Below are 110,651 nucleotides of genomic sequence, written 5' to 3'. Positions count from 1 at the left end.
TGAATACTGCATATGCTATTGCGTAACATTGTGTGTTGTATGGATTGTGTACTGTAGTTGTCATAATTTGTGTTAATATTAATTTGTGTTAATATTTGTCCAAATTTTTACACTATTATTGCTCTATCACCAAAGCTGTGCCAGAGAATATAAAGAACTCATACGACATGTCTCATGTGCCTCAAAGTTTACCTGCCACTCAAGTACAGTACATTTCTTTAATACATCTTTCTTTAGATTGGAACTTATTCTAAAATATGCAAGTGATTAAAAAATAAAAGCAGAATTAAATGATTAAATTATTTGCTCAATACAGGACTCAATCAAGGATAAGGGAGCTCACCAGCAGACACTGGTGTGACCAGGACCAGGACAGGAAATCTCTGTTTTAAAATACAATGTAGGAGGTGTGGTGTCTCCGGGGGAATAGTTTGTGTAAACGAAGGTCGTACTTACACCACACTTTACTGTCCTCCGATCCGTGGCGTTTCTTCCAACAACTGTCTTCCTAATACAGTCCGTAATCCGTTCCCTTAGTCCTGATTCGTTCCGAGTTCCAAAAGTTCATAATAAAGACAATCCGCGATGTATCCTAAACCAGTGTCCGTAATCCAAAATCATAAACCTTTCTCCGTGCAGTCGTTCGTTAGCCCGATCCTTAACATCCACCACTTTCCACTCTTTTCCTCCAAAACGCATTCACCTTACCGAGGTTCACTGCCTCCGGGCCACTTATATCCCGGTTCCTGATGCGTCTCAGCTGTGTCTTGTTGTCTCTTAAGGTAGACCCTTTCCATCTACTGGTCAGCTGATTCTTTTCATCCGCCATCTCGCTAAGGTCCATCTCTAGCATTTTCACCGTTTCGCTTCGGAAGTACCTGTTAGAGATGACCCTTCCCCGTGTCCTCTTACATTCCCTCCCCCTGAGATCAGCCCCGACCTCGGCCGATCTAGAAAAAAACAAACAGTGCATTCGGGAGAGGGCGTCTACATTTCTTTGTTTCCTTCCAGGTCTATAGACCATCTGAAATTGAAATCTTTGCAGACTAAGACCCCACCGGGTAATTCTATCGTTTTTAGCCATATTTTGTAACATCCATGTTAATGGTGCATGATCTGTGTATAATATAAATTGTCTTCCCAATAAATAATACTTCAAATAGTCTAGGGCCCATTTGATTGCTAGACATTCTTTCTCTATCTTGGAATAGTGTTTTTCGGCCGGATTCAACTTACGGCTGATATACAGAATAGGATGCTCCAGTCCTTCAATCTCCTGCGACAGAATGGCTCCAATCCCAGTGTCTGAAGCATCAGTTTGTACCATGAAAGGCTTACTGAAGTCTGGTACCTGTAAGACGGGTTGAGAAGTGAGAGCTGCTTTTAAGTCTTGGAAAGCCCTCTCTTCCACGTCGGTCCATTTTATTTTTTCCGGACAGCTCATCTTCGTCAGATCGTGTAGAGGGGCGGCCATGGCTGCAAGCCCTGGGATGAAACGCCGATAGTAACTTGCCAGTCCCACAAACGTTCGAATTTGCTTCTTGGTAGCTGGTTTGGGCCAGTTCTTGATTAATTGTACTTTCTGATCTTGGGGCATGATCAATCCTCTCCCGATCGTATAACCCAGGTAATTGGCTTCCCTAGCCCCCAGACAACATTTATTTGGGTTAGCCGTTAATCCTGCTGCTCGCAACGCTCCAGTCACTGCTTCCAGGTGATATAGATGTTGTTCCCAGGTCATGCTATGGATTACAACGTCATCCAAGTAGGCGGCTGCAAAATCCCGATACGGTCTCAGAATTCAGTCCATCAATCTTTGGAATGTTGCGGGAGCGCCATGCAAACAGAAGGGTAGGACCTTATACTGATATAGTCCTTCAGGTGTGGCAAAAGCGGTTTTGGCTTTATCTTCTTTGGCCAGCGGCACTTGCCAATATCCCTTCGTAAGATCAAGGGTGCTGATGTATCGAGCGTTACCTAATCGCTCGATTAGTTCATCTATACAGGGCATGGGGTATGCATCAAACCGCGAGATCTCATTTAATCTTTTGAAATTGTTGCAAAATCGGATCGTTCCATCCGGCTTGGGGATCAGAACTATCGGGCTAGCCCACTCACTATGGGATTCCTCGATTATTCCCATCTTCAGCATTTTACCCACCTCTTCTTTAATCAGTTTCCTTTTGGCTTCTGGTACTCGATACGGGGGTAGCCTTACCTTTTTCCCCGGTTCCGTGACGATCTTATGTTGTATAAGGTGGGTTCGACCAGGTGTCCGGGAAAAAACATCTTTGTTTTGGGACAGGAATTCTTGTAGTTCCTGTTTTTGTGCCGGAGCCAGGTCTCCCACGGCTACCGCACCTGTCTCTTCTTCCAGAGGGTCTGGGGAAAAGTGGGTGAGCAGAACTTCGGAGCCATGCCATTTTTTCAGCAAATTGACGTGGTAGATTTGATGCTGCCGTCTTCTGTCATGTTGCTTGACCTTATAGTTGACTGGCCCTACCTTTTCCACCACTTCATAAGGTCCCTGCCAGGATGCCAAGAATTTACACTCTGGGGTTGGAACTAGCACCAGTACTCTGTCCCCAATCTGAAATTCCCTCGCAACTGCTCCCCTATTATAAATTTGTTGTTGTTGAGCTTGGGCTTTCTCCAGGTTTTCTTTCACTAAGAGAACAATAACATTTATTCTTTCTCTCATCTGTTCCACATGCTCAATGATAGTTTGTAGAGGGGAAGGTTGATGTTCCCACGATTCTTTGACCACGTCCAATAGGCCCCGTGGTTTCCGAGAGTATAATAATTCAAAGGGGGAAAATCCAGTCGAAGCCTGCGGTACTTCTCAAACCGCAAACATGAGATACGGGAGCAGCTGATCCCAATTTTTTCCATCCTTTTGCATCGTCTTCCTAAGTATGCTTTTCAGGGTCTTATTAAAACGTTCTACTAGACCATCGGTTTGAGGGTGATAAACAGAGGTTCGGATCTGCTGTATACCCAGCAGCTTACATAAGTCTCGCATGACTTTCGACATAAAAGGTGTTCCTTGATCAGTTAGGATCTCTTTAGGAATTCCGACTCGAGCAAACAGTTGTACTAGCTCCCTAGCTATGTTTTTGGTGGTGGCAGCTCTCAACGGAATGGCTTCGGGGTACCTGGTAGCATAGTCTAATATTACTAGAATATATTGGTGACCCTTGGTGGTTCTGATCAGGGGCCCCACCAAATCCATCCCAATCCGTTCGAAGGGGGTTTCAATAATTGGGAGGGGAATCAAAGGGTTCCTATAATAAGGTTGTGGTGCACTTTTCTGACACTCGGGGCATTCCTGACAGTACTTCTCGATGGCCTTATAGATCCCTGGCCAAAAGAACCTAGAGAGGAGTCTCTCGGATGTCTTCTTTACCCCCAGGTGCCCACCCAGGAGGTGGCTATGGGCCAAGTTGAGGAGTTTCATCTGGTAAGGCCGGGGAATAAGGAGTTGTTCCACTTCTTCCTGTCCCTTCTGCTGCACTTGATAAAGGATATTATTCTTCGTCATAAAATATGGGTAACTCACTGTGTTAGGATCAGTACACCACTCCCCATCAATTTTCCTGACATGTCCCCACGCATGTCTCAAGTTCCCATCTTCTAGTTGGGCCGTCCCAAACTTACCCCGACGTTCTGGGGGTTCCCAGTTTGTTAGTTCCATATTTCCAAACTCAACTCCAAGTTCATTTCCGCTTTCTTGTGGGTCCGTCTCATCAGGGTCGTCAGCAGGGGCGTCACCACTGTCTTCCGGCCAGGGGATTGGTCTTGGCCAAGCTGATTGGATCGTGTTCCAAATCTGGAGGAAATGGGGACAGTCTCGTCCCAGTATGACAGGGTATGGCAACTGCTCAACCACTCCTACCGTTGAGCGGTAGGTCCCCTGTTCTGTAGAGATGCTCAATTCGACTGCCAGAGTCCAATAAGGCCTCGATGGGTTCTCCATCTATCTTGATGTTCGTAAGATGGGGATCCTCGCGGGTCGGGATCCCCGCTGTAAGGTAGTTGCATAGGGCTTCATCTCTGGGGTCTACCTGCATGGGTTCGGGCAGGCCAGGTCAATAGCTGTCCAAATGCCCTTCTTCCTGACAATTAAAACATCGCTGGGTTTCTTCCCATGGCCGGGCCCTTGAGTCAGACTTCCCCCGAAGGGTTTTTTTTAACTGTATAGGTTCCCGATAATCACTATACTTTATTGGCCGGTACTTTATTTCGGTTTCCAGACTCTTGGGGCTTCTTCTCTCCTCCCTCCGAAAGTCCCCTTTTCTCTCCCTAATCAGGGCCTCTGTGGCATGGTGTCTGTCCACCCAGTCCACGGCTTGATCTAGGGTCTGGGGATCCCCTTCACTTACTTTTCTTTTCAGGTGCACAGGCAGACTCCTCACGAAATGATCCAACACCACCCTTTCTACCACCTGTCCTGGGTTTAATTCTTCTGGCTGGAGCCATTTCTTTGCCAGATGTACCAGGTCAAACATCTGAGACCTCGTAGGCTTGTTCATCTGGTAGCTCCAATTGTGGAACCGGACTGCTCGTATCGCCATGGTTACCCCTAGTCTTGCCAATATTTCATTTTTCAGAGTCTCATAATTCTCTGCATCTTCTTCTTTTAAATCATAATATGCCTTTTGGGCTTCTCCAATTAAATAAGGGGCTACTCTCCCAGCCCATTGCTCTTTGGGCCATGCATTTCGAGCTGCAGTGCTTTCAAAAGTGGTTAAATACGCTTCCACATCATCAAGCTCAGTCATCTTTTCTAGCGTAATTTGTTCTTCCTGAGTGGTGCCTCTCCCCGCTACCGGGGCCTGCCGGATTTCTTCCCTTAACCTGCACAACTCTGCGCGTATTAATTTTTGCTCCTCTATAATTCGTTCGTTGGTTTCTTTTTGGATTTGGTTCGCCTCCAGTTGCGCTTCGTTAGCTTCTCGTTGTCCTTTTAATGCCTGGAATTGGGCGAGGGTGGCCTGGGACAACTGCTGTATTAATTCTTCCATAGCGTTTCTTTACACGCGCAAAGCGGAACCCGCACACACACACAAAAAAAAAACTTGCTCTCTTCGATTCTCAAACCCGAGCGGGAGTTGCCCGCATCCTCCACCAATTGTGGTGTCTCCGGGGGAATAGTTTATGTAAACGAAGGTCGTACTTACACCACACTTTACTGTCCTCCGATCCGTGGCGTTTCTTCCAACAACTGTCTTTCTAATACAGTCCGTAATCCGTTCCCTTAGTCCTGATTCGTTCCGAGTTCCAAAAGTTCGTAATAAAGACAATCCGCAATGTATCCTAAACCAGTGTCCGTAATCCAAAATCATAAACCTTTCTCCGTGCAGTCGTTCGTTAGCCAGATCCTTAACATCCACCTCTTTCCACTCTTTTCCTCCAAAACGCATTCACCTTACCAAGGTTCACTGCCTCCGGGCCACTTATATCCCGGTTCCTGATGCGTCTCAGCCGTGTCTCGTTGTCTCTTAAGGTAGACCCTTTCCATCTACTGGTCAGCTGATTCTTTTCATCCGCCATCTCGCTAAGGTCCATCTCTAGCATTTTTAGCGTTTCGCTTCGGAAGTACCTGTTAGAGATGACCCTTCCCCGTGTCCTCTTACAGAGGACACTGAGATGCTTAAGTGATCTTTGACAGCTTAACAAAGTCTTACCCATAAAGAAGCAGTTCTTCCAAGACAGTATCGATGATTATTTTCAGAAGAATTGCCATAAACTTTATACATCCAAATTCATTACAACAAGTGCTGTTGTGTGAAGTTGAAAGAAAATAACAAGCATTCAGTACTCAATAAAGCTCTCTCAGAGCATCTCCTTACCATGTGGCAACACCTCAGCTAATATACAGGAGACAATATATCAACATCAATTAGTGTGAAAATGCTCAGAAACAGAGTACACAAGAGTACTGTAAAAGTAATTTTCTTTGTATAACATTTCCTAAATTGTTCCTTTTCTTAAAAACTGTAGTGAAACTTTCACTGGAACCATAACAATGTTTTTTTACTTTCACTACATAACTGTTGAGAAATAATGAAAAAACCTGTTACACCAGCAGACCACAACAGCAACTACAAAACAATGTAATATGTAATGTAATATTACTGTCTTTGTCCAATAGAAAATAAGCTCACTACATTCTCACATTGAACTAAATAAGCACTTGCTTCTGCAAAACAGCTTTTCAGCCAAAAAGATCCCAAAACAATTCAAATAAATTATGGGACCCACTTCACCCACCACTGAAGTGCACCACTCACCCTGGGTGGCAGCCATTATCCACCCGCAGTGCAGGTGGAGAAGTGTGGAACTGCTTCACCAATTAAACTAACAGGGCAATTTAACATCAAGACTAAAACTTCTTCTGAACAGTGCCATGGCATTTTTAAATGACTAAGTGGTCAAGACATCAGTTTTCATAGAGTGTCCCCTGTCACTATACTGGTGCATTGATTTGTAAATTCTTGTCCAGAGGGGTGCAGAGTTTCACTTACTGATCCAACGCAAGATTTCGCATCTCATACCAGACCAGGTCCAACTTCAGGCCAATCAGCTTTTCTGCTCCGGGAAAATCAGGTTGCAAGATACTGCACTTGTAGATCAATAATATCTGCACATTAATGATGGTATACATTCATACAGCAATTACAAAATGCACACATTGCTATTTGTACCTGTGTCTAGTGTTGAGAAAAAGTCTGTGCAACCCTATTAAATTATGAGAATTACAATTTCTTACCATAATACCTTTGTTTAATAGAAACTGAAAACAATCCTGAAATATATTGATTGTATAAGTGTTAACCTAACCTTAATGCATACAAGGAACAACACAAAATTCCCTGGAGTATGCTGGTTTTTGTGTTTACATGTATGTCTGTCTGCTAGGTGACAGGTGATGGACTGGTGACCTGTCCAGGGTGTACTCTGCCTTACGCTCGTTGCTTCCGAGCTCCTCCATGACCCTGAATTGAAAGAAGAAGTTAGAATATGTATGGGTGGATGTAATCCGTCTAAAGCATAACTACAGTATCTCACTAAAGAAGCCTTAACTGCATTATTAGGCTGTTTAGCTTTTCACAGCCTCTCGCTACTGCTTGCTTCTGCATTGTGATTTTTGTATGAAATAAAAGGGCGGAGTGGTGGCTCTGTGGCTAAGGATTTGTGCCCATGGCTGGCAGAGGAATCCTTCTCCGCTGGAGTACTGAGCAAGGTACTTAACCACACCTGCTCCAGGGGCTCTGTACAATGGCTGACCCTGTGCTCTAACCCCAAGCTTCTCACCCTGTCTGTGTGTCTCATGGAGAGCAAGCTGCAGTATGTGAAAAGATGAATTCCTAATGCAAGAAATTGTATATTGCTAGTAAAATGATCTTATCTTATTCATCAGTGTCCATAATATGTAATGTAAATTACACATCTAACATACTTCTCGATGCTTGTAGTAACTGTTTGATAAGTGACACTATGAGGAGGGTTTATGATGGTGATTCAAGGAGGAGAGATCCCGTTCACTGTGATTTACTGTGCGCCCTGCTCTCCCACGAGAGATTGCCCTGCCATGTGGGATAACCCTCATTTTAACCTTGTCAACGATAGTGTGATCAGCATTCTTGGATATATTTAAACATTTTGCACAAGTCCATCATTTCAATAGTTCGACTACAAGTACCAGCTGTGTAAAATAATTTAACACTGATGCAATTGCAGGCACTGTTGGATGGTATCAGACAGCAATGATATGCATCTTTGGTGATGTTTTGTAGATGGACAGATGAGATGAACAGAACCTGTGGTAAAGTAGAGAGGGCCTAGTGCCCATTTGTATTTGCTAGGTGACGTAGTCGTACACGACCCCTGTTTGAGGGGTCACCTCACTGTGACATTAGGCTTGATTTTCTTTGACTAAAGAGTATGTAATTATAATTCTTGGTGTCAAGACCTAACATTTGATATCTCTTATAATTTTTACCCTCTAAACCGTAACACATTATACCAAAACTTTATTAGTGTATTTAAATACATACTGATATTATTAAGTTGGATAGTATACAGTTTGAAAAAAATAATTCTGCAGTTAATTCTGACCAAATCATATTATAATACAAATTTAAGAAAATTGAATACAATATACATATCTTGAAAAAAGTAATAGTAAAACATAATAACAATAGGACTTTATCATTTGTGTGTAAAAAGTTTATCATTTTAAAAGAATTTTTTTTTCTGTAATTAAAATAATTGTGGATTAAATAAACACAATTGACTTCAAATTATCTTAAAGTGATTACAGAAATGTATAAGTCCATTTTAAGACTTGTACTTTCATAAACTTTGATTACACAAATGTATTAATTTACAAGAGGAAATTACAATCCTGTCTCACATAAAATAAATTTCACTTATTTCAACTTCTTCAATGACACTACAGGCGACAAAATTACCAAATTACTGTGAATATTTTTCTATGAGACAGAAACAAGCTAAGTCACATTTCAACAGAAAGTCCTCTGTTAATTAAGGTTTCTATCACGAACAAATGCAATTTTCTAATCACTGTTTAAGAGGTACATGTAAAGTAATATTTAAAATTTAACAATTCTTGAATGAATCCCTCCAATAGACTACATTTCATCTCAGGGCCGGGAATGATGCACAAAGAAAGAATAATCCTGTGTAGTACTTAACATCATTAAGTTGAATTAACTACCATTCCTAAAAGCCATTAGGAAAAGCATTTATGCATTTGATACATTTAAAGAGTTTAATTTAAAAGTTCAGGAGAAAAATGTACTTTCATTTTAAAATGCTCATTATGACAATTGTATTGTTATTGATTGTATTGTGATTGACGTGGCAATTAGTATCTCTCCCTCACAACTTGATTCACAACCCTAAATTGGAAGAAATGGTCAGAAAATGGTAGGATAAAAATCTAGGTTTATTTTTAAAGTGCATAGTGAACATTAAAAACGTTAAACATACCTTTAGAATGGACTGTGATAGCAAATGTGAATACAAAAGTAATGAGCATGACAAGAAATAGAGTTTGTATACTGTATTTAGAACCAGGAATGGTACTGTAGTTCCTGATTTGAAAAGCAGTAAAATGGTTGTCTTTTAACCATTTAAAATATTATTAAAAAAATAATATGAATAATTTTATGCAGTGTGAGTTTATCTTTTTGGTAAAAAAATCCACTGATAAACATGTTTTCTAATCAATAGAGCAATTTGAATCAGGAGTTGATTTTATTAGTGTGCAACTAGTCAGAGATATAGTAGGAATACGCTAGAGGAGAGCTTTACTTTATGCTTCCAGTAGATGACACTAGCGCACCTTAGAGTATATTTAGTATTCTAAAATTTAACTGCATTGGTAGTGTGTTTTTTAACCACGGTAGCACTTTACATAAACTGTAGGAGGAAACCCACTTCATCTACTGCTGAAGTTCAGCTTCTACCTAATTGCGACAGAGCAGCCATTTGGTGCCAGCAGCCCCACTACACAGCAGATCAGGTGGAGAAGTGAGAAATTACCTTTCCAATATAATTAAGCGGGATAATTAAGTTTATGTGAGACAAATAGTGCACAAGATTCTTTAATATCTTCTGACAGAACAGCATGTCTGAAATAAATTGTGATATATTGTAATTATGTTAAAAAGTCATTGCTAATGTATGACATCATTGGGTTTATTCCTTATATACTTTTATTGTCTAAAGAAACTAACATTCTGGTATTATGACTACATTATTCACTTTCTTTTTAGAACAACAGCTTTAACTATCACTGTTGTGGACTTTTTCGTCCAAAGTAATAGTACTTTTAAGCATTTTAACTTATTATAGAATTCTGTGGCAATGTAATCACACTGTTATCATGTAAATTCTCCTAGCTATATATCCTTCAGAGGCATGAATAACTTATAATGTCTGCTGTCATCTGAAATAGTTCTGCATGCTTTCAAAACTTAATGTAGGACTAACACAAAAATAAAACCAAATGGTTAACAACACTGTTACAAAATTACAGATTCAAAGAGATTCCAAAAGCAGCCTAAAAAAAAATTAATAAAAAACTAAATTGATTACTATGTTTAGTAATGTTAATCTGCCAGCAGACAGTCAAAAATGAGTAAAAGTTTTGTATCATATCAGTTATGTCAAAGCATCATTGAATATTGCAAAAATAAGAAAAACCTGAATCAAGTCTTTTCCCCTTATAAGTTATTTAGTCACTTGTATAATTCATAGCAGGTGTTAAGACAACAGCCAGCTAGATATTTAAATATGTTAATATACATTACTAAAAAATATTAAATGCAGTCTTAACATTGTTACGTTACATACTGTATTATATGGAAAAACCAACAAATATTCAATGAAGGCCTGTAGAAAATCAGTACATTTTCCCTATGACTGTTAATAATTTATGCAACAATCAGTCCACATTTCAGACAAATAATTCTTACATAAATTATAAGTGTTTCTTGGTTACAACAAAAATATTTAAGATTCTAAAATTATTTGCTAAATACATTTTTATATAATGTCTCACTCTTTGAGTTTGTACTTCCCACATGCTGTGATATTCCCAATTAACTACTGTACTTGACCTAAAAAAACATTATTTAGATCTGTGGATGTGTGTTCTGCAAGTTCCCTGTCTAAAATTCTAAAAATCAAATAAGATCCCAATACATTGATATGGAATATAATCATTTTTCAGACTGTCTGCCAATAACATGCTGAATTGAGATATTGATCTTTTTATTTTTATAGAAAGATAGCTTTCTTTCTGCAAAATGTTTCTAGGAGTATTTTCACAGCTGCCTGGTACAGTATATATTTTCAAATGGATTAACAAAATATCCAGACATCTCATACACATTGTTCATTTTAACTTAAAAGAGGACGAAGCAGCAGAAAGCTCACAATTCTTTATTTGATGTACTTAATATCAGGCTACAATTTCTTTAAGATCCTTCAGTTAGGTACTGAATTTCAAGCAAAGAATCAACCATTTGACGGTCTCAAAACAACTCATACAGTTACGGTTGTGAGAAAACATTTGTGAACCCTTTGAAATAATCTGTGTTCAATTCAATTCATATAAATAAAATTCTATATTCACTATACTGGGGCATTAGGACCCACATGGACTGCAGGGTGAGCACCCCATGCTGGCCCCACTAACACCTCTTTTAGCAGCAACCTTAGTCTTTCCCAGGAGGTCTCCTATCCAGGTACTGACCAGGCTCATACCTGCTTAGCTTTAGTAGGTTGCCAGCTGTGAGTTGCAGAGTGAAATGGCTGCTGGAGTTTCAAGGAGGTTTGTTGAAATCGGGAAACTGAAAGAAGAGCACAGCCATCATGGTAAGAAAAGTGATGTTTTTTCTCCATGAAGAGTATGAAGTTGAAGAGGTGAGAAACCAGCTCTGATCCTGCTTTTTTTTGGTTAGCAGCCGGGGAATACATACTATACATGTATGTGTATAATGGAGGAGAAGTATATTAGAATATGACCTACTTACAGTATTCTAACATCATAATTCCTAAAATGCATAAATTTGACCTAAAATGTGATCAGATCTTCATCTGTCATAAAAAGAGATAAAAAGAACCCAATAAAATGAATAACACAGAAAGGGATATACTTTTTAATTAATTTATTGATAATAATTATCCAACATTAAATGTCTAAGTCGGAAAAAGTATGTGAACCTGTGTTTTCAGTAACTGGTGTGACCCCCTTGAGCAGCAATGACTTCAACAAAAAGTTTACAGTAACTGTTGATCAGTTCCGCACATCAGCTTGGAGGAATTTTGGCCCATTCCTCCTTACAGAACTGCTTCAACTCAGTGATGTTGGTGGGCTTTCTTGCATGAACTCCCTGCTTCAGGTTCTGCTACAACATTTCTATTGGATTAAGGTCTGAACTTTGTTTCGGCAATTCCAAAAGGTGAAATATCTTCTGCTTCAACCATTCTTTGGTAGACTGACTTGTGTGTTTAGGGTTGTTGTCTTGCTGCAAGATCCACCTTCTGTTGAGCTTCAGTTCACAGATTGATACCCTGACATTCTCCTGTAGACTTTGCTGGTACAATCCAGAATTCATAGTTCTGTCAATGATGGCAGCAATACAGCCCCAAACCATGACACTGCCACCACCGTGTTTCACGGTTGGGATGGGGTGCTTATGTTGGAAAGCAGTTTTTGGTTTTCGCCAAACAAAACATTTCTCATTTAAGCCAAAACGTTTTATTTTCAACTCATCCACAGGACATTCTTCCAGTAGCCTTTTGGCTCATCCAGGTCATCTTTAGCAAACTTTAAATGGCATCAATGTTATTCTTGGAGAGTAGTAGCCTCCTCCTCGCTTTCCTCCCATGCACACTATTCTTGTTCAGTGTTTGCCTGATGGTGGACTCATGAACACTGACATTAGCCAGTGCAAGAGAGGCCTGTAGATCCTTAAACGTTACCCTGGGGTTCTTTGTGATATCACTGAATATTATATGCCTAACTCTTGGAGTGATTTTTGTTAGACGACCACTACTCGGGAGAGTAGCAGTGGTGCTGAATTTTCTCCATTTGAACACTATCTACCTGACAGTGGATTGGTGAAACCCAAAGTCTTTAGAAATCATTTTGTAACCTTTTCCAGCCTGATGAGAATCAACAAATCTTTTTCTGAGGTCCTGGGAAATATCCTTTGATCAAGGCATGGCATGTATTCACAAACCTGTGTGGTGAAGACCAGACTTTGGTAGTGAAGACTCAGGTTTATGTTTTTTAAATAGGGCAGGGCCACCCAAACTCACACCTGATTGTCATCCCATTGACTGACACTCCTGACTCTAATTATCCCCTTAACTGAATTGATAATCCTATACTGTAGGTTCACATACTTTTTTCCGAGAAAGATATTTAAAGCTGGATCAAACAATGAATGAAAAAGTATATCCTTTTGTGTGTTATTTGTTTTATTGGGTTCTCTTTATCAATTTCTATTACTTACAGTAGATGAAGATCTTATCACATTTTAGGTAAAATTTATGCAGAAATTCAGAAAATTCCATATCCATCCATCCATCCATTTTCTAAGAAGTTTATCCAGCTGGAGCCTGAGCCTAACCTGGAAAGTAACAGGAACAAGGCAGGATTCACACTAGATGGAAGTCCATCACAGGGCACACACAGACACACATACTCAAACCTACGGCCAACTTCCCCAGAAACCAATTAACCTACCAGTATGTTTTTCAACTGTGGGAGGAAACCAGAGCATCCAGAGGAAATCACACAAACACAGGAAGGAACGCAACACGGATAGCTCCCCAGGTCCAAAATTGAACTCAAAGCCTCAGAACTGATAGGCAGCAACACTAACCACTGGACCACCATGCTACCCTACAGATGCAGCCATTCAAAGTGAGTGGTACAGACACATACCAGAGGTAATTGACTACTGCGTCGCGCATCGTGACGCAAGATGACGTGGGGTACCGCGGTACGTGATTGGTTGACCAACAGGGGCACTCGTGGTCCGTTGGTCTGTCATAGAAAGACTTACAGTAAATGTCTTTACTGTGCCCGTTGTAGATATTGAATTTTACCACTGAAGGGAAATCTTAGTAGTTGAGCATAAAACGAATAGGAGCATACTGCAACGCGTGTGAAGGCCATAAACTATATTAATTTTGGAACATAAACATAAAGTATATGGCTGGTCTTGGTACTTTAAAGAAAAAATACACACCAGTATTCCATTTCTCCCTAAACATTTTAAGCATCGAAGTCTTTAACTAAAGAGATACCGTAGTCAACAAGCATACTTTTAGAATTTGATTAAAAGGGAATATTATATGGAATCGCGTATCTAACGAAATTAATAACGATATAATTATATTCATGTACCACAACACAAGAATAGTACACGCTGTACTTTGTCTGTCGATAATGTTTCTGTAGTGCTTTTTCAGCACTCTGCATGTGACATTGCGGGTGGTGCTATGTGTTGGGTTCCTGAATCCCATGTCACACAGTCTGTGATCAAATCCCACTAAAACTATGACTCTTTCTTTAACAAACATTTCTTTGAAAAAATGAAACGTTTCCCTTGGTCAGAGATATAAATATATAATATATAAATAAATTAAATTTAACTAATGTGAAATAGCATGTGAAAAAGTGGTAGTTTTAAGCTTTTCTGCTAATATAATATGGAATCGCATATCTAAAGAATTTAATAACGATATGATTATATCCGTGTACTGCAACAGGGCTGTGTAGGGCTGTTTCGCCTCTCTCTTCATGCGACTGTACCAGGAAGAGGATTTCTTTCTATTCGAAACGTGTATTTTAAAAGTTTAAGAAGTAAAAACCTTACAGCGTACACAGATTTCTAAACTGATCAGGATCGTTATCTTTGTCTTATGCATAATAATGTTCACCGCTCTGTCCAGCAAATTAATAATAAACTTTATTTTATATAGCGTTTTAAACGAATAAGTAATTAGATTGCTCATAAACCTAATCACTTGCTTTTTCTTTTTATTTAGGCTCAGATTTCAACTATAGATCGTATTATTAATAACCATAATAACAACCAACCAACAAAAACAACCATATAAACATAATACCAACCAAAAACATAGATAACGACCACAATACAAAATCAAATATATCAAACCATTATACTCTTGCAAATTCCTCCAATTATCATAATCCCACCCCTTATACAAAACCAAACCCTCCTCCCATCCCAGTTTATCCTCTTTATCATAAACTAAATCCACCTCAATTTTCAACATAAAGCATTACACAAAATCAATACCTCAACACTCCATACTCAACAACGATAATTCACAAACAGCCAGAACATGTAACTCCACATTCCCAAACCGCCCCTTATGCAAAACCAACATCCCTCCCCTGTTCTCTCTCTCCCCTGGCGTTTGTAATCGTTTTTATTTTCAAATAAATTTTAGCAAAGTCATGTATTTTAAAAATCTTAAGATTTTTATATTTATGTCTTTATTTAGTGGTTTCATTAGTGACAAAGGCTAGTGACCTTTGTTTCATTAGTGACAAAGGCTAAAAGGGCTTTTATGTAAACCATGTTTGCTATTAATTCATTCAGGGCTAAAGTATGTTCATTGTCTTCAAATGAAAGAAAGGTTCCTTTCGCCGTGGTCGGGTTGAAATTAGAAGCTTGCCACGCCCGGACTGTTACACCAACGTATTAGCATGTTAAAGCGATTTCATTGAGGAGCCTCGCCTTTCTTAACTAGTACTGTACTTACTGGGTTTTTGAGGCGGGGGAGGGAGGTGTCTTTCGTTGGAAATCTCGCCTGCTTCTACTTTACGAGTACAACCCCCTCTCTGCCGGAGTGCTGGCTATGACGAATTAAACCGGTTTCACAGGTATTTTCAAAGTAGGAAGTACAGTGTTAACTGGTAGCTAGGCTCCTCAATGAAATCGCTTTAACATGCTAATGCGTTGGTGTAACAGTCCAGGAGTGGCAAGCTTCCAATGTCAACTGGACTCGATTGGAAGACAATGAACTTATTTTAGCCCTAAATGAATTAATAGCAAACATGGTTTACATAAAATACATTTTTCCAAGAAAGTTTATAATAATACAATCTATAGTTGAAATCTGAGCCTAAATATAAAGGAAAAGCATTTTCAGAGAGCAATCACACTGTGTTTATGTAGAAAAAGCGATTAGGTTTATGAGCAATCTAATTACCTATTCGCTTAAAACGCTATATAAAATAAAGTTTATTTAGAGATGAATGATCAGTCCCGCAGTTTAAATAATTTTCGTAGGAGGGCTTGGACAGATTCCAAGTGCATTTTTGAAATTTACGTTGCATTGTCCAATGTGCTGTTGTAATACAGTTTAAAATACAGTTAGTCTAAACTTTATTAGCTTTATTTATGGGTTGCAATTTAGAAAAAGTCAAAAACCGCACTCAAAATGCAATTTAGAGCTTTCTGGCAAGAGGAGACACCCAAATTATAATGTAACATGCCACTGTTTGTGCATGAACAAAGTTATACTGCAATTTTCCTTAGGTACGCGATTAAAAAAAATAATTTTTTTGAATCCCCGGCGGAACACACTCCATAAGAATCAGCGCTTTTATACAGTATATCGCCTTTAAACACATATATTTAAACACGCATTTACGATTTAAATCAAAACGCGATTCAAATCAATATAAATGTTTATTTTGTAACGCACAGGTGACTATTCATTGTTATTAAAAAGACTTAAATTCGATCATGTTGTGATATTTAGAAATATAAATTTGTTTGGTGTGAGTGAGGTTTTATTTAATCTCTGACCAAGGGAAACGTTTCATTTTTTCAAAGAAATGTTTGTTAAAAAATAAAGTCATAGTTCCATGGGATTCAATCACAGACCATGTGACATGGGAGTCAGGAAACTAACACACAGCGCCACCAGATTTGATAACACTATAAAAACGCTATAAAATAATGTGACTAGGCACAGAACAAGTTTACAGCACAGTACAATAATAAATGCTGACCATGACTTAAGAAGCATAAATTACCTTACACTCAATTTAAACACAAGCTGTCTTTAGCCCTCTAAGCTGGTTCATACAGAAATGTAGAGATCCAGGCTCAGAACGCACAGCTTCATTAGCGAATACATATGCAGGACAACTAGAGACGACGTTTTACATAGGATGGATTTTGAGAAACATCCCATCAGTGACATCACTGAAGTCAACTCCTAGGTACTGTAACTGTCGTGTGAATAGTTTCACAAGAATCAGACAAAGGTTTAAGCATCGCTTGTTCTAGATAAAACTGCAAAAAAAACCCAACAACCCATAATGTACTTCTTTGCGGCTCTGTTTGCCCAAATCATATATTCACAACGTGAAATTTAAAAAATAATATTACGTAACCAAAATCCGCAATATAGAAACAGAACCTGTGTAATTGTTGATAGATGTTGTACTCGTAACATTTTTACAAGACGAACTACAACATTTAAAAAATGACTTGTATGTACTTGATATCTCTAATCAATCCACGGCGACATTGTTAAAGCAGAGTCCCAGCACAAAACGAAACTAAAACGCCCTGGGCATACCGTTTCACGCTTCTTATTAGTTGCTCAAAAGTAATTTGACCGTATGAAATGCATAATATAAACCTAAAAACATATACGTGAGTAGTATTTACGTAGTATCGGTGTTAAGACATACCTCTCAAATACTGTAAATCAAGTTAAAAATATCTCAAGACCGATTCTTGTCATAATGAAACCATGTTTCGTGTATGTTTTCTTTAAAGTACCGAGATCAGCCATATACTGTATGTTTATGTTCCAAAATTAATATCGTTTATGGCCTTCACACGTGTTGCAGTATGCTCCTATTCTTTTTATGTTCAGCTACTAAGATTTCCCTTCAGTGGTAAAATTCCATATGAATATTCAATACTTAAACGGGCACAGTTAAGACATTAAATATACATATACATACTGTATACAGTACAGTTTGCATATGGTAATATGTTTATGTTCCTAAATCAATCTCTTTTATGAGCATGTGAAAGGCATGGTGAATCGATTCTCAAAAATTACTGTACTTTGCATGATTGGAAAAAAATGCGTGATTGCGAAATGCTGTGGTGTTACTTTTACAAAGACGGTCAATGAAAAAAGGAATGTGGACCAGGGCAATACTTTGAGGTTACACTTACACCTTGTCCAAGGTCATTCATTATTAAAACTATTAGTAATATCTTCGTTAAAGACTTTGATGGCGACAGCTCAAACATGAGAGGTTGAGCTTTATTAGCTCCACCTTGCGGAAATTCCGGATACTATTATTTTGCTAGCGGTATTTACCGGTAACTCGCGGTATTTACCGGTAACTCGCAGTAGACTGCGTACAGCGTACCGGAAAATAATGCGGTATCGCCCGCGCATTTTGAATGGCTGCATCTGTATGTCAATACTCTTCAACATTAAATTAGAATGAACATTCTCTCAGAATTTCATCGAAAGAAGCACAAACAAGCAGGACTTGCCTGTCAGGAGGCCTTAAGATACTGTAGCAAAGGCATTGTTCATTCACTAAGTGCTGAAACCTAGATGTTGTTGCTTAATTGCTGGTATCAAATAAATCAGTTTTGATACAATACATTATAAAAAGACCATATCCAGTATATTCATTTCTACAATGCTGGGTTTAATAGCAACTTTATTAGCAAAATGTTTTAAAGATGTTCATTTAATTACTAAATAGCCCAAAGCCCCACAGAAGACACCTATTTTCAGATATTACAAGTTATGCCACTAACTGGATCTTCAGACCAGTCCAAATAATGCATACAAGGTTTGTTTTTTAATATTTTTTTTAAAGTCACTTGTTTTCATTGACGCTGTTAGATGGAATAAAGTTATAAAACCCTAATCATTAAGTAAATAAATCTCTATACTAACATGCTCAACTTCCAATCTGCTTGTTATTTAAGTCATGCTAATTACCAAGAACATTTATGAAGCTGATTGCAGCAAGTAGGCTGGAAGGGATGCAAGTTAAACTAGCCCAGCTTTAAAGGGTCACCTCAATACCTTCTCCTAATTAATACATTTATTTTTCACACACTGAAATTAAATAATCCTGGAAAATTAGAATGTATAAACATATGTTAATAAACATGAAATTTTACTGTGTCATTGGTTTCCAGTCCTAGCCCTAGAGAGCATCTTCAGTGATTGATAAACAGCAACCTTGATGAATTACCTGCTTCAGTTAAGAACATCTTGGTTAGCATGAAAATCTACTGCAGGGTTCACTAGGAGCACTAGTACTGAATGTCTGTACTGCAGGAGCCCAGCACTTCAGGAAAAGTGTTGCCTATTGTATAACTGATCTTATGGTTTTCTACATCGTGTTAATGTAAGGGTCTCTAACCCTGGTTCTAGGGAGCCTCTGTGCACCAATAAAGATTTAGAACAATTTAACTGAGTTCAGTCAAGCAGGTGATTTATTAAATTAAGTAATTCAGAAATCATCAAGTGTGACCAAAATCTTAGTACTTGGATGGCACAGTGGTTAGCATGGCTGCCTTGTACTGCTAGGGCCCTGGGTTGAGATCTTATGACCTTTCAGCCCTCAAGGATCAGAATTGTCTTAAACACAATACTTGCTTAATTAGCAGATTTCAGGTTTTCCTAAATATTAGAACTAGGTGATGAGTAACATAAGTTCATAATCCTGGTCCTGAAGAAACTGCTAAACTTGTCCAATTGAACCCATCTGAAAATGTAAATACATCCCCCCCCACCCCTCACCAGGGCAAGAAATGTAGAATCTGCCATGCGGCTCCACAGAAAAGTAGAAGACCCCTGTGGAAAGATGCTAACTGTCTATATTAATAATATTTTCCTGAAACTAAAGCTGACTCACTACCAATCAGTTTGAAAGTTCTACAAAACAGCAATCTTGTTTTGATGCTCACTAAACCACAGTGATGGGCTATTAGGTAATTAGGAAAGTAATGCTCCCAGTTGTTACTCATTACTGATTTACTGTATATCAAATATCATTACACCAATTTTATTTTGAAAGAAGAGCAACTATATATATGTATAGTAATGGGAAAGAGAAACATAACATAACCTGGAATGAGAATACTATAGTTATTGCTTATGCACTTTCACAAATTTGTTTTAAGCCCTCTGATCAGCAATACAGGTTGTGCAGTGAGGCATTGCAACTTGCCAATCACATGAAAACTTGTGAGGTGCACTTTTACCCAACGAGGTCCAGGTTGAACAATGCCTGATCAGGTCATTTAAAAGGCTTTAATTCAAAGCTTAGGTCATTGCAAGAAAAAGGCCACAGTTAGTCAGTTTTCTGTGCATTCCATAATGCCTCAAATGTCACCAGAAGCAAGGGAGAGGGCCATTGGCATGCTGCAGGCAGGCATGTCATGTGCCAGCGTTGCCAGACAAGTTGGACAGGCAGACAGAGGCTGCAATGGACTCGTCGCCATTGGCATCAAGTCCTCATGCACATCGGAGGGCCAGAGTGTGGAGGAGGAGGTGTTGTATTTCTTTTTCCATAAATATATATTAATGGGAAAAAATATATTGTGTGCCCTTTTCAGACTGCATTGTATTATTAAATTGTTTTCAATGATGCATCAATTTTGAATGTTGATTAATGACAAAAATCACTTGTTTTTTTCACCCTCAGAAGCAGAAATAATGCAGTATTCAGCCATTGGATGTTAAATATATTTTATGGTGTGAATGCCTGGAAATCATGGGCAGTTATGCTACATTCTCTCAAGCTGTATGCAGTATTAATAAAAAGGTTACATGCCAACATTAGAATTATTCACTCTGACTAAGCCTTTTGTGAATATTTGAAGAAGTGATTTTGTCCTTTTCTGATCAGGCACTGTAATTTGAGCTAAAACCTGTATTATACCTTTAGAATATCGGAAAGGTAATATACAGTATACAGTATACCTGTTCAAAAGGAACACCTGAAGATGCTAGGTGTTAAGATTACCAGCAGAAAATATTAAGTGTGAGTCTTCTTTGTACAATTATTAGTGTTTTCCTCCTTTAACCCTGGAATAAAACATTGCAACCATCCACCAATCATAAATTCCCAAACTAGTCTTTGAAGGTGGCTGATTGTGGCTGTTGTCTTTATTTCAAGTTGTCTTTTTGTTAGAATACAAGAATAGCTGACATATTAATCTATCCATGATCAGAAAGTTGATAATTCCAAATAAAGTGGACATCTAGTTCCTATCCATGAAACACTGATAGACACTACACCCGGCCATTATAGGTCATACACAAGGACAAATTAATTAATTATCCTATCTGGTAGACATTGCAATGGACCTTGAGCACCCAGAGAACATCCGCATGGGCACAAGGGAGCGTGCAAACTCTACACAGAAGGCACCGAAACTGGAATCAAGCCCAGGACCACAAGCTTTGAAACAGCAGCACTTAGCCCCACACAGAACCCAGTAACATGCTTAATTACATGGAGTTCTTTCAAATATACTGGATTGACTTCAGTCTTAAACAGTTCTGTTCTTTGAGAGGGCTTGGATTACGTTAAATACACCAAAATTACAGGAAAAGAATGCAACCAATCCTGCACGGAAACTACTGTGCAAAAACATTGAAAAGAAACCTAAATTTTGTATTTTAGAATTTAATTATATTTAATGTGAGGTTATATGTAATATTACAGAGTAGTTTATGAGTTAACAAAACATTCATAAATGAGTGCACGTTCTGTTTTCCCTTTGTACATGTAGGTACACATTTTTCCTTTCATGTAAAGTCTGGATGGGAAACGGCTTGCATTAATCAATATGAACATGTACTGTATATATTTCATACTGCCATTTGTGGTAAAGTCTCAAGGCATTCTGAATGCTAATTAATTCACTTTCACAATCACCTTCACATAAAATCATTGATTACAAAGAATACAAGATTCCATTTTAGCTAGGTTTTGAACTTAGAATGTTCTGAAATGCCAATCCACTGCTGCACAATTCACTACAGGACAATTCTCTCCAAGGCCTCTCGCGATCTTTGATTTTCAGTATGCATCCTGTGCCTGCAAGCTTTTGAACTTGTTATGAAGAATAGTGATTTTTAATTCTGATGATGACCTACTTTTGCATACACACATTTTGGCGTGTAAACAGCCTTAAACAGTGAAATTGTTTAAAACATCAACACTTGTGATAGAAATATCAGCTTTCGGCATTACCATCTGCATCGGGCCTGCATTGTGTTTTGTGCTGGACAAAGTGTTGCATTGTAATAATAATAAATAAAAAAATAATAATATATAATGTTAAATAGTACTGGAAGATGATAGACTTGATGATAGAGAATGGTTTTAATATTCTTTTTAAAGGTCTCAGTTGAAGCTGCTTGTCTGAGATGATTTGGGAGGCTATTCCACAAGCTAGGAGCATAGCCGGAGAACAAACAACCACCCATAGTTGGTAGTTTGGTTTGGTGGACCTGCAGCAGATTAAATTGACCTGATCTTCAAGACCAGGGTGAAGTCTGAAAGAGAACGTCAGAAGAGCCTTAAAAACCAGGAGCAAGACTCTCTGGTAGAAAGGGAGCCATTAGAACTTTGGGAGAATAGGAGTGATATGGTCTGATATTGGATGCTCATATACAGTGCCTCGCAGAAGTATTCAGCAGTTGTTGTTATTGTTAATGTTGCGATCATGACAATTGTAAGTAGAAATATTTATTAAATACACAATCTACTCCACAGATACAGCAAAAATAAAAAAGAGGTAAATATATAACCTAAAAGAAAATGGAAAAGTGGTGATAAATGAAAACTCAAACTCTTGGCAAATGTAAAATAATTTAAGTGCATTACATTACCATAAAAAAGCCACAAAATCACAAAATTAGTTGAGTGACCTCTGTGTGCAGAAATAATGGTCCACATGATTTCATAACAAATACACCTATCTCTTTAAGGAGGTGGCACAGTAAAACAGTGGCTAGTCTTGTGGTCTCGCAAAGATTGTGCCTTGGTTTCAATGCCAGACCTAGGACCTATCTGTGTGGATTTCGGGTCTTCTCCCAGTATTCACTTGAGTTTCCTCCCACTGTCCAAAAACATAGTGGTAGGTTAATTGCCTTCTGGGAAAAGTGTCCCTAGGTGTGAGGGCGTGCATGTATGTATCTGCCCTGCAGTATCCTGCCATGTGTTGGTTACATGCCTGAACAGGTCTGGCTCCCCTGCTACCCTGAACTGGAAGAAGTTGTTAAAAGTTGGATGGAATATATCTCTGTAATGTCCAGCAGTCAAGTACTGAAATTTTAAGCAAAGATTCAAGCATGAACAGCAAGGAGCTTTCAAAACAACTCAGAGATAATGTTACAGAAAACCACAGATACTGTAAATGTAAAAAATGTACAGTATATGCATCGTTTTGTAATTTCATCAACTGGCACACCATTGGAAGTGCCTGAGTACTTTGGGAAGGCAATGTATATGAGGATTTCAGACTCTAGTGTTCATTTTATCTCTTTTGAGCTGCAGAAGAATATGAGAACCAGTCTACACACAGTATTTAATGTAAAAAGTGTAGTTGTTCACAGCAATGTAAGAAAAGCCCTGTACTCATTCAAATAAGGAAAAATCAGCTGTACTTCTGTGAAAAAGACCAGTAACCTCCATGCTTACCACTTCCAGAATATCAATTCTGTTAACAGGTATCAAAGATTTATCATGCACACTCCCTTGTGGTACTTTTTCGAAAATTATCTTTATTTTTCTTGGTGCAAATATCTTGAAAATGCAAATCAGTTTTCTCTGACAGTTAAAATGTATATTTCTATATATTTCAAAAATACAAAATCGGTGAAAAATCTTCCAATCACATTATTTAATTTGTTTTTAATTTGTAATTTATTTCAAAAGAACTGAAGAAAAAAACAAAAATTAGATTGCGAATGACATTATGTGCTTTTTAAAATTCTGTGAATCGGAACTGTGTTTGCTTTGTTCTTTACTACTCAGTAGTTTTAAAAACAAATCTTAGTTGTTATAGGCTAATAGGTGCAAGTAAACCAAAAGTAAGTGACATCTCTATTAAATGCTCAGACGCACGTACTAACTAAAGAAACTATTAATTTATAACTCCAGGCAGAAAACAATGTCTGCTCCACTTTCCCTTTGATGCCATAAAAAACAATTTTCATTTTCCACTACAGGTACCAGTGATAACTGTTTCTGTGATGCAGAAGAGATGACCCTGCAGTTACAAACAATTGCTTCTACTGCACCAAAAGTTAAGGATTTAAGAGATTTTACAGTGTAACATTTAAATGTTCAACACCACCATATTTCAAGTACTATTCCAGTATAATGCTACTCCATCAAACAATCACTTACTGGGGTAGGACATTTCTAATGTACAGTACACCATGATTGAAAGAAAAAACAAAATGAAAATCAAACGTTCTTCATTATTATTCAACTTAATAGTGGAAGTGTAAACCCATCTGCTTCCTCCTCTTGTTTAACATCTTGGCCAGGAAGTACAATGCAAAACCACAAGGTTCTTCAGCTAGAAGAATCATAATATTTTCCAATGCTTTAGTTCCTGTCACTCATTTTGTTTTATGCAATGCTCATTTGCTTCCCCTATTATGTTCTTTGCAAAATAGTTTTACAAAGTCATTTTAGAAGCCAGTACCAATTACTGTGAGAAAAATAACTAAGCAGGACTAATGAAAGGATGCTTTTCACATGATGTGATAGAATCCTCTAATACAATATCAAACCATAAGTTACAGGGACAGGCAGATGGTGTTCACAATTCCCTTAATTGAAAATTAAGTTTAATGTACAGCACCTTTGGTGAAGTAGAATGCTTAAAACAAAAGTGGATTTCTGGCAGTGAACTATGATGAACAAATCTCAGTTTATTAAAAAAAATATCAAAGTGATAAAAATACCATAAAAATTGTCAAGCAATCTCGCAAGAAACTAGCCAGAATCAAATACTGCATTGCTGATTGTCACAGTTACTGTCAACCCCTCACCAAGCACACCTGCTTGTAACTGATGTGTCATAATCCCCCTACACCACACTCCGTCTGCTAGGCTCCCTGTTGTAGCTAGGGGAGTCTGAACAGCGGTGAGTAAAATCAATGAAAAGTCCTTCTGGATCCGAGTCCATGGACTCCAAAATCTGGTCCACTATTGTTTCCGGGCTAGAAGAGCAGGCTGGTATGGATGAGGAGTCTTTGACGAGCTCAGTAGGAGAAGCCTGCTCATCACTGAGGTCTTGGCCCTCTAAATCTTCCGGTTGTGGGTCAGGGGAAGGTGAGGCATCACCTGTCAAGATCAGGTCCTGCTCCCCTGAAAAGCCGGCCATGGTCATAGACACTTTGGAATCCACATCCATGATTGTGGTGAGGTTGGAGTAGCCTTGGTCTTCAAGGCAGGAAGTCATTTCTGAGACAGAGTGGCGCCGAATGCTCGCTCCATTGGCAGAGCCCATCTCTGTCTCATACTCAGCCACGGGGGTCAGCATTGGATTGTTGTAACTCTTTGAGCGCACCACTGGGTTTTTTCCTATACCCTCCCCTGGTTTGGGACAGCGCCGCAGCAATCTCTTTTCTGGAGGGACAAAGGGAGTCTCTGTCAGGGACGAACTCATGACAGTTCATTCTCATTTTAACTGAGTTTCCTCCTGCATGCTCACTTCTCACAATCATGTAAGACTTGTTTCACTGACATCTATAATGCTTTTTTTCCATTTTGTTTTTAAGTGTAATTCAACATACTTTCAATCTCTGCCACAGTGACCCATTTATGAATTAAACAGTTCATTTATTATTTAATAATTTAGAATTAGAAGAAGCAATTATGGAGCTGATTACATCAAAGCCCTATAATGGAGAGGACTGAAGGGACTACAGATTGAATATCCACACACTAATACTGTACATATGTTTGAACATTTCTCCATGCACATTTTGGACCCTGAAAGATCTGCCAATGTTCCTGTTTTGCAACTGTTCCTGTTTTGTGGCTAACACAAAAACCAGAAAGCTTTTGGTACAAATGGTAACTGTCATTAGGATGTCTTTGTTACACAATAAGGGGACTATGTAAATAAGTGATGGATATTCAAAACATTCTATATCGTTACTTACATATTTTATTTATGGACTCCATTTACCTAGGATACAACATTGAAGCTGATAACTTTAATTTATAAACTGGGTAATGATGAGAATCTGGTTAACATCAAAGACATTTCTTTTTCTAGTTTTGCAATTTTCATATTTCCAAACTATGTACTGCTTGCAGATATCTAATTTTGAATTTTACATTTTGTGACTTTAAAAAATATTTCAGCCGTAAGGCATCCTCAAACAATAAAAAGAAACTTCAAACAACAAATGCACAGCACATCTTATTTTTCCAGTCATTGATTACAATAAATGCAACATTTTGGTTTTGAATGGAATCTCACCCATAACACATGAGCACTGCGTCACCATTCCATCACCAGAGAATAGTCCATGTGTCCCTAAGTAAGGAGAGACAACCTTCTGGATCAGGGACTCCAGTTTCAAATAATCATCACTCACTCCTTTAGATTCATGAACCCCCTGTAACACACAAGAGAGAGTTACTGTATTAAAGAATGAAGATAACCAAGTGTAAAAATTAATACTATATTAAAAAAAATTCTAGAATAAGATACAGTAATGAACAGGTGATTGTGATTATCTTAGTAAAACTTAAAAGTATTGATAAAACAGTTAAATCTACCTACAGTAGAACTTATGTAAACGTGTCTACAGTAAAAGTAGTTGTGAGAATTATATATTCTAAAATAAGCATATATTTTATTTAATCAAATTAATTGTAAGGAACAAACAGTGGTGCTGCTGCTTGATAAATCACTGAAGGGGAAAGAGGAGGGAGTCAACAATCCAGGTGAGGGGGTTATCTGAGTCTGCAAAAGATCTCAGAAATGTAAAAACAGCAAAGAAAAAACTAAATAGCCAATCTTTTCAATCTCAGCAAATGCTCAGTGGGACAAGCAGCAATAAGACAGAAATTGTATCAACCTCCTACTGTATATCAGCCCAGCCTCAAATGTAATAGGAAACAGTGTCTTACAGGATACCTTTGATACACAATATCAGTAAAAGTTCAGTGGCATGGCACTACCCTTCCATTAAAATCATTCCTATAAGATATTCAGCTTTGATTCACCTTCACATTTCTACACCAACTACCAAACTCCTTTTGTCTAGAAAATTCCATATGGATCTGCTTAACTTCCGGTACAGATTTCTTAAACTTCTGTTATAACTGTGGGCATTACCATATCATAATTTAAAGACTGCTCATTGTGAAGAGCACAGAATAACTTCCGGAGCCTTAGTACAAAGTACTATTGTGTGGAAAAGCAGCTGAAATGCCTTTGGCCAGCTCAAATTCTTTAGTAACCTTTTAAAGCTGAATTAAAGTTTCAACTCCCTGTCCTTTAAATGGAGGCACTAATCTTATATATTTTGCTAACCTGAAATGTGGAATAATGCTTTGGGACACATTTCTTACTCATATTTTGAAATAACAAATTTTACACTTCCTCTTTCAAAGTGACCTTGAAGGTAATTTAATCACATTACTTTATATCAGTACATTATACCTACTACAATGTGACCTCACATCATTACACTACACATATTATAATGTGATGGGATACACATTACATGTCTGATGTCAAAGATAAAAGATAAACAGGGGTCTCAGACCTGATGGGGCCTCCCAGTTTGAACAGAAAATTCTTCAGGCCTCTTTTCGCTGTTAAAATCCCTCCTTAATTACCATCGATTGATGTGGTTTAAGATGCATAGTGACATGCAAGTGTGATTTGAGGTAGAAATCACAAGTACTTTCCCCTTTCTTGGAAATTATTTTTAATGATGTGGTTGGTATATACATCAATGAAAAATAGTAAATATCAAAGTCCGACATTGCTGATGGAAATGAATATTGGATGTGATTACTTAGTACACGCAGTTGTAACGAAATCGTTCTTTCAAGACCCTATGCAGACGACACGATCTGGGGTAGAGTGAGGAAAACATGGGGAAAAAGCATGCAGGAGTCGGGAATGAAAACGTGTTTGGGGAAGGTGTGGCCGAGGCAAACAATCCAGAAACAAGTCCAAGGGGGAATCCAAGAGAAGGCGAAAATCCAAAACCAGGCGGTCCATCCAAGACGAACAGAATAAAAACGGGAGCCGCATTGGAACCGGCAGGAACAGGAACTTAAAAGCTTGATGGGGCCAGGCGCTTCCAGGTCCCGGTCTTGCCTGGTACGGAAACCAATGCAGACCCCTTTACAAAGTGAGCGCCCGGCTTTTATAGGACGGGGGGCAAGAACCAGGGGCAGGTGCAGGGAATGAGTACTGAACAAGGAAGGGCTGGAGCGTTCTTAAGAGGTGGGGTTTACGAACGTGACAGCAGTGCCTAAATAAAGTATTTGCCCCCTTACTGATTTCCTCTATTATTACAAATTTGTGACACTGAATGTTTTCAGGTCTTCAACCAAAATCTATTTTTCTGAAAAAATCTTATTTTTTGCTTATTTCATTTATTTAATGAACATAGTTTTCCAATGCCAACTGGCACTGTGTGAAAAAGTAATTTCCCAATTAAATCAACCCAAATAAAGGAATAATCAGCTGATTGAACACAGCCAGGCTTGATTACAGCCAGCCCTGCTCAATATAACCTCACTTATTTTTACCCTTACCATCAGAGTCAAGTTGCTAGCAAACAGATTCAACAAGCACATTATGCCATGATCAAAATAAATTCCTGAAGTGATCAGAAAAAAAGTTGTTGATATCTATCAGTCTGGAAGGGTTACAAAGCAATTTCTAAGGTTCTGGGACTCCACCGAACCAGAGTGAGAGACATAATCTCCAAATGGAGAACACTTGAAACAGTAGTGAATCTTCCCAGGAGTGGTCGGCCTGCCAAAATTTCTCCAAGCATAAATCCTCCAGGAAGTCACAAAGGATCCTAAAAAAACACCCAAAGAACTGCAGACTTCTCTTGCCTCAGCTAAAGTCAGTGTTCATGACTCCACAATCAGAAAGAGACTGGGCAAAAATGGGCTTCATGGGAAAGTCGCAAGGCGTAAACTCCTACTTACCAAGAAGAACATAAATGCTTGTCTCTCATTTGCCAAGTAGTATCTGGATAGTCTATGAAACTTTTTGGATGACATGGGTCCCATTATCTCTGGCATAAAGCAAACACAGCATTCCACAGTATGAACATGGTGGTGGTAGTGTGATGCTGTGGTGATGCTTTGTTGCCCCAGGACCTGGATGACTGGCCATAATTAAAGGAACCATGAATTCTGCTCTGTATCAGAAAATTCTTAAGGAGAATGTCTAGTCTGCCTGTGAACTGAAGCTGAAGAGTAGTTGGGTCATGAAGAAAGACAATGATCCAAAACACAAAAGCAAGTCCACATCAGAATGGTTGAAAAGAAGCTAAATTAAAGTTCTGGAGTGGCCTAGTCAAAGTCCAGACCTAAACTCAATAGAGATGCTGTAGCAGGACCTGAAATAAGCAATTCACGCTTGAAAACCTACCAATGTTTCTGAATTAAAGCAATGAACAACTCACCTGTTAATGAACTTGTTATAGTTTCCTAGAAATCATAAGCTTTCTGCTTTACCATCTGGATCAAGCCCTACATAACATGGATTACATGTCCACTACATTTTGTTGTTTTGCTTTGTGTCATTATAAAGGCTTCACATTTTACATGGGATGGTTCTATGCTTTAATACAGTGCTTTGCAAAAGTATTCAGACCCTTTCACAGTTCTCACATTTTGTTACTCCAAATCATGCTGTCATAAAAATTTGAAGTAGAAATTAATATAAGTTATACTGTACGCACAACCTACTCCACACATTTAAATAAAAAAAGATAAGATAATAGAAAAAATGGAAAAGTTGTGATGAATGTATGCAAACCCCTTGCTATGGCGAACCGAACCTAAATTAATTTAGTTGCAAATATTACAAGCCACAAACTTAGTTAAGTGACTTCTATATGTGATTAGTATTGTTGCCTTACAGCTCTGGGACCCTAGGTTCAATTCTGGATCTGGGTTGCTATCTGCATGAAGTTTATACTGTATATTCTCCCAATGTTTGCTTGGGTTTCCTTTGTGTGCTCCGGCTTCCTCCCACAGTCTAAAAACATACTGTCAGGTTAATTGGCTTCTCGGAAAATCTGGTTTTAGATGTGTGTGTGTTTGTCTGTGTGTCTGCCCTGTGATGGACTGGCATCCAGTCTAAGGTGAACCCTGCCTTGTGCTTTAACATGCAGGACTGATATTTTTTTCTTTTTGAAGTTTCTGGTTGAAAACCTGATTTAATGAATGACTATATCAAAGTCACGTTCAGCTGCTTGACAATAATCAGAATGGATGAAACTGCAAGATTGTCTGAATGCAACCCTGTTGGGTACCTGAGAATCACTTTGAAAATGTGAGTCTCACAAGAGCTTACATTGAAAGATATAATAATAATAATAATAATAATCGCTTACACTTATATAGCGCTTTTCTGGACACTCCACTCAAAGTGCTTTACAGGTAACAGGGTCTCCCCTCCACCACCGCCAATGTGCAGCATCCACCTGGATGATGCGACGGCAGCCATAGTGCGCCAGAACGCTCACCACACATCAGCTATTAGTGGGGAGGAGAGGAGAGTAATGTAGCCAATTCATAGATGGGGATTATTAGGAGGCCATGATTGGTTAGGGCCAATGGGAAATTTGGCCAGGACACCCCTACTCTTTTCGAGAAATGCCCTGGGATTGACCACAGAGAGTCAGGACCTCGGTTTTACATCTCATCCGAAGGACGGCACCTGTTTACAGTATAGTGTCCCCATCACTATACTGAGGCATTAGGACCCACGTGGACCACAGGGTGAGCGCCCCCTGCTGGCCCCACTAACACCTTTCCAGCAGCAACCTTAGTTTTTCTCAGGAGGTCTCCCATCCAGGTACTGACCAGGCTCACACCTGCTTAGCTTCAGTGGGTTGCCAGTTTGATAATGTCTTACTGCTCTCAGGTTGGTGCTGCAGCTTGGGGTTTACCCATATTTCTGGTTTGTTAGAATGTTATGTTGGTCCTTGGTTGTCTATTTAAGAAGGCCTGCTACTATGCTGTTATGTGTGATGCCCTTGCTTTGCTGTTCTATCCTATTTTTATGTTCAATGACAAATAACTTACATGTAGTGTTTTTGGACATGCCAGGTACATTTTTTATATACTTGTGATGTGTAATAAAAGGCCTAATTATTAGAAGAATGGATTGCTTGGAAGAAATGTATTTTCAATTATAAAATATAATATTTCACTTTGTCCTGGTTCTGATTTACAGAATTGTTTAGAATTAAAAGCAATTTAAATTGATACCTTTTTGTTAAAATTGATTTACGTACAAAGGCTATAGCTTAGAAAGTGTTTTAAGTCAGATTTGTTTAGTGAACTTCCTCATGGCTCTAGATCAAGATACATTTGCTCTGGAACAATCTAGTAATGTTTAACAAAGCATCTGTGTTAATATCAAATTTATCCTTCTTAGTTCTGCAAAGTATCACCAGGTGAGCCGATGTACCTCTGTATGGGGGGAGTAGGTAGTAAATATTAATTATTATTTCAATGTGTCGTGACTCCATTCTTTAAAGCAACAAATCAACAAAACTTTACGAGGATCTGAGTACCTTAGCAAAACAGTGTAGATAGATCAAAGCACTGGAAATTTTAAAAGAAACATGCTTCACACCTAAAATTGGGACATAAATTCACATTTCAGCAGGATAATAACCTAAAACACAAGGTCAAAGGTACCTAGGAGAGCCCAGTCAAAGTCCGAACTTGAATGCTGTTTAGAATATATGAAAATATATGTTAACTACTGTCAATAAGCGACCCCTAAGCAACTTGAGCATGAGCAAATTTTCCAGGCAAAATTGGCATTAATTGTACCAAAACCATGTGCTGATGTAATTGCTACCAAAAGTATCTTCACCAAATACTAAGTTCATTGGTCAGAATATTTTCTGTATACAGTGAGCATATTTAACTCTTTTCTCTTTACTTTTGCTGACATTTACAGTAACTTATCTCACCCTCATAAGTCTTTAGTGTGATTCTTCAGGTATTGAATAAAATATTGTTACAGTTTTAGGTGACTGAGAAGTGTCTCTTGGATTTAAGATAAAGTTTGTGACACTTGGCAGAGTTATCAAGTTCAAGTTCATGTTTATTTGTACAGTGGGACAAAATATCGTTCCTCCTGGTCCACGGTACAAATAAAGACAGAACAGACAGGACACTGACATAGACATTGTAGACAGGATGCACATACTGTAGTGCAAAGTGCAGATAGTGCAAATTACAAGGCAAATACATAATTCAATATATACAATACACTGGGGGGATTTAAACCCTGTGTCTGAAATTGGAGTGGGTGCAAGTAGATTCCACGGTGTTGAGGAGCCCGACAGCCCGCAGAAAGATGCTGTTACAGATCCCATACACTGCTATATCTTTTTCCAGATGGTAGGAGGGATCATTTACTATACTGGAGGCCCTGTGTAAGCAGCGTTATGAATAATTATTTCACATATTGACTAAACTGATTGGGTTAAATGCTAATTTTCACCATTTTCATAACCCCCATTTATAACAGTTAAAAATGTGTGTTTATTTTTTAATTTCACATTATGGGACACCTTTGGAAGGGTCTGAATACTTTTGCAAGGAACTGTATTTACCCATCAGTCTAGTCCCTGCTGATGAGTTGAAATATAATACAATGCTGCCTCAACCATGCCTGACACTAGTTGACTGATACACTCTGTTGGATTTAAATCAGATGTAATGCTTTGCATTTAGACCATAACGGTTCAAATTTATATATGACCACAAAACCTTTTGTGATATGTTGGCAGCACTAAGGGGGTTTGTTGCAAATCCCTTACAGAATTTGAGATTGTTTTGCTCAGTTCCATTGTTCACAAGGTCTTAATTATCATCTCTACACTGATGATACTCAAATCTTTGCCCATAATAAATCTGACACTGCTGTGGTTGTCTCTGTCTAATCTCTGACATAAAGACATGGATGCCTTAAATTTCCTTTATTTAAACCATGACAAGACTACTTTTTGAAAGCTAATTCAGTAGCCCTATCTGTGCATGGTACTGTACTTAAATTTCAAATTGAAGAACTTGAGGATGATATTTGATCCAGGCTTGGTGTTTGACGCAAATGTGCAACATATTGTAAAAACATAATTCTTCCACCTCAGACCATGTCCTATGTTGTTGCTAACTGTTGCTGAAAAGCTGGTCAACATTTTGTCTATTCTTAAATTGACTGTAACGCCCTACTCACTGGGGTATCTACTGTAAATCCACACTAAACAAAGATGAGTATGTCCAGAATTCGGCAGCCAGAATCCTGTCCAGGTCATGTGCAAGTGATCACATTACTCCAGTCCTGGAGCCCTTGCACTTGCTACCTATAGGTTTCTTTTCAAATTCAAAATTTTCACGTTCACTTATAAGACTCTACATGGCTCAGCACCTCCATAGCTGTCTGACTTACTATTGTCCTAACTGACAACCTTCATCTAATTCTGGTCTTCTGTCTGTCCCTGAAACCTGTCCACATACTATGGGAGACATAGTATTCTTCTCCTGGTATGACCCAAAGCTCTGGATCTTATCCCTAAGGATAAAAGTCACCTTCCTTGAGCACTTTCAAATCAAGACTCAAAATCTTTTCTTTAGAAGGGCTTTTATTTAACTGGTTCTGTGACTGGCCCATTGATTTCCAAAAGTGGGACAAAATAAAAATGTAATCGACATGATCAGCAGTGTCAACACGTTACAAAAAAAAATTCAAGTGTTCTCAAGTAAGCTTCTCAGTACCAATGCTCACATTAAGATAGGATATTCTTTTTTCTAAAATAGGGAACAATACTTGTTCATTGTAGAATGAGTCACTTGCTTTTATTTGCTGTCATTATAGTGAAGGGTATCGTTATTGTACTGATGTGCCCACAGTCTTGTTTTTTTTATATTGGAGCTTCAAATTCATACTGGTAGATCGTGCTGGACTGGCAAATGAAAAAGTAGATCTTACATTAAAAAAGGTTGGACACCCCTGCTCTATATAATATTTGCACTTTTCTCTGTACTATGCTATTATGATTTATCATGATTATTATTATGATAAATACTAGCATATTAGTAGTTATTTTACGCAACACAAATTAACCTTTAACTTTAACCTTTAATCTTTAACTCATTGTATGGGGATTTGTGTTCCATTTGCACAGGGGATATAAATATTTATATTTTACTTGCCAAAGTATACCTGTGTTACAGTGATCTGCCCTTATGCCCTAATATGGATAAAAGTGTCTGTGGCTGTCTTCTGTGATTTACTACATTTTAAGCATCTCAAGATGGTTTTGCTTTCTAGAATTGTGTAACAGTCAAAGCTAATTAATATTCATATATTCTATGTTCATATGCCGTAGTTTTGTTTCACAAAAATGCCACATCAATAATTAAAGAAAACTTAAAAGCCAGGTTTACATACATAAAAATTGAAACATTTTATGAATCAACATTTACTAATAAATAAGGAATATTGATTTGCATATTGAACAATGTGTATCTTACAAATCAATTACTGGTCCTAGGATTATCTAAAACATGAAAATGATAAATAACTCATAATTGCACTGAACCCTAATTACATTGAACCGTGTGTCGATACTGAAACTCAGTACGTGTTCTTGTTTATGTTTCATAAACTACCTTCACTAACTTCAACTACTTGTTTTAACAATAACTATGAGTTTGAGTGAGCATCCATATTTTTTCACTTTAAGTTACATCAGGGCAGACATAATTAAGGAAAGGAAGTCACTATATTGGCTGGAACTGTTAGAGGAAATGAAGAGTACAATGTGGTCAATGTGAGACAGCTACACTGAGGAATAATACATTAATGAATCCACAGAGGATAGGTGTGGCTTCCTCATATTACCAGTTCTTGATCACCTTTCCTTCTACTCTACTGTGTATATGCTATTGTATGGCAGCTGTATTGCTGCAATGGCTTCAGTGTGTACATTCTGTGTCTGTCAAAACATGAAGGAAAAAATTCAAATTTAAGAGTGGACAAAAAAGATGAAAGCATATACAGGAAACACAAATTAGCTAATCAATGTGGAACTCTGTTCCATTCTTAGTGATTCATTTACAGTTGTGCCTGAAGATGTTTTTTAAAATGTTATGCCTTACATAACTAACTTGTTAGAGTTCTCTCTAAATGACCATACACAACTGTTCTATTTGGTACATTTAGATTTACAGAACACAGTTGATAATTTTCTATATGAAAATTAATTCTCAAATTATAAGCAATTAGAGAGTACAGAAAAGGAACAGATTCTCAAATTTGAGTGATGTAATTTAATTTGTGGAATACCCAATTGATCTGTATAAAGATCGGTGTTCTTCCTGATTTAGATCAGTGGTCTCAATACAGATATAGTTAGTAAACCAGCCAAGTTTTTAGACAATTCCAAAGGATTAGCAAACATTAGAGGCAGCAAATTCAATTCAAAAAGATAAAATTCAGGACAGGGTAAACACCTTACATAATATAGTCAAATGAAGAATACTACATAAAAGCACACAGTGCATGCAAAAGCAAACTACAGACAAAAACTGGAAAATACTGAGATTGAAGAGGTTACTTTTGTAAAAAATATAGGAAATTATGTTGATGTACTGTATCATTTGCATTTAAATAATATGGGTAAAAATAAGAAGGCAAACACAATGAAATCATAGTTAAATGTAAATTTAAGGGAATTCAAGGGATGTTATGTTTAAACGTACAATGCACTAATAATAGCTCATTAAAGAAAACTGTGTTCAATTTTCACTACATTACAAAAAAGATATTGTTGCTTAGGACTCAATTCAGAGAACAGCAATAAGATTTATAACTTTAAAAGCAGGAATGTCTTACACTCAAAGGATAAAAGAACAGTACCTTTTTAGCATTTAACAAAAAAGATAAGGAGATCTTATCCAAGTATCCAAAATCCTTAAAGACACTGACAAAATCAACCCAGCAGATTTTTTTTTCAGAATCATAAGAGAAAAGTGAACCAGAGAGACAAGTAAAAACTTCTGAAAGCAGAAAACAGAGAACAGAAGGCAATTTATGTAGAGCTTTGTAGGAGTATGAAACAAGCCACCCACCTAGACTCTACCAGAATGGTCTAGAAAGACTGAATGGACTCTTCTTGTTTCTAACTGTTGTTATGTTTTTCTGTGTGTATTGATGCAATGATATTGTCCACAGGGTCTGGAATTCTTGAAGCGTTAGTAGCTCTCAGTACCTTGTTTTCTCTGCACTGCACTTTGTAGTAAAGGTAAAGGTCTTAATTTGATGTTTTACTGACATGAACAGCAAATTAGTTTATCATTTTTTCATATTTAGGCATTTCTATTAGAAACTCTATTAGAATTGGTTCCAAAATCAGTGCAATAATAATGCCACAGAAAATTGTCCAGAACCTAGGCTTTAACCTTTCAACTTCTGATACCTGTGTTTTAATCCAACACTTAAGTCTGTCACTTCATTGAGTTTTAATTCAACTGTTTTATTCCAGCTCAAACTCCTTTACTACTTTAGAGGTCAAATATCAAACCATAACCAAAAATTAGCAACATTTCTGTTATCCTACCAAACCAAATCATCTTTAAAACACAGCTATAACTATCCTGTTCATGTTATAATGTCAACAGACCAAACTTTTCAAGTGTAAAACTTATAAATATAAGAGTTATATCTCTGCATCCTTAGTGGCAATGAAGAGTAATGCGTGTATCAAGTTATTATAGTGCAGTGTTAGTTAGTATAGTGCAGAACTCACAATTATAGTTTCATAAACAGCTACCAGTGATTGCAATAAAGGTAGATTAAATGCCACCCCTTCTGTCTGTATTTAAAAAAAGCGATCAGAGCCTGTGAATTAATGGCATTCTTAAATGAATCAGAGCCACTTTCCAATGGAAAAAACGATTTCATGGTAACTAGCCGAAGAACCATATCAATAATTAACAACATATTTGCCTTTTTATTTCCTGATTTTTTTTAAGTAAACAGAAATGTACGCAAACAGAGTTTCACTTGCATGATTGTCTAAACAGAACTCATATCCGGTGTCTTGTATAAACAGCTTTCAGTAAAGGCTCCAGAAAATGTGAGATTTATAGCCTTATCTACAGCTAAAATTATGGCTTTCAGCATTAAGATAAGGATTTATTTTGTTTATCTTAAAAATTGACAGATGCAACAGATGTGGGCTGTGCATCAGAAGCATCCATACCAGAGATTCTGATCAGGGGCATAAAGACTTTGGGTTTTATGTCTGATTTAACAAGAAAGCCGAGGAATAAGTTGCCTGATTGGGTTATAACTAAAAGACAGTGTAGGTGGAAATTCTTTCTTCAGAGCATCAATATATTTTGTTTCAATTCTACATAACATTGTAAATTAGGTTTTACAAGTGCATTTTAACATAATTTCCCTTCACTTATTCTTGACAATGTTTACTACAGGGCCTTGCAAGGCTCTCCCTAAGCTGTCACATTTTGTGAAATTACAAAATGTAGCATAGACATGTTGTAAACTTAATATTTTATTTACTCAGACTAAAGACATCTAAGGGTAACAGTAAATGTCAGCACACATTACATACAAAAAAAAAGAAATATTTTGATGGCCTAAGTATTCCAACCAATTAACTCAATATTTGGTGCATGCACCTTCAGCAACAATTACCTGGTAACTGGTTAGTCATTTGGGGTAAATGTTTACACCAATGGTTGAGTGAAATGTTTGCCCAAGCTTCTTGGTAAAATTCCTCAAGATCTTCAAATTCCTTGGGGATTGCTTATAAATTTTTGATAGGATTCAAGTTAGGTCTTTGATAATGCCACAAAGACACTATTTTTCTTAAGCCACTGCAGTGTAGCTTGTGCTTTGAGCCACTGTCCTGATGAAAAGTTAAGTTTTTGTCCTAGTTTTAGGTCTGAAGCAGGTTTTGTTCTAAGATACGTAACTTGTTTCATCTACTTTCCCATCTGTCTTGACAAACTTTCTAGTCATTATCAATGAGAAGCAGGACTACTGTATAATATAATTATACCTTGATAGCAGGGGTGGTGTTGAGTGAGTGATGCACTATGTTGGGTTTATATCAGATATAATGTTAAGCTTTAAGACTTGGAAGTTCCTATTTAGTCATGTCTGATCGCAAAACCTTTTGTCACATGTCACTTATAAACCAATACATGATTATAGATATTTTTTTCCCTTCTGTACAACCCCCTTATGGTGGCATCCCTAACCAGTTTATTACATGTGTGGTGCTCAGTTTCGACGGAAAGTCTGAACTACAGTAAATAGTGTCCGATTGCCTTCCACTTCTTAATGATCAACTTCACCATGGTCAAAGAAACATTAACTGTCTTTGATATGTTTTATACATTTCTGATACCTTTCAATTCCTCTTTTTGTTTTTTACTCTGAATTTGTGCTGTTGACTGTGTATATAGCCAATAATAATTGGTACTTCATTGTGTAAAATTTTTGTTTCTTCCTAAAAATTCTTTTTGTTTTTTTAATGCCTTACCAATTCACCAAGGCATGTTGTTGAACAGTTAATCAATGTGAATCAATGTGAAAAAATGAAAAGGTCAAACACACTGTTAACTATTAGTCTATCAGTTTTTTTACATACTGCCATACCCTGGGCTGTGTACGTCATACTATCTGATATTGGGATATGTGTGCTTATTTGCATGCCTGTATCTCTGAACAATGTGGAATCTCTGAATTAAACAAGGGATATCTGAACAAATGCCCATAGATATCGATTTGGTCTTAAATTAAATAGCAATTTATAATAAAACAAATGAAACAGTAAAAGTTCCAAATTCAATAAGCATTACTGAAAGGATTTAGAATTTAGAGAATAGATTATTCTGATCCATGCATATCGATTGACGGCCCAAAACAGAGTCACCCCTCTAGTGGCAAAATGAGGTACAACCTGTTCCCATTGCTTGTATAGCAAATCAGAATTTTGACCCAATAAAACACTACCCTTCATTCTTTGGTAAAACAATACAGAAGTACAGGATGTTTAAACACATCACATTCTTTATTTTCTTACAAAATTGTAAACTCAAAGTATTAAATTAAAATAAAATATTAATTAGTGATTTGCCAGCAGCCATATCAATCTGCAACTCACAACTGGCCCACTGAAGCTAAGCAGGTGTGAGCCCGGTCATTACCTGGATGGGAGACCTCCTGGGAAAAACTAAGTTTGCTGCTAAAAGAGGTATTAGTGGGGCCAGCAGGGGGCATTCACCCTGCAGTCCATGTGGGTCCTAATGCCCCAGTATAGTACAGGGACACAATACTGTAAACAGGCGCCGTCCTTCGGATGAGACGTAAAACGGAGGTCCTGACTCTCTGTGGTCATTAAAAATCCCAGGGCGTTTCTCAAAAAGAGTAGGGGTGTAACCCCAGCATCCTGACCAAATTTCCCATTGGTCCTTACCAATCATGGCCTTCTCATAATCCCCATCTATGAATTGGCTTCATTACTCTGCTCTCCTCCCCACTGATATCTGATTTGTAGTGAGTGTTCTGGCGCACTATGGCTGCCGTTGCATCATCCAGATGGATGCTGCACATCGATGGTGGTAGAGGGGAGTCCCCATTACCTGTAAAGCGCTTTGAGTGTCCAGAAAAACGCTATATATGTGTAAGCAATTATTATTATTATTATTATTATTATTATTATTATTATTATTATTACAATATAAGTTATCATAAATATTCAAGGACGAAGTGTGTTATGCTTGTTTGGTATCAAAAGAATGGGCAAAAAAAGCTGTTAAGAATTCTAAGTATCAAACCTGTGTTTAAAATTCCTGAAAGAGAGATGCAAATCTCAGATTCAAACTGGCCACCCAGAACCCTGGTAGACAAGGCTTTGGAATGTCTTTGTCTGAGGCTAATAAATCAGGAAAGCCAAGAACCACAATTTGGAAGTTAGGCCCAAGAAGACTGTAGTTAAGCTTCTGGAGGACAGGAAGTTAGCCCTGTGAAGTTAGGCCCACGAGGACTGAAGTAGTCCTGAGAGGACCAAATGTCAAGACATACTGTAGGGAACCCAGCACATCACAGGCAAGAGGTAGCAAAGAACTCAACTGAACCAAGGAATCAAAGTCTGACAAGCTGCTCCACCCTCTCCAGCCAGCAGCTCATCTACTTGAACTCTACAGCAACGCCAGATCAGATCCTGAGCCAGGTCATACAACTCCTTACATCTCACGGATCAGGTGAATGCCTACTTCCCTGCTATTCACGACATAAGGAATCGGAACACACCAAGCTTCTCTAGTCTGCTCACCTCCTAAAGGAATAGTTTGCATTTACCTTGTGGTTGGATTCAGTGCTTTATAGCGATTGCATATGATGTTTATCTTGATAAGAATTTAATATAACTTTATGCCTTTTACCTTGAATTAGAATTCGAGCTCACTAACACATAGTTCTTCTATACAGTAACTTAGCATTTTACACTTTTCTAATTCTCTACTTTCCAACCATTTCCTCAACTTTTTTCCATAAGCCTTTTTGCTTGTATTATTTTTATTCCTAATAAACTCATCTATTTTAATAAATTGAAGCAGTATGTGAATTTGAATTCACACAGATCAACCTTACACCTTGAATTTGGGTTGTTAAGCTTTTGCTAATTATCACATTAACCTGACTGTGTTTTCAGAGGACACAGTTATTTAATGATTGGTGTGGTGATTACCACCAGATCACAAGACCTGTGTTATACCTTCCCTTGGTGTTTCAGTAAGGTCTAGGACACGTGGTATGGGTCTTGCTTTTGAAAGTGCTTACTATAGGTCACTGATTCCTGGGTATTAGAGGAGTTATGCCTGATATTGAAATCTGCCTCTACTACCAAATCTTTTTCTTGTTATGTATTATGTTAAAGTACAAGATCTGGATTAAACTGGGCTAGCTAACTGATGACAATACAGACATGTCTATGTTTTCTATAAGTGGTCTTGGGTAGACATGAAATTCAGAAACCTTCCAATATTTCAAATTTTGTTGCTTCAAGAATAAAACAAGAAAGTTACAAACAAAATATCCTGTGAGATTATTTTCAAAACAAGTATATTTTACATATCTCAAAAGATATTAAATACTGTAGTCTTGATAAACTATGTATAGCAATCTAGTAATATTATACATTAATTTACATTTACAAGGTAATACGACCATAAATTTAAAGCCATATATTTTGTGTTTCCTTTAGTGGCATTTTTTTTTAGCAATGATGAATAAGCAGATGCAAGAAACAAATACTGGAAGAGGGTTTGGATCCATTCTCAAGTATTTATAGCTTGTCAGGTTCCTCTAGCAAGCATCTGGATCTAATAGGAATGCAGGGAGAAACCCGTGGAAATGCATAGCACAGCACACTAGTGATTAAAATCCTAAATCATCAGAAAATATTTTTTCAGGGTTTGTGAGACAAAATCTCAAATGAGCAAATACTGTACTGCACATTCTTCACATCTGCAAAAACATATGAATTATTATTATTATTATTATTATTATTATTATTATTATTATTATTATTATTATTGTGGCTAGGATAGATTTTACATCCTCCAAAATCAAATATTTTTCTGGATTTTTGATTATTGTGTTGTTGCTGTTTATACGTTATATGCAAAACAGACTACAGTGATGGTGTACAAAAACGTTTCTTCTGATAACAGGGGAACCAGTTTCAATACCTCTGTTTAATTTCAATTCAATATGCAGTTTCAGTACATAATCTAACTCCCATTTGTTTTGAATCAAAAGAAGTACCAAGGATAAGTGGGATGCTTTTTTGGTTCCTCTGTACATCAAACAGCAGTGCTATATTTTAAAATACATAAGGACTAACTATCATGTTTTAAGTAGAATAGAAAATGACATGCAGCTCTTGCTGCTTCATAAAATAGCAACAAGAGGACTTTGATATTTAGATGAGATAGTGCAGCTGTCTAAAGGGACTTGTTATGATGCGTTTTAGAAAAATACAACTAATCTTTCTTGTGAAATAACAATTAGTTCCTTGTAATCCTTAATTGCTCCAACAACTTAAATGTTACCTTACATTTAGCAAATATTAGACTGAATTTTATGTACCAGATTAGTAAGTTATAGTTATTTTATTTTTTCAAACTTTAGCACTTGAAGACCCTAGGCCATAGCATAGAAGAGGCTTAAGTGTTGCAGGTACTAGAGGACCTTAAAAGGGAAATGTAGTCCCAATTTCTCAGACTGGTTATTAAATCTCAGTAAGAAAAAAACTGATGTCATTGCAAAAAGTTTTACATAGTTTGAATTAAGCACACATTTTGTGAAAGTACTCGATAGTCGCCATGTTGTTGAAAATCTCCTTGGGCAAGTGCAAGAATTCTCTCAAAATTGTGATGTGGTGTGGCCCTTCCTGCCCTTCCTGCTCACTAGTCACCTTAATGACTAATGTAATACCATGTAAGTGAACAAATACAGGTTGTGCAGCAGACATTTCACTACATAAATGCTCCAACATGAACTGCATGCAAAGTTGACAAGTTCATTGTACATGTCAGCAAAGTTGAGAGCGATATTTCTATTGGATTAAAAACATGAAACAAGGCAGCTTTATGTCACCGGAAGTTTTGTTGCCTCTTTCTGAACTGCAGAATATGGCACTGTGCATACCTGGAAATTGTGTTTATTTTAGGATGTAAATTGGAGATTTTACATGTTACTGTGTGCATTTTACTTTCATTGTGGTTTGAAATGCACTCATGAATGCCAATTATTTCTAAACCAAAAAATATAAAAATAGTATAGTGTCACTGTACTGGGACATTAGGACCCAAGCAGACCGTGCAGAGTGAGTGCCCCCTGCTGGCCCCAATAACACCTCTTAAAGTAGCAACCTCAGTTTTTCCCAGACTCACACCTGCTTAGCTTCAGTGGGTTACCATGCTGGTGATATGGCTGCTGTGCATGTCTATGTCTGTGTGTGCTCTGTGATGGACTGGCATCCTGACCAGGATGTATTCCACCTTGTACCGGTTGTTTCCCCATATTGGATAAAGCTGTTAAAAAATGGATGGATGCAGGTATACCTTTAATAATTTAAGAAATAACTGAAAATAAAACAGCAGCAATGGATAGAGCAAATGATGTGGTATGGTTTATTATGATGGTCAGGTTTTTTATGAACTAGATAGGCTGATTGTCCTCCTGTAATTTGCAGACCTTCTTAATTTTCTCACTGTATAATCTGTTTTTGTACTTTTTAATTTTTTCTGCATTCAACTGCCATATAGTGAGTTTTGCTATTGTCTGCTATGTATAACCAGCATACGGCATTTGTGGTCACATTCAGGCAACCAAAGAGAAAAACGGATGAACCCAACAGGAAACATTTAGCATAGGCAACTGGGCCTAACCTACATGTCCTTGGGAGGTGGGTGAACCCAAAAAAGACACACATGGACATGAGGAGGACATGCAAACTTCTCATAGAAGACACACCAGCTCAGTATAGCATAGCTAGTCTCTCTTGAACTAAATGTGTTAAAGACACATAATTCTACATGAGAGTAGAGTTAATTAGTATAAAAAGCTATTTTAACTGTAAATAATTATGCATTTAAAGTAGTATACATATTCCACCATATTCATATTCATACATTCCTGACAGTTAAAAAATTTGTATACTAGGAAAATGATCATCTATATCATATATATATATGATATATATATATACAAATCATGGGTACACCTAATACACCATGCAAATCAACATAAATAAGACAAATAACAAATATACTGTAAATAGAAAAAATATGATACACAGTCTTCTATTATAAAAATTAATATTAAGACATTAAGATTAAGATATAAAAATGTGTCTGAAATGCATGTTATGTACGACTATATCAAGCTGTTTTGACTTTTCACAGTTTTAGCTCTTCAATTCATTGGCAACTGTAAAGCTGTAGGGAACTCTAATGCCACTGAAAAGCTTTTTCTACTGTACCAAGAGAAGAACAGGCAATCTCAAGAGAATACTCACAAATAAATCCCTGGTTTTTGACTGTTTGGGTCATACAGATGTAGAAGTAATTTCATAGAACTTGTAGGGTGTTCTTTTGTAGAGTTGTGGATTGTTTATGGTCACAAGTGAAACAAACCTGAAAACCAGTAGGACGGACAAAACAACATGTTTCTACACTTGTTGAAAGCTGAATCATTAACAGCTGAAATGAGGGCTATAAAGACTCTTCTCCAGCAAGACACTGTTGTGCCACTCACCATGGGACATGTTCAGAAACACTTTATAAAATAGCAACAACTGGAAAAGCAGTGCATCTCTATAACATACAAACAATTTCAATATATCAGAGGATGTGTTGTTAGAGATAATGATGGAACTTCAAACAAACAAGTCACCTTAACTAGGTGGTATTTAAATAAAGTTTATTCATAAACCACTCATTAGAATTTTTCAAATGACTTTCAGGGAATGCATCTACTGAAAATCAAACTTGTAAAAACCATTCATAAAAGGTGGAATAAAACAGAACCAGCGAATTAGAGACAAATCAGCCTTAGTTAATTCTACAGCATATCCATAGTCAGCATGAATTTAGTACTGTCACATATTGTCTAAATTAATACATTTCTCTGGAAAAGTAACTACCGCAGTAGATAACTTCAAAACATACTGTATAACAGAATGTATTTGGACTTGCATAAAGAATGGCATTAAAGGAAAGACTATTCCTTGCACTTACAGATGCAGCTTTTCAAAATGCATGGTACAACCCTGTACCGCTCAAAATTACCCACAGTTCACCGCAGTTTACCGTGGTAAGTGATTTGGCTGGCCAAAATGACCGACAGGGGCACTCATGGTGCACTGGTTGTTAGTGAAACGATTTAAACATTTAATCTCTTTAATGTGCATGTTTTAATCCGCTTAGTATTGAATATTTATATGGAATTTTACAACTAAAGGGAAATTTTTGTAGCTGAGCATAAAAAGAAGAGAAGCATAAAGCGTCTGAAGGTCATAAACGATATTAATTTAGGAACATAAACATATTATGTAAACTGTATATGGCTGGTATTGGTAGTTTAATGAATAAATACACACCAGTATTCCACTTTCTTCCTAAAAATTTTAAGCATCAAAGTCTTTCATTCGGACTCATACTGTGGTTACTTTGGAAAAGTTTTTACGTGCTCCTTCTGACTATATTAAGTTTATATACTTTGTAAAAAGTTATAATGTTTTAACCTTTTCTGCAAATACTTATGCTCGTTATTGCACTACAAAAACTGCATTCTTCTTAGAATTTGATTAATAGGGAATATAATATGGAATTGCGTATCTAAAGAAATTAATAACGTTTAATAACAAAGTTGTCGGAGCTAATATCTGGGAACTGTTTGCATGTTCTTTTGTAACACACCTTTCTGTAATTTTTTTTTGTACATCTAAGCTTTTGCAAGTGTTCCTGCATCCCTCTTCTGCACTATGTCTAGTCATGGCTTTTTTCTGTTTGCTTATTTCAAAGCAACACCTGCTCCATTTCCTAAACTTTTTGCTCATGTGTATTTTTAGATGTATTTACACCTCTAGCACTTTAATGTCCTAAATTTTCATTTGCTTTAATTTGTAGACTGAATTTTAGTTTTAGCCTTAAAAAGCTTAAGTTTTCTCTATCTTTTCTTTCTTGACATAAAACTGTTATTATTGATCACCAAATTATTGTACTTGACATGACGTCTTTCATTTACCCTTTCCTGAATGTCTATGACAAGCAGCAGAGATAGTGCTGTCTATCGTTTGTAGCTGAAATGACACTGTTTCAATGAAGAAATTAGATTGTTCATAAATCTAGTCATGTATTCTACATAAACACAATGTAATTGCTTCCTAAAAATGCTCTTTTTCCTGTTCATTATACTGTTATACAGTTATACTGGGCAGTGGTGGACACTACGCTATTTTGCAATCAGCAACCTGCTAATTTGTTTAACACCTATAGAAAACATGATTTTATTTCTGTACGGAATTAGTGTTGTGTTTACAAAATTAAAGTGTTTCAAATGTTTAAAAGGTAAAAAGAACTTACAGCTTACACAAAGACTCAAACTACAGAATGGAAAAATGAGTGTTAAGAAAAAACAGGACATTTGATTGCTGTTCTGTTGGTTGCCCTGTCCTGTTGCTGGTTACCTTATATTTATTTTTTTAATTGAAATACAGATTAAGATATAATGATGTGTTCCTGCCTAACTCAAACATTGTGTGACTTAAAAAGCTATAAAAAATGGTTAAGATAGCAGAAAGTCACCTTGCTCTTACAAGCGGCTGTTGAGCATGCTGTAGTTTTTGTTAACACAACACAACTTTGTCTGTCAGTGAAAAAAAAACATTTTTTCCTTCCCCTCTATATTCTAATTATTATTAAAATAATTCTACTCGTATATTCTCATTTACGAGTAGAATAGGCGAACCTTCCAATGAAAGACAGTCCCCCTTCCCCTCATGGACAGACTGACAAAGCAATTGAGAAATGTTAACTATCCAGCCACAAATAAATACAAAAAATAAACTTTTCTTTCTCCTGATGGTAACTGCAACAAATTTCACGTCCATACAAAACACTCATGACGTTCTCATCCAATCAAAGGTTTGAGGTTTTTTTATTTTGAAACCTTGATCTTGACATGCAGGTGTTAAGTAGAGCTAACAGCTTTAGGTTAAAAGGTTAAAAGGTTATTGTAACGCGTACGTTTCCGAAATGTTAGAACAAGCACGTTAAAACCAGAACCCATTAAGTTACCAAGTTAAAGACTTTGATGCGTAAAATATTTATGAATAATTAAATTATTTATGATGAAGGTGGAAGGTTGTATACTTTTGTCCAACGGAGCAATCTTGCTTTTATAAAATATACTAACTTTTAAATGTTAAATGATTAACAAGCTGTAATACACAGTTTAAAATTATTAAAAGTCTTAAGAGTACACAACTTAAATTCTCAATTGGAAAAAGATTGTCCCTCTGCAGTGACTGGGATTCGAAACCAGGCGTTTTCTGGTGACAGCTCAAATGCTGTACATGAGACGTTTAGCTTTATTAGCTCCACTCGGCGGTTTTACAAGGTCTTATAAGGTGCTTCCGGATACTATTATCATATTTAATTTGCATGCGGTATGATGTGGTAAGATGTGCCACGCCTACAGCATTTTAACGCAGCGTACTTCAAGCATTTTGAATTACTGGATCTGTACAGAAGTTACTTGTTATAGGTGCCCTCAGAACAAAAACTATTAAAAATCAGAAAACAAAGTTAACAGACTGCAGTGAGGTCATTAGCTCTAGGACTAGAGACCCTTTTCATCTGTCAATGATATAAACTCAGGTATAGTGAGAAAACAGTTCTGTGTCACATTATATAAATGTAGGTCATGCTACTAATAGCTTAACAACAATGTAAGCATCAGACACAGGACAGGTAAACACCTGGAAAATAAAACTTAACATGGAAAAAAGAAAGGTAATAAATGCATGTTAGAAGAAGCAATAAATTAGAAAGACCTAGAAGTTTATTTAGACTCATTACCTTCTTTAACTAGACAGATGTGGGGAAACAATAAAAATACCAACAAAATGCTTAGGTATATTGTTAAGAGCACAGCAAGATAATTTATGAGAGTGCAAGAAGTTGCACAATATTCCATTTGCAATTTTATAATACTTCAATCAAGATTAAACAGGCATTTTAAATAGAAGTTTATGCTGCTAAAAGGGCATGCTGAAATGGCATTTAAGGCCAACACTGACGTCTTCCTGTAAGTCTTAAGAAGGTTTCAGAAAGCTGGTAAACACCACCTGTACTTGATTTGAATTTTCAACATTTTCCCTGACTGCTGTGGTCAGATAATTGCACAAGGTCTGGTTTAAATCTGCAGTTTGTTGCAACATGGTTGAAAGGATGTTTATTAACTAAAGCCTGGAAAAATATGCATCCTTGCATACAAGGATACAAAATTTAACCTCCATTTTCTGCCTTTATTTCCTAGAGAAAGCATCCCTCAGGCTACATGATCTTTAAAATATCAATCAAACCCACATCCCCAGTGTCCCACTGATTTTGAGTTTGCCTTTCTGTATATTCTGTTTATACAATTGTCAACTATGATACTGGTACTGAAAGCTTCATATTTATATTCATTGTTAAAATAGATTAAGTTTGGATTATTTTATTATTAGTTATATACAGCTGATGTTTTTATTTAGATTTTTAATTAAACATTTGAACATTTTATCTTTTTAGAAACATTAATAGTAGCACTAATAGTCATTTGTTCTTTTTGGTCAAATTATCTAATAAATTAAGTGACTATTCCATCTAACAAGAAAATATGCTTTGGGAAAGTCTTGACAAAGCTGAAAGAAATAAAGTGAGTAAATACTGTATATCAGCATAATACTGGATTGAATCTATAAAGCTTTATTTTACTATAGAAGCAATCACGTCATAAAAAACACTGAAAGGAGCTAACCCAAAACATGTAATACCATGTGCAATACATAAGATATTGCTTGGATATTGTTTTAAAATATTTTTGCACCATTTTCATCAACTGCTCTTTCATGACTGACATACTCGAAGTGACATTAAGTCACCAAATTACCTCATAAGTGAATGGTATGACCGGGCATTGGTGATACTGTATATTATTTTGAATGTCAATTCCAGTGAACAGACGTGCTTGCAAAGGTCTTACAAGATCTTACAAGAGTAATGGGACAGGATCCAATAGCATTTTCAATCTGGAGCAAAGTATGTGTTGTAGATGTACAGCTTGTAAAGTTTCCAACAGTGGTCATACACAAACCACTAGTCAGTGATTTTCTCAGTAGACGTAGCTACTGATAAAATGGTAATTAGCATAATGAATATACTTATGGCATTTCTTTTTAAGGAAATGTCAGTATACCTGCTTCAGAAATATTTTTCTCATAATAACTTGTGAATGTGTTGTGGCTATTATAAGCTTCTTTTGATTTTCAGTATTTCTATTGTTTCTTGTTTTATTGTAACAAAATATCATGTGCAGTTAAAAACTTGGCCAGTTAAAAACATTCCACTTTTTGGCCCTGAAAATCTCCATAGTTGCTTTAGCAGTATGATTGGGGTCATTGTCCTGCTGCAAGGTGAAGCACTGTCCAATGTGTTTTGAAGCATTTGGTTAGGTATGGGCAGTTCAGATGCTTCTGTACACTTCAGAATTCATCCTGTTGCTGCTGACTGCAGTCACATCATCAATTAAGACTGGTCTTTCTTGCCAGTCTGGCAATCCATGTACCATTAATTGGTGATGTTTGTCAGGTTTTTTTTTGTATTGCTGTGTGGGCAAGCAAATCGAAGGTCTTGGTCTAACATCATGACTTTAATCATACAGTACATTACTGTTTAAAGTTGTTCACCTGGATGGTGAAGACAGGAAACCGGAGAACACCACTGATATAGTATTTTTGTTTACACTGTTTCCAAGCTTTGCAAATTTATTGATATGGAAAGTTTGGCTCCAATGTGGCTTGCGTACTGAGCTAGTTGAGCTGCTAGTGAGCTGCATGAGCTAATGTGGTTGTTTTCTGTCTGCATGTCTCACAGTGTTTCATTATTTTGGTACACTCCTTAAAACATTTTATGTGCTTCAAGAAAGGGGTGCAACATTCCTGATAATATTCTAATATATTTCACAATTACCATAAATGTATTTTACCTCAAAACTTCATGCACAACATTATACCGTACCCTTTAGTTGAGCCATTACTGTAAACCAGAGGTTCTCAAAGTATGGTCTGCGGAACGTACGCCAGGTGGTCCGCGGGCTGACCTAATCATCTTTCTATGCTGTTTAAGTCAGAGGAAAGAATATTGTAGTGTCCGCTACAAAGGGCTTCCCCCTAGGAGCACTGTTAAGAACTGCAAGCTAAAATAGTGGGAGGAGGGAGTTGTGTGTTGGTTCTAGGTATCGGGATTTCACCAGCTGTTAAGGGGACTGTGTGTCAGTAATGGGGTGAGCACCAGCCTAGTTTTACACTTGGCTGGCTTGAGGGTCTGCCAAAAGGACAAAGTTTCCATTCATTCTCCTTGGCTGTAACCTTCTGTTGCCTTTGTGTTTTAATGAAGCTTGAGTTATGGGGGAACACCTCACCTCTTTATTCTCCCCATCACCACCTATCGCTTCATTGTTTTAGTTTTATGCATCACAAATTAAATGATGTCACACATTGAAAATGAGACAGTCAGTTTGGCAGCGACGTCTTTGCCGCTATGCAGCAGTCTACTGCTGTTAGTGATGCACGGATCTGCTTTTTTTTATCCGCACCCTCCCAACCCGATTTAAAATGATAAAAGTACTGATGCAAAGCCGGTCCAAACCCGCTCCACTACAAATTACAATACCAAACATTCATTTGATCAAAATTTATTGAAACAGCATATCCAGATTCCTTGTTTTAAACAGACTCAAGTAGCCTAGTCTTGTGACTGTCACTTTTGTAAAGTGCTTCACAATTGATGCAGATAATATAACCTGTTTTTTCTTCTGTTGTGCTGACTAGCTCGCCAAACTTCTCCCACCTAGCCCTTTTGTCCCTTTCTCTTCTTTAGTTCCGTCCTGATCTGCTCTAATGTGGTTGTTTGTAAGACACTGTTGTCTGCTTACGTTTTCTCCTGCTTTGCCTTGTGATACAATCAATTGGGGCTTAAATATGGTAAAACATCAGTTTTAAACCTTAAAATCACTTTAATTTAGGATACAATGGTTTTCTGCAGTATTTTGCCTTTGGTCATATATCAACCCACACCCGCCCAATCCGATCTAAAATCTTTTTTTTTGAACCCTAGTCAACCTGTGTATAACTAGTTGTCATGATTGCATGGTTAGGCTGTTTACATTTAGATATTTGAGTGTGGTTTGACCATTACACTTATTATTGTTTGTACCGTTTTGTACTTACTTTTGAATATCTTACTTTGAGTTTGAAAGTTCAAAGTGTAAGTTACCTCTTAGTGCCAGAGACCCATTTAGCCAATGCCCGCCTGGAATTTCCACCCCTTAAACATTTTGTTATATCTCTGCAGCAGAACATAGCAGGAGCCTGGAAGGTAACCCCCTTGGCTTTGAGTGTGAACCATTAAAATTTCTTATATTTCTTAATGTGTCCACTCAGCAGACAAACATATGAAAAAAAAAACAGCAGGCAATATAATAACAATCAAAACCATTGCATTTGCTATAAAAACCTTTAGACACTGCTAGAGAGCCTTTATCTGCTGTAATTCAATGAAAAAAAACTCAACACTTGCCTTCTGGTGTGAAAAAAGGAGCACTGATAAAAACCGATTGATTACCCCTTCTGAGTCAATGATTGACAGCTAAAAGGCAGGCGGAATGCAGCCCGAGGCTTTTAGAGGAAGTCTTACCCCCTAAGGCCTCTGAATGGCTAAAAATACAATGAATGACAGTGCTTTTTATCAATCAGATCGCCTTATTTCTGGCTTCATACATTTAATACAAAGTCAATAACGTTCAGTAGCTTCCAGGTCTGGAGATAAGCTAGTCTAGGCTTCTGTGGATATATACTGTGCTACAGAATAAGTTAAAACAAGGGATATATACATATTTTTGCTGTTTTTTGCTTTTGCGGTCTTGTTTTGCTGGCTTATTGATTACGTAATCAATGTATTTTGGAAGTTTGGAAGTGCATCATCAGATAAAAAGTTTCATTATAAGATTTTGTGATCGATCGTCTTGGTTTAAAAAAAAACGTTTTTTTAAAGTTCCTGTTATCCTTTGTTGATTGATAACATGGTTTTGTGGTTTTGTTAGTAAAAAAGGATTAAAATTATGAAGGAATCAAAGGTAGATATTGATTTACAAAGTGGGCATTTACGACCACGCTAAGGATAGCACACGTGTGACTATATGAACGTTTTTCTCGAATTTCTAAAAATGGTTTTGTGAAGCCCTAGTTGAACACTTTTCTATTGATAAAAGGTTTTCTGTAAAAGTTTTAGTGATGTAAAATAATGAAGTGAGACGGAACTTTTGAGGCAATTTTTCTTAGAACATGGCGTACACAACCACGTCCAGCATTAAGAGAAGCAGTCAAAGCAGAAGGGTTATTACAGATCACTGTCTCAAATCTGGGACTCTGAAATGCTTTTACATCATGTTTCAGTAACACTTAAATATTTTGTTGCTTATATTTTCAGTAATGGCTTCCCCATTTTGTTACCCTGTCATAAAGGCTATTTTGTAGAGTTTTCCCTATATTGTTGACTAATGCAAATTTGCACCGATCTCACAGTGCTATCAAAGTTGTGTGATGTAGAAAGATGCACCATCCAGTTCTTGATGATTGTTATATAGTGCTCACAGGGATATTCAGAAAGTTTGATACTTTTGTACTCTTTTCCAGATCTGTGCTTTTCAATGACTTTATCCCAGACTTGCTTTTGAAAGCTCCTTTGTCTTTATGGTTGGGTCTTTGAAACTCAGTACCTGCCCAAAGAAGCTCAGTAAGACAGTTATATTGAAGTTATAAGAACCACAGTTATTGCACACAGAGGCAATTGTGGCAAGTTAAGTTAATTTTATGCACCTAAATTAATTTAATTAATTAAGTAACGTTAACCACAGCAAAGGGTTTGAATACTAATGCAATCATTAACTTTCCATTTTCCTTTCATATAAACTATTAACTTTTTGCTTTGAATGTATGGAGTACATTATATACAGGTCACATACTAATTACGGCTTAAAATTGTCATGATTGCAATCTATAAAGCAACAAAATGAGAAAACCGTGCAAGGGCCTGAATACTATTGCAAGGCACTGTACTTAAAGCTACAGTATAATCATATAATACTATCAACTATAAATTAGGGATGTCTTCTTGATTGATAGTGTTCACAAAAACAACAACTTAAAGATGGATTGCAGATAGTGTTTATTATTTTCATTGCTTAGGTACGAACCTTTTGCATATCACTTTTATTAAAATAAACACTTCATAGCTCCCTGTGTTATTTACATTTGTCTGTAATTCACGTGGCAAACATTAAATTAGTACATATTTGTGTTTAATCTCCATTCTGTTAGATCTTAAGTATTGTTATTGCTGGAATGCTGCATTTCAACTTCTGCCAGTTAGGACGTCAATGGTGAAAGCCTAAACCTTACCACCAAGAACATTATGTTTATTAAGTTATAAAAAGTGCTAAATTCCCTTTGTGGCTTACAAAAAATATTGTAGTATTCGCAACGAAACATGTAATTGGTGACTTGAGATTTACAGTAATTTATATAAAAATGAAAAAACAGAGAGTTTACAATCTGGAAGTGATTTAAACTCTAGACCAAAGTAGTAGCATCTTGATGTGGTTTTAGCTGAAAAGAGTTTCATTAGGAATGCAAGCCATAACTGCTACAGAATGAACACTACGAAAGTAAGCTAACCTTTTTTATCTAATACATTGGCAATTTAGAGTAAACGTTTCACTGAGCCATTAAACTAATTTGAAAAATTTGCTTTATTCGATTTTTCTCAACCAGAAAATGATTAGAAAAGTTTAGAAAAATAAAATGGAAATTTCTCTGATTAGGGCACTCTAATTTTGTATGTTGGAACTTAAGTTTAGGATTTTGAATTATAACACAGTGGTTAAAGTGCTACATTAAGTGCTATGTGGACCCTATAGCTCTTTCAATATCAAATGTAAGAATCACAGGAAATTATTTAACATAAAAACGTCTAGGAAAAAAAACGGAACCTTTACTTAGGAGTAGTATAACAATTCCATAACAACTATATTATAGTTTAAAATAAACCCAAAGAATAAGAAACTACATAGCTGGAATTCTCTGCTTCATGCATGTTTAAGCTTTATTTTACTTGCTTCATAATGCTGTATTTTTATAGGGTACCTACACACTTTATTTTTTTATACCCATAAACCAGATCTGTAAGTTGGTTTAAAGCTATTTCAGGGGACTTTAACCACGTCTCTATTTCCACCACTTTGCCTACTTTCCACTAATTTGGTAAGTGCCCAACCAGAGAAAACAAAACACTGGACTTATTATATGCCAATGCTAAGGATGCATATAGTTCCACAGCCCGTCCCCACCTTGGCAGATCAGATCAGAACCTTGTCTTGCTTACACCACTATACACGCCTATTGTACAGCGCCAACCTGCAACAATGAGGACTGTGAGGAGATGGTCTCAGGAGGCTATGGAGGATCTACGTGGTGCTCTGGAGGCTACCGACTGGGATGTGCTGTGTGAACCACATGGGGACGACATAGACAACATGGTGGATTGTGTCACTGACTACATAAACTTCTGCGTAGACAACACCATCCCCACCAAAGAAGTACACTGTTTTTCCAATAACAAACCCTGGATCTCCAGTAACCTGAAAGCTCTTTTGAATGACAAGAAGAGAGCCTTTAGGAGGGGGGATAAGGAAGAGGTCAAGCGTGTACAGAGGGAACTAAAGCAGAAGTTAAGAGAGAGCAAGGACGCCTACAGGCGGAAGGTAGAGGACAAGCTGCAAAGGAATAGGGTGAGGGATGTATGGACCTGCATGAGAGAGATCACTGGCTTCAAACAGGCTGGGGGTGCAATGGAGGGGAACCTGGAGCCAACGAGTTGAACCAGTTTTTTAACAGGTTTGATTCAGGGTCCTCTGTGGCTCGACATCCATCCCCCCACAGCCACACGCTACCTAACCCTTCACAGCTGCGACTGCCCAACACCTCCTCCATCCCCCCACAATCATGGCCGCCTACAGCTACAACCCCCGACAGCTACTCACCCCCCCATCCCCCACGGCTGCTACTCTCCAACACCTCCGCCATTAACACCTGCAACACTGAAAGCACTATGAGCACCATCCCCCAGGCCAGGCTGACCATCACAGCTGACCAGGTGAAGAGGGAGCTGAAGAGGCTGCACCAGGGTAAGGCCACAGGACCAGACGACATCTGTCCCAGAGTTCTGAGGGCTTGTGCTGATCAGCTAAGTGGAGTGCTCTAGCGACTGTTCAACCTGAGCCTGCGCTTGGAGAAAGTCCCTGTGCTCTGGAAGACATCATGCCTGGTCCCAGTACCAAAGAAAGGGCGCCCCTCTGTCCTCAATGACTACAGACCAGTTGCACTGACTTCTCACATCATGAAGACACTGGAGACGCTGGTCTTATCCCACCCGAGACCCCTGGTTAGCTCATCACTGGACACCCTTTGCCTACCAGCCCAGTGTTGGTGTGGAGGATGCAATCATCTACATGCTGGAAAGGGCCTACTCACACCTGGACAAGGCTGGCAACACCATAAGGATTATGTTTTTCGACTTCTCCAGTGCCTTCAATACCATCCAGCCCTTACATCTAAGGAGGAAGCTGGAGGAGATGCAAGTCGATGCCTGTATGATATCGTGAATCACTGACTTCCTGACAGGCAGACCACAGTCTGTGAGACTTCAAAACTGTGTGTCTGAACAGGTAGTAAGTAACACAGGGGCTCCTCAGGGGACGGTTCTTTCTCCGTTCCTCTTCACCCTCTATACCTCAGACTTTAAATACAACTCAAAGTCATGCCACCTGCAGAAGTTCTCAGATGACTCTGCAATTGTGGGATATATCAAGGGTTGGCAGGAGGAAGAGTACAGAGGACTGGTCAGCAGCTTTGTGGAGTGGTGTGGGGAGAACCTCCTGCAATTGAATGTAGCAAAAACTAAGGAGTTGGTGATAGACTTCAGGAGGAAGAGGGTCCAACCTACTCCTGTCTACATCCATGGGAGTGTCGTGGAGATGGTGGACTCGTACTGGGAGTGCACATCTACGATAGACTGGAATGGTCTAAGAACATCGAGGCCATTAACAAGAAGGGTCAGAGCCGACTTTACTTCTTGAGGAGGCTCAGGTCCTTCAATGTGTGTAGTAAAATGCTACATATGTTCCATCAGTCGATGTTGGCGAGCGCCATATTCTACGCGTTAGTATGCTGGGGCTCTGGGATTAGAGCAGTGGATTCCAACAGGCTGAACAAGCTCATCAGGAGAGCAAGCTCTGGCATTGGGTCTGGCCTGGACCCCCTGGAGGTAGTGGCTGAGAGGAGAATGGTGTCCAAACTAGAGACCATCATGGACAACGTCTCCCATCCCCTCTATGACATGCTTGTAGAAATGAAGAGCACATTCAGCAATAGACTGATTCATCCACGGTGCGACAGGGAGCGCTACAGGAGGTCGTTCTGGCCTTCTGCCATAAGACTGTACAACGCATCCACCTTGCGTCTGGGCAGAGGCAACATTGACAGTGACCTGTTCTGGACTGAACAGTAAACTGATGCATCTGTTCTTTTTCTTTTTCTGTTTTAAACCCGTTTTTTTTGCAATATATGCCAGGGACCTGTGCAATACATTTATATTTATTTATAGTCATATTGTGCAATACGACTTTTTTGTGTACTGTTCTTTTCTGGTTTTGTTCTGTTCTTTGTGTGTTCTGGACTGCGAGTAACTCTTCTACTGATTGTATTGTATGTATTGTATTATTATTATTGTATCATTCATTACACTGTGTCTGTGTTGTCCGTGTTAAGCTGCTGTTGCACTGCAATTTCCCTCACAGGATCAATAAAGTATCTATCGAAGTTAACATTTTTTTGCATTAATAACAGCCCTTAAAGCAGTTAGGCTACTGTTCGGGTATTGTACCTGTAGTATTAGCAGCATCTGGATGATGGAGGGTGGCACTCTGGCACGTGGCCGGGAGATGGCATCTTCAAGTTTTATATTGAGGGTGATGATGTTTCTGAAGTGAAGCAGAGCTAACTGGCGAACCGAGGGCTCCTTTCCCTACACAAAAAGTACACAACACAATGCAACTTCTTTCCAAGAAAAAATTAAGGACATACTGTTGTGTAAATTGTGAACTCAAATAGTATTACTTTTACTCTTCCATGACCATATTTCTACCTTATGTTTTTGTCCTTTCTTCGTTTTTTGTAGTTTACAGCTGAATAATAATATAACATGAATGATACATGCTCTATATATTTTGTCGTAATTACTATTAAAAATCAGTATAACATGTTTTTAAAAGTTTAGACAACAATTTTAAACCAAAATTTCAGATGACCACAGCAAGTGTCTAAGGTTTGTCCAAAATGAAAACAGAGATATACATATATAAATATATGTTATATTTATGTATTTATATATAGGTAAGTAATACATTCAACCTTGTAAATGTTTTATCTCAGCCTGGTTGAACATATTTTATAACACAGTTTTAGTTTTCAGTTAAATTGCAACAATTCATATGGGACCCAAAACATTAAAAATGAATATATTTACAACAGTGTTTTGTGTTTTTAATGAGTCTTATAAAAGTGTTTTAGTATGTGCCTCCTTGAAATTGAGAGTGCTGCTAAACACTGTATAAAATTACTGTATAAAGAAGGAAAATCCAGTAAAGATTTTAGACATTGCCCTACATTCTCTCAAATCTGTCAGTCATGTTGGTGATCACTGATTAACCAAAAAGAAGGAAGGCTAAGAACTAAATTGAAGAATTGAAGTGTAAAACTTTTCAAATGCATTACTTATTTGCTATTTTCAACACAGTAATAGAAGAAATAACATTGTAAACCACCTGAACGGGATAGAAAATAGCCTGAAGCATAGAGAGGACATCACAGAAGAAGAAGTCCCACGTCTCAGCCAAAGAGTCCAGTAACTTCTGACCTATGAAAATTGTACAAAAAAAAAACAAAAAAAACATCATTGGTGATAAATTTTCCACTGAATATATAGAATGATCTGTATATACTCTGAATTATATACAATTTTTAAAATATTAATATTAATATAAATATTAATGAGAATGATAATGGGGATTATGTATACAATTCTCTTCACATTAACATTATGAAATACTTTTGTAACTGTACTTATGAGTTTGCACTTGATGGAGATAATTGAACTTAACACATGTGAAGACATTATTGTGTGTAATGTACTCTCACCCTTGTCAGAAAGATGAGGAGCAATGGCAATATGGTGATATATGGAGAAATCTATTTTTAGAAAAAAAGATCTGAAGAGAAAATGGAGAAAAAAAACCTTATAGCTTATAAAACCTTTTGAACCAAAGGTTTTGCTGCTGGTTTCAAGCAAGTGTGTATTTTAGGGCAGGATGATGCAAGACAGCACAGTGCTGCTATTACACTGCCAGCTTTTTAATCTGACGTGAGTCCAGTAGAACACCTGTGGGTTAATATTTTTGTTCTTTCCAGGTACAGTATGTTAACTTTTTACTCATAGTTTTTGAAACTTAGAATGTAGTATATTGGCAATGTCTGTCTTATAGTGTATCAAAACATATACTGTAAATGAAAAAACATTATATATTTATAAGAACATATGAAATAACTGCAAAAGAGGAGGTCATTAATCCTATCTTACTCATTCGGTAGTTAAGAAGCTAAGTGAATCCAAACCTGCATCTAGCCATTTCTTAACAGTGCCTAGAATTCAGTCATCAACCACATGGTTACCCACCACTCATGTGAGTTTTTCCAATTATTTTTCTGTTCTAACTGAATTACCCTTAAGGTTTCAAATGTGACTTTTTAGACTACTGAGTGATCCTTACTCAGTTCAGTTCCTTATCTATACCCCTTAGGATTGTATATTCATGTACCTGGATCAGATTTCAATCTCCTCTTTCCTAGACTGAATAGATCAAGCTACAGGGTATACTAACTGAGGTATTTTTAGTACATTGTAATGCTTAAGCATAACTGGATTAAAAATCCAAACCTTTTGCTATATACAAAAGCATTCTGTTTGCTCTTTTATTGCTTCACCACATTGTCTTTATAAGGACATAGAAGAACTTATCCAAATACCCAGATACCCTTTCTACTTATAACTTTCTATAACTCAGAAGCACCTGTGTGATATGAATGGTCATGTTCCTACTACCGATGTGCATCACTTTGCGCTTAGCACTGTTGAATTTAATTTGACAAATTTCAGCCCAATCCATGTCTTTTTCGATCTCCATTGTCACCTTTTATATGTTTGTTGTGCCCCCAAATTATCAGCAAATTTAAGTAGATTCCTATTTTCTATTTCTTATTTTCTATGTTTACCTGAATAACTGATATAGATCAGGAATAGTTACAGGGCTAAAATGGATCCATGTGGCATATCACTACTCACATCTGTCCAGTTAGAGGTTATGCTACTTACAATAATACGCTGCTTCCTGTGTGTACATGTGCATACATTATCTTGGATTCTTATAGCTTATGGATTTGAGAACCTTTTATGAGAGATCTTATTAAAAGCTTTCTAAAAATCTATATATTTCTATATGCTTTATCATTATCTATCTCCTTGTTGCTTGTTCAGCAAGAATTCTAGCAAGTTAAGCAAGACCTTTCATTTCTAAATCCAACTGGGCTTCTAATTTAGTTCTACCCATCATTTCCATACCTTTATCCATAACAGAAGCAAGATCAATTGAACTGTAAATATCTGGATCAATTTTATGATGGACTAATGTTACATTTGTGATTTTCTCATCTGTGGGTCCCATTCTAAGTGAGAGCAGAAATATTCTGCCTAGCGGTCTATGAATGATATCCCTCATGTCCTTAAGTATCACACATAAAATATAATCAGGCCCTGACAATGCACAAGTTTTTAACTGTCCTAGAACCTCAGTATCAGTTATGCTAAAATGTTCTGGTGCAGCCCGATCTATAATATAATTATAATGGCTACATGGACACACAGTTTTCACTGTATTCAGCATAACCGCACTACCTGTATATATTGCATACACCATGGACACATAGTAGCTCTACTCATATTAAGTTTATTCTGTTTCTATTACATCTATTATTATGTAACCTCAATTTTGTGATTTCTGTTATTCCTGTTATTCCTGTGATTTTTGTGAGCTTGCAGAACAGACATTTCATTGTCGGCAACTAATGCTGCACGCTGTATTGTTGTGCATTTAATAAATAAACTTTGATTTGATTTGATTTGACTTAATATGGAACATGTTATTGATGCCTTGTATTGTAAACACCTGTTTGAAATATTCATTATCTTCTAATATGTAGTTCCTTTTATCTCACAAACTCATTATTTCCACTGTTGTAGTCTCTGCACTTAAGTTCTCATTTCCTTATGATTTTTCCCCAGTATCTCAATTAAACCAATTTCACTGTATTATCATTACTTTGACTTAATTGTTTTAGGAATTAATTTGTTTAGAGCCTTTAAAATTATGTTTAAATGCAGTATAACCATCCTTTTCAATTTTCTCTATTCCATCCATCACAATTTCAGCTTCTGTATTCCCCATAACAATATTCCAATTTATGTTTGGAAAATTGAAATCTCCAAGCAATGTAATGTAACCTTTGCTACATACCTTTCTGATCTCATCATATATGCCCTACCTGCTTTAGGTGGGCTAACTCATACAACTATTGATAAGCCCTTTGAAATTGCATATTTCAGTTTAACGCATATACATTCTAATGTGCCTGCAGCCTCTTGCTTCAGTTCAATGGCTTAAAGATTATTTTTGATAAAATGCAGCCATTCAAAATGCACGGTAAAACCCCGTACCGCGAAAAATTATCTACAGTTTAGCATGTTATACCGCAGTACGTGATTGGCTGGCCAAAATGACTGAAAGGCGGCACTCGTGTTGCATTGGTAGTTAGTGAAATGATTGCTTCATTTAATCTTTACTGTCCATGTTTAAGTCCGCTTAATATTGAATATTAATATGGAATTTTAAAACTAAAGGGAAATTTTGGTAGCTGCGCATAAAAAGAAGAGGACCATAACGTGTCTGAAGGTCATAAATTAAATTAATTTAGGAATATAAACATATTATGTAAACTGTATATGGCTGGTATTGGTTTTGGTAGTTTAAATAAAAAATACACACCAGTATTCCACTTTCTTCATAAACATTTTAAGCATCAGAGTCTTTAAGTTATATTAAAAATGAAATAAAAACATGAATTAGCAAACATAAATACTGTCAACTATTCAGCCGGTTTAATTCAAAACACTTTATTTAGTGGGGCAATTTAACAGACACCTCAAGCCTTAAAATGGAATCGTATATATTGTAATTAGAATCGAGAATAACAAAGCGGTATTAAAAATACAACTGAAATTATAAAAATGTATCTGCTCGTTATTAAAAGTATTAATTTAATAATAAAAATTTCAATCTTCTTGTATCTTTTTCAGTCACTTTTTCTCTTTGGTTTTCATAAGCTTCGCTTATTAAAATGCCTATTTATAAGACACGATGTTTCAGATATCAATAACTTTGTGAACAAATGACACAGAGCCTGCAACCTACAGGTTTAAAGATTGCAATCTGTGAAAAATGTCACAGCTTTTATTTAAACAATATCTAGTACCTGGTTGCATTTTTAGAAACCTTAGTCTGAATAAAGTGAATCCCAGGTGCAAGTGACTTCATAACGCGCGAAGGCATTATACTATATTTTTTATGCATCAGTTGAAGCCTTCTGAAGTCTCTAAAAAACATAAAAATGTAACATAATATTGTGTGGCACGATGGGCAATCGATTTTTTAATTTTAAAGAAAATAAAAAATAAGTAAAAAAGCGTTTGCCTCAAACAGACATTGCATGATTTTAAAACCCATACAAAACATGTTTAGTTAAAAACACAAAATCCACAAAAATTGGTGATTTTCCTTGTGATCAGCTTAGAATCTTTGTGTAAACTGTACTTTTTAACAACTTTTTTATTAAACATTTTAAACACTTTAATTTTGTAAACACAAGACACATTTTGTACAGATACAGTACAATCACATTCTCCTGTCTTCCCATGGTGTGAAGCAATTTAGCAGGTAGTTGAGAAAATAGCGTATCGCCCACTAAGTTCAGTCAGAGAAGAGGCGTCGCCGTAGGGAGACCATTCTGCAGCATGCAGTGTTTATTGCACTGAGCATGTCTGCCTTTAAAACGTAATAATAAAAAAGCCAGTTTCCCGCATTGTCATGTCGTACCAGGGGGGAAGGAAAAGTGCCCGCGGTCATTATTTTTACTGACACTACTACTTGATCACTAACATGATGGAATTAATCTTGGTCTTGCTCATGTATCATTGCCACCCATTTTGTAGTGATTCAAAGGCAATTTCAAACACCAAATTGGACTGAAGAAAACCATTTTTGAAACCCAGCACAGATTTACAATCTGTGTAAATGCAATTATTAAATATACTCCAATACCATAGGCAATCACCTCAACAATCCACCACCTTGCCATTCCATGTTTGGAATGAACACAGATATCTTTGCCTGTGCTGGGATTTGGGTTCTAAGCATGAACACTGCTGTGGCAGAGTTTTACACTGCCTAGATTTTCAGAAGAGGGCTATGTCACTTCTGTAACTAACTGGCTTAGTCTATGAGCCCTGTTACGCATTTCCTTTTGTAAGCAGTTTATATCTCTCGACATAAAAATACCCCAGAAACCTGTTGGTCATGCAAATGAAAAGTTTCCCAATGCCACATTTCAAATTATAAAACCTTTTACCAAAGCTGAGCAATCCATTTCGGAATAAAACAAAAGTGATTATATGGTGAGTGAAATGTACTGTAAATATTTAACTCAGACTACAGTACAATATGTCAATGCTGAAAACGCACTGTTAACTGCTAGAAATGTTAAGTTATTATCATTTGTACATATCTGAAGAGCTATGTCCATATTTTTGTTTAAGATGAAAGAAGATAAATGTTGCTACAGGTTTAAGATAAATGAAACCCACAATGACTTCAATTATTCATTTTTGCATGCAATACTAAATTAGTTCTAAGTAGATACTTTCTTAGATAAAAACAAAAAGCACTTTGCAGATTAGGTAACTCATCATAGGTGATGTGGTTTGCCACGCCAGCACACAATATGCAAACAAATGCATGCTGCATTCATGCAGGAGGCTCCCCAAGAAACCACATGCATAAAAAGACACCTCTTAATACATGATATCCAAAACCCATTGAGTAAACAGGCAATAGAATAAAAAAGTAATTTTAAAAAGCTGGGAATCTGATTTGTCTATTATCTGAACCTGTAGTCAGAATTCAGAAACTCATGCACACTAATTTCTGAAAACAAGTGAGGTTTCATTGAGTTTTTGTGGACTGTAGACTACTAATATCAGTTTTACACCTACATATGTTGTGAACAATATGACGTGTGTTAAAAATGTGATGTGAGATAAAGGTTGTCCCATTAGGTATGGTGACCTAATAACCATGTGTTACACACGGAAAGCCATCTCTTTAATAAAGTCAGCATCAAGAAATAAATACTGCATTGTGGTTAATAGAGCTCCAAGTGCATAAAAAGTCATTCACAATAAAAATAAATTTCAAATTATCTGGTCTTGCAGCAAACTCAAGGAAAACTCATCCAGTAACTAAAATAATACTGCAACTAAAATATCACCCACCCACCAACAGAAAATTTCAAATGCGTCACTAGATCGTCTCACTTTAATCAAAACCTCAGTAAAAATACAGATTAGCAAATTGTTTGCAAATTAATGTACCTGCTAAACTTCCAATTAAGGATATTGAAAAAAATGAAAAAAGTTTAATTACTGGGTCTTCAAGAAACAACAGATTACATACAGGATGTTTAATGTCACAGAGCAGCTCTAACAATAGAAGAGTCTGAAGCACTGGAATAGAAAACGTTTTTTTTACCCCATTTGTTCTCAGATCATTTGAGATATTTTGGTCACAGTTGGTCTTGGCCACTGTGTTCTTCTGAATAAGATCTTTTTGTGGAGGGAAGTACCTTAAAATTAAAATATTCAAGAATAGCCCATATTTAATGCCTCACAAGGCTTTATAGAAGGACTTCACAAAACCTAATTGACCCCACAATCTACCACAAGAGTATTGTGTAAATGAAAAATCCTTTTGTACATTATAAAATGACCATTCTTGATCTGTTTCAGAACATTATCAGTAGCTTATTATTAAAGACCAAGACGGAAAAAAAAAGAACTGAAAATGGGAACCAAACACTTCAAATGATCTGCATTTTGGGTTTGACCCATATTATGTATCCAACATTACAAAGCCTATACATTTGCATTTGTAAAACATAAAAGATTTAAAAGGCTCTGCAAAGCCTTTGGCTTTCCAGCCCTACAACCAGTGGTTACTAAAACCCTGCCCCATTGAACTGACAGTTACCTCAAAGCCCAAGAACTAATTTACAGGAACCTCAACAATGTGTTTTGTACTAGTACTAGTGAAATACAACCCAGCCACAAGAACAAATGTGACAATAGTGCAGAGCAGTGGTTAGGGTTCAGGATTCTTAGCTGAAAGGTTGTGGGCTCACATTCCAGTTGATACTGCTATTGTGTCCTTTCTGCCCTTAAAGGTACTTCACCCAGATTACTACAGTAAAACACTCAGCTGTATAAATGGGTGCAAATTTAAGTTGCTTTGGATAAAAAACATCAGGCAAGTAAATTAATAATAATAAATGTAGTAATTTCTGCAAAAGAATTGTGATCTATGAGTATTTTAAGAAGGATTCTAAGAAAAATTGTGTGATGATTTATTAAGCCACATTTCACACTAGTATTTGGGAAAAGAACTCCCAGATTTTTTTAGTTTTTTTCTTTCTTCAGTGCCGTAACTGTTTTTAGAAATGTGGGAAAAGCAATATCAACTTTTGTTTATTGTTATGGTTGCCCAAAGCCAAAGTGTTCCAGCTCCATTCAATATAAATTTCACAGACTAAACATAAGTCCTGAAGAACAGGATGAGGGCTCCCATAAAGCAAATAAACAAGAAAATACATAATGAAGTATTAAAGGAATATATTATTTGTTACAGCAATTATTATTGTACTTATTAAATTATTTGTCTTTATTAAATAATTCACAGTAAAGATCTAAACAGTGTAGTGTAGATGTAGCATTTCTAAAGTGATGAGACTGAAAACTGAATGAATGAATAAAAAACTTTTGCACCTACCTTCATAGAACCTTATTTTGTCCCTTAATATAACCATGCCTTTTGTAAGCAACTGATTCTGAAGAGAAATGTAGAAAGAAACAGCTTAAATGAATTACATGTACAGTACATTAGTGAACTGTGTACTTCACTATTAATATTTACACTTTCAGAAAATCATTAAAATGTATACCAATTACTTTTAAAATTAAGATTTCTTTTATTTTACAATAATTGTTCTAACCACAATTTAGGTTCTAAAAAAATGTTATTTACCTGGAGGTATTCAGTGAAAAATGATCCCAGTTCTGTTTTTAACAACCGCCTGAAAAACATTAAAAAGTGTGGTGCATTAACAATGATTTAAATACCTTTGAAGAAAAATGGTAAAGTCAAAACATTACAATATAAGAAAGGGTAATAACATTTCTAATAATAATCCTTTAATGCATGAAAGATATGCAAATATTTTAATCTTGAGAGTGTGTAACAACCCAAGTGCAGGCTTCGAAATATATATTTATTTTTCTGTGCTGCAAAAGTTCAACATACTTTATGATCTAGATCCTATCAGGTACTGTAGTTACAGAAAAAAAAAGCCAAATTGAACAGGCCACAAGTCTGATAGGACGTGTCAAATTAAGACAGTGAACAAAGATATTTTTAGGAAATATACTTGTCATAATGTCTATTACAAACTTGATATATTTGAGATTTTCACTATACACTATACTATACTATAGCTGTTGGAAAAAAAACACGGTAAACTGATAAATCAGCCCTAGCACCACACAGATGAGGAGGAAATGTGAATACTGGTTGCAGAATATTTTATTCTCTGCTGGATTAATCTTTGTGTGTTTTTGACATGCATATCCATGTTCTTTTTCACACAAATCACTTTTTCACACAGGGCCATGGAGGTTTGGATTTTTTTTCCTTAATAATAAAAACCTTCATTTAAAAACTGCATTTTGTGTTATCTTTGTCTAATATTTCAATTTGTTTGATGATCTGAAACATTTCAGTGTGACAAACATGCAAAGAAATAAGAAATCAGGAAGGGGGCAAACACTTTTTCACACCACTGTAGATGCAAAATGAAAACATACCACAGCAGGACAGCTTGAAAGACTGAAGAGCAATAATTCAAGTTTCTGTATTTATGTTCAGATAATATGGCCAGATTTTACAACAAAAATAATATTCCATAAAACTAACACAAATACATTTGGACATTTTCTGTTATTTAATATTAAGCTAAAATAAATCTAAGCTAAGCAGGTGTGAGCCTGGCTAGTAACTGGATGTGAGACCTCCTGGAAAAGCTAAGGTTGCTGCTAGAAGAGGTGTTAGTGGGACCAATAGGGTGCAGTATACTGTACAAATATCCATCCTTTGGATGAGACATGAATCCGAGGTCCTGTCTCTCTGTGGTCATTAAAACATCCCAGGGCATTTCTCAAAAAGAGTAGGGGTGTTACCCTGGCATCCTGGCCAAACATCAATTGGACTTTACCAATCAAGGCCTCCTAATAATCCCTATCTATGAATTGGCTTCATCCCTCTGTTCTCCTCCCCACTGATAGCTAGTGTATGGTGAGGCACTATGGCTGCTGTCACATCATCCAGGTGGTGGTGGAGGGGAATCCCAATTACCTGTAAAGGTTCTTGAGTGGAGTGTCCAGTAAAGAGCTATATAAGTGTAAGCAATTAATCTTATTTATTTATTAGTCTTATCTTATTCTTGATTACTGCAATTTGTGAGATTTACATTGGTTTAAATTTTTTATTGTTCTGTAAAAAGCCATAAAACACTCTAAATTCAACTGAATTTTCCAGTGAAAATTGGAAAAAAAAATAAACTTTTGACTATGAGGTTTTATCCATTTCAACAGGCATAGAACCATCTGAGTGATCATTAAAAGTAATCATCCATTATCCATTTTTTATATAATTAATATATTAATTTTGTAAAAGTATATTGTCTGCAAGTATATACATAGTTGTCTTTAAAGCAGTAATTAACATGCTCTTTATCATCAGTACTCTCAATCTATAACACAATGCTAATAAACACTAATGCAACAAATAAGGAAAATGCTAAATATTTTACAACATACTGTTTATACAGTACAATGTTTACTGTAAATATTCGACACATACAGATGCAGCCATTCGAAATGCACAGTACAACCCCGTGCCGTGCAATATTATCTACAGTTGATTGACTGGCCAAAATGACCGACAGGGACACTCGTGGTGCATCGGTTGTTAGTGAAACTATTTAATAATTTAATCTCTTTACTTTGCATGTTTTAATCCTCTTAATATTGAATATATCTATATGGAATTTTACAACTTAATGGAAATCATGAGATTCTTATCCAATCTAAGGTATGATGTTTCTTTTATTTCGAAACCATGATTTTGACATGCAGCTGTGAAGTAGAGTTTACTTTTACTGTAAAACTGTAGAAATAACCCTTCACGAAGAAATCCTTAATCACAAAACCATCACTTAATTTATCCAGATACACAAATTCACACCAGAGCCAACAACAAGCTATAATACTGGACTATTTTTATGTATTCACTATATAAGAAACAAACTGAAAGTAATACTCTGATCGCGCTTTGAACAATTGGGTGCAGTGCTTTGTCCATTACCACTACAAGTACAAAAAAAGTTTTTTAAAAAGAAAGGGATGTCAAAATGTTTCTTAAATGTCCATCTGTAATATTTTAGCTGCTTAGTTACACAATTCCATATTCATATAACTATCAAGTGATGTTAAATCACTACAACATGTATCTTTTTACAATAACAGCAAGTGGTGTTCTTACTACGTATTCTTAGAAAATGATAAACAATATAACTTTTTATGAAGTACACAATGTAAGCTTAATAATGTTAGAACAAGCACGTTATAACCAAAACCCACTGAGTTACCAAGTAAAAGACTTAGATGCATAAAATATGTATGAATAATTAAATTATTAATGATGAAGGTGGAATGTTGTGGACTTTTGTCCAACTGAGCAATCTTGCTTTTATAAAATATACCTACATTTAAATGTTTAATGATAAACATGCTGTAATACACAGTTTAAAATTATTAATAGTCTAAAGAGTATACAACTTAAATTCTTAATTGGAAAAGATTGTCCCTCAGCAGTGACCAGGATTCAAAAACGGGCATTTCTGGCAACAGCTCAAATGATGCACATGAGATGTTAAGCTTTATTAGCTCCACCTGGTAGTTTTACAAGGTGCTTCCAGATACTATTATCATAATTTAATTTGCATGCGGTATGATGCAGTAAAATGCGCCACACCTACCGTGTTTTAACGTACTCCGCACATTTTGAATGGCTGGATCTGTATGCTGGCCAACATAGCCAACCAATCCTGGCAAAATGTCTACAGATCTGTGGGAATTATGATCCTCTGTAGTTAATAATAATTATTATAATTGCTTACACTTATATAGCGCTTTTCTGGACACTCCACTCAAAGTGCTTTACAGGTAATGGGGACTCCCCTCCACCACCATCGATGTGCAGCATCCACCTGGATGATGCAACGACAGCCATAGTGCGCCTGCATTTGCTGACTGCTTGAACACCAGATTTTACATTTATTAGCTTTTAATTTCTTATATTAGAGGTTGCATAATTTTGTATCTTCACTGGTTTGCATTAATTAGAATATATCAGAATTAGAATTAAGTGTTAATCAATTTTATTTTTTTAAACTTATTTTCTAATATTTGTGTTTCTTGTTAAATCATTTAACATGCTGTCTCAAATATTAAAGATTGTCCTTTATTAAAAATGTAGTTTGTAACATACTGGAGTTGCAATGAATGATTGAAGAACATAATCTAGGTCAATATTTATTTTGTTCCTAAAATGCATTTTTAACCATTGAATTAACATGTATTATTCAATTTAAAAACATTACTCTAGAATTATTTTGCAATTATAAGTGAAATAAATATACTTAGGTAAAATGTATACTTGCATTTTATATTAGTTTGTGAAAAATATATATTTAAAAGATTGTAAAATAATTTTATATTTTTCATCTATGTTCCATTTAAAAGAAAAATGTTGGGGGAAATTATATTGAATATACTTTACAAGCTTAAGTATTTTTTTACAACTGAAAGTTGTAAAACTTATTAAAATAAGCATAATAATTATAACAAAATGACAAGAAATGTAATTATGTCCATGAATCAATAAAATGCTTATTTTATATGTTATGGACTGAAAACATGTAAAACTGGAGGTAGTCCTTTTAATTTAATCAAACAATTATGCAGGCTCAAAATCTATTGAATATGAAAAATACAATAAACAATAACACCAAACATTAAAGAAAGGATGTGACATAAACTCCAGGACACAAAACTTCTTACATTAATGTGAACAGTGGTTCAGCATGTTCTTATCCTATAAATGGATAGCTTGGGTGTGGATGTTGTTTTTTTCTCTTCTTCTGCTGTATCCAAACCCAGCAAATTAATCTGTCAACAGGTTCCATCTGCCCAAACATATAATGACTATATAATTAACCAAGTTAAGTACTCTGCTAGTAAAACCATACTGCTAAAATGAAACACAACAATGCAGGATTTGCTAACAAGTGCTAAAGCATGCTAGGCAAGGTCACTAAGGCACTAATGCAATGCGATTACAAAAGCCTGACAATGGGATTTATAATGGCCGCAATGGACTAGTGACCCTCTAGGCCTGGGGTTCTTAACCTGGGGGTCACGTAGTTCCAGGGGGGTTGCACAATAGGCAACAGAGACAGGATCAACCAAAGGTTAGCACACACACTAAGGTGGTAAGCGGTTCAGAGTGGTTACACTTCAAAGGACAATAACAGAGGTAAACAATTAACTATTATATACACCTGCACTGGTTAAGAGTATTTACATTAGCAGGGTGACTTGAGCCCACAGACCATCCCACAGCTACAACTCCCAGCCTGCTCTGTGGTGTGCATGGCGAGGGCGCTACATTAATTACTATTGGGTGGGCCACGATTGCAGTTATATTTGTAGCACTTTTTTTGTGCAAGGTAAAGTACTCGTGATTATCCCAGCAATGGAACATTTTTTAATAGGTGGCATTGGAAGAGTGGGAGCTAAAGATAATGTGGAGAAATGCACAGCAGAAAACTCAGAACAGAAAAAAAACGAAGAAAATGAGAAAATACGTCAAAAAGTACCCAAAGTTTGGATTTACACAGACAAGTAATGGAGAGGATGCACGACCGCTATGTGTGCTTTGTGGCGAAGTGTTGGCTAAGGAAAGCCTCAAGTCCTCCAAAACTGCTACGCCACTTGCAGACCAGACACTTGCAGTATAAACCTGTTGAGTTTTTTGAACGAAAGCTACAGGAGCCAAGAGGCCAACGATCTACCCTCCAAAGAGCCGCCACTGTGAACCAGAAGCCACTTCAGGCGTCTTTCATCATGGCTTACTGGATTGCCAAAACTGGGAAGCCACACACATTAGGTGAGACTTTTTTCTTACCGTGCTCTAAGGAAACGGTTTCAATCATTTGTGGGAAAAGCGCTGCAGAGCAGCTAGCATTGATACCAGTGTCAAATGATACCGTGTCTAACCACATTGGGCAATGGCAAAAGACGTGGAAGAGCAGGTGATCACTAAGATAAAATCTAGTGTGTAGTTTTCTTTACAACTTGATGAGACCACTGATGTCTCCGGAGATGCAGAAATGCTTGTTTATGTCAGATTTGTTGAAGAGGGAGAAATTAATCAGGATTTTTTGTTTTGTTGTCCTCTTCCGAAGCGTGCCACTGGCGATCAACTTTTCGTTTTATTGGACATATATGTATGTGAGCATGAAATTGACTGGAACAAGCATGTTGGAATCTGCACAAATGGTGTTCTAGCTATGACTGGAAAACACAGTGGGCTAGTCACGAAAGTACAGGCCGTTGCTCCGTTCGCTTTGTGGACACATTGTATGATTTATAGACAAGCCCTAACGGCTAAGAAATACCCCCCAAACTCAAACAAGTAATGGATGAAGCTGTTCATACTGTAAATTCCATCAAGGCTACTGCAACAAGTGCACGACTTTTAAAGATTATTAAAAAAATTAAGCATAGGATGACTGGAGAGGCAGTCTTTTGCTGCTATACATCTAAACTGTGGAATAGTATTCCTAAAAATATTAGAAATGTTGGCTCTGAGGATATTTTTAAACGGGAGCTCAAAACTTTTTTTTTAATCTTACTTTTACTTGATTTTTCTTATATACTTTCAGTGCTATTTGTATTGTTTATACATGGTTCTTTAAATATGTTATTGTTGCTTAAAGGTTTAACTTAATGTTTTTAAACAAGCAGTTTGAGCTGCAAAACTTTGTATGAAAGGTGAGTAGGCTTACAATTTATGCAACATGACAATTTTTAAATCTGTGTGTGTTATGGGGGGGGGTTGCAAAATATTTTTAACCCGCAAAAAAGGGTTGCATTTAAATAAAGGGTTGAACATAAATAACACTTTTTTTCAGGTCAAAGCTTATACCATTCCATATGAGTAGCAGTATAGCTAATGTTTTCAAAAACACAATTTTTACAATAAATTCTTGACTTTCCTCTTTGCCTTCACAGTATGTTGACAACCTGTTGATTCTGATCCCATTATGTTAGCCCCTTTATCACAGGCAGACCTTTGTTTGCCTGGCTCTAGTAGACCAAGTGAAAGAAATGCAGTAAACTATTTGAACAGTAGATAACTGTACTGAACTGATGTTTGTTCATTGCAAAATAAAGACTATGCCAACACCTCATATAAGAAAACCTATTATACTTATCATATGCTAGCACTGCTTTATTTGAAGATTAAGCAGTAAATACTATTCAGCCTTAAACACCAACAGAGATTTCTGCTTTATGCTTAGTTGGTTTTGTTTGTTCTTTGTTATGCAATATTGTAAACAACTTGAATACAAATGGTAAAAAATCGATATAATACTTCCCTAACAGATTTTCTCTAGCTTCCCTTAAATTCTACAAATACTGTATCATCAAAATACAAAATCAGTTTAATAACTCCAAGGTATTACATCTTAGGGAGCAATATTTGTCCTGAAAATTATCTTTGGCTTTGAGAAAAATGAAAATGGCTTTGTACTTATTGATTATAACTTTTGTTCTGTGCCTGCCCAATCCATGACTTTGCCTAAGTCTTATTGTAATTATCTTGCTGTTATTTCTATTTTCACCACTTCCTTTGTATAATCATTGCTGTGCCCCTTAAGATTATGTGCCATTTCCTATTCTTGATTTATTGAATGCATAACCTTTTCTTTTAATTGGGCAATCACCTTTTTAAGTTGGGCCACGACAAAAGTTTTCAGGAAATACAGTATAAATACATAATAATAATAATAATAATAATAATAATAATAATAATAATAATAATAATTGCATACACTTATAAAGTGCTTTTCTGGACACTCCACTCAAAGCGCTTTACAGGTAATGGGGACTCCTCTCCACCACCACCAATGTGCAACATCCACCTGGATGATGTGACGGCAGCCATAGTGCACCAGAACACTCACCACACATCAGCTATCAGTGGGGAGGAGAGCAGAGTAATGAAGCCAATTCATAGATGGGGATTGTTAGGAAGCCATGATTGGTAAGGGCCAATGGGAAATTTGGCCAGGACGCCGGTGTTACACCCCTACTCTTTTCGAGAAGTGCCCTGGGATTTTTAATGACCACAGAGAGTCAGGACCTCAGTTTTACGTCTCATCCAAAATACATGATGTTGTATGCTTTCTGCAATTTCCCTCACGGGATCAATGAAGTATCTATCTATGCTTAAATTTGAACTACTATCTTTGTTTCTTGTTGAAAAAATTCTAAGAAGTTAAACAGAACCTTCCCTTTCCAATTCCATCTTGAAACTGTTTTTAAGTATTCTTAGATGGAACTATCTTCTCTAGAAATGGCCACAAGGCTGGGTACACCAGTCCATCGCTGGGGAGACAGACAGACACGCACACACTCAGGCCCAGGGCCAGTTTTCCCAGAACTACAGTCCAATCCAACAGTATGTTTTAGGACTGTGGGAGGAAACCAGAGCACCCACTGGAAACCCACACAAAGCACCCACTGTGAAGACATACAAACATCACGCAAATAGCACCCCAGGACCCCAGTGTTGTGAAGCAGCAATGCTAACCACTGTGCCACTGCCCTGTGGTACCCTACTGTTAAAATGTACTAAGACACTTGGAGCTTGTTCTATAACATGGAGTATTTTAATTGGCATGTTCATCACTTTCAGTTTCATGGGGCATGTTACCAGCATTGTAAAAAAAAGTTAGTCTCAAACTAACTCATTAACTCTGATTTCACATTTCTTTTATGAGTATAGTATTAGAATGCTTAGTTTTCCTCTGTTCTGGGTCTTTTAACACTATCTGTGGAGAGCTCTGGTCCTTCAAATTGTCCTTTGAATTGTCTTCTTAACATTTTCCAATATGTTTAGACCACATTTTCCTAGACTTGGATTTCCCTATTTTATTTAATAATTTATTTTGACTAAACAATATAATTGCACAATATTTTATTGACTCCTTAACCAACTATTGCCAGTTCTCAGATATAAGATCTGTAATAATAATTTCAATTGAAATTGTTTACTTCCATTTTAGAGATTTAAGATATACCAGACTATTGTCACAGTTCACAGTTTATTCCTAGTGGTTTTATTGCATCTTTTCACCTATCAATATTCTTAAGCTATCCATTGCACGACTCAATTGGGTGAGTCTTGATTATGTTTTCCACCAGGAGCACCCCTGTGTTTTGCATGTTCAGCGGCATGTACAGCGTAGACTGTTCCACCAACAATGTAGATAATTTTAAATGCCAGAAAGGATTAGTTATAGTAGAGTTGGAGGACAGAATTCGTGTTATCCCGGCACAGCTGTCTCCGGTTCCGTGGTGGCACCAGCAGCAACCACACGGGAGTCCTTGGTCATGGTCAGACGGGGGTCTAAAAGCTCCTGCTTACCAGTCCCCAATCCAACTCTGCAGGTTCTCTGCTCTCGGCAGTGTGGATAAGGTACTTAAAAATGCCTCCCTGGGGCCAGAGTTTCTGACATTGAGGTGAAACTAGACACATGTTCCAGCAATGAAGTCTCCACCATGGTTGTTCACACTGGAACTAATGATATAAAGTACCAACAATTCAAGGTATTAAAGAGTAACTTAATTTCTATGTGCACAAGAGCACAAAGAAAATGTTGGAATTTAATCGTGTCTGGTCCCTTACAGAGGGGACATAACTATAGTAGGCTATACTCCAAAAACCGCTGGTTAGAGACTTAGTGTGCATCCAATAGAACAAACTTTATCAATAATTGGGATGTTTTTCTGGAACAACTTTTATAAACGCGATTGTCTCCACCCAGACAGGTGGGGATCATCAATTCTATCCCAAAATATAGAAGACAAATTGCCTCAGCCTGGCGATCTTAAATCGTGTGCTGTCTCTACTCCCACCTTTAGTTCACCTCTTGCACCAACCCTGGTTCTGTACCACATGCCATCCCATAAATCACATAACTGTTCAGAACCAGAAATTATTGTTTATAGACAGAGTATAGCAACTATTCACTAGACCTAGACTAGAAATCAGATGTTCCTATAGGGGCTCTTGTGCTGATAATATAATCTGCATTCCACTGGTATGCTTAAATCAATTACAACATGAAACTACCATAAAACGCTCACTGTTAAATGTTCGATCATTAGGCATCAAATCAGTTCTGGTTAATGATATGGTGCTTGACACCAACTCTGACCTGGGCCTACTAACAGAAACCTGGCTTAGACCCACTGACACAATTCCTTTAGTTGAAGCCTCACCTAATGGCTATGCTTTTTTACAGAAAGCCCGTTGTTCAGGAAGTGGCCACGGCCTAGCAGCCATCTTCAGCGAGTCTCTAAAATTTAATTAAAAACTATAAATGACATTCAAACATTTGAGACGATGCTTCTTAAAATAGCATCCGAATCATCCACATATATTCTTTAAGTATATAGACCCCCAGGATCATATGCAGAATTTCTAGTTGAATTTGGTGAACTGCTCTTTGACTTAGTTATCAATTTAGACAAAGCTGTAATATAAGTTAACTTTAACATACACATCGACATAGAGACAGATGCTTTCAGTAAAAACTTCTTGTTCCTCCTTGACTTTGTAGGATGTAGTCAGCATATAATAGGACCAACACACGTGTACAATCATACACTAGACTCAATTATCACTCATAGAACTGATATTCATCATATGTCAGTCCATCCCATGGATAACTCTTTTTCTGACCACTTTTTAATTACTTTTGAGATTCAACTACCCTCTGTAGTTGTCAAGGAGAAGATTATTACTCCACGTCACATCGCTGGGGGTACTTCTTTAATATTTATGAACATGATGAATAATGCTAACTTCATCTCTAGTACTAATGTTGACGAAATCACACACAACTATAATACAGTGGTCAGACAGGCCCTCGGTAAAATAGCCCCATTAAAGACTAAGGTAGTCAAAACCACTAGACACTCTCCATGGTTTAATGATCACACACGATCTCTAAAACAGGAGTGCCGTAAACTAGAGAGCAAATGGAGGTCTACTGGTTTGCAAGTATTCCAGCCCTATATAGAGCTCCTTTAGCCTACTACTCTGAACTTATAGAAAGCAATAAAAATAAACCTTGCTACCTATTTAGGACAATAGCTCATCTAACAAATAAGGCAGGTTCAACAGTACCAGTTAACTTTAGTAGTGACATTTTCATGGACTTCTTTAGAAATAAAATTAACAACATTAATGTTAACAATCCAAGAGGCTACCAAAAAAGTCTAGTACAAAAACAATGTGCGCACCTTTTCAGTGTTTTTCAAGGTAATGAACAAGAACTCAAGAAATGAATTATTAAGAAAAAATCAACCACCTGTCCACTATATCCCATCCCCACCCAACTAGTTAAAGATTCCCTTGAAGTACTGGCAGCTATTAATAGTAGGATGAACATGTCTCTTGCATCTGGCGTTGTATCTGATCAGTTTAAGGTAGCGGTGGTTAGACCTCTCCTTAAGAAGCCAAATTTGGATGCACAAGTTCTTAACAACTACAGGCCTGTCTCACATATCCCATTTCTATCTAAAATTCTTGAGAGTTGTGGCCCAACTTCAATTGTATCTGGACTCAAATAATACAGAGGAATTCCAATCTGGCCACAGAACTGAAACTGCATTAACAAGAGTTGTAAATTATATTCTGTTATCAACTGATGCAGGGAATGCAACAGTGCTTGTACTCCTACTGTAGATCTTAATGCTGCCTTTGACACAGTTGACCATTGTATTTTGTTACACAGGCTTGAGTCTGAGGTTGGCCTACGTGGAACCATCCTTAAGTGATTTAGCAGCCATATCACCCTGCAACTCACAACTGGTAACCCATGAAGTTAAGCAGGTGTGAGCCTGGTCAGTACCTGGATGGGAGACCTCCTGGGAAAAAGTAAGGTTGCTGCTGGAAGAGGTGTTAGTGGGGCCAGCAGGGGGCGCTCACCCTGCAGTCCATGTGGGTCCTAATGCCCCAGTTTAGAGACGGGGACACTATATTGTAAACAGGCGCCGTCCTTCGGATGAGATGTAAAACCGAGGTCCTTACTCTCTGTGGTCATTAAAAATCCCAGGACATTTCTCGAAAAGAGTAGGGGTCTAACCCCGGCGTCCTGGCCAAATTTCCCATTGGCCCTCACCAATCATGGCTTCCTAATAATCCCCATCTATGAATTGACTACATTACTCTGCTCTCCTCCCCACTGATAGCTGATGTGTGGTGAGCGTTCTGGCGCACTATGGCTGCCGTCGCATCATCCAGGTGGATGCTGCACATTGGTGGTGGTGGAGGGGAGTCCCCATTACCTGTAAAGCGCTTTGAGTGGAATGTCCAGAAAAGCGCTATATAAGTGTAAGCAATTATTATTATTATTATTATTATTATTATTATTATTATTATTATTATTATTTACCTCCTATATAACTAATAATTTTCACTTTGTTCAAATATCTCATATCTGTACTGCTTTGCCACTGTCACCAGTCAAATTTGCCGAGCTGGGCACCATCTGAGTTGGATGCTGCATCACTGCCATGGATCCAAGAGGGACATCGTGAATACAAATATCGCTTAGAATTTGCTGCAATGCCGCCCATCGGCAATCGAAGAAGCAACGCTGGAGCTGCCGCTTCGGCTCCGCCCCCGCCAGCTGCTACACCTGCCCCTCGACCTCTTCCACTAACTCCACCTGACAGGTTTGACGGCAACCCTACCAAATGTCGGGGCTTCTTAGCACAGTGTGCGCTGGTTTTCAGGCTCCATCCGGAAACTTTTTTTTCTCCTCAGGACAAGATCGCCTTCATAGTTTCACTGCTAACCGGCCGCTCTTTGGAATGGGCTACTGCTCTGCTTGATCGCAGGGCTCCTGAAATTCAGGATTATGATCTTTTTTTAGAAATATTTAAGGGTTTTTTTTGTTGTCCCGTAGTTGGCCAAGACTCTGCATTCCGCCTCTCCTCCATCCACCAAGGCCGCCGGTCTGTACATGATTATGCTATAGATTTTCGAGTAGCGGCAGCAGAGACTCACTGGGACGATGAGGTCCTTATTTTTCTTTTCCGTCAAGGACTCAGTGAAGAAATTAAGGACCATCTGGTAAATATGCCGCAATTGGGCAATACCTTGGAGGAAGTTATTTCACAGGTATTGCAATTAGAACTCAGAATTCGTCATAGGAGTGCTGAGAGATCTCGGTCCCCTATACTAGAGGCTCCTCGGCTATCACCTTTCAGATCTGCCGACTCGGAACAACCTATGGAAATAGCCTGCACCCGGTTAACCCCTGAAGAACGAGAGAGGCGCCAACTAGAGGGTCGCTGCCTGTACTGTGGGAAACTTGGACACTTTAAAGCGGCCTGCCCTGCTGCATACTCATCCTTGAGGCGCCGCCCACCTTCTCAGAATCCTAAGGTGAGTGAGAATACTCAATTCCCTCACCTTTCCTCAGGATTTTTTATTTGTTCTACCCTATTCTGGGGTAATGAAAGGAGACCTCTTCTTGCTTTTATAGACTCGGGGGCGGGAGGAAACTTTATAGACGCCTCCGTCGCTCGAGCTTGGAAACTACCCTTGACCCTGGTGTCTACCCCTCTTCGTGTCCAGTCCATTGATGGCTCCCCCGTATCTCCAGGACTTATTAGGTGGCAAACGGAAATTATAAGCCTGCAGATAGGCGCCACCCATGTGGAAGACATCTGGTTTTATCTCCTGGAGACTCCAACACATCCTCTGGTGCTAGGCTTTCCTTGGCTACAGCAGCATGACCCACACATTTCTTGCTCCCGTAAAGAGATTGTAGCTTGGGGACCCAGATGTATTAAAAAATGCTGTCGCCTACCAGTGAAGATTGCACTCATGGTGACGTCCCCTTCAGGGGTTCCTACCATACCCCCTCAATACTCTGATCTACAGGAAGCCTTTAATGAGCAGGAGGCCTTGGCCCTCCCCCCTCATCGACCATACGATTGTGCCATTGACCTTTTGCCTGGTACTATCCCTCCCAAAGGTCGTATTTTTCCACTCTCCAATTCTGAGTCTGAGGCCCTGAAAGTCTATATACAAGATTCTCTGAAGGCTGGGCTTATACGTCCATCCACTTCACCAGCATGTGCCAGTTTTTTTTCGTGGAAAAGAAGGATGGTGGGCTTCGTCCCTGCATCGACTATCGTGGTCTCAATGAGATCACAATCAAGAATCGGTACCCTTTGCCTCTAATTCCAGCAGCACTTGAGTCGGTGCATGGAGCCAAAGTCTTCACCAAACTGGATTTACGAGGGGCCTATAACCTAATCTGCATTCGGGAGGGGGATGAATGGAAGACGGCATTTATGACTACCCATGGACATTACGAATATTTGGTCATGCCCTTTGGGTTGGTTAATGCTCCAGCAGTGTTTCAATCTTTTATTAATAACATCTTTCGTGATCTCCTACAAAGATTTGTCTTGGTTTATCTAGATGACATATTAATTTTTTCTGATTCCTTCCAGGATCATGTTCTCCATGTCAGAGAAGTACTCTCCCGGCTCATTAAGAATAAACTATATGTCAAACTAGAGAAGTGCACCATCCATGCTTCGAGGATTCACTTTTTAAGGTACGTCATCTCGCCGGTGGGGGTGGAAATGGATTCGAGTAAAGTCTCGGCGATTACTGATTGGCCCACTCCCAAGAATCTCAAACACATTCAACGATTTCTCGGCTTTGCTAACTTTTACAGGAAGTTTATTCGAAACTTCAGCTCGGTGGTCACTCCCATAACCTCTTTGACCCGTAAAGGACCTAAACAAGGCAAATGGACCCCTCAAGCCGAAGAAGCATTTCAGTGTCTGAAACACCTGTTCACTACAGCCCCCATCCTAAAACACCCTGATCCAACTTTGCCCTTTGTGGTCGAAGTGGATGCTTCTGGCCATGGTGTGGGTGCTGTTCTCTCCCAACCTCATGGAGAAAAACAGATTCTTCATCCCTGTGCCTTCTTCTCTAAGAAGTTATCCCCTGCCCAAATGAACTACGATGTCGGTAACCGTGAGCTCTTGGCCATTAAGCTGGCATTGGAGGAATGGAGGCACTGGTTAGAGGGTGCTCATCACCCTTTTTTAATTTACACTGATCATAAAAACCTGGAGTATCTGCAGTCGGCCAAACGTCTTTGTCCTCGCCAGGCTAGGTGGTCCCTTTTTTTTTCCAGATTCAATTTCTTCATCACCTACACTCCAGGTTCCAAGAACATCAAGGCAGACGCCCTTTCACGGATCCACGACCCCCCTGAGGCCGAATTGATTCCAGAACCCATCATCCTGTCTGGTAAGTTCCTGGCAGCGGTAAGATGGGACATTGTCCGACGAGCCTTGGTAGGGCAGACGGTACCTCCTCAGTGCCCTCAGGACAAGTTATTTGTCTCTAATTCCGTCAGATCGGCAGTTTTACAATGGGGACACGACTCCCGTTTCGCCGGACACCCTGGATTCCACCGTACCGTGGATTTCATCTCCAGAGACTTCTGGTGGCCAACTATGGCCAAGGATGTCAAGGAATATGTCCAGGCCTGCTCTATCTGCTCCCAAATGAAGTCTTCCCAGATGGGGGCAGCGGGCCTTCTTCAACCCTTACCCATCCCGGACCGTCCTTGGACCCACCTCTCAGTAGATTTTATTACTGATCTTCCACCCAGCCATGGACACATGACTATTATGGTGGTGGTTGACCGTTTTTCCAGATCTGCTCATTTTATTCCCCTACCATCTTTACCTACAGCTCCAGAACTAGCAGAATTGTTTGTACAGCATATCTTCCGACTGCATGTTTGTTTCTGATAGGGGTCCTCAGTTTGTCTCCCGGTTTTGGAGGGCCTTCTGTAAGTCACTGGGCGCCTCAGTCTCACTTACCTCAGCTTATCACCCTCAGGCCAACGGTCAGACAGAACGAATGAATCAGGAACTGCTGACCTATTTACGGACTTATATCTCCTCTACCCATGATAATTGGGTGTCCTTGCTCCCATGGGCAGAGTTCTTTGTATACCACATCTACTGGCATGTCTCCCTTTAAGTGTGCTTTAGGTTATCAGCCTCCTCTTATCCCTGACTCCCATCCCAACACAGAGGTACCTTCGGTTCAGGACTACATCTCTAACCTGAAGACCTTCTGGAGGAAGGCCAAAGCCACCCTTCTTCGCACCTCAGCTCAGCTGAAGAAGGTGACTGATCGGCGCCATCGTATCCCGCCCAGACTTCGACGTGGTCAGTTTGTTTGGTTATCTTCTCATAACCTCTCTCTTAAGGAACCTTCTGGCAAGCTTGCTCCCAGGTATATTGGTCCTTTTCGTATCCTCGCCCAGATCACCCCTGTAACTTACAGACTGGCCTTGCCTCCTACCCTTCGGATCCACCCTACTTTCCATGTATCCCTCCTTAAACCCTTTCACAGATCCACCCTGTCTAAACCGCAACAAAAACCCCCACCACCTCGAGTAATTGATGGACTCCCTGCTTACACGGTCAATAAAATCCTGGATTCCCGATGGTCTCGTGGATCCCTAAAATATCTCGTCGATTGGGAAGGCTACGGTCCGGAGGAGCGCTCGTGGGTTTCGGAGAAGGATATTCTGGACCCCAACCTCATCCAAGACTTCCACCTTAACTTCCCGGATCGTCCCGTTAGGGCGTCAGGAGCCGCCCGTAGAGGGGGGGGTAATGTTACGATCCCTGCCTCTCGGCAACAGAGGAGGCAGAAGTAGGCGTAGCCCCTATCCATCAGTTCACCTATCAGTTTTCCCATTCACCACCACATCCCCGTCTCATCCTACTTAAACACCTGTCCTTCCCTACCTTGTTGCTCAGTATTGGTTTTCCCTTTCGAGCTTCCTGGTTGCGCTACTTCTACCCTGTGTTCGTCTTGGATTTCGGTTTGCGGTTTTTCCCTTTGGACTTCGGCTTTTCGGATCTCGGCTTGGATTGGTACTTTCGCTTTGTTTTGGATTACTGGCTACCTTTGGATTCTCGGATTGCTCTACGGACTACGACTTCGGATCACGCTTCGGCATCGGTACTCGTTCCCTTTCGGATATCTTGCTTCCCCTGGACTCTCGGCTCGTTCCTACGATTACAGTTTGCTTTCGGATTTCGACTTGGCTTTGTTCGCTCCAGCAAGTGGGTTCACTCACTGGATTTGGTTTCTCTTACCGAACCTGTAACAGTATTGCCTTAAATATATCATAATCTACATTGCTGGATTACTGCAAAGCCCCCTCTTCTCTTAACATCTTTACTTTTATTCATTTACAGCACCTAAGATTTCAATCACCTATGAAACCAGCTATAAAAGTCACATCTTGGGGGCATTTACTTAATTTATTAAATACTGAGGAAGAACTTTTGATTAATTACAACTTCCAGCTGGAAGAAATACTACACGGAAGTGCTTTCTTTAAAACATACAGAAATACACATTTTGCTTTAGAGCATATTAGCATAATATCTTATGGTTTCCATATAGTTTTGATGGTGTGACATTAAACTACGTTTCACCATAAATTGTTACAGGATCCAGTATGATAATTTCAGAATTCTCAACAACAAGCAGGAAACATAAATGTTACAGTACTTAAAGAATCAGGAGGTACTACATTATAAAAAAAGTTTGTGATAGTCTGAAACAAATGAGCTACTCTAGATGCCAGATGCCATTTTCTTTTTGGCAAACGGTCTAATTGCCTCAGAATATTTTAATGCAGAGCATTCTGGACAGCCCTCATGTTTTCAAATACAATGAAAAGAAAATATGTTCTTAATTTGCATTTACACTGTGCAATTCTGAAAAAAATCAATTAATTCATCTGACTGATGTGAACCAACATACGAGTAAGCAATGGGAAAACAAAAGACTTAATTTAGAGTTTGGATCCGGGTATTTCAATCTATAATTAAAGCTATAATACTAAAACTATTTTTGATTTCTGTGATTAAGAAAACAAATTGTTATTTTGTAGAACAACTGAAAGTGTTCCAATGAAACTTATATTTCAAAGCTGGCAAGGCTGCAACACTCAAAAGGAAAGTTTACTGACTTAAATATAGACATTTTCAGTTGGATATGTGGACACCTGCTGCTGTGGTTAGTGACCAGAAAAGAGAAATTACTCCATTTACAATGGCTAATTTAAGACTTAAGCAATACAATGGGCATACTGAAGGAAACAAGCTCCTGCCCACGACCCTAAACCTACAAAATTAGGTTACAGATCCCTCCCCAGTCCATGTACTGTACATGCAAATATAGTAATCTGTGAACAATAGTACTGATAATTTGTAGGAAAATGTGAAAACTGCTGTCCATTAGAGAGCTTGAGCAACAAATCTGCCAAGAAGCAGCCATATCACCCTGCAACTCACAACTGGCGACCCACTGAAGCTAAGCAGGTATGAGCCTGGTCAGTACCTGGATGGGAGACCTCCTGGGAAAAACTAAGGTTGCTGCTGGAAGAGGTGTTAGTTGGGCCAGCAGGGGGCGCTCACCCTGCAGTCCATGTGGGTCCTAATCCCCCAGTATAGTGACGGACACTATACTGTAAACAGGTGCTGTCCTTCGGATGAGACGTAAAACCGAGGTCCTGACTCTCTGTGGTCATTAAAAATCCCAGGGTGTTTCTCGAAAAGAGTAGAGTGTAACCCCGGTGTCTTGGCCAAATTTCCCATTGGCCCTTACCAATCATGGCCTCCTAATAATCCCCATCTATGAATTGGCTACATTACTCTGCTCTCCTCCTAATAGCTGATGTGTGGTGAGTGTTCTGGTGCACTATGGCTGCCATCACATCATCCAGGTGGATGCTGCATAGTGGTGGTGGAGGGGAGTCCCAATTACCTGTAAAGCGCTTTGAGTGGAGTGTCCAGAAAAGCGCTATATAAGTGTAAGCAATTATTCTTATTATTAATAAAAAGTTGGGGAATAAAAAAAAATATTTGCAAAAGTTTTGTGCAAAGTTTGTATAGTGTTATCAAAAAGACTTGGAAATAATAAACCACAGCTGTTTCCAGCTGTCCTCTTAAGCTGTTAAGAGAGTTCATGGTTCTGAATACCTATGCACTCAACAAATTTATTTTTTCTCTTTCATCTTTGTTTAAATTAATTTTAACTTATCTTACCCTGAAACATCTTTAGTTTTTTTTCATTCAGGTTTTCAATTAAGTTAAAAATGTGTATGCATCATTTAGTAAATTCACAAAATGGGACACTTTAGAAAGGGTCTGATTACTTCTGCAAGACACTGTGTCTGCATACAATATGTACATTTAAACAAAACAAACCCAATGATTTCCAGTAGCACAATCACACAAAAGACAAAAAGGTATTTACCAGTATTATGTTGAATTCTGTTGATTTAGATTTATTAACTGTATTAGGATCTGTTTGTATGTAAGGAAACCTAAACCACTTAATGATAAATATATTCTACACAGTAGGTTTTTTTTGCCTCTGAAAGTTAACTTTCTTGCAATTTAAATTAAGAGATTTTTCTTTTTTACAGCCCACACCTTTGACAATACTCCATTGTTATGCTACTGTACATGTGTCTGTGGCACAGCCCCTCCAGTCTTTGCACACTGTGCAGCAGTTCCACTACTCTGGGTAGCTCTGTCCCACTTCCCCTCCTTCTGTACTGTGGTTGTATTTTTTCCATTAGATGCACAAAAAACTGCTTAAAAGACACTGTTCAGGAAAGTTCAAGACAGCAGTCATTGTAAACATAAGTACAGTGCAATATACTGGTGAAAAAGAAGAAAGAAGAGATGCTGAAATTACAGATTTCATGCTGTTTGTTCACACTTAATTTCAATATATTAAACCTTTATAAGAAAAGGCATATACTACATTTAGTATTGTAATTTTCACTTTATTATCTTTGAGATGTGTGTCTATGCTTGAAAATTTACGTGGATTACCATCTCAGAAATTTGCCTGAACAAGTAAACTTTTCATATTTAAAAATGAACTAAAACATTAACCTTTCTAAAAAATGGACGAGCCTAAACTGCATTACAAGCAGCAATCACACTTGCTGATGTACTGAGGACATAGCTGTGAAGATGTGTCTTTGTGGATGTGGATGAACAACTTGAATGGCAAGTACAGCCATTTTATCCAAATCGAACAGAATATATGAGATGAAGAATTAAGATAAAATCACTGACATGCAAGGATAAGCTAAAATGCTTTAATGTTCAAAACATTTACTAACAGTTTAATACAACTTGCCATCACATGTGGATGTGGGCATTTTGGAGCAAATTTAATTTTCCATAGATCTGAGTGCTGTATGTTTGTTTTATTAGATAAAAATCAAACTAAAAAATAATAAGGAGATCAATTGCACATGCATAAACAAGTACATAATACAGTGCCTCTAAATTCTATTCCTTGAGGATGTCTGAAGTCATTGTTTTTGGAACAACTTAGAAATAAATGACTATATTAATACTCTATTGCTAAAATACTGTATTGAACCAAATGAAAACATAAAAGAAATACAGAACCTATTTTACCATTTTCATCTCTTTCTGCCCAGAATGAATGCCTTTAAAATAAACCGAAGTTCAATATCCCAGAGATGTTTTCAAATGTTTAATGCAGCATTTTTTGTAAGTGAGATACAGCATTGTAGCTTTGTCACAATAGTCACCTTTAAAGTGAAAGTCATACTAACCTCACACCCTCATTCAGGGTATAAAGTTCATTGTCTGCAAGCCCCTTCTTCTGGAACACAGCGATCACTGCATTGTGAATGCTGAAAAAAAACAACAAAATATCACTTTCTTTTTCCAGAAAGGAAATCATTTGCTTACCCAAAATTTAAACTTCTTTCAGTGTACCTCTATTAGAATGCAAAATAAGAACGGTTAGTTTTATTTTACTAAGGTTAGGATAATGAAATTAACATTTAACACCTGCTCAGCTTACTCTAAACAATAATATATTTTCTATGGGACTAAATACAGAAAGCCAAAAGACCAAAGCATTAGAAGAGATATGTGGCACGATCTTATTTCTGAAGTAGTTTTGTTATTGAACAATGTACAGACAAATCCAAGGCTTTCATTGAGCTGAATAATTTGGTGTTTTAGGCAAGCTAAACTGAATAATTAATAGGTTTATTCCATGCTGAAAAAAAGAAGAGAGAACACAACGTTTCGGCTGTGAAGCCTTCTTCAGCTTCTTCGGCTCCATGGCCGAAACGTTGTGTTCTCTTTCTTCTTTTTTTCAGCATGGAATAAACCTATTACTTGTTCCTTTGCAGCCTACGCATGCTGATGCAGCTACCCACCTGAACTAAATTGAATAATGCTAGTTTACTTTTATTAGAGAACACAACTTCATTGTAAAAGAAAAAAACTATAGAAGAACAAAAACATATTAGTAGATTAATTAGCTTCTGGAAAAACTGGCCCTGTTGTGTATTTGTATCTGTCTGCCCTGATGATGATTACAGCCTGGTGACTCATCCAGGGTGTTTCTTTCCTTGTGCCCATTGCTTACTGGAGTAGGGTCCAGCTCCCCGTGACCCTGTATTTGATAAAGATGTTAGAAAATGGATGATTGATTGATAATTCAATACCTAACTGAATTATTTTATTCTAGAACAAAGGGGACTACATGCAGACTTTAAGAATTCTAAATCCTCAGTGGTATCGAGAAAGTTAATGTGATGATTCACTTTAAGACAAACAGTGAAATAGAACACAAGAGGAAAGGTACAGGAAGTGCATTTAGGACCAATAATATGATGTATTTATATAGATTGAATGTCCCTCTTTTAATTTTTTATGCACCTATGTTATCCAATGTTTTATGTTCTTATGATCAATTTAAATATGCCTGTTTTTGATAAAATGAAAAATAGCCCTGAGCCCAAGGTTTTATGCATCACCTACTAATTTGCACAATTAAACCTAGTGAATTATATTATTAAATAATAATCTGAAGACAATCCATAAAAGCACATGATAACCACATACATTTATTTCCATTTCCCTCTCGTTACAACCTGCACTTTTTCAAGCAGCATTTGTTTTTGTCTATGGCCATCTAAAAAGACGCATCATCACATGGTGATTGGTAAGAGTTCCATCTAGAACAGTAGTTCTCAAACTTTTTGGACTCGTATCTGATCAAACCAAAGCATCCAAGTTCCACCTACAAGTCATCTTCTCATAGGAACCCCAGAAATTCTCAATGACCAACATGAGAGCACGTGCACACACACACTCACCTACACATATAATAAATATTCTAATAATAAACTTTATTTAATATAGCACCTTTAAAGGTGGCTTCTCAAAGCTCTTTACAGAAAAAGAAACAGGAACAACAACAATTAAAAATAAACAATAAAAAGTACCATTTCAGTGAGAGGGGTGAGCCTGTTTAGTCAAGCAAAGCAGATGTGAATTCATATTTCGAGCCTTGATACAATTCACAACAGAGTCTAACAGATTTTAAATTCTCAGGCATTTTCTTGACGGCAAAGGCCTCGCGGTGGACGTTGCAATGCGTCCATTCATTTCTGGAGAAACCTCTCGAATTCGTGCAACTACACCGCTGTGTCGACTTGTCATTGCTCCAGCACCGTCTGTACAAACTCGGGCACATTTTATCCAGTCGATGCCATTCTCTTCAATAAATTCATTCAGAAGCTGAAATATGTGCTCTCCTGTAGTTCCTGTTGGTAGTGTCTTATAGAACAGAAAGTCCTCATGGGACGTACCCTCAAACTCGTATCTAACGTAAACAAACAAATTGGCCAAATCAACGACATCTACAGACTCATCTAATTGCTGTGAAAAGCATCTGCTCATCTTAACACGCTCTGTCAGTGTACTTATGATATCGTCCACCATATCAATAATTCTATGAGTGGCTGTGTCTTTCATAGGGGGCAGCAGGTCGAGCTATTTAGCAGCTTTTTCTCCACACATAATAGGTGTCAGCTCTTTTGCCAACGGTAAATAAGGTTCTTCAAAAATAGTGTGAGGCTTACCTGCCTTAGTAATCTGCAAGCCTTCATTTTTCCCCATTTCCGTTTCAGGAGTCCGTTTCAGAAGTTAAAAGATGTTTTTATTTCACTTGCATGGAAGCGAAACACAGAGATGCTTGGTGGATTTTTCTCAAATCAACCTAGAACAGTTCTTAAATATTTTTCTGTTATCTATCACGCTTTCCTGTGCTCACAAGATTGCCAGTGTTCGTAGCAGGCTTTTCTATGCATTCCTGTGCTTACAACATTGGCATTGTTCCAAACTCACGCACATTCTCCTACCTCCCTATTTGCTGGAGATAACTTTTTTTAAAAACAATTGGTCACTTGCATTCGTAGCACGCATTCCTAGAGAATGGTATAGAATTACATAGTAGCTCTTGTGTCCACTCAAGTATTAGCACGGGCTGTATCATAGTATGTAGGCTGCATATTCAACACATATTAAAATAGAAAACATGAAAACCCGTCGGTGCACACAACAAAGTTCCAGGGTCATATGGCGTACCACCTGGCGGCACTCCGCCTACCATAGTTTGAGAACCACTGATCTAGAACAATAACACACTGCATAACATGATGGCAATCAATTACTGCAACTATGGCTCTCTGACACCATCCCCCAGCTAATACTTAAAAAATCTAATTGATCCATTATATCTTAATTGACCTAGTGGGCAAGCATCATATAATGAAAGACTAAGAATTTTATAGGGAAAATTTAATACCAGGTTTAGCCTTTACGTTGATATATTGATATATGTATAGATTGATATATTATTGAGTAATGTAAGATGGATACATTTCTGTCACACACCCGAAAAAGGCTCCACAGCCAACACGTTGTGTTTTTTATCTTCTCTCTTCAGCAAAGGATATGTTCCTTTGCAGCCTATGCATGCTGACACAGCTGCCTACAGTACTACATTTCTGTCATATGTATAACCTGTTTGGATAAGTGCAGTGTTTTAAGAAATACAACATTTAAAAATATTTTTTCACAGAGTAAATAGTGGATAACTGGGAAGATGTTTTAATATACTTTACAGTAGATGATATATGGCATAGTACAATTTTCAAACTACAGTATGTAGAATTGCATACCAAAGTATATGCACCCTTATTCAAAAAATGGTATTCACTCATTTATTTAAATGTATATTTCAGAAAACCAAGCTGTTTTCACCAGTGATACAGTTATACAGTTTTGAAGTTTGCTGACCACCCATTTATCTTTGCAACAGAAAGCAAAAATTCTAGGTGAATTAACCATATTCAGATGGTGAAGGTGGGGGTACTTAAGTTTAGCAGCTGAATATAAAGGTTTGAATAAATTATAAGAAATTATTAATGACCATTCAACAACAAAACAAAACTTTACTATCTCTGAATATGATACGTTAATAGTTATATTACCACTAGTAATTCAAGACTACTCACATTTATGTCAACATCCATACAAAAACAGACCGATACATAATATAGTTTCATTTAAAGTACTTTATTAATCATGGGGTTTATTTTAAATGAAACACGTACTTCATTCAGAAAGAGGTAATGAAATAAAAATATATTCACATTCAAGTACCTTTACAGTCTCTTTTTTTTCTGAATATGACAGACATTCAATATTTGTTGCATTTTTAATATACTACGGATGTAAGACATTAGTCCATATTACGAAAGGTTAAGGAATAAAATTTTGTGCATTAGCGCAAGCCTGACAATTTTTCATTACATTTGTAGCCTTCATTAAATCGACAATAATGAACTTAATTGAACACTGAATATAAAGTTTATCATGCTAAGGCCCAGGCTGGAATTTTCAGACATTTACCATTTTATTCTTTGTTACTTATAACCTTTATTTAGAAATATTTATACAGATGCAGCCATTCCATGTGCGCGGTACACACACGTACCGGAGGTAATTGGTTACGGCATTGCGCATTGTGACGCACGATGACGCGCGGTACCGCGGTACGTGATTGGTTGACCGACAGGGTCACTCGTGGTCCGTTGTAGTATTGAATATTTATATGGCATTTTACCACTGAAGGGAAATCTTAGTACCTGAGCATAAAAAGAATAGGAGCATACTGCAACGCGTGTGAAGGCCATAAACGATATTAATTTTGGAACTTAAACATACAGTATATGGCTGGTCTCTGTACTTCAAAGAAAACATACACACCAGTATTCCATTTCTCCCTAAACATTTTAAGCATCGAAGTCTTTAACTAACGTGATACCGGAGTCAACAAGCATACTTTTAGAATTTGATTAAAAGGGAATATAATATGGAATCGTGTATCTAAAGAAATTAATAACGATATAATTATATTCATATTGCAAAAAAACTGCAACGGACATAAAAACTCCCTTGCTTTTAACAGAGCGTTCCATAATTTCTAACTACTTCCTTTTATGCTCAGGCACTAAGATTTCCCTTCAGTGGTAAAATTCCATATAAATATTCAATACTTAAACGGGCACAGTTAAGACATTAAATATACATATACATACTGTATACAGTACAGTTTGCATACGGTAATATGTTTATGTTCCTAAATCAATCTCTTTTATGAGCATGTGAAAGGCATGGTGAATCGATTCTCAAAAATTACTGTACTTTGCATGATTGGAAACAAATGCGAGATTGCGAAATGCTGTGGTGTTACTTTTACAAAGACGGTCAATGAAAAAAAGAATGTGGACCAGGGCAATACTTTTGAGTTTACACTTACAGCTTGTCCAAGGTCATTAATTATTAATACTATTAGTAATATCTTCGTTAAAGACTTTGATGGCAACAGCTCAAACATGACAGGTTGAGCTTAATTAGCTCCACCTTGTGGAAATTCCGGATACTATTATTTTGCTTGCGGTATTATAGGAGAATTTACGGTAAGTAGCGGTATTTACCGGTAACTCGCGGTAGACTGCGTACAGCGCACCAGAAAATAATGCGGTATCGCCCGCGCATTTTGAATGGCTACATCTGTATATATCTGCCAAATTAAAACAGAATAGTCATAAAGTGTGATATCCTGAAATGTGAATTCAACAAAACTACCAATTAAAATATCCCAACCCCCCACAACCTTTCTTTTTTGACGTGAATTTTAGATCTTAAGGGAAAAAACACCTTAGAGTTCAACACCTCAGAGGGCTGCTTCATACAAATACAAGTATCCTTTTCTGTACCTCTTGAAGTCGTTATGACTGACAAATACACTCTGCTCACTTGCAGGTCCCTTCACATCTTTATTCTAAATGTTGCCAAAAGTAGCTATGCAAGCTATTTTCATGAGCTGTTTAATTCTATGATGACATCTCAACTTGTGGATGCAAGTGTAAATTAAATTCAAATATTCTTTTCTATGGAATAAGTAATAGGTTTATTCCATGCTAAAAAGAGAGGAAGAAAAACGCAACATTTTGGCCGTGGAGCCTTCTTCAGGTGTGTTTTTGGATTCTTCGGGGATTGTCTTCAGATTATGATGTTTCTTTTATTCTTCACACCCGAAGAAAGCTCCACGGCCGAAACGTTATGTTTTCTTTCTTCTCTTTCCAGCATGGAATAAACCTATTACTTGTTCCTTTACAGCCTACGTATCCTGACGCAGCTACCCACCTGATCTATTTTTTTTTCTACTTAAAGCCTCAATATAAACCCTTTTAGTCCAGCATTCCACTGCTTAGACATTCACAGCACACCTGAGATTCATAATTCACAAGACACAGTGAAACACCATGTACTTTGTACTTCTTGTCAGTTAAGGAGCCACTATCATGGAAACTGATAACTTAATTAAAAGATAAATGACAGATTCATTACCTGTTCCAAGTGGCATTTGCGCCTGCTCGTCTCTGCTGTGTGCTTCGTTCATCCAATACTGCCTTCTCACACTTGCCCAGGTCGCTGAGGCTCGGGGAACTCATTAACTTCAACCTATAAAGAGTCCGCATGGTAAAAAAAAATTCACTTCACATAGTACACTCCATCCTACAGCAATAACAATGAGCTTACTGTATGTATGCAAGGTGTATGCCCTCTATAAAATACTTCACTCTCCCGATCAAAGACTTTTTTCTGTGTGGTCATGAGCCTAAGGTTAATATTTTACCACTTCTACAGAAACCAAAGGTTTCTTATTATTTTACATTCCTTCAGCTCCAGAGGCAGTTTACAAAACTTCTGTGCCACTAATGTAATCGACCGAGGCTGTTCCTGGACTGAAGCACCTTTACAGAGACAAGCATGCACATTCTCAGACACCCATTTACAGTCACTGCTTCAGCTTTAAAACCACGTCTGCATTCCATTGAAAATGCTGATAGAATTCAAATCCTTGACATTTACCTGAGGTGACACCAAAGTGAAACAATTACTGGGATACTGGCTCAGTGGTGCATCAAGAAATCGTTACCAAAATTTTTCTTCATTTTAAATGTAAGAGAAGTCTTCACAGTTTACTTTTGTGATAGCTCTTAACAAATATTAGAAAAGGAAGCACTTTTACACAATAGATTATGTTACATTAAGTGAAAAGCAGAATTCTGTGTATGTTAGTTTTGTCTTTCAAAAGTTTATAGAGAAAATGTTTAGAATTAAATTCTGCAAAGTATGTCAAATTATGTCCTATCTGGCCTAGAACAAATCTCACAAAACCAGTGTTTATTTACTACTATCCACACAAAAAGAATATACTGACAGCTTGCAAAAAGTGATAACTACTAAGACCACAACATTGGAGGAGGAGAAAAAAGTTAACTAGATCTATTTCAACCAAGGAAGACCTTTTTAAATCTTATCATGCTAAATCATAATTGAGACATTAGTAAATCACAACATGACTATGAAGAAAACGCTTTAACAATTTACATTGACCTAAAATATGGGTTGCTTAAAGCATTTGTAAAAATTGCAGAAATGGGACACATCAGTAAAGCATTGATACAATGACAAAAATGTGATAAAAAACATCTACTACTATTGACTGATTGCATGTTAAAAAGAAAACCCTAATCCTCTTCACAGTTTAAGTCATATCCCAAAGCCTTAGGTCAAAACCTGTTCTACAGTATCTGTAAAATAGAATAAGATGATTATCAGCTGATTTTCCTAATGATTTTTGAGCACATAAAACTTTTTTTGCATGTGCTGATTTATACTTTATCAACTCTGACTTCAATTCTCACATGTTAAATAATCTCCAGCACAGTTATAGATCACAGAAGGTGACTCAGGCTTCATGTGGCTCTTGTTCTGGTGTATAGGTGGAAGGGTTAAAAGCACACCAGGATAAAAATTCTCTCTGAAACCCACATACTTCTTCTGGCACTCATCTAAAACATGCCTCAGTGCAAAGCCAGCACCAATTGATTACTCTGCAGAAAACAAAGAAGGTCTTTAGAGCAAACAAGGATACATTTTTGAAAGGCACAAGGCAGATTTGTATCAAATTGCTAATAAGCAAATTGTCTTTAAGCAATCAAATGGAATACTGGTACAGAAAGCAATCACAATAAGAAACAAAAATAATTGTTTATAAAGTGAAAAATTATACTCAGCAAAACTGAATAAATATAACTATAAGGTTACACACACAAGAATATACATTATTACATTTCATTTTTGAGCCAATTTTTCCTTTTTACTTTCATTTAATTTGTACTCTGACCTACAAAATAAAAACAAGCATTATTTTTTATATGTAACGAAATAAGCAAATTATAAAGCATTCTAGAAACTAGAATCACATAAAAATGATCTTGTGATGTGTACAATAAAAATCTAAATACTTGTGCAAATCTTTATTAGTGGATTACAAATAACTTAGAATCTACCTAGTAGAGGTGTATTAAAGTCAAGAGCCTTAATAACTTTCAGTACTAAGTGTCATTAATTTGTGTCATTCTTTACCTGAATCTCCCTTATCATTTTTAAAATTAACATGTGCTAAACTGAAATTAAGATGATTTAAGCATTAAAATGGCTTCTTCCAACTGTGATAGGAGGTATTCATTTATTAGCATACATACACTACATCGCATGAAGAGCTCATGTAACATTCTGTAGATGCCTTAATTATGTGGTTTTAGTTTAAAATGGGTATACCGAACCTCTGACATCTCCAATCTGGTTACTTCAATCCCTCTTTTTTAATTTTATCAAATATCTTTTTAACTGATATACTAAACCTTGTAATCATTCATTAATTATTTTCGAACTACTTTAACTATGTAGTTCAGAGTCATGGTGGGAGCCAGAGCCTAGCTCAGTAAGCAACGGTCACAAGGGTGGATAAACCCTGAATGGGACGTCCATCCATCGCAGGGTACACAAACACGCCACCATCACATCAGGCCCAGTTTTCCCAGTAGCCAGTTAACCTACCAGTATGTCTTTGAACTGTGAAAGGAAATCCACACAAACTCTGGGAGAACATACAAACTCCAGATAGCACCCCAGGTCTGGGTCTGGGTTGATCCTGGGACACCAGAGCTGCGAGGCAGTAATACTAACCACGCCTCCTAATTATTGATAAAATAAAATGATTTAATGGTATAGGTTGGAGGTGCTATAGATTGAGTACCCCTATTGATGATATTAAAATGCTTCAGCTACTGACAAACACTATGGCCGAGTATGATACAGTAGTACACAAGGGGACACTCGCTGCATCTTGGCAGTAGATGGAGCTGTCAAGCAAATTCTTGCGTTCCCTCTAATATGTAGGTCACGGTGAAAGCAACAGCAATGGCAGATACTTAATATAATTGGTTACTTCAACATCAGATTAATCTAATCTAGCTACATTTTGGCAGTGATCTTTTTTGAAACAATTGCATGGGATGATATATAGGTCACTGAAAATGTGAGAAATGGATAAACAAAACATACCTTAATAACTACCTTAAATGAAGAAAAAAGAAAGTCATATTATTTATTAATATGGCTGTCATAAATCTAATCAAAGTAAATATAATGGAAGATCTGTTAACCCAAATAAATGCATTCTCTTAATAATTTAAGCAATCCAATACTTTTTAGTAAAATGGATTATCTACAGTAAATATTCAGAAAATCATACTATACAGAAAGAAATTAGAGGATACTGTATTATACTCTAGAACCAGAAATACAAAAAACAAAAGTCTTAAAGACCAGGTGAAAAGAAAGTCTTGCATGACCACAAACTACAAAAGCCGTGAACGGTCATACCACTAAAGAAAAAGCATTTTACCCACAACCTGCAATTTCTAACACACTGTGGATACAGTATCAACAGAAAAAAAATGTAAATGTATTAAACAGAATTAAAACATTTGTGGATGTAAGTGTCACAAATGAAAGGATTTGCCAACAGAGCTATTGACAATTCTTTAATAATTCAACAGGATATAGAAAGGTAGCACTATTTTAGGGGTACCTTGCAAGCTATACTGTATATTAGTACTTTATTATTAGCACTCAAGTTGCTGTGTGGTAGTACACAACTAATAAATACATAACACATTAATTATTTAGTATATTTAGTTAGTTAAATATGTATGGCACGCCTGGGTTATTTCTCAGTCACAACAGGTACTAAGAAGCTACCTTGGCTCTTTTTTGTTTATACAGGGGTTGACAATAATTGAAGTGCCAGTATGTCACTAAGAACGAACTAGCACACAGTCTGCATGTTACTTGAAACAAATTGCTACCAATACGTTTCAGTAAGTTTCAGTAAGGTATAACTGATTGATTATAATAAGAAGTGCTTTTACTTGCAAGCAATTTACTGTACACAGATTCCAGAAAACTATTTTAGACGGCAGAAATAGAGCTGGGTACTGAATTTAGTCGAGAGGCATGAGCATGTATATCAACATTTTTATTTGAAAGCACATTTAAAACAGTATTAGAAGGGTATCTTTTTACATTAAAAGCTTATATTCTGCATAAATCTGTCTCATAAACTCCTATGTCAAAAACAAAAGCCTCCCCAAATTGTGAAATCAATGAAAAACTCAAACTCCACTGCAATGATAAGGGATATATTACATTTATACAAAAGAGTCAAATGCTCATATTTTTAAGAAGTCAAAATAAGGAAAAATTTCAAGATCAAATTATGACTTTATCATGTTTTACTCTATTAATCACCAATAATGCCTGTGGAGGACAAAATCCAGTTATACACAAACTAATACCTTAATTGCTAAAACCCAAGCAAGTGCGAAACCCATGACAAAATCTCATTAATTCAAAAACTTACTCATGAAATACCAGGAAAGAAATTGATGTTTTTTTTAAAAAAACAGGAAACATGAGAAATGGGGGAATTACTTTTTTAATCTTAAAGAGAAAAGCAGTCGCACTACAGATCCCTAGCCCTGGTATGATCACTTTCAGACAATTACAGGAATATCTGAAATTGCTTTTAAGTAAAGTTTTAGTGTAATGATGTGTAGTGTAGTGAAGATGTTATGAAAAAATTATGAACATAAAAAATCATGAACTGCATGGCATGTACAATATCTCCTCTCTAAAAAAAGGAAATTATCAGGTGGATATACAGTATATGTTTATATTGTATGTTTAACATTTCACTTCTCTTTTCCAAATTAATTTAACATCTTACACTTTAAAAGCATTTTACAATATAGCCCCAGTTCAACTAGCAATTCTAGATATACAGTAAGTGCATCTCTAGGATCTAAAGTGGCACACATTATTGTACCAGCTTACTGGACAAAAGGAGCAGCTTGAAGGAGTGAAAACATGAAGGAAAAAAATGAAACTCACAGTAAAGCACATGGGAGAGAGTTTTAGCCAATTTCAAATTTGAGCAAAACATTAGAAGTGAACTGAATAGTGAAGCAGCATGCAAAGGCAACAATTGCAAACAGCACTATGGATATTAAGATGCATCAGGAAAAGTATTTAACATTAAGGAGCAAAAGGAGTGTTTAGAATATTAGTAAGAAGTTTTTGAATTATTTTGTTTTGTTATTGTCTAATAAGAACAAAAATGAGAGTGAAAAAAAAAGAAGTTCTCCAAAGCTGGGGGGGGGTGGAGATGGGCTAAAGAAAAAAAAGTATCAGGTACCAAAAATGTGCATACAATATACAACTGAGATGTATGTCATAATACCTCACATAAGACAGCTTTGAAATGTAGTGTCGTAGGCTGCTCTTTGGGGGGATCATCAAGTCCCTCTAATTGTTGTATACAGTTTTAATGGCTGTTGATTAATTTTGAATTATTGGTAAAGAATTAGAAACACAGCATGTGACTTCAGTGTAATTAATTATGTGTTTCAGTATGTGGCACCTTCACAGTTTTAGCTAGGAAGCAGTCTGGGGAGACTGCCGTAAAAAAGTAGTAGTAGAGGGGTCTAACCATTGCTATGAACTCTGCAGTAAAGCCTCCTACAATTTGAAGTGTTATTATAATGGGTTTTTAATGTGCTTAGTTACCTGGAGCCACCATATCTAAGGGTGGGGTCTTTCAGATGGAGGGGAAAAATCTTTTCACTCTTGTTTAGACAGTGATCCAATGGTTCTGATCAATCACCACTAAGTGACTTTACACAAACATAGCCCTCAATTATACAATAGAAACAAAGGTAAAAAAATCCATAACAGAAAGGAAGTAAAATTTCCATACAAATGGTATGGACATTGTAGAGTTAATGGCTGAACTGTAAAAATAATATGCCAACAATAAAAACTTAGCCAGTAGTTGGACACCAAACTATAGCATCACAACACTCACACAGGAAAATTTTACAATGACCCCCATTAGACCAATTCAAAGTGTACATTCCTCTAAAATTCAATGCCTCCTGCAAAGGCAGAATTACAGTGAATATCTTTTGCAGCTGCATTTTCATATAGACCCTAGCAGTAACTGATTCCTAGACATTGCGTCTACTTATGATGTAATATTTTTGTACTGTACTGTTTCTTCATTATAGGCTCAAGCAATCTGTGATTTATCCCTGATGAATTTCTGCTACTCACCGAATGCTATAAAATGGAAACGTTATTGACCAGCTTTATTGACCTAATTGAATAACAGAGGAAATGTCCTGACAAAGTAAGATTCAACATTAATGAAACATGACCCTCTACAGCTGTTTTTAATTATAGAACATATAAGAGCAAAACATGTTAAGTATGATGTGGTAGTACAAAGGGATTTCTAACAGTTCAGTGCCACACAGTCTCAGTGTACAGTATTCGGATCTAATGAAGATCTCAGTGGGAGATAAATTGGAAGCAGACATTTTATAATTAAAGTGACATGGAGTAAGACTCAAAAAAACCTGCATTTGGCACTGAATTTTCAGTATTAGAATATTAGAGTAATATATTCCTTTAAACAACATTTGAACTTCCAGTTATATCTGTACTATGTTCCAACCAACTGTGGAATCCCCAGTTGTTTTAAGACTCTCCACAAGATGACTGCCTGCTGGCTGCTTGGGAAACAAACAGGTACATAGACAAGTTCCTCTGAAATGAAATCTGCAGAGCCAATTGGTCATTTAAAGCACTGCAAGCGTATCAGAAGAAGAGCCAAATACAATACTGCCATGTTCTTCTAATTGATGTTACAACACACCTGCATAAGAATCACTGTTTGCCAAAAAGGTGAGAAAGCCTTCTTCAACGAATCCCAAACCTACCCCAGCAGCACCATGGAAGTTGACTAGTGACAACTGACTAGTGACAGGATCCAGGCTCAAAATAATAATTTCTGGATCATAGATCTCAACCTGCAGTCTGAATACATGTCCTTACTGGGTGAGCCACTAGCAAACTACAGAGTAACATATTCTACTGACTAAATTTGTAACCCTCTCTCCCAAATCCTGGCTTAATCCATAGGGACATATTTTTCTCCACTGCATTAAAGGCTGTACAAAGAATAAAACATATAAGCTTGATAATTAGTCCTAAAAATCATTATATAGCACATCTTTTAAGTAAATGTTAAAGATTGTTTTAATACTTTTCACTTTAGCAATAGAAGCACATTTAGATTAAAACATTGTGAGGTATTTGTACCTATTGTTATCATGAGAAAATATAGCTCTAACTTTCCACTGCAAAGAGGATCTAAAAACAGGATGTGAAATCATATAACAATGCATAAGAAACAAAAACATAGGTAAACCACTATAATTTCACTCTTGACTAAGGTACATTCAACTGACACAGCTCCAATAGCTGCCTTTAGTAGCTCCAATAGTATCTCCTATAAGATGTTCGAGAACAGCTATATAGGTATTTAATTTGTCTAACTTGCTGAAAAGATTTCAATCAGAGCTTAGGCATACGTGTACAGTACTGTACATAATTACCCTAGAGTCAAAATAAAGCAGTATTTTTCACTATTCAGCTATGAAGAAACAGCAGAACCTTGAAATCTCTGAATGACACCAGATTATATGAAAGACTGCTAAGTAAAAGAGCAAACCCATCGGTGAATTCTTAGTGCATGTGATTTTCAATATTATCACAAATGATGAAATCACTTAAAATTGTAAAATACCAAGGTACTTAAAATTTAAAATTCTATTGTTCGCTACACTGTCAAACCTACACATTTATTGAACCAAGTTCCAATATAACTCAAATAAATGAGTTGGGTGGCCTCAGAGTTACACTATTTTAACATTTGGCAAGGACTGTGGTCCCAGTGTGATGGGCTAGTACATGAAAACCTAAACTAGAATCTCACCTCCTAAGTGGATGATCATTTCCTCCCATATCAAAGTTGAGGGGCTGTGCAGATAGGGTTTTTTGTTCCCAATGATATCCATCCATTATGTTCACAGAAAAACAAGAAAATACTGGGGTATAATTCAGAACAGATCAGTCTTATCATAACTGAATTTCTGAAAGTCCCCACCTCAGAACAACTTCTTTCACTCTGGTTTATGTTCACTTCCTACCTTGCTAAATCCTAAGGTGGCTAACATTCAAATAACATTCTTTGGTATCTTCAGTCATGAGGAAGTAACAATGTTAGCCTCCAAAGAAATAAAAGCTATAAAAAAGCTATAAAATAGTTGAATAAAGCTTTATAAAGCTTGTTCCTGTTATGTAGCTTTAAGGTTGGAACGGTACAATTAAGCATGCAAACATCTGAAAAGACTCTGTGTACATAGAAGGTATTACATTTTTAAGCAAAGGAACTCTACTGAATATATTCAGACATTCATAATTATCGGTTGAAGGAGGCCATAAGGAGAATTGTTTTCCACAGAATGCTTTATGGTTTAGTTTAATTAATATAAACATCAATAGGTTAATTTAGGTACATTACATGAAAAATAAATCCATATAATTCTACCACAAGCACCAATATACAGACGTGCTATGCAAAAATAAATAAATAAAGCCTCAAAATATTGACTAATAAAAGCCAATATTTAAATCTAATGTGAAAACATATCTATCTCATCATTTAAACATCTTATGTGTAGTACCAAATCCAAACATAAAACTTAAGTAGGTGCATAGAACTTGGCATTACTATCACAGCTTGTTTTCCCTGACAGTAACCTTTCTTAGCTTTGTTTAAAGAAAGATAAATGACAGTTTCAACCCAGTATTTAAACAGATACTAAAAAATCAGTTCAGTCAATCAATATTTAAAGATGACATTCCAAGGGACTCTTGCATGTGTTTTCACGTTTCTTACTGGTGTTGGGACTAATACTGTACATCTAATATGATAGCTCAGCACATTTCCCCGCAAAACATTCTAATTAAATCAATAAAGCACACTAAGACACCCGATCAAATTTTGCAAAACCCCTCGAGCTTTGAGGGAGGCTATGAGATTCTCAGTTTTAAATAAGAAGATCGCAATAACACTTAAGTTAATAACTTGTGAATATTATTCAAATATACTGAGCATGAAAGGAGACTTATCATTCTATTAATGCATGTATTTTTATAGCAAAACGAATTTAATATCAACTAGTTTAATATCAAAGTTTGTGAAAATCAAGAATAAAGAGCACAGAAAGGAACCTATAAGTCCCATGCATGAAGAGAACAACACTTTTGTGCCATTGGTGTGTTGGAACAACACTTCAGGTGGGCTTGCAAGCAGTGTAGCCAAAACCTCTTTAGCAATGAAACTTGGTTTTGTGTTGAGGAAGGACAGTGAGTGTGTCACAGATGTACAAAACAACATACAGATTGTATGTACAACAGAATAAACATCGGGAAGGTTCAAGTTCAATGGTTTGGTCAGCCTGACTGCACAGTGCTCAATCAATGGAAACCTAACTGCACAGTGCTACACTGATTAAGTCCTGGGACCTCATCTCCTACCTATCATGAGCACTCATTCTGATGTGACAACATTCCAGTAGCTCAACAAATGTCCTTAGGCTGCTTGTGAGAATGTTTAAGGCTGTTAACAGTTGTTGAAGGTTATGTCATGGATGTGCTACCTGCCAGACTGAACCTCATTTAACACTTGCAGGATAAATTGCAATTACATGCTGCATGTAGGACTCCAAAAAGAGTGAACAGGCACATGTTTGTCCAGGCTTGGATAGGCCTTCCTATGAGAAATCTGCAATCTGGTGCAAAGCACACATTTGAGCTGTACAGCTTATATTGCTTCCAATGGTGGCCTGAGACTTTCACAGCTGTAAGGAGTATGAACTGGAGACAAAATTATAATTCTGATTATGAAGCAAACAATTAAGCAGACTAACAGCTGGGTCACAGCTGTAGCAGCTAATGGTGACATTTGCTGACTTGAGAACATCCCCTCCAACCTAGAACCTAGAACCCAGAACAGGTGTCTCAGGCTCAGTTCCTAATGCGTTTCCTTTTCCTATCTACCTTTGTCTAAATATTTAATTGCATGATTTTTATTATTTTTTATGCCCAGGCTCCGAGGTGTACTGAATGATCAACCTTAAGAAAAACAAATCCCACCTTTTTATTATTTTTTATTAATAAAAACCTTCATTTAAAAACTGCATTTTGTGTTTACTTGTGTTATCTTTGTCTAATATTTCAATTTGCTTGATGATCTGAAACATTTCAGTGTGACAAACATGCAAAAAAATAAGAAATCAGGAAGGGGGCAAACACTTTTTCACACCACCGTATATACTATACTGTATATCAACAGTTTATTTATTCTGTGTCTCTTGTAGATGCTGAATTATTACACATTCAGAAATGGTGACATGCTGAAAGACCTTTTTAGGCTTGAACAGAGAAAATTACAGGGGAACCCAATGTAATTATTCAAAATCCTCAAAGGCTTTGTCAATGCAGTGGGCTTCTTCTGAATAAACAGAGAAAAACACCAGAGGACACAAATGGAAACTACACTGAAGTTAATTTCATCAAGAACAGGATGCACTTTTACTCAAAGGGGTATGAGTAAGGAACGACCTACCCAACCATATGGTTGAAGCTAATAACCTGGCTTCCTTCAAGAAACAGCTGGATGCAGATTAATAAGATACTGCAAACTAAATTAGTATCTTCTCATTTATAACAGTTTTATGTAACACCTTTCAAAGTAGACAATATGATCACAGCTCAGAGACAACACATAAATAAAAGAACATCTGGGCAGGGATTAAGCCTTTGTACTCTAATATTCATTTTACATTTGTATTATTAAACTCCTTCTTATTATTTTTGGCACTACATGTATTTATATACAATCTATTTGTTTTAAAGCAAAAAATCACCATGAATTACAGAATATAAATACTAGAAACAGACCCATCTAAACCAACTTCTAATTCTACTTTGCCTCTATAAAGTCAAAGTTGAGAACCATGAACAGCAGTGTCTCCTTTTTTAGGGCTTATTAGCATGACAGGTAAACATGAGCATTGAAATAGGCATACTGTATGTACTGTAATGATCCTACAAGGAAACCCATCAGAGTTATGGTGAATCTCAACACTAATGGCAGCAGGTTACACTTACAATGATAGTGCTCAACACTCTAGTGGTAACATAATTAAAACAGAGTGCACTTTAATTTATTTGCTTTTAATGTCTCATTCAGTATAATACTGTATATGCACATATTTAGACATTTCCTTTTTTCTAGAATATCAGTGCCTGAATGTTTGTGAAACATAATTGCACAACAGTCTTGTGCATTCTCACACATTGTATTTTGAATGAAATTACTCAAGTGTGTATCATCTCTTACATTTTTCACCTATTAATTTTGCTGAAGTCTTTAGGTCTTTGTTAATCATGTTAAATGTGAGATGTTTATTTTCAGGGGCTGTGGTGTCTTCTTTGGTTTTTCTTCCAGTCCCTTTTGAACTCCTGAATACCTAATTTGGGTACTTACTCAATTTAACTAAGATTTTACATTGCTAATTGCTGAAAAGATTATATAATTGCCTTTAAGAACATTTTAAAACCTAGGAAATAGAATAAAGTTGTCTACTTTATCGTATAATAAGGCCCACATTAATCCCATTTACAGTTTGGAAAAAATAATTGTATGGGACTCTAAAACTGTTGCTGCTCTGTGTGTTGCATCAGGATGTTTCTTCAGCTCACAGTCGCAGTTACTTGGTCTGTCACTTCTTTTCCTTCTGGTGAAGTTGCACAAAGAGAAACTGTTCTTTTTCCTCCAAGCAGCCGATATAACCAACCGAAAGTAGGAAGTCTTTGCTTGTTGCTTTTTAAACTGTCACCTGATCAGTTGTCTTCTAACACTGTTACTGGTCACAATCAAGGGTAACATCATTAGAAATTGTAATTCCCTTAAGTACTGTATATTTGGAATCACAATTTTTTTCTTGGAGCTGTATGCCTAAATACTGTAATAATTATACAATTTTTTATACCATTTAGCCTCATGGTTTTTACTCTTTCTTTCATTGACACTGTACAGTTCATAATAAGGGACAAGGAGCTCCTAAACAGATCTTTTGATCTTTTTGTCAGGAAACCTCCATCTTCAGTAACTACCTTAAACCCAGTGATGATCAAAACATCCATTCATCGTCTAACCAGTACAGGTTCCAGCTCCCCCACCACCCTATCCCTGCAATCAATGAGTACAAGTCAGGGTACACCCTAGATGGGCCACCAGTCCATCACAGGGCAAATTTTGGATTTTGAGAGGAAACCAAAGCAACAGTAGGAATCCCCCACAAACACAGAGAGAACATACAAAGTACACGCAGATAAAACACCAGATCCAGAATTGAACACAGGGCCCAAGAGCTGCAATCAAGCAATGTTACTGCACCACTGTGCTCCCAGAGTCACAGCTTATTGCTGAAACATAGGGCTGAAGGCTGAGATCACACAACTGCTCTCCCCCTAGACACGATCAACCATAACAGGGCCATCGATAAAGAGACTGTTTTTAATAACACAGATCAAATCTAGCCAACATGGCTTTAGGGGACTGGAGGAAATTGGAGCACCACCTGGTAATCATATGCAAACTTTCAAAGAACAAACTCCATATAAACAGACACTCAAGACTAATTACTCTGACTAACACTCAGATAAATTGCACTATTTTAGACGTCTGTGAACTCTACTGCCGAGTAGTGATCCTATTAATTTAGTCGGAACAGTTCACATTGTTGAAAAATATTCTTTATTTAGCCAAAGAGGTCAGATAGCTCAGTTTTATAACCTATATGTACAATGAAACAAGTGACAAAGGCTATCCCTAATGATTACTTATGTCAATGTGATGTGCCAAAGGCACACAACATTTTTATTTTGAAAAAATGTAATTATCACACAGCAACACATTCACATTCAACAACTGTTTTAACAGTAAATGAATAAAACAAGTTGTTGTTATTGTTAGTTTTTACCACAAACTTGTATTGCCCCTGTTTGAGAATCGGAAAGTTATTTTTTGCAGTAACAATATGGCAAGCCTTCAATCTTTTATGCACTGAGTATATCTATAGTGTATATGGAGACAGTTGATAGCATAGTTGAGAATATATCGCTGCTGTCATTTTAATAGCAATAAACTATTACTTTAAAATACTTTAAAATTATTATCAGTATGGTTTATGTGCTTTTGTACACACCGGCGTTGACCAATATATGGTGGGTGTCCCATCGTAAAAACGAAACCCTCAGAGCAAAGTGCGAAGTGCACAGGTGTCAGGAAACCCCGTTCATCTGCGTGGAACCGCAAGAGCACTGTAAACCAGTGGAGTTAAAGCACACAATGTAACTACAATTGATATAAGAAGGAAGCTGAAAATTGCTACACCACAAACTCTTATAGGTTATAGATACTACAAAGTACTCGTAAAAAGAAAAATTAAAGACATCCAATCGAAGCATCCTTGAACAATTTAATTTTAACTTTCTAAACATTCATGGGTGTTTGACTAGAAATACGATTTTAACTTTTTGTAATTCACAGTCATGACCTATTTTAGCAGAATAAATTACTACTAAAGAATAAATATTAATTGTGAAGAGCTAATTTATTGATCATCATTTAAAACAACGTATTTAAGTTAAGACCGCCTAAGAAACACGTAAGTTCCAGTTAAGCGTTTTCCGTTAAGACCTGAAGCTACTTGACTAGATGCGCACATTTGCCTATTTCTCCAGTCTGGGCATTGTCTTTGGGATTCATGTTTGCCATAAATAATTGCTTCAATTAAACATCGGTCGTCGGAAAGAGTTTCTGCATCCATCTTTGTGGACAAGTCGTTCCTGCCCTACACGTTGTTACACTTTATTTCCTTCCTAATGTTTTCAAGCAATAAAACTCAAAGAAACGGGCCTTTTGGAAGGGGTCTCGGCATACAAACAGCCTTTCCCTTTAAAGCAGCCGACGTCTCCGGATTTCCATTCAGTGCAATGCTGTATTTTAAAGACTTGAGTCCGTAATGACTTCGTATAGCCGTTGTAAACCCAAAACAACACAAAAGCAAAACATCTCTCTGTATGTAAAAGCATTAAGAAATAAATCAGATACTAAATTCTTTCTCGAGAATACGTAGCTTTAATTCCTTCCCTTTAAGAGGAGACAATACAAAGAGAAGCTACTCACCGTTTTTTCTCTTTCAATTAGAGCGTCTGCAAAAAGCGACAGGACTTGATATCAATAGCTGTCATGACATACCCCAACTGGAACAGACATATAAAACAAGAAATTATTCACAAAATGTCACTGCAAATCGATGTGCAAAAATATCCGACTTATTTCTGACTATACATTGTTGTTTTCCTTAAGTGCAACGTCCAGAGTCGTGTCGATAATTTTAGTTGATAAATTCCGGTTTGGTTTCTCGTGTTCTTGACTTGTCAGTGCCAGCCAGTCTCTCTCGATCTGCGCGGATACAGTGTGTGTGCAGTGCACTGTCTGTAGGTACTGTAGAACTGCACAATATGCAGCCTTACAACCAATCGAGCTTGGAGATCAGCCAAAGACCAGGCTTCAAGCTTCAAGGCTGCAGTAACGCCTTTCGAGAAAATATGCAAGTGCCCTGTTTCACCCATTACGAAACAGGAACATTATCTGAGCAATGAAGAGAGCTCCATTCTCGCAGGAGTACGAAAACTAGCTCTAGGAAAATGTAGTTGGTAATTATTCGAAAATTAATTTCGCTGACCTGGCTTGCTTGAGTTTAAATGGGTGCACGAGTTGCGGGGTTCACGCTAAGAATTCTAAAACAAAAATGAACCATGGAATTTCCGCGGTTATCTTTTTAGTGTTGTGTTTCTCATACAGTATGTAATCATTTTCATATATAGCAATCTTGAAACCGGCTAGTGTTGGCAAGCTAAATTTTAATTTAACACTTTGAAGTTTTATTTCACTACAATAGTTTCGCCAATGTAAACATGTAGCTCTGATAGCGAACATCTTTTCTATTGTTCTTGGTTTCATTTCACACTTAAATACTGAAATAGGAAGAAAGGCATTGCGGTTTGGACCAGTCACCTGGATGGCTTTGTTACGTGTTGAGCAATTCAGCATTGACCTATTTACGAAAAACCTTAAGTAGAGATCGTAGTAAAAAGGTAATATTAAAATGTTATGTTTTGAGTTTACATTAAGTATTTTATATCTTAAAAAATAGGTTGTTGTTAAGTATAACGGTTAAGCATAACGTTACTTGATGAGTACTGTGCATTGCCTGTGTCTTTTCATGTTCCATTAAGTAGCATATTATAGGATCTTATAAAACGTTTTTTTTCTACAGAACCAAAACTTGCTTTTTTCACTGTTTTATTAAAGAGTTCAGCATAGAAAAGGTGGTCTTAATAGTGTCAATTATCACAGATATGCATACATTAATTTTGTTCAGAAATGCCTTTCCTTATTTCTGTTCTTATAAAGATGAGCAAAATTACAAACACCATTAAGTTTGTGCAATAGGGTTGATTTTTTTCTGAAAATGTCATCTTCCATGTTTTTGACATAATGTTTTCTAATTCAAACATTGACATTTAGTCTCCTTTAGGCTTTATGGGCCCTACAGTAATATCCATTTGGGACTGGCCTGTTACTTTAATCACAGGCCTTGGGCTGTATACTAATCTTCACCACAGTAATTATCTTAGTACATTACAGAATATTCAATCATGATTAACAGTGGGCATTGCAAACACAAAATAATACATAAGACAAACATTCATTGCAATTGTTTTTTACTTTATATTAAACTGTAAAATGCTAATTGTTATTGAACTCTGCTTAAAGGTACAAGTCTCATAATAGCACAAAACAGAAGAAGATGACATACAAGTACCCTATTAAATGTGTACTGCCAGACCATCTGCTCCTTTTCTCACCAATGTTTCATAGCTGAAACTGAAAACCTAAAGAGCCAGACAGAAGACTTCACACAGCTTTTGCTTGTGATAATTTCAAGCTTGTAGAATCCTGAGCAGCTACAGTGGCTGCTGTTGATTCATTAAAATCTTTGCAGACTTTAAGCTCACATTAGCTATATATAAGTCTGTCATCCAAAATAGTGAACGGCCAGTGATGTTTGGGTTGCAGCATCAAAAGTGCTCTCAGAACTAAGGTTTTTGCCACCTGGTTCTGTCTAGAGCTAACATACAAAATACATTTAAAGCTATGATGTAATATGGTTTTGATTTTGAAAAACAAAATCCTATTACAATTTTACTTTCAAGGTCAAGATAAATTATTTCAAAAAGATGGTAAAATATGAGACTTCAATAAAATTCCAGAAAATAAAGCAAAAACAATCCAAAAACAGCATATGAAATAGCTAACTGAATTTACCTATTGGTAGACTGCATTGGTAAGAATCCTGTAGTCATAGTCATTTGATGTTTTTTCCAAGGTGCTTCATGAGCTCAAAGAAGAGCAATCTGGTGTAGAGAGCAAGGAATACTACAGGATACAAGAATGTTAGGTGAGGGCTGCTATTGCTGGTGCTTTTGTCAAGGCAGGGGAGAGACAGAGCTAGTACAGGACTACTGATTATGGTGTGAGACTGGCAGTTGATGGCTGACTTAGGAAGGCAACTCTGGGTTTCAGTCACCATCACAAAGACTTGCCTCATCAGGGACATCATCCTGCTATCTGAAACATCCAAACAAGTCATCTTGGTGGATCTTAAGGTCCCGTGGAAAAAACACACAGATTAGGCCAATGAAAGGAAGAGGACCAAGTACAGCATGTAGACCTGGTGGAGCAGTGCTGTTCGAAGGGATAGAGAGCAAGGTGCATGCCCATTGAAGAGTCTTTGTAGGGAAATTCCTAAATACTGTATGTCCTATATGTCCTATAGTGTGCTGGACATCACAGGTGGACAGAGGAGGAAGGCCATCACAGCTGCCAGTGTGGCTGCAGAAAAAGTATAATGATGGCTCTGAATCAGGATAAATTGTCACATGGGTTCAGGGTAGTGCTACGTGGATGCAGGTATGGGTCTGATCAGCCTCATTTGGGTTGCCTGGGTGAGGTTGTCTGATGTTGAAAGATCTGAAACAGCCAGTGACCCCAGGATACATCAGAAGTATGTCAAAAGGGTCTCAGAAAGAAATGTTTTAGAATGTAGATTTTCCAGGCCGTTGCATTGTTTCAAAAGTCTGTAAGAAACTGGTGTATTAGGATGACTCCTTGCCTTCTTTATAACATTGGTAATTTTTTCATATACTTCTAGAGTTTTAATCAAGTTTTCAGAAACTTAGAGAATCACCCTTGAGCTTGCCTTTCAGTGCTGTGTTTTAGAGAATGCCTTCTAACTTGTGGATATCTGTAAACAAGATATTTCTGGTAGAGATACATAGGGGTAAATTAGTTAAAGAAACTAATGTGGTTTAAAATAAACCTTTAAGAATCAATGTTTAAGAAATAGACAAGCTCCTATTTTATATATGTATTGCTACTTAGCCTGTTGGAAAGCAAGCAAGAAAAAACTCACTTGGCTATCTTCTTGTATTTGTTACTAAACATATCGTACCAGTTAAAACTTTTGGAATTATAAACTGTAATTTAAAGCTTCAAAGCAAGTATTTTTTTTAAGGAAAATATGCTTTGAGATTTTGTATCCATGTAAAGTACCTGTCATTTAATTTTGTTCTTTTGGTTCTTAAGAAATAGATCTAAGAATTTAAATTTGCAATCCTACCAATCTGAAAGATCTCAGCAAAGTACTTTACTATTTTTAAAACAGACTCAATATTCAATTCCACAATATTACAAAGATCTAATAATTACAAAATAGTGGAAAATAAACCAACTGTACTTTCTCAAACTTATGGGCCGATCTTTCTGTAAGATAAATATTGTACTTCTGCGCTTCCTTTTATTGCTATAGGTTTTCAGTTTCCATAATATTAGACAAAACAATGTTTGCTGTCAATTCTTTATTTTTTATCAAACAACTTTACAACTGCATGAAAAAATCCACACCTGAGGTGTATCTCTACAGATACACATTTACATTTACAATTACATTTACATATATTCCACTGAATATAGTATTAATTATTAAACCATATTGGTCTCAAGCAGGACTGTGGGCAATGCTTTGACAAGAAATACAACCATTAAAAACATTCTGTAAAAAACTGCTGGATCTTTTTAAGTTTATAAGCTTCTTATCAGAAACTGATATGAAAAAATTATGTTCAAACTTTATCATCTAAAAGGTACTATTGATTTATATAGTATAAAACTCAGGAATCATGAGAGTTTTTGGAGCATACCCATAATAGTTTTTGAAATTAATAATGCCTTAAAAAAACATATTTTGCAAACAGTGCTGCTTATGTCTTCAAATTACACTGATCTATTGTATTGGTATGGTTGAATTCCATTAAGTATTTTTTAACAAATCTTGAAAATGGAAATGTTGTTTTGGCTGGAAGCACAAAAAAACTCAGCTAACAATTGAAACACTTTTCACAGCATTTGTTGCTACTACCAGAGTGAAATAATTTCTAAAATTTAACTTATTCCTAAAAAAGCACTGATAACATTTGCTCTGTTATCTACAAAGGAAATTATTGCAATATAAGCAAGCCAAGCTACTATTTGTAATTTTAATGGACATATACAGTACATGTAAGCTTCACTGCTGCCATTAGAACACAAATGCTATTCTTACATCTTGCACAGCAGCCTTTTGCCTGACACACTGATTGAAAATTGCTATTAGCTGTTCGTTGTAAGCTAATAAGAACACTCTGCTGTGATCCGCAATAGGAATTTGTTTAAGCAAGAGCTCACCATGAATGAGTTGCTCATGTGGTTTGTAGACAAAGTGAAAAGCATGTTCTGTTGCCTTCTGAGTTTTTCAGTGGC

General features: G+C 37.0%; 1 protein-coding gene across 2 annotated transcripts; it reads right to left on the bottom strand.

Moving 5' to 3' along the window:
- Positions 1 to 21,297: 21,297 nt before the first annotated feature.
- On the bottom strand, positions 21,298 to 106,349 carry LOC102695273 (proline-rich protein 5). 2 transcript variants are annotated; one of them, XM_015353268.2, is made up of 9 exons: positions 105,912 to 106,349; positions 91,679 to 91,792; positions 85,510 to 85,590; positions 65,373 to 65,421; positions 65,118 to 65,175; positions 57,678 to 57,769; positions 56,738 to 56,878; positions 26,115 to 26,253; positions 21,298 to 25,252 (listed from the first exon to the last, which is right to left on the bottom strand). In XM_015353268.2, the coding sequence occupies exons 2-9, from the start codon at positions 91,780 to 91,782 to the stop codon at positions 24,711 to 24,713; spliced, it is 1,206 nt and encodes a 401-aa protein (XP_015208754.1). In that variant the 5' UTR covers positions 91,783 to 91,792; positions 105,912 to 106,349; the 3' UTR covers positions 21,298 to 24,710. The 2 variants fall into 2 exon arrangements, with proteins under 2 accessions (XP_015208754.1, XP_006633826.1); XM_006633763.3 differs by lacking the exon at positions 105,912 to 106,349 and having other exon boundaries at positions 91,679 to 91,824.
- Positions 106,350 to 110,651: the final 4,302 nt, after the last annotated feature.

This window comes from Lepisosteus oculatus, chromosome 7 (genome assembly GCF_040954835.1).
Source record: "Lepisosteus oculatus isolate fLepOcu1 chromosome 7, fLepOcu1.hap2, whole genome shotgun sequence".
NCBI lineage: Eukaryota > Metazoa > Chordata > Actinopteri > Semionotiformes > Lepisosteidae > Lepisosteus > Lepisosteus oculatus.
This window is presented reverse-complemented; position numbering and strand designations above follow the sequence as displayed.

What these genes read in the sequence shown, in the direction of transcription:
- LOC102695273 (XM_006633763.3), bottom strand. Translation starts at nt 91,809, where the DNA reads ATGCGGACTCTTTATAGGTTGAAGTTAATGAGTTCCCCGAGCCTCAGC. An exon ending in ACCCTGAATGAGGGTGTGAG is followed by an intron (nt 65,422 to 85,509) that starts GTTAGTATGACT and finishes AATGTTTTTCAG; the next exon opens with GCGGTTGTTAAAAACAGAAC. An exon ending in AGATGCTGCTAATACTACAG is followed by an intron (nt 26,254 to 56,737) that starts GTACAATACCCG and finishes TGTGTGTTACAG; the next exon opens with GGGGTTCATGAATCTAAAGG.